The sequence below is a fragment of the Cyrtonyx montezumae genome, unplaced genomic scaffold, assembly GCF_038088225.1.
Source record: "Cyrtonyx montezumae isolate F1298 unplaced genomic scaffold, pur_monq_1.0 scaffold_4, whole genome shotgun sequence".
Classification (NCBI taxonomy): Eukaryota; Metazoa; Chordata; class Aves; order Galliformes; family Odontophoridae; genus Cyrtonyx; species Cyrtonyx montezumae.
In genome coordinates this window covers 33,400,960-33,507,357 of record NW_027072045.1, presented here as the reverse complement: position 1 = coordinate 33,507,357, position 106,398 = coordinate 33,400,960, and the positions used below count along the sequence as shown (strand labels likewise).

General features: G+C 42.5%; 3 protein-coding genes across 6 annotated transcripts; 2 read left to right on the top strand and 1 right to left on the bottom strand.

Annotated features, from left to right (window-relative positions):
- Positions 1 to 5,711: 5,711 nt before the first annotated feature.
- On the bottom strand, positions 5,712 to 11,144 carry LOC136055215 (lipase member M-like). The gene is made up of 9 exons (XM_065746928.1): positions 11,061 to 11,144; positions 10,352 to 10,517; positions 9,239 to 9,437; positions 8,624 to 8,733; positions 8,137 to 8,273; positions 7,791 to 7,934; positions 7,102 to 7,173; positions 6,305 to 6,370; positions 5,712 to 5,956 (listed from the first exon to the last, which is right to left on the bottom strand). Exons 1-9 carry the CDS (start codon positions 11,142 to 11,144, stop codon positions 5,723 to 5,725), a joined length of 1,212 nt encoding a protein of 403 aa, XP_065603000.1. The 3' UTR covers positions 5,712 to 5,722.
- Positions 11,145 to 24,514: 13,370 nt separating this feature from the next.
- Positions 24,515 to 30,006, top strand: LOC136055225 (lipase member M-like). Its single transcript, XM_065746941.1, has 9 exons — positions 24,515 to 24,664; positions 24,968 to 25,085; positions 25,325 to 25,523; positions 25,655 to 25,764; positions 26,067 to 26,203; positions 26,718 to 26,864; positions 27,556 to 27,627; positions 29,172 to 29,237; positions 29,472 to 30,006. The coding sequence occupies exons 1-9, from the start codon at positions 24,563 to 24,565 to the stop codon at positions 29,703 to 29,705; spliced, it is 1,185 nt and encodes a 394-aa protein (XP_065603013.1). The 5' UTR covers positions 24,515 to 24,562; the 3' UTR covers positions 29,706 to 30,006.
- A 4,860-nt stretch (positions 30,007 to 34,866) lies between these two features.
- RNLS (renalase, FAD dependent amine oxidase) lies at positions 34,867 to 103,756 on the top strand. Of its 4 annotated transcripts, XR_010622819.1 has the most exons (8): positions 34,867 to 34,984; positions 35,069 to 35,165; positions 35,283 to 35,425; positions 36,145 to 36,303; positions 85,159 to 85,332; positions 97,194 to 97,369; positions 101,578 to 102,211; positions 103,395 to 103,756. XR_010622819.1 is itself a non-coding variant. In XM_065746933.1 (7 exons), exons 1-7 carry the CDS (start codon positions 34,873 to 34,875, stop codon positions 101,728 to 101,730), a joined length of 1,014 nt encoding a protein of 337 aa, XP_065603005.1. In that variant the 5' UTR covers positions 34,867 to 34,872; the 3' UTR covers positions 101,731 to 102,249. The 4 variants fall into 4 exon arrangements, 2 of the variants coding, with proteins under 2 accessions (XP_065603005.1, XP_065603006.1); XR_010622820.1 differs by lacking the exon at positions 85,159 to 85,332; XM_065746933.1 differs by lacking the exon at positions 103,395 to 103,756 and having other exon boundaries at positions 101,578 to 102,249.
- The last annotated feature ends 2,642 nt before the right edge of the window (positions 103,757 to 106,398 follow it).

The window sequence follows — 106,398 nt, the reverse complement described above, 5'->3', positions numbered from 1 at the left end:
CGAGGAGTATTGTATTTGCAATGGGCAACTCGCAAAACTTCTGCAATGTTTTCTGGAAAAGCACCAACCTTAGCATCTTGTAGGTGGACTGCAGAGCAGAGAGCTTGTGCAGTGCCTGTTGGACTGAAGTTCTGTGTGTTGCACAGAACAGTGGTGCTCTTTCTCCACCTTTAGCCTGTCATATTGTAATCAGTGCCTTTCTGTATCTGCCTAAAAAAATCTGCTGGCTAGCAGGTGTTTTGCTTTAGCACTCATTTCTGGATGAGGATTAGGTTGACTTCTAATGTTCATAGCAGCTTAGGAACAGCCTGTGAGCTATAAAGCACACTCATCTGATACATTTCTACAGAACACACAGGTCACTCCATCCACCAGGCTGCAATTTTCTCTTGGTGCTCAGCTGCTGGCATAAAGGAGCTGTGTGTGTGGGTGCAATCTTCCCGACAACGGCTGTGCCCAGAGCCTTTGCTGTTTCATTACCTGGGTCTCATTCAGGCTTTTAAAATGTCTTCCCCACCGTATGTACACCACATAAGATGGGCTTTTTGTAGAAGATAATTCCAGTGTGAAATCCAGGAGGACTTCAGAAAATGCCTTGTGGATGGAGAAAGCACCACATGGCTTGTGTTTTCCTGCTTTGCCTTCTGGTTTCCTTCAATGGCACCAAGATAGGCATTTTACTTGCATGGTCAGCTACTTCATCTGCAATTAGTTGCCTTCTACCTCCATTAGATACTAGCTATGTAGTGAAGGCACCAGATTCTAAGAGTAGGTATTGCTAGAGTTGTGATATGAGATTTTGCACTGGTACTTACTGTATCTGTGGTAGGAGGGAGAGAAGTTGCCAACCAGAAGCAGCTATCCTTTTACTGAGAACAGGTGCCTTAGTAGTTTCTGAGGTTGCTAGATCAGAGCTGGGCATTTTGGCACGTAGGTGCAAATGTAGGAAAGAACAAAACTGTCGTGATACTGTTGTGCATGTTTACTTGGCAGAACTGCGGATCATCAGTGGTATTAACCTACAATGTCAGGGCCTCCTGATACATGGTAGGGCGTGTAACTGAATATCAAGTAAACTACCATGGGCATCTTAAAATTAAACTGTATAATCATGCTCATGGGACATTTGTACAGTACTGTTGTAGGAACTAATGAAAGAAAAGGCAAGACTGTTTGGAAACAGAAAGACTTTTCATTTGACTTCCTAAGCAAGTAAAGAACCAATCAATGCACTCACATACTCACTTCCACCAGGGCCAAGATTTGTGTGTCCAGGTGGTCTGGCCAAGGTCACCTGAGTGTGACACAGAGGACAAGGGTTGCCAGCTGTTGTGTCCTTAGTTTGCCTCCAGGGTTCCTCTTCGGTCCCAAGGTCAGCTTGTTCTTGTACAGACATTTGAGATCTTTCACAAGTTGAAAGATATTGTGGCGTGATATTTTGTCTCTGCATTTTATTTACTTCAAGTTTTGTAAATATTAGACAACACTGCTGATGAGCATCTTTTTTTTTTCTTGCTTGGGCATGTAACTTGTCCTCCTCATGGGGTAACAGGAACAGCCCATGAGATGTGCTGTGTCCCCCCTGCTGCTGTTCTGTTGTCAGGTGTATCTTCTGCCAACAAGTCACCTTCTCTTTGGCACATGAGAACACAAGGAGCACATTGCTCATCACTCACTGGCTTGATTGTTGTTAATCACATCCTTGGAAATCAATGCATGCCATTACCCCAACTCTTGTTCTTATGCTTCTCCAGATGCTTTCACACATGTGCAAGCTGCCAGGTGGTACGCCCAACTTGTTTGTTGTACCTTGGTGTTGACACTTGCCAAGCACAATGTAAGCAAACACAAACAGGGAGATGCTTTACTAGCTGACATCTGGTCCTGGCATCCTGAGCTCAGAAAGACAGCATAATTCCAATTTTAGCAATAACCTCAACTGTTGTGTAATCCTGGCCAGATAAATGTAATTCTCTGGTAGTAACCTTGAAGAACCTTGCTCAAGCAAAAAAAAACTAAGGAAAATCGCATTTATCTGGTGCTACTTCTCATTGTTTAAAGTCCCTCCATGCAACTGGGATATCTCCATTATCTCTGATTACACAGTTTATAGGGTATTACCCATGCTAGAGTTGCATAGTGAGGCTTGATGAAATAAGGAATTATTTTCACAACACCTTGCCAGAATTGTTCAGGCGATCATTTTATACACTGTAGTGAAACGGAATCAACAAATGTGTACATGCTTCATATGGCTTATTGCAAAATACCTGTGATATGGTTACCAAGGATTTCTCTCCATTATTTTTTCCCCTCATTCTGTGTTTGGGTGGCCCCACAAGAACCCTGAATATCTTATACTTCTCTGGTCACTCCTAATTGTACAATTGGTTTTAAAGCATATTTAAAGCTAAAATATATTGGTCTGTTAACGAACAAACCCGAACATTTCAGAAAAGTTATTAAAATACTATTTTTTTTCAAATTTGCTCTTGGTCCTTTTTTAGTGATGTATCAGAGAAAGACTAACTTAGGATCAAGGCAATTCAGGAAGCAGTAACATGTCCCACAAATACAGTCTGGGACGAGTTGCAGCAGTCAGGATCAAAAGTCATCAGTCTGCTGATGCTGGTGGGGAGTGTTGAATGTGGTTATATCTGACCATGATTCTGGCTAACCATAATTTGTCATGGGCTTATACAATTCCCATCTGCCTAAAGTACCAACACACAAAACCACAGTTCTTGGGGACCAATTACCCAGTCTCTCTTCCAGCACTTATCTAACAGTCTCGTAAATAACATAGGAAATAACACAGCAGTTGCTAACAGTTCCTAAATTAAGAAAGCCATGTATCCTTAAGAGAATAAATTGAATCTTCTCAGTAGATTCAGATTAAGTCCGAATCTTCTCAGAAATGCCAGTGACTACAGACGATGTTTTTCAGGATTGCTGTTAAGGATCAAAACAACATGAAAAGGCAGTGCACCATCTGACATGACTCAATGAAACTGTCCTAGATTAATCCCAGTAAAATTTAGTTTCTAAATAACACCACAGTACAGTCAGTTGCTTAAATTAGATACCAAAACAATCCTAGGATTACTTACAAAAGCACATCTCCATTTCAAGCCTGTGCCTCTGTAATCCTCAAGCCGGAAAGGCTGCATGAAAGACGTGCTCTGCGTGGGCACAGCAAAGTGCATGAGCCTGCTGCTTCTTTCACACTGATTGTGATGATGACAGAAAATTATAGGCCAGAAAATATGGAGCAATTACTGTATTTTGAAAGGGATGTAACACGGTTTTAAGCCTGTCCTGCTTCTCATGCCATACATAAACAGATCACAAATGGTTCTGCCTGAGAACATTTGGAAGGAGTTTAAGTCAGTGGCTACATGACCAAGATCCTTCGCGTGTGTGGGCATGTGGTTGAGGTTTGGTCACACATGGAGGATGAACAGTCTCAGGACATTCACACAGGGAGCAAGGTGCCTGGACATCTTTGTTTATCAGAGAAAACTCCAGCCCCCAAATAATAGACTTGAGATGAGCAAGTACTCCAGTCCCTGCAAGACCAGCACAGTTCTCCAGAAAACCCTTTTATCGACTGATAATTTGAGATGACAGAACATCACAATATTTATGTTGCAAGCACCTTGATTATTTGCTGTTTTTTGTTGTTGTTGTTTGTTTGTTTGTTTGTTTTGCACTGGTTTAGTAGTTGTTGATCCTTTAACTTACAAACACAAGTTCCATCTGGAACAAGGCACTTCCAGACCCTGGATTGGAAAGAATTTCACCAAAACGCTCCACCCTATGAATGGATTAAAACAGTGCAATATGAACTTTGCCTTGAAGAAACACTGCAGTCTGAACAGAAAGAAAAAGAACCAGAACACTGCAATTCTTAGGAACTTTCAGACTTAAAAAATTAGTAATTTTAATTAAAAATATGTTTTTACAAGCTCTTCAGAAGTCTGGATGTTTATTTGCAAGGATAGGAGACTCTTCATGTGTTTGCATGGCCATTCATTGCTTGAACACAATGCGCTGCTGGAGGAATTGCTCTAGGGCAGGGCCCTGCACTAAATAACTGATTACACAGAAAAAGAAGTCGTTACAAAAATAATAAGTGAGGTAGCTAATCATTTTAGCTCCTTCTGCTACCTACAGGAATCCTTGAGAGGGAGTCTATCAGGGACTGTAGTGATGGGATAAGGGATAGCAGCTTTAAACTAAGAGTGTGGAGATGTAGATTAGACATTGGAAAGAAAAACTTTATTCAGAGGATGGTGAGGCCCTGGAACAGGCTGCCCAGAAAAGCTGTGGATGCTCCATCCCAGGAGATGTTCAGGGCCAGACTGGATGTGGTCCTGGGCAACCTGGTCAGGTGGGAGATGGCCCAGTCCACAGCAGGAGTTGAAACTAGGTGTAATGTCTCCTTTAAGCCAAACCATTCAATGATTCTATCAATGTATAGATCATATGTAACCTATACCCAAGGTATAGGTTATAGGTTGATTCCTATACCCAAAAATATCTGTTTGTTCTGAAGTCAGTTCTAGCTCTAAGGATGGAAAGTAAACATCTTTATACTTTTGATGATTTCCTTAGACTCTTAACAGACTGCTGCAGTTGGCCAAAAGTAACGTGCACCAACAGCTTCATCCCACCCCGTACCTGGGTAAAAGCATGCTGCTTGGACGTACAGTTTGCCTTTGGAAAGCGGACGGTTTGTTCTCCTTACCCTTTCTAAGCCTCTAGACTGCCATCTGCAACCTACCTCGTCCCTCACCCACATACAGCAAGAGATCTATGCTGAAAATCTCCACATTCCTCCAGAGGTTTAAGGCAGTACAATCACACAGAGCCCAGTGGACCCTATCTTACTTTATTATTAAATTTTATATGTGTATTTGGAAAAATGGCCTTATCCTTTGCCCTGCTTGCTCCTAGATATATTTTAAGAGTATAATTACACAAACAGGCAAATTCACAATTCCTCCCCTAATCAATATCTTACTACAAAGTGTAATCCAGAAGCTGAAAATAGAGTTACACTTGTTATAGGCTTCCATCAGACTCTTCTTCTCTCTCACACATAAGGAAGACAAAAGCATTTCCTGAAACTCAGCAAAAGTGAATTTTCCACCTGGGTTTATACCTTGACAATAATACTTAAAAGGATGCAAAATGGTCTTTCTTGGTAGATCTTTTCGAAAACCTGGATGCACGTGATCAAGTTTGGGCTTATCTGCATCAGCACCTGCCAGCTCTTATAATTGTCACCAGGGCAGATAGCTTCTAGCTACTTGGGACAGTGGTCCCAACTGGTGAAACTTCAGCATCCAGCACAGAGCAGAACAACTGTGCTGCTGTTTGCAGCTGGGAACACCCAAAGCTCACAGCACTGTCCAGGAGCTCCACATAAATTGCTTATGTCTGGAAATCCAGTGAGCATGAAAGGCTCAGAGTCCAAGGTCCATGCCCAACTCCTTCAAGGATCTCCACCTACTTAATTAACTTAAATCCTACACAGTTTTATGATCATCGGATTGGCCAGTTTTCCTCACTTGCCAGAGTGATATAAACCCACAACAAGTGCAGCACCTTAATGAACCTTTCCCCGATTTTTTTCTCCCCCTCCCCCCTTTTCTTTCACATAAAGAAGCCCCCAGATGTAAAGGAGAAATCAGAAATTACTGCCATTGTCCCACCTCTAGGCATTCTTCTTCATCAGTTCAAGAATTTCTTTGTATATTTGTTCATATACTTGCATACCCCAAAGGAAATCAAAGTGGACGAATTCAGGAATATACTTTTTGTACGCTACGTTGGTTATACGAGGCAGTGTTATATTTACATCTTCAGGGGCAGAAATCCAGTCCTTGCCACCAAACCATGCAGCAAGTGGTGCTTTCATATTTTCCAGCTCATAGAAGGGCGGGGTGCTCTGGAAAATGAATAACACTGCCTAAGAATGGAAGGTCTGGGAAGCCATGGGCAGATTTAAAATGCAAAGTACTCTTGATTGCTGCTTGGGATTTCCTTTCTCTCTGGCATATCAATGGAAGTCCTAACTGTGCCCTGAACTCCCATGCATTTTACGAGAGATTTGAAAAGTCATCAGTGAATGGCATCATTCAACTCTTCTGTGTAAGAAAGGTGCAATCCCATATGATCATATGAAGTGAATTCCATAAATCCCATAACATTCGGTCTCAGTCACAGCAATATTTTCACTTCAATTTTTGTTTTCTTTTGTTTTTTGAACTTATAAATGAGAATGGATTTCTCTTACCTGGTTATAATGAAGCATGTTGTCGCTGCCATAATCATAATATTTGAATTCCCCTGTTTGATAGAGCTAGAAGAGGAAGAGACCTATGTTTATTTTCCATTCATTACAAAGGACCACAAGAAAAACAAAAGCAGATGAGGAAGAATAACTGGTAGCTTCAAACATCAGTGAAGGGCTATTGCTGATTGCTTATTCTGTTAAGAGCATGAAAGAACAGAAGCAGAACAGCACTTGTGATATTGACATGAATCAAATTCCCGTCTTGTCTCAGAGTGGACAGCGTGACCTGGGAAGGTGGTTTTCTTTTTTTCTTTTGTCCCAAAAGACATCTGGAAGCTGAAGCCACTGAAACATACAGTAGTTCACCTAGCTTACATCCAAGAGCTAGCCTCAAAGAAGACACAAGTCAAACCTTTGGGCAAGTTTCCTTTGTCTGTTGTGGTCAAGGTCTACAAACAGAAAGATATAAATCCATGTTTTCAATGATTTATTGTGGATATTGATTCTACTATCCCTCATCCTTTACTCTTAACATATATTGTACTAGTACTAGTTTATTACTAGTTTTTTCTTCCATCTCCAAGCAGATCTGAAGTTTCCTGATTTTTGTTGAAGCCTGTGGCCAAAAGAATTGTGTTAGCACAAGTGTCTCATGTCAAATGAGACCCTTTATACTAACACAGCTCTTCAGGGAAAGCAGTGAAGCATTGTATCTGAGTATTTAGAAGAGATTCTTGGCAGCTTGGAGAGGAGAATGTGAGCCCTGGTTGCTTATATTCAACTGAAGGAAATATTACCTGGCGCCAATGTAACATGTTTTTTAGGGATGTCGAATCAGGGTAGTGAGACAGATAGACATCTATGCGGCTCTGCAAGAAACCATTGGAGACATTTATTCTCTGTGTAGCTGGAAATCTCATGAGAAATACATCTGACCCAGTTCTATTGCCATACAACAGGTGTTCTACTCACACAGGCTAGCTGGGGCTCTTCTTTGCACAAAGTGCTTTGTCTTATCTCTGTAAGGGCACAACTCAACCATGTGCCATGCAAACCCACACTGCAGGCAGCAGCATGAAGTGTGCTACAGAGCTCCTTTCAGTGAGCCTAGCAATGTTCAATGAATGCCAGGTTGCGTTATGAGTCTATGTGGTTTCAAATTGAAGTAAAAATCTGTCTCTTGTAATCCAGATGCTGTTGCAAAGACAATGTGCAACACATCACAGTATTCTACTTGTTATTTCTCAAGCACTCCCTGCTTGGGAAATTGGGGAATAGCATCAACACTTTCCTTGAGAAACAATAGATCAGCTCCCGCCCCATCTCTGTTCTGGGGATCTGTGGTGCGAGTGGCCAGCCCCACAGCCTGCCCCATATCCAAAAGCTGATGAGAAAAGGACACCGTTCTTTTTCTGACTGCACATCCACACTGGGCTCTAACAACAGAAAACTGGATCACTTACGAAGTAATCTGGAGGATACGTACCACATTCAAGCTGTTGGTGAATCCACCAGGCAAGTACAGGACTAAGGAGCAAAAGCTTTTTAAGAGTGTGTAGCTGCACAGACGGGATGTCACTTGCTTCAAGATCTCATCCTTATCGAAGACCACTGTGCGTCCCAGGATGAGCTGTGAAATTCAAAGACATTGGTTGTTGTGGCTCACAATGCTTCAGCAGCACTTGAAGGGAAGCTTGCAGAGCCAGGACAGCTTTCATGGCATCAGAGATGATGGAAACTGGGGCCCTTACATTGCACGGCTGACCCTGGTCAGGAAACCTAAGAATGAGGTTATGTCTACCAAACCTTAGGAGTGCCGGGGGAAGACCCACCTTAATCAGACTCTCAGGAAGGTCAAACACTCTGACCAAGGGTGACTTCATATTTGAGCTTGTGGTGATAGGAGCCAGGGCAAAAAACATTTTGATTTTGCGATCCAGCTCAGGAATGGAAGAAAATGCAATGAAACCTGTAGGAGTGAGAAATAATTAGACCCTGTCCTGCTATTTATGCATGATTTTTGACTTCAGAATGCCTGTGTCCATTGCGAGAACCCCTACAGCATGCTGTTAACATTCATGTAACATATGAGGGAATGTTGGTGTCCCGACTGGAACCATTTGCTGCTGATGCATTCCAGCTTCCAGCTTGACTACTGACATCACTTGCAACTCCCACAACCCCTTCTTGAGGTGGGATACATCAAAAGTCATTGTCCTGACCAGTTTTGGACCACTAATGTTCAAAATTTTTCCATTAATGCAAATTGGGATTTTTACCCACTTACAGCCAACTTAAGTCCAGTGCCCTGGTAAGTACCTGTGGTAGTGCCTTGAGAGTAAGCCACATAGTATAACTGCTCCTGTCCTGTTTTCTGCAGAATGTAGTTGATGGTTGCTGGAAGATCATACATGGCCATCTCGTGAAAGCTGCAATGGAGACATAACTAAATTACTATTGCTGATCTTGAACACCGAGAGTGACAAGAACATGACAGCTTTTGCAAAATGGCATTCCCACCAGCATGTTCGCAGGATCTGTGCTACCACTGTTGGGTGGCAATGTTTATTTGCTATTTGCCCTAATAAAATAGAAGTACATTTACTCTGGAAAGTACCATCTGCTCCTATCACTTGGAGGAGCCCCAGAAGCTCCTTGGAGACTTTGGAGCAATAGTTTGTTTGCAGGAAAAGGCTAAAAGAACTGTGGGTGCAATTGACAGGCTGTGTTAGGGAAAGGCTATTTGGGGAGCTGGCTAGGGCTGGGGCAGACACAGGCACCCTGATCAGAACTTAGTGATGGAGCTACTTCTCCATCCTAGGGAAACTGCAGGACCAGGATCAGACTCTAATAGAAAGTACCAGATCCCTTCCACCCTTCCAAAAGCACTCCCAGGAAGATCTAGTGGCATTTCTGTAACTTCACTTAAAATACCTGTAAGATGAATATTTTTCACTCTGAAATTCAAATTCTTTGTGCTTTCGTGACCAGCTGTTCCCCCTGCTGTTTCCTATCCAGACATCATAGCCAGCATCTGCAAGGATGAAGCCCAGGCTTCTGTTGGGCAAGTTTGTAACCCAGTTACTGCCCTCCAACACCAGGCCATGCTGCAGGAGCACTGCAGGTTTGGGAGCTGCAAGAGGAAGCAGAAGATTGTTTTCTCCAGCTGCTAACATAAATAACCATTTACACTTCAGATAACTTTTTAGAACCACCCTAATGGAGAACTGACTACGGTGCACAGCACAGTCCCATCACAAGAGACACAGGTACTAGAGGGGACCCAATAGAACCTCCACCCATTTTTGCCTGCCCCATGGCAGGTCCCAGCATCCCAGAACAAACCCAAGAACTTTCTGATCAAGGGTAAAGAAGCCTGAACTGCTATGGAGTACAGAAAAATTTATTTTGGAAAGGACCTCTTTGCTCTAACCTCTGGTGAAAAAGGGTACTTTTTAGACCCTCAGTATAAGACTTACATTTCCACCTTGGGCAGCTGAGAACAAAATTACTTGAATGGAAATCTGTCTTTTTGCACTTGTCATGTTCATATTCCAGTTCTCCCATTTTCCCGGGAGAGAGGCAGCCTGCCAAGACTGGGGAATCGCCCTCTCCACTTTGAAATGGTGGTGCAAGTCAGGAAGGAACAGAAAGCCATCAAAATGGTGAGATGACATCAGATTGGATATGAGGATCATTATGGCTAATAAGTAACTCTTAACTGCTCTACCAGGAGTACCTTTACCTAGTACATGGGTCCAAATTCCAGCTTCCCTTGTGCCTTACTTACATCGTTGATCTGGTTGGCTTTGAAAGTCTGGGGTGAGATTTCTTTGCCCTGTTCATTTTCCCTATAATGCAGTGGATCCCACAGGACCAACAAAGTTGGCATGGTTGGCATCTTCATTTCTTACTCTCTTGAGGCTAATCCTGCAGAAATTCTTCAAGGAACTCAGCCAATGGTGAGGAAGCCCTGCCCATGGCCTCCTCCAACCCATGAAAGTTTTTGGGGCCCCAGGACCCAGAAGACCTTCTTGTGGCACTTACGGTGGCAGAACATGCTGGATCCTGGTGTTTCTGCTTCATGGGAGGCACTTGTTCTTCCTGAGTTGTCACTGCCATGAGGAATTCTCTGTATGGTAAGGTAATAGCCATCTTCTGTTACCACTTCATGTTCCTCGTAGGGGTACCCATGGTAGCGAACAATTTCACCCTACAGGAAGGGAATGATTAGATTGGACAGATCTCCAAGGAGGTCTCCATCCCAGAGAAATGCCACACCAAACCACAGATGCCCTGACCCAAAGATAGTGTCAGCAGGAGAGTGGAACACTGACCTCCCAGTGTCCCTTCCACCCACAGTGTAGATGCTACGACTTCAGCGAAAAGCTTTGGCAGCTGCAAGTTTCTCAAACTCCCTGAACAGGTCTGGTAAAGTAGGGCCTACAACTGATTTTTGTTTTGCAATCAGTGCTTGTAAAGAGCCAGGCAGCAATGAGAGCACAGCTCCAAGCCTGGACCAAACCTATTCACCTAGACAGAGCTTCCTAAAAATGTCTGCTGTAAATCTCAGTGTATATATGTAATGTAGACCAGAGCTTAATAAACCCCTGGCTCAAACTCTGATAAAGACACACATGCAGACACCATGGGTCTTACTTAGTCCATGACAGAAAATAACTTGCATGCCCAAAATTTGGGCTTTTTAGGGGAAAGGATGGCAACAGGAAAAGAGCAGGAAGCAGTCAAGACTTACAACGTCCATGGACACCTCGGGGTTTGCACTGGAACTTTCAGTAGCACAAATTAAGTAAGCAATGGTGATGAACAGCCACATCATGGTTCTCTGCAAAATATCATCCACTTTGCAAACCGACAAGACATTGATGTTACTGACAGAGAAGATAGGGATGGCATTTGACAAGTGCTACACTTTTATTAGGATATTAATATAATCCCCAAACAGATTATTTTAAATTTGAAATTCTCCAATTTGTTCTAACAAATTCAGCTTATCTTGAGCAATTTGTACAATGCCAGAGTCCAAACTACATCACATTTTAACCATACGTTTTCAGTCAGATCCTTTAGTTTAGAAAAATATTTTACATAAACATGTTTATGCAGCTTTACCCACTTGAGAAAATCTGGTCTTTGTGGGGAGGATTAGACACTCTTCATTTTAAATGGTGTTTTGGACAGTTGGAAGAATGGATTATTTGGTACTTGAACCAGTCAGATGTAAATCACCCAGTTTTAAGTTATAGGATAACAGAGGCTTTGTTTATAAGCTTTTTTGTTAGGTGCTTGTTAGAAATAAGGTAGGATTTTAGAGATCCAGGACACACTGGATTTGCTCTGGTTTCAAAATAGAATTTTGCAGGTTTTTCAAGGCTGGGAAGCCCACAAGAAAGAGCCCTGTCAAGCACCAGCCAAATGCATGAGTGGATTGGCATTGGCAAGCACGAATCTTGCATCCTACCCTTTTCTTTTCCTTGCAAAATATGGCCAAGGACAGGAAGAGTGTGAGAAGGCTTTCCTTGTCCCCTTTGTCCTGTTTCAAGACCTACGTCCCTCCAACCAGAGGAACCGCTTTCCTTGCTGCAAGAGGTAATTTCATAGTGCAGAAGAAAGTCATCTACTCCCTCTGCTATTCCTACAGCGGACCCTGCCAGGATCTCATCTGCAATACTGTGCTGATGGAGGGGACCTGGTAGGTCCCTTGGCCACCTTCCAGCTTAACTGTCATCATTATTAGGTCTCAGTGGCCATGGCTTGGCTCAGCTAAGTCCCAAACTCCCAGAAGGAGACCAGCTGCCATCTCAACTCCAGCAGCTGCCTGCACTGCTCTCATTGCTTGTATCAAAAAGCACAGCAAGGATGGACAGAAAGAGTCAGAAAGAATTTCTGGGCTGCAACATCACAGGAAAACTATGCAAATTCAAGAGAAGATCCTGGCATGGGATGGCCATCTCAAGAAAACATTACTTTTGTAAAGTTAAACCCAAAGGACCCTCCATTCAGCAGCCCCAGGTGAATCCCAAGAGGATTAGTGAAGAGAAACCCCACTCACCAGCACGTTCTTGACCCCCAGGCACCAAGGCAGGGAGCATTACCTGTTAGATCAGCTGCAGTAAGATGGGTTCCTTTTTTCCTCAGGTCCAGTCTTGCCAAGCTGTTATCCCTTCTGCTCTGTGCAGCTGGGAGTGCCACAGGTCACCTCTCCCCTAATCCTTTCTCCTACTAGGGTGTAATTTACCTGAGGGCTGGAACCACTCTGGAATGAGAAACCCTTCTGACATGGGCTTGCATGGGAATATTTTTTGTGGTGCTGAAGAATAAGCAAGAGCTGTAGCAAAATGGTTATTCTCGTTTGATGCAGCACAGCATAATCCAGTGTTGCTTGTGACCTCAGTGGAGCCAGTGTGATGTTCCCAGATCACTCTTCATGTGGATCTGCTGTATGGAGAGGGAAGGGACTGGGATGAAGCTGCTGCGTGCTCCCACCTGTGTGTTCACACTGGCTGAAGACGCTCTTTGTGGAGACAGCGTGGGCTGTGGGTGGATTTTTGGCAGCACTGCCTTCCAACCTGCCTCTCTGCTCCTCGCCAAGCTGCCCACACACCTGCACGTTGCAGCAAACTGGATTTCAGGGAGCAGAACACTCCAGGGCTTCATCTGCTTCTATTGTCTCTCCCGCTGTTGATACTTGACAGGTCTGGCTAAGCAGAACTTGCAAAATGGCAGATGTGAGCTCTTTGGGAAGCCTAAATAACAAGCCCACCTTGAACCTGAGCTGTAAGTACCGCTTGTCACCACAAAGGAGCTGAGGCAGAGCCAGGAGCTCTCCAGCTTCACTTCTACGAACAGTGAGTCAGATCCAGGCCTGGTTTGTCCCTTCAGGGAAAGGAGGAAAGGCAGAAAAACAGGATCAAGTATGTCAAGGCGAGGAACCACTCCTCCTGCCTCCCATCACCTATTAAAGATGAGACATAGCTCACCTTTCTTTTGGGGAGAGGTCATCAGAGAGACTCCTGGTCCAGCTACAGCCTCTCCTGGCCTAACTATGGACACTTCTGACCTAGCTATGGCCTCTTCTGGTCCCTCTCGCCATGTATGGAGCTGTATATCTTCCCATACTACTTGAGCCTGATGGAAGGAGAGCAGAGGAGCTGAACCCTGTACTCCCAGTGCCCTCTAGCCCACAGCTCACAGTCTGGACATACTCTTGCCATGGGATGGGGACTTTTCAAAGATGACCTGGTACATCTGACAAGGCTGCTGCACCACCAGGGCAGAGCCTTTTCCCCATCCCCTCTGTCCCATTCCCAGCCCATATCTCACTGCTGCGAGCACTGCACAATAACCCCTGACCTCCCTAAAGAACTGATAGTATCAGGCTGGAAAGCTTCCAGAATGACCTCAACGAGCCAAGAATTATTGCATGGGATCTTAAGGTATGAACAAGCCCATGAAATCAGCTACAGAGATCTCCTGAAGCATCAGCATCAGCTTGCTCAGATGCTTATCTGACATCTGCTTAAATAAGACCTGTGCATGCTGCAGCCTGTAATGGATGGGAGAGCTGGGCTGTGTGTGTGTCCCCAGTCATCCATAGCATTGCAGAAGGAGTTTCAATCAGGCAACTGCATCCTTGAGCTGACACGCTTGTTGATGTTTTTATTCTTGTCTTCCCCTTTCTCCTAAAAAAAACAAAAAACAAACATTTTTCTTTTTTTTTTTTTTGTTTTGTTGTTGTTGGTTGCATTTGTTACTGGTTAAATGTTATAGTTCTTTTACCTGTCCAAAACAAAAATTGAAAAAAAAACCCTCTACAAAATTGAGATAAAATAAATAATTCTAAACTTACAAGCAAAGCTCATCTCATAGGTTGTAAAACATATTTTGTTTTTCTCTTGCAACAACCAAAACCCACTGAAAGGAAGAGAAAAAAGGGGACAGTTTGAAAGCATCCACAAATCAAACAGCTGGACTGCTTCATACTTCACAATTGCTGGAGGATATCAGATCCCTGCAGAACTGGTGTGAATTGGAGAAAACGTCCTGCACATACGGGTTTTATCTGCCTGTAGTGCAGGGGGACATGGCTGCTGTCTGGCCATTAGCTGATGATCCCAAGCAAGAGCCACTGAACAATAGGAAAAACTCCTTTACCTCAGGGGCAGTCAGGACTTCATGAAAGGTGTTTCTGACTGCCAGCTGGCTTGGTAGCCACCAGAGAATAAGGAAAGTTTGAACTGGCTTGAGCTCTGAAATTGAGTTCTCACAGATTTTAAGATGCGTACATTCTTTGAACTTTCTTCAGTTTTCCAATGTTCTGTTTTCAAAGCTTTGAAAATGTTTGTTGCCATTTAAAACCACATTTTGAATGCAATTTTTTAAAAGGATATACAACCTTTCGGAAAACAAGCTAAAGCCAGCTTCTCTCTTTTGACAAAAGCCAAGTCACATCAATTTGACAGCAACTTTTGCAAAACCTTCTGCTCCTGGAGGGGCCTTCTTCAGGGCCACCAACACCAGGAGCCAGCGAAGGGGCAGGAGACTTTGAGGAGGGAAGGCCACCATGCACCTTCTCTCTCACAGACTTGCAAGGTCCAAGAGAGCCTAAAGTTACTCTTTTCTAAATTGCTCAGAACTATTCTTTGGTTCTTTGGCCAGCTGCTGTCCAGTCATATAAATGCAGAAGTCAACTGAGCGTCGTGGGATGGCGATCCCCTAAGGAAAAGGGACGTTCTGGACAGCAGGAGGAGCTGTGAAAGCACTTGAGAGAGGATCACACCTTAGGCGTATCCTATTGGCACATCTCAAAACTGGTCACCCACGTCTAGAACCCAAACCAGGGCTCCGGGACCCCAGCAGGTGGAGGTGGTGATGAAGGTCCAGGGCACAGGATATTTTTCCCCCAGCACCACTTGTGGTTTGGCTGTGAGTCTCTCAGAAAGTGGAGGAAACACATTATTGTGGAAGCCAGAAGTAAGCCCCTTCGTAGTTCCCTCCATGTATTCTAGTTGGTAATGAAGCTTATTGCTGCTCCTTTTGACAAAGATCAGGTGAGAGTTTTATGTGCTGTGTGTGAAAAAAATCAAACTTGTGTTTGTTTGCTTTGGCAACAGCAGAGTGTGAAGTCTGCTTCTGGAAAATATCCAGAGCACCGCTGTCTATGGATTGCTTTCCTACTTTATTGCCAGGGAAAGAAGCAAGACTTTGTGCAATTCCATTGCTACATTACCATTTTATTACCTTGAGTGCTCTGAGCAGTTATGGGTGCTACAGCGTAAAGACATTAAACTGAAAGAGGACTATGGTGACAGTGAAGGGTCTAGAGGGCAAGATCATTGAGTCACAGAATCATAGGACAGTGTGGGTTGGAAAGGATCTCAGATCTTCCAGTTCTAACGCCCCTGCCACAGACAAGGTTGCCACCTGCTAGATCAAGTACTGGATCAGGGTGCTCAGGGCCCTGTACAACCTGGCCTTGAATACCTCCATGGATGGGGCACCCATAGCCTCTCTGGGCAGCCTGTGCCATGGTGTCACCACCCTCTGAGTGAAAAACTTTCCTGGCATCTAATCTAAATATTCCCTACATTAATTTAAAATGATTGTCCCTTGTCCTATCACTATCTATCCATGTAAAACAGTTATTCTCCTTCCTGTTTATAATCTCACTTTAAATATTGTAAGGTTGTAATGACGTCTCACTGAAGTCTCTCTTCTCCAGGCTGAACAAGCTCAGGTCTGTCACCTTCATAGGAGAGGTGCTCCAGCCCTCTGATCATCTTCGTAGCCCTCCCCTGTATTCTCTCCAACAGCTCTGCATCTTTCCTGTATTGGGGGCCCAGACCTGGATTCAGTGCTCCAGGTGGGGCCCCACGAGGGTAGAAAGGGACTATCCCCTCCCTTGCTCTGCTGGTGACGCTTCTTCTGATGGCACCCAGTGTGCGGTTGGCCTTCTGGGTTGCAAGTGCATACTGCTGGCTCATGTTAAGTTTTTCATCAGCCAGGACTCCTAAATCCTTCTCAGCAGGGCTGTTCTTAATGAGTTCTTCTCACAGTCTGTATGCATACCCAGGATTGTCCTGACCCAAGTATAACACTGCACCAGGCTTTGTTGAACCTCATTAAGATCATATGAGCCCACCTTTCAAGTTTGTCAGAGTCCCTTTGGATGACAACCCTTCCTTTTGTCCTATCAGCTGTTCCATTCAGCTCGATATTTGAGATCTGTGAGGACTGGCTGAGGTCCCTGGGTCTGTCAGGCCCAATGCAGAGCAGAGGAGCTGAGAGGAATCCTCGTGGGGGCTGCAGCTCCTCACAGGGAGCAGAGGAACAGCACTGAGCTCTGCTCACTGTGACAGCAACAGGGCCCGAGGGAACGGCATGGAGCTGTGTCAGGGAAGGGGCAGCTGGGGGTGAGGGAAAGGCTCTGCACCAGAGGGTGGTGGGCATGGAACGGGCTGCGCAGGGCAGTGGGCACAGCCCTGACTGCTGAAGCTCAAGGAGTGTTGGGACATCACTCTCTGACACAGGGTTTGAAGAGATGGGGTTTCTGGTCACTAGTCTGCTGGAGAAAGAAAGGGTCAATTCCATTCCTGAGATCTGCAGTGATCACAGTCCCATAGCCAACAGGTTGGGAGGCTACAGAGGGAATTCCCTCTTAAAGGTACAGGTACAGCCACCGTGTGGTTGCTAAGTGTTGTGAGGGAACAAGGAGGAGGGGTGCAGATGAGTCTTATGTCTTTCTGATGGCTGCCCGTGGTGGGGAGTGACCCTCCAACATCTGGAAAGAGTTGGCTCTGCTAAAACTGGGGGATTTCCAGGAGATAAGGAGATCTTCGCAGGTCTTCAGAACTCAATGCGTCTCAGTACTTCTTCACAAATATTTTGGGAGTCTGAGCCATGTCTGGTGACAGCAGATCACACTGAGGATATGAATGCTGTAGATTTCCAACAGTTGGAAGGACAGAAGCTGACCTAGGGAGAAGACAGCTTAGGAGAGAGTCATTGCAGGCTCACTGTTGTAAAAAGGAGGGGGTAAGACTTTGAGGTGTGGCTGGATTAGTGTTAGACCATCAAACCATGCTGGTGAAGTAGCGGGAACAATGTGAAGGGCTCTGGAGGCTGAAGCAGAGAGCCACAGGCATCACAAGAGAGCTGGTGTCAACACGATCTTGGCTGTGTCATGGAGAGGCCAGGGAGAGTGGTGGAACAGAAGCAGATTTCCTGTGCCTGAAAGGTGCCTAGCATCACCAGCTACTTAATGCCAACTTTGGTATCAGCTCCAGGGTTCCAAGAGGTCCTTCCCAATGGGCAACATGCCAAGGACACTCGTCCTTGTAGGTGAGAGTTAACAGTTGTGCTTGCCAGTATCTCACCCAAATTATGATGTGTCATAGCTGTCCAGCCTTAATGCTTGGCTCTTTCTCGGGTGCTTCTTGGTTATTCATAGAACAAAAGAAGGCAATAGTCTTTGGACCTGGTGCTAGAGCATCTTACTGGGACAGGAAGGTTGTAACAGGCCCCTGCTGGACCAGTCTTTAGTGAAAGGGGCCTCCCTGCTCTACACAAGCTTCTGGAGACATTTGAAACTTTGGAAAGAAAAGTGTCAAGGTGAGCTCTTGCAAAGCAATGCTTAATGATGAGCCAGTATGAGAGTGATGCCAAGGGCAGAAGACATGGAATTCAAGAGTGATGCCATCCATGATAACAAATGCAGGTCTAAGCAGACATGGGCACCTTAGTGTAGTGTACTGGGCAGACATTGCTGCCCTGAAGGTTTGGGGGAGCTGTGAAGAATAATCACCACTTTTGAACGGCCTGAAACACTACCAGATATCAATGGGTGTGGAGAGCCCCACCAGACACACACTATATTACTCACATTGTATGCTTGAAGGAAGAAATTCCCGCAATTTATGGAGAGAAGAGATGAAATGGGATGTTTTCTCTGCACAAACGGGTCCTGACAGGTACAGAAGATCTCAGGAGAAAAGGCAAATGGGAAACCCAAACAGTTCACAGGTAATGCACCTGATCCCTCTACTCTGACCTCATATCCCTTCTCTCCTTAGTTTCATTTCTACAGATCATTAAAAAGAAAAGCAGTATCTCTGGTCCTGTCCCCCTGGATGGTTCCCTCCATTAGTTTAAAATGATTGTCAGAATCAGAAGACAGAAGCCTCTGTGCACAGAGATGTCCCCACCTTGCCAAGATTCTGACCCACTCATCTGTGGTGTCAGTCCCACTAACGCTTCTGCACAGTGAATTCCTCATCTGCTGTCTTTTAGTCCAATAATGTGTGGGTCAATCATGACTTGGGAGTCTCTCCTGCTGTGCTACAGCTGTTCAACTGTCCTGAGGCAGACCTCTATAGGTCTCCAGCTAGTCTCAAAGCAGGGCAATTTTCTAGCCAGATCAGGCTACTCCACGCTTTGCCCTGTCTGGTTTTAAGCATCTTCACAAATAGACATTCCACCAACAATCCACAATCCAGAACCTGTTCCATTGCTTAATTACATTTACTAAGACTTTTCACCACTAAAATCTGGATGTATTTCTGAGCCTTTCACCAACTGTAGATCTTACCCTGCAGATTGCTGGGCAAAAGATGATTTGTTATGATGACCTTTCTTGGGACCACATTTGAGAGGTGTTGAGACAGGAAATACCATTCCTATTACATTGTAGGATCATTAGAAGTCATCAGACTCTGCTCTGTACAAAAGCAGCTTGCCCCAGATTGGAAGCTGTTGCAAATGTTTCCCCTTCTTGATATCCAGTAATATCTCAAATGTCTTCTGCTCTAGCGACTGCATGCCAGTGGTCTTCCCTGCCACTTCTTAACCTTCTACTTGTATCTATATTCTTTTTGGGTAACTCTGGTAAAGACTTCAGTGCAAGGCAGCAATGTCTTGAATAAAGGAGCCTTGGATCATTAAGCTGACAATCAAATACTATTGAACTCTACAGCACTTCTCAGCACTTTTTTAACTCTCTTCTCCTGCCTTGTCATGTAGAAGCCTGACACTGCCTAAAAGTTTATTTAAGGGCAGGGCTCTTTTCATTGGTACTCCTAGCTTAGTATTTTGCCATCAGCATGTAGTCATTTTCTAGGCAGCAGAGGTTGCAAATATGGCTATATGGACTCAGAAGGAATGCAGAGGGCATTGAATTCATGGGCAGAGATGTTTGTAGGTGTCTGAGTTTCTGCAAATAATCTGTACATCTTGTACTAAACATACTCTGGTGAATTTGCTTTATCCATCAGAAGCACTGGAGACACATGCTCTGGTTTGACACAAGACACTTTAACAAGAGTTTGGAAAAAGACTACAAGACATGCTTGCAGGTGAATAAACTGCTCTTCAGATTACTTGGACTGCTGCCAGCCATCAGCTCTGATCTGAGTCCTGACATTCGTGCTCCAAGAAACATCATGTGTTACTAAACCAGCCTGCTTCCTCCAGGACCTTGGCTGACTATGGGGAAAAGGACCTGTAATTATACAAATCTCTTGCTAGTGCCACATCCTGCTCTTTCATGTGAGTATTTCAATTTAGGAAAACAAACAATAATTTTGTAGATGAGAACCACAATAAGCATGGGTTCATCCAAACCAGAGTCATTTCACTTCAACAAAGAAACGTGCTACAGAAAGGTGGTGATACCACCCTGCTGGGAAATGGCTGCAGGAGCAGGGAAGTCACGGTGATATGTACGAGCACAGTTTGCACTGCAGCACAGACTATATGCTCATGGAAAGGTATTAGATGTTGATAGGAGGTCATGATGCTCCTAGGCCAAGTGACAAATAACTCAAAGCGGACATGAACTGCTTCAGCTGAGCAACCCAAGCTGCCAAGACATCTATGGGAAACTTCTGTGATTATGTTATTCACCCTGCTTTCAGTGAAGAAGGCTTCACAGGGTTGCTGATAATTGTAACTATAGGTATTTTTAGAATAAGCTGTCCTTGGTAGTCTAGTCTGTTTAGCTTTCCTTTGGGCTCTGTGTTATGCGCTGGCCACGCTGATACGGCGCTCAGGGGAAAGTACACTGTGTGAACCTAGAGAAAAGCAGAAGCAGGAGATGGTCTTTGGCGAGTGGGAGAGGAAAAGTGCACTTTGAACAGGGGACGCCCTGCCAGCACTGCCTTTCACACCCGCCGCCGACGCATTCCTGTTTGGGTTTCTTAGGATTAGGATGGTAACAAGAGTTACCTCCCTCAGGATGGTTTCTCACTGCTGTTAGTTGTTGGGAACTGCTTAAAGTTGTTTTTTCTCTGAGGCTCTCAGCCAATGATTGTGTGCCATTCTCTGTACGCCCCTGTCTTAAACACTATAAGAATAAGGCTGTCCGGGTAATAAAAAAAAGCCTGATCATTCATGTATTGAGTCCTGTCGTGCTCCCCGCCCGAGAGCAATCCACTTGGACCCTGATATCCGCAGCACCACCCCAAAAAAGTGATGAGCTCCTCTGCCCTGTTATGTTTGCTGTTGTGCTGGATGGTCGCTACTTGATCTCCCCCAACCAGTGTGACACCATCCTTCCAGGGCTGTGATATGCTTGGTCTATGGAAGACTAAACCCACCATGGGCAGCCATCAGAAAGGCATTACACTTAACTGCACCCCTCCCTATGGCCTGCAGAGCATTCTGGATCAAGAGCAACACCAACTGTTTTGAGAACACTGACAAACTCAGTTGTTAAAGTGGAGATCCTGCTATATGGGAATAGACTGCTTGGGTTCTCAGGAAGGATGATGGATTTTGTCCTGGCATCCTAATTCAACAAAAAATAAGCTTCTGTGTGTCTTGTCCAAGCCTCTCTAGAATTCTCATGGTGTTCTTACCATTTCTAAGACATGGTCAACACCTTGAGATGAGGGAGAAGATGCTATTTTTTTCCTGGTGAGCTATGTTCCCAGAGGAAGCTTAGTCTTGAAGACTGAGAGGACAGTCTTCTGCTACATCCCTTGCCAGAAATATCCACTCCAACCTTCTCCTTGACTCTTGTGTGGCATGAGACTGTGCTTGCATAACCTCCTGGAACAAATATTTAATGCTCATGAGTTGGAACTTGGAGAAGAACTGACACAGGACACGGAAAAGTTAAATGGAAAAAGATTTGTCACAGGGTGACGAGGATAAAGCAAAACCCCCAAGAGCCCAGAAATGCATATTGAAGCTCCCTGCAAAGGCATGAACTTCTGTGGAGATCTACTGTTGTCAAAACATGGTTGTTACAGATTGAGTCACTAACTGGGAATCCTCTGTCAGACTGGTGGCTCCTGGGACCTGCACAATCTGCAGTCAGGAGGAACCATCCTTAATGCCTGAAATGAAAATCAAAACTGACAGTTGATTGGCAGGTGTCTACCAGCTTTGGCCAAAACTGTTCCCAGGGGAAGACACTGTATACACCAGAAAAAAAAAAAAAAAAAAGATACTGCAGAAGCTGGTGAAGAAAACAAAGTGCAGCTCTGGCCTCAGGTCCTCATTACCTGTGGGCAGCTGCTTTTGCAGTAAGCTCTTGAGGGTCTATGGGATGAGGATCTGGATTTCTGCAGTTCCCACACTGACTTTCTCCACTTGCCAGCTAGTGGAAGAGGCCTCAGCTCAGCTCTGAAAATGCACCCAGATAGGATATCAGTACTCCAATTTTAGCAAGTACCACAAAGGAGAAACATAGCACAGACTAGAAACTCTTAATGTACTGCTTGCTCAAGGATGTTTGCACCAAGTGCCAGGCTGATTCTGTTTGTTCTCATTCCCCTGGCTTTTGCTGCTTCGCAGTTGTGCAGATCCACCCTAGCCAGAGCAATGGCAGCATGAAGGAGGCTGGGGTGGAGATCCCAGAGTTTCCTTCCTGCCACCACTGGTCTCCTGGTAGGAGAAATGGTAGGACTGGAAGATGTGCAATTGTAGGGACCTGCAGATGCAGAGCCATCTTCTGTTTATGCCAGCCTGCATGAGATTTACTTTGCCCTCTGAATTTTCATGCCAATGAAAGTCAGGCTGTCAACACTGTTATCATCTTTTTCTGGGTAAGCCTCTTTCCTTTTAACATAGGCAAAGTTGTATTACCTTCTCTAGGCACCCGTTGCCTGCTGCTGGCATGCAGTGCTGGCAAACATTGCCAAGGGGTGTCTAAGGCAGGGAAGATACACATGAGCAGACAGACAATGACCTGTTTGGCAACACTAGAGTACACTGACATTCAGATTACAGATGAGATGGCTGTGATCCATCTTCAGAGGTATGCAAAAAAAATGCAGTTGCCAGTTACTGGATACCACAATATGTGGATGTTCTAGGTGACATGCTCTTTACCCAACAACTCTTATCTCCTTTAAAGATGAGGTGCTTTGCTCTTGCCCTCTTTGAGGTTCAGAACACCCTTCCTGAATTATATTGGAGAGGAAGAGCAGGCAGTGTGATTGCAGAGAGGTCAGGTTTCGTGTCCTTGATGGACAAACCTCAGTCTCTCTGTGTGCCTTTATAAGCCAAGGTGACCAGCTCACTTGGTGATGGTGTCCTTCCCAGCTGCACAGACGGGCCTGGAGCAGAAGGTCAGGTTGAGCTGTAACATGTACTTTCCTTCTATCTCATGCTGTTGCTGAAAGAAATGTTCCCAATGGAGTCACAAGGTTATCTTCATTGCTCCAGCTATTCATTTCTGCTTCTAGAGACACACATCAAAAACTTGAGCGTTTTGATCTCTGTAATATTTTTCTCTGGAGACTCTGCTTTGCAGTTCTGCATCTGAGCAATGTGGGTTTTGTGAGCATCAGCTCTATTGCAGCGAGCTTAGGGAGTAACACAAACCTTGTGGCTCTGGTTGGACATTAATCTGATTCTCTGTCCCTTCTGTCTCCACATCGACAGCTTTGGCTTGGTTGGATCCTGCTTGCGTTATGGTTTTTCCTCTGAAGAAGGCACTGGTGGGCTTTTGTTAAATGTGTGGGCTCTTGATGTTTTCTAGTAGACTCTCTGGTTTAGTAGAAGGGGGTAAATGCAGGCAGGATCCACAGCTGGCTTAAAGGACCCACAGTACCTTGGGTCTGAGCCCAGAGGTGCTATAAGGTGCTTCAGAAGCTCCAGAGAATATGAAATCTCTCCTGCTGATGGGAGCAGGGGATGCCCTACTACAGACTGACTCTGGAATGCACCAAGTACCTGGGGAATTTTCCAGGAGTATTGATGAAATTTAGATGACTTGCATGCAGGAGATGTGGACCATCATTTCATTTGGGCCATATGTGACCATACTGTGTACGTGTTACTGCCTGTTAGTACTTGCTAAATGCTACAGGCATGCACAGTGACTCATCTCTTTCTTTTCTCTTTTGCCACAGAGGCTTTGATCTCTTGGGATAGCACGACAAGTTGCTTGGGTAAATGGCTGAGTGTCAGTGCTCTTACTAACACCTGTGGACTTTGTGTCAGAGCCTGTTCTAGATCTGGGCTATTGAGGTGTGCCACTGCCATACTTAGATGATGTCGACTTGGAAGCAAGGCCTTCAGTCGTGTCCTCCAGGATGTATGCAACATCTTACTGCTTCTTCCTACTGACAGAGCCCACTGCTCAGCTGGGCAAAGGGATGGGTCACTGCATTTTGGAGGGGACTTCCGCAAGTCCCTGGTCCAAGTACTACAAGTAGCACCATCCTTGGTGCTGTATCAGACCAACCGATGTAGAGCCAAACCTTAGAAACCAAAATGTAGATCCCTTCTTGAGGGAACATGTGAGTTTTGCAACAGGACAATAGTGCTGAGAAGACTATTGTTATAACCTGGGAAGGGAGGACTTGTCTGATGTCTGCTAATTTCTGTGTAGGCCAGGCTTCTCGCTCTGTGTGACTTGTGCTACTTGCTGAGGTAATATGGTCGGCCTCTGATACCCTAAGGCAGGGCCTGGATTGGGAAGCACTGAGACCGAGGTTTTGATGAGAAGCAACACTGACACACTAATTATACCTGCACAAACACAAAGCTGGGTTTGCATTAAAGGATGCAGCCTCCAGAATTATGCTAACTGCATTCTGCATCAGCATGGCTGCAGTTAGGTGCAGACATCCCACTCAGCCACGATGGCTGAAAGACTCCCTATGGCCTCCTGCCCTCATGTGTTCTCTTCATCCCTTGGGGACACTCAAGCAGTGTTTGTCAGTGCCCCTAGCACTCCAGTTTGTTCACATCAGCCCCATTGTCCCCTAGGTGTGACAGAGAGGAGAGATGTGGATACTGCTGATGGCTCTGGGCCTGGCCCAGGAACTGGCTAATGCCACCTCACGTGGAGGACTGGGCCATGAAAATCCTGAGCAGTTCATGAACATCGTAAGTGCCACAGGACAGAGTCCTCCCTGAGGGATCCTGTCCTCTGCCTGCTATCAGCCTTGTTGGGGAGGGCGTGGGATACTGGCCAGGAGCAAGTTTTTCTGATTTTTCTGCTGGAATCTCTCACTTCATGCGCTCAGCCTGAAGTCGGCCACTTTCTGATGTTCCTCCAGCATAGATAGGTCTGCAGGTACATGTGAATATCACACCAGGCCATTATGGCACACTATGGGTGGCACTGAGTCAGTCTCAGCATGCTGGACACCAGCAGGTTGCCTCTTCCATTGACTTCTGTCTCTGCAGAGTGAGAAGATTCAGTTCCAAGGGTACCCCAGCAAGGAGTATGATGTGCTGACTGACGATGGCTATTTCCTCAGTGTGAACCGGATTCCCCATGGCAGAGGCAACACTGGGGACTCAGGTGAGGTTGATTTCACCAGTCAAGCAGCACAGTTATGAACCTGATCAGAGACAAGACTATATATAGGAGGAAAGTGGCACAAAGCATACTTCCCAGAGGTAATCCCCCAGCCCTGGATCAGGATTTCCTGTCAGAATCAGGATCACAAATATTCACTGAGATGCATGAGGATATATATATCTTTTTTCAATCTGGGAAGGAGTTTTCTTGTGATTTCTATCTGATTTCTTCTCATTCAGGATCCAGGTCACCTGTGCTGATAGTGCACGGGTTCAGTTTAGATGGTGGTGACTGGGTGGACAATCTCCCTGAAAGCAGCTTGGGCTTCATCCTGGCGGACGCGGGGTATGATGTATGGATTGGAAACTGCCGGGGTAACAGCTGGTCCCGGAGGCACCTGAACCTCTCTGTTGAGCAGGAGGAGTTTTGGGACTTCAGGTAAGGAAGAGGATGAAGATGGGACGAGGAAACAGGGCTGCTGGTGTAACGCACCCTAAATCCTTGGAAAGCTGAAGACAGTTGGAGAGTGGGAAATGGGCACCCCCTCCAGTTCCTCTTTTGCTTTCCAGTTTTCATGAGATGGCAATGTATGATGTCCCAGCCATGGTGTCCTTCATCCTGCAGCAGACTGGGCAGAAGAAACTATTCTACATTGGCCATGCTCAGGGCAACTCTCTGGGTGAGTGGGAACAAGGAGCTGGCTGTGCCAAGAGTTTATTACATGTTATGCTTCAGATATGCTTCTCTTCCTCTTCCCTTCCAGTAGAAGTTTATTTATTCAGAGGAAAAGATCACCTTTTCCCACTTACCTCTGAGCTGCTAATCAAATGAATGAGCCATCACCAACTTCTGAAGGCTCATTTTCTAGAAAAAAAAACCCCAAGGTCCCAGATCAGAGATATTCTCAGTCAGACTAAACATTGTGACATAGCATCACTGTTGCTGCTGGGGTTATTGTTGTGATCTCTTGCTGTTTTTCAGGTTTCATAGCATTTTCAAGCATGCCATACCTGGCTGAGAAAATCAGCCTGTTCATTGCTTTGGCTCCTCTTTACACCTTTCATCACGTTAAAGGCCCTGTGTTAAAGATTGCATTTTTACCAGACACACTGCTGAAGGTATGCAAATATTTGTTGTGCTATTCCCATGCATACTCCCAATGAATTAATGAAATCCAAGTGCTTTTGGCAAGTCACATCCAGCTCTCCAGCTGTCATTCACTGAGACTACACCTGCACCTGACTTTGAAGATCCTAAACAAGAGGGATGTCCCTCTCTTTCCAGTTGAACACAAACAGATTTCACTCTAAATCACCCATACTTGCCCATCATTACCATTTTTAAACAAAGGGGAAAATGAATTGTATGAGTCTGGCTATCTCAGGCAGAACTTTTGGAACACCAAGAGAATGGGGACAGCAACATGTAGTGGAAAGGTCAATGACAGCTTCATGATGTTCTGTGGCTCAGATATGACCATGGGGCAGCCTGCTCATGAGGCTGGCTGGCTCAAATTTTAACTCAGCCTTACTGAGTAGCTACCTGTCAGTGCTGTCTGAGGTCAGGAGGTTCCTGTGAAGAGAAGATGTGTGTTGCAGGAGATGCGGTAACCTGTTTCGTACACTCTTGCAGACAATATTTGGAACAAAACAACTGACCCTGGTGGGAAGGAAGGAGAGAGCCATTCTTGCTAAGACATGCAGCAACATGCTAACAGCTGAAGTTTGTGAGAATGAAATCTTCCTTATTGGTGGATACAACAAGAACAACCTGAATGCAGTAGGTGTATCAGCTTCTCTAGGTCACAGTGACACACACACCATTTCCTATTTCCCTGAGCTCTTCCTAGACAAATGGAAACAGAGAGGTTCAAAAACCAGGGTTTCCTAATTCCTGGAAAGCACTGCCAGTGCAGAGTTAAAGACAGCATGAGAAAGTAGTTATCAATTACCATTTTGTTTGTTACCAAACAAAACATCTTTCTTATTTTAAGATGAACTTATGCTTGAGTGCACGATCTGCATAATTAGCAATACATGAAAAAGTATAAAAACAAAACAAAAAAAAAGGAGTAAATATTACTGTTGAAGGCAGTGGCTGTTTGGAGATTTCCTTCAGCACTGTTCACTGTGTCAGGGTGTTAAGCCCAAAAAATGCTGCTGTAGTAAGAATCACTTGTGGTTTTGTCTGCAAAGGCAAGGTAACTCCTGCCCTATTTCCTGCTGGCCTGTGACAAGTTTGAAGAAAAAAAAATTGACTGGACTGGTTGTATCTCCATTTTAAAATGATAGTTTACAACACATCTTTAAAAGCAGCTACTCATCTCCGAATAGAGCAAAGCTGCTTTCACATATAAAAATTACATAGCAGTAATGAGACTTATTATTTTTATTTTTATTTTTATTTTTGCCTAGACAGATTTTTATCATTCTCAAATCACTTAGGAAATACTTCTTTTTTTTTTCTGCAGAGTCGACTGGATGTGTACCTAGCTCATTTTCCAGACTATACATCAGTAAAGACTCTTCTCCACTGGGGACAGGTAAATACTTCGATTTTATAATAACAGTAACAAATGTCTTTTAATCTGTGAATACAGTAGTTTAAAATGCTGCTTCATTCACCCTAGAAATGGATAAGGAAATAGAGAGTGACAAAGCCAATAAAAGTAATTTGAAATTACTACATCTAAGTGGAGTAGATAAGTAGTGAAGATGTCTGGTCCTGTCCTGGGTAAGCACCCTGTGGAGGTATTTTTGGGATGCTCTCTTTGCTCCAGTGCACCTGATCCAGGACACCTGTTACCTGCTTGGAGTTCTTAAAGCACAGACAAGGTGAAGACATGATGTGAGACAGCTAGCATGGCTTCACCAAGGGCAGACAGTACCTGACCAATGTTGTGGCCTTTTATGATGGAGTGACAGCAACAATAGACAAAGGAAGAGCAAATGATGTCATCTACTTGAACTACTGCAAGGCCTTTGATATGGTCCCACATCACATTCTTATCTCTATACTGCGAAGATTTCAAGGCTGGACTATTCTGTGGATAAAAATTGTTTGGGTGGTCACAGCCAGAGTGTTGTGGTCAATTAATGGCTCTATGTCCAGGTAGAGGTTTGTGAAGAGTGGTGCCCCCCAGGGGTCCATCTTCAGACTGCTGCTCTTCAACATCTTCATAAATGACGTAGTGGGACTGAGTGTCAACAAGATTGCTGATGACACTAAGCTGAGTGGTGCAGGAAAAAGGGATCCAAAGGGACCTGAACAAGTTTGAGAAGTGGGTCCATGTGCATCTAATGAGGTTCAACAAGGCCAAGTGCAAAGTGTTGCACTTGGGTCAGGGTGGTCCCAGATGGGGAGAAGGACTCACTGAGAGCAGCAGAGCAGCCCTGTGGAGAAAGACTTGGGGAACCTGATGGAGCTTGCAGCCTGGAAGGCCAACTGTATTCTAGGCTCCATCAATAGAGGTGGGGCGTGGCCAGTAGGGCAAGGCAGGTGATTGTCCCTCTCTGCTCTGCCCTAGTGAGGCTCCATGTGGAGTATAGCACCCAGGCCTGGGGACCCCTGCACAAGAAAGACACACAGCTGTTGGAGGGGTCCAGAGAAGGGCCATGAAGGTGATGAGAGGACTGGAACACCTGTCCTACATGGAGAGGCTGAGGGAGATGGGCTGGAGAAGAGAAAGGCTCTAAGGAGAAAGCAGCCATCCAGTACTTAAAATGAGCTTACAAACAGGAGGAAGACTGATTTTTTACACGGTCTGATAGTGATGGGACAAGAGGGAACGATTTTAAACTAGAAGAGGGTAGGTTTAAAATATGTGTTAAGAAGAAATTCTTTACTCAGAAGGTGGAAAGGCACTGGCACAGGTTGTCCACAGAAGTTCTGGATACCCCATCTCTGCAGGTCCTCAAGGTCAGGTTGGATGGAGCCCTGGGCAACAAGATTTAGTGGGTGGCAACCCTGCCCACAGCAAGGGAGTTGGAACTGGACGGGCTTTAAGGTTTCTTCTAACCCAAACCATTCAATGATTCTACGATTCAATGATTCCATGATTCTGATTCTTTACATTTTCTGCTTCAGACTGCCAAAACTGGGGAGTTCAAGCAGTTTGACTACAGGGAGAAGAATCAGGAGGTATACAATCAGGTAAGTAGGAGCTGGTAGATGAAGAGGATGAGGCTGTCTGACTGGGATGAGAGTTACATCCTCCAGTGGCTGACGTGGCCAGAGTCCACTAGGATGTCAGAGACAGTACACCACATCTATTAGTATATATTAGCATTATTAATGTCCATTATTATTTATTATTAATAATTTATTATTATTAATGTCTATTATTAATTATAAAGAGCTGATGAATAACGGCAGTATTTCTCCCAGACCACCCCACCCTTCTACAGGATAGAAGACATGACAGTGCCGACTGCACTGTGGAGTGGCGGGGAGGACTGGGTGAACCCACCTCTCGAGACCCATCGCTTGCTCTTCCGTATAACCAATATCATCCATCATGAGCACTTCCCTGACTGGAACCACTTTGACCACCACTGGGGCAGGGATGCCCCGCAGCGCATGTACAAACAGATTGTCAATCTGATGGATAAAAATCCGTGAAAGAATCCCATGTTGGCCTAGGATGAATGAACCACTTGTTTCCACAATCTCAGTGGAATCTGGGTGTCATCTGCTGCTCTCCTCTTCCCTTTTTAAAAATGTCTCCTATCACCCTATTATGCAGCAATTTAATGAGTTAAAAAATCACTGTTTAACTTCTGTCTGCCCTCTGTGACTAGAAGTTGCAATAAACTCTTGTGTAACAACCTAACTGCAACATCCTGCTTGGTGGGCACACCAGGTTTGTGCTTGCACCGCACTGCTCAGGTGAAGTGTGCAGAAGACCCTGGCAACATTTTTTTTTTTTTTTCTTGGCTCAAAGTATTGATTATCTGGGGATCTGGGGCATACTGTGGTCTGGCTGGCCCCAGACTTCCTACCAATACCAGGACGGGTTCCCCCTGAGCTATAGCTGAGTTCCCACAGTGACCTGAAGAACCTGGGGGACGCGTAATACAGAAGAACATCTTGCCAATGTACAGTAGCCTCAGCCACAAAATCAACAGTCCCTTGCCAGTTCTGATGCATTGCATCAGATGCATTGCATCAGAACACATAACTTGATGAAAAGACATTTTGGTCTGATATTTTACTCCAGAAATTGAGTATGTAATCTGGTGTGTGAGTTTTGGTGAAGGAGGGGTGGCAAGAGACCTTGTCCATGGACCTGGAAAGGTGAGTGCACTGATTTCAAGAGAGAAATATACAACCTGGAAGAGAGTGGGAGGAAATGAAAGAGGTAGCTGCACACCACAAAGCCAAAAATACTCTGAAAGGGCAACACTTCAGTAGAAGGGAGATTAAGGCTAGATATTAGGAAGAAATTGTTACTCGGTGGGTGCTGAGGCCCTGGAACAGGTTGCCAGAGAAGCTGTAGCTGCCCCATCCCTGGAAGTGCTCGACTCCAGGCTGGATGGGACCCTGTGCAGCCTGATCTAGTGAGTGACAACCCAGCCCACAGCTGGGGGGTTGAAATTACATTACATTATCTTTAATATCCCTTCCAACCCAAACTGTTCTATGGTTCTACAGTTCTATGATTTGATGATCTGGGCTGTGGCATTTGGCTAGGTCTTCACTGGGAGATAACTCACCTAGAACAGTGTCCGACATGATCTCCTGGCAAAAACGGCAAGAACTCAGCTATGCTATGTAACAAGTTGAATTTAACATGCTTACGGTGTTGTCTAAAAAACCTTTGTCTTCTTAATATCTTGGAAATCTGACTGTCTCCCTCCCTTTCTCTCTCCCTATCCTCTTCCTCCATCCAACTATCTATCTCATTTTGGACTTCTGCTCCTATTGCAATTTGTCCTCCTCAGTTATTTAGAATGGAAAAAATAGGGCAAAGCTTACTTCTTTCCACCCTGGCAGTAATTAACCTGAATTTATGGTGAGCAGTCAAAAGCAAAGGGCAGTATTTTGCTCCTGATGCAGATGAGGAGGCCAAAATACCAGGAAATATTCCGGTCTCACAGTGAATTCATGCTGTGTTACTGCTTTGGGAACATGGGAAAATTAGGCAATTGAGAAGTTAAACTACGCATCAACAGAGCTGTGCATCTGTGCTTTTGTTGGTGGTGGGTTTTTTGCTTTTTTTGCTGTTTCTGAATAAGAAAGCTATAAATTTCTGTACTGTTCATAGCTGTTAAAACAAACAAACAAAAAACCAAACAGAAATGAAACCCTTGGAACTGGAATAATCCATGTTGAATGAGCAGAAATCTGGGAAATGGTGAGAAGACAGGAAAAGATATGAGTGAAGGAGGAGAGGAAATACTACCTGTGAAATCCATTTCTGCACAGCATGATTCCCTAGTCTGAACAGTAATGTCCTCATCATCCTCTGACACTGCAAAGAAACACGAAGGGCTAAGCCTCTCACAATACTCACTTTTTTCTGTCCTCCCCTGGCAATTCTCTGACTTGTACTCTGTATTGCCAGGAACCTACACGGACCAACCAGTCCAACTCCTGGCTCCACATGGGATCACCCGAAATCCAAATCATACATCTGAGAGTGTCATCCAAATTGGTCTCTTTCAAACCAGATGGTTCTGTGATTATTAGAGGACAACCCAGGCAGGGTTTGGGAACGTGACATGAAATCAGAGCACTGCATTTCCATAGGCACTGCAGGGTGAAAGAGGTGACAGTCCCTGTAGATTGGTACCAAGCTGTGTGCCTTTCTGTGGCTGGGTTAATGTCACCTTCCTCCAGGATAGCTGACAGGACACAAGTGACAAACACTAGCACAGGCACCCAAACTCACCACCTCAAACATCAGCAGGCTCATCCAGGCCACAAAACACAAATCTCTGTTCCCAAAAACAGGTCCAAGGAGCTCCTGGCAGTGCCCCAATCTCTGTTTCAGACCCATGCCCAGAAGCCAAAATACTACTTTGCATGGTATGTTTCACCAGGAGGAGCTCAGTGCAGGACAGAAGGATTACAACTGCCATAATTCATGGTTTCTCTTGAAGCAGTGAGCTGAGTTAGCCCCTGAAGCAGCTTCAAACTATGTTGTTCTAAAATACTGTGCCCCACCTCTTCTGCTTTTGTGCAAACATGCGTAAACTCTATAGTGGTGCTGCACATCAACATGTGATCCCTTAGTAAATATTAGTTATGTTTCTCTGCACAAAATGCTCCCAAATGCACACCTTGAAGAAATATCAGCATATTACAGAGGTCCTTGTTCCAAAATTTGGACAAGCTTTGTGTAATTTTCAAGCATTTCTATGCTTTTCTTTTTTGCTTCTGTTCCAAGGTATATTCTAGCAGGCAAGACTCACTGGGCTCAGGCTGGAGGTACTGCCTACAGAACTGCTGCCCCATGGGCTGGGGAGGAATTTAGCTTTTACTGTTGTTGATCTTTGGGAGGTTCCTGCTTGCCATCAGGGGTCCTATTCATCTGCTCATCTGAATGGTGGCCGTGTGTATGGCAACTGCTGAGTCGCAGCCTGAACCTCTGATTGAGCACCAGAAGGGAAGACCAGGTCAGCCCTGAGAACACAGGTGAAGGCACGCTTCAACCACCAGAAGGGATAGAGCCAGGCTCAACCCCTCTTAGACCCCATTCAAGGACTGACCACCAGAGGAGGGATCTCCAACAAGAGATTCTTCCTCTGTGGAGATTTCCCTTGTGAGTCTCAAACCTTGGATATGGGTGAGCACTCTTTTTCCTTTTTTTTCTGTTCTTTTATAACATCTACTTTATTGTGATGGCCCATTATGCCATTCCATTGTGTTTTTTGGGATATTAATTGCTCCTACCCTGTATGCCCAAAAAACTGCCAAGGGCAAGTTGTTTCTGGAGAGCAGGAAAGAGAATTACAAAAAACAACAAGTGTTTATACAGGATTAATTTGAGCTAGAATTTGTGCTACTGAAAGATGCTTAAGGAATCTTTTAAAGATAGAAAAGTAAACAACTTCATAATCAGATAATCTGATCAGCAGATAAAACACAGTTTTTTTTTTTTAGAAGAGGCAGAAGTGTTTACTGAAATAATCTGGAAACAGACTGTCTTGAAGAGATTGAAAGATATGATTTGGTAAAGAGTATTACATCAAATGGCAACTCTATAGAAAATTTCTTAAGCAGAGGCAACATATTTACAGGAAAAAAAAACACCATTAAATTATAAATTATTTACTAATAATTTATTAGCTTTGCAATAAAAAAGGAAACCACAATGAATGCAAACTTCTCTTCATAAACAACTTTCATTAAATTTTCATTTCTGCTTGCTCACTTTGTTCTTCACAGAAGAAAGGCATAGGACAGGACCTATAAAGAATGCAGCAGAGGACAAAATACAGAGCTTCACTGTGTCAAGGCACAAATACAAGGCACATTCTTGTGGATTTTCTTTGAAGAACTACTCTATGAAATTTCTCTCCAAAGGATGCTCTGGCTGCTGAATTCACAGAGCAAGTGTGCAAAGACTTGTGAAATCCACCATGGAATGTTAATTAGTATCACAACTGGATTGGGAGGATGGGAGATTGTTATTCCTAACAATTCAGGCTGTGTTTCTCCAGGTAAGTAGGGAACTTGGAACAAATGCTTGCAAAGAAATGCAGGAAATGCTCCAAACCTAACAAGTTGGCTGAGGCATATTTAAACAAAACTTGTTCCTGATCTGTCAATATATGAATATATATATGATGCCTTTCTTCAACTGACTTGATCTTATTTCTTTGTGAATTACTGGTATTGACAATAATATTCACTCAAATGTTGGTACAAGAAGGACATTGAGGCCCTGGAGCGTGTTCAGAGAAGGGCAACAAAACTGGTGAGAGGTCTGGAGCACAAGTCTTATGAGGAGCGGCTGAGGGAGCTGGGATTGTTTAGTCTGGAGAAGAGGAGGCTCAGAGGAGACCTTATTGCACTCTGCCACTTCCTGAAGGGGGGTTGTGGTGAGGAGGGGGTGGGCCTCTTCTCCCTGATAAATAATGACAGGACGAGAGGGAATGGCCACAAGTTGCGCCGGGGAAGATTTAGATTAGACCTGAGGAAACATTTTTTTCTCTGAAAGAGTGGTCAGGTACTGGAATGGCCTGCCTAGGGAGGTGGTTGAGGCACCATCCCTAGCGCTGTTCAAGAAGCATTTAGATGAGGTGCTAAGGGATTTGATTTAGTAGTTCAGTGGGTAGGGATGGTGATAGGAGGATGGTTGGACTAGATGATCTTGTAGGTCCTTTCTAACCTTATAAACCTATGAACCTATGTACTGAAGTCCCTGCTGGGGCATAGGTACACATCCACTTGTCTATAAAAAATTGAATCACAAGAACAGCTTCTCTTGAGTAAAGACAACTGCAAATCACCTAGATGGTTGTCGCGGTGCCTCAGTGTCTCTGTTTATGGCACTTGTTCTTCCTGTGACTTCCCTGTCAGCCTCAGCTCGGCGTGAGAACAAGCACGTAGGCCGAAGGAACTGCCTTCGGACTGCCTAAGATGGCCGAGACAAAGCCAGCCTGCTCGGGTGCAGAGGCTGTGACCGCACGTTGTTCTCTGTTTGTTAAAAGTATGGATTACGCACCTAACACAACGCACCGACCCGATCCACAGCGCCGACAAACGGAGCACCGCGCAGCGCTCCGCTGCCGCCTCAGCGCGCAGGGGGCGTGGCTCCTCGGTGCCCCGCCCCCAGGCGATGGCGCGCGTGCTGGTGGTGGGTGCGGGACTGACGGGCAGCGTCTGCGCGGCGTTGCTGCGGGGGGCGACGCAGGAGCGCGTATCCGTGTGGGACAAGGCGCGCGGCGCAGGTGGGTTTGCGCGGGACTGCTGGGCAGGAGAGCGGGCGGGCGCTGCCTGCCGACTGCCTGCCGACTGCCTGCATGTCGCCGCAGGGGGCCGCATGAGCACGATCCGCAGCGCGCGGGACGCCGCCTGCACCGCTGACCTGGGCGCGCAGTACGTCAGCCGGCGCGCGACGTCGCGCGACAGGTGAGCGGAGCGGAGGCGCGCGTCGCTCCCCTGAGGCGATCCATAGCCCGACTGAGCGTCGCTTACGGTTTGAACTGGGTTTTGCGGTCTGCATCCCTGTGCTTTTCTCCCGTCCAGCTTCTACGAGGAGCTCCTGTCTCATGGGATCCTGAAGCCGTTGTCCGCGCGCGTTGAGGGACTGGTAGAGAAAGAGGGCGGCTGTGACTACGTGGCGCCTCGGGGCATCTCCTCCGTTGTCAAGTACTATTTACAGCAGTCCGGTAACGTTCAGATGCCTTTGTGTGAAATTAAGTCTTTTAATTACTGCGTTCCCGAATGGTCTAACTGGTCGTTTAGATTTGAAAAATAGTTCCTTGTTTGTTTACGTGCATTTCGGAATGACTGAAATACAGTGAGCATTAGATGCTTCATAGTCCTGCAGGTGCTTTGCTGACTTCAGCTCCCTACAGATGTGTGAAGAATGCCTACAAATAGAAGGTCTGCAAAACTCCTTGCCCTGTGCCCACTTGATTCCACCCCGAGTAGGTTTGGCTCCTTGAAGCAACAGGAAATCAGTCTGGCAATTTCCCATCTACTTATGGAGGTGAATTGTGTCAATAAGGAGTCAGAGGAGTGCCAGCCCTCAAGGGACGTGATGAGAAGTTTCCAGGTGATGAGGATCAATGAACCGTAAGGGGTGGAAGAGACTTCTGGAGATCATCTAGACCATCCCTCTGCTAAATCAGGTTCCCAGAGCAAGTCATACAAGAAGGTGTCTAGCTAGGTTTTGAATTCCTTCAGAGAAGGAGACTTCACAGCCTTGCTGTATCTGCTTTTTTTTAATGCTCTGACTGTTAAGCCAATTCAACCTGATTTGTGAGATTTTGCCCAAAGGTGCATTGTGTGCTTGGCAGTTAGCAAGCTATCCAGTTACTTAGAGAAACTACTGTGCATTTTCTACATGGCATTCAGTTATTTGTATTTAACTTTTTTGAACCAGGTGCAGATGTCTTCTATGAACACCACGTAACTCACATCTCTCTCCGAGATGGGAAGTGGGAAGTCTCCAGGAAAATGGGATCACCGGAACTGTTTGATGTAGTCATTCTCACAATGCCTGTTCCACAGATCCTTCAGCTGCAGGGTGACATAGTAAACAGTAAGTGTATATCTTGGATCTGCAGACACTTAGCCTAAAATAGTGGTTTGAATATCTTGTGTAGCAAAAATGCACTTAATAGGCTGAGCTGTCAGTTAAAACACAATAGGATAAATCTGAAACTGATAGAAGACAGGTGTGTTCAAGGCTGTATGGGCATGCAGTGTGACTATAATCCTATGTCTTATAAGTAGGGAAAACTCTGGGAACAGATCTCCTCTGGCATGAGTCTAGAAGTTGAAAACTTTCCTTCCAGCTTGTTTACTGTTTTTGGCTGCCCCCTGGGGGTTGTATTCCTGAAACGTTATCAAGTCTCAATTATCCTTCAGTGATTACCCAGAGTAAATGTGTTTAAAGTGGACTTGATGTGTTTGCTGCGAGACTGTTCCAAGTTAAGGCACAGTTGCAGAATGAACCCAGTGAGAATTTGCGTCACAGAGCTCTGGATCCAGCTCTGAGTGCTGATGCTGTGGGGAAGCCAGGAAGCATAACTAAGGTCTGGGAGAGCTGCCTGTGAATTTATCACCTTAGCTGCTGCTGTGTACCAAGAACACATTGCATCTGGCTAACAAATGTGCTTTGAGCGTGCTTGCAGTGTGTGGGGCCAGCTGTGTGGCTTTGTTTTGGGCTGGCTCTGGTCACACAGAATCTGTTGTCTCTTTGCTGCCAGCTCCAGGAGGAGGCACTGTAAAATATGTGGGTTTTCATCTATTTGGTGTGTAGTGGAGCTCCCCCAGTGCCATGAAGATGCAGAGCTGGCCTTGGCTCCTTGTGTCCTGCTGTATCTTGGATTTTAATTTATTTAAGTGTGTGACTGTCCATAATGTGTCTCGTTCTCACTAACTGTGAAAGGAGGTTAGGTTGGCCAAGCTGAAAGCATGCACTTGAGCAGTATGCATAGTTTGCATTCGCTGGAAAGCATTACACATATATTTTGAAAAACTTTTTTTTCACAAAATCAGAATTGTAGGGGTTGGAAGGACCTCTGAAAATGATCTAGTCCTACCCCCCTGTTAAAGCAGGTTCCCTATAGTAGGTTGCACAGGAAAGCATCCAGGTGGGTTTTGAATATCTCCTGAGAAGGACACTCCACAGCCTTTTTGGGCAGCTAGTTCCAGTGCTATGTCTTTCTCATGTTCAGATGGAACTTCCTGCTTACCAGTTTGTGCCTGTTGCCCCTTGTCCTATCACTGGGCACCACTGAAAACAACCTGGCCCCATCCATTTGACTCCTGCCTTTTAGATTTTAATAGGCATTGATGAGATTCCCACTCAGTCTTCTCCAGGCTGAATGGTCCCGAGCCTTTCTTCATAAGGGAGATTCTCCCTAATCATCTTGGTGACATTCTCCTGGACTGTATCCAGCAGTTCCTTGTCTTTCTTGAACTGAAGAGCCCAGAACTGGACAGAGTACTCCAGATATACTCCTCACCAGGGCATAGTAGAGGGGATGGATAACATCCTTTGTCCTGCTGGCCACATTCTATAATGTACCCGAGGATACCATTGCTCTTCTGGCCACAAGGGCACACTGCTAAACTCATGGTCAAACTCATTGTTCACCAGGACATGCAAATCCTTCTCTGCAGAGCTTCTTTCCAGCCCCTAACCTGTATAGATCAGAGTGGTTATCCCTCCCCAGGTGACTCTGCATTTGCCCTCATTGATCCTCATAAGCTTCTCTCTGCTCAACTCTCCAGTCCATCCAGGTCTTGCTAAATGGCAGCGCAGCCTTCTGTTGTGTTGGCCATTCCTCCTGGCTTTATACCATCAGCAAACCTGCAACTCTGTCCATTTGAGTCGTTGGTGGAGTTCTTAAACAAGGTGGAACCTAGTACTGACCCTTGGGTACGCTGCTAGTTGCATGCCTCCGACTGGACTGTGCTACTGATCATGACACTCTATGCTATGCCAGTCAGCTGGTTCTCAATCCACCTCACTGTCTACTCATCTGTCCCACATTCCTTAAGCTTACTTTTGAGAAAGTTACGGGAGACAGTGTCAAAAGCCCCGCTGAATTCAAGGTATACAACATCCACTGCTCTCCCCTCTACCCAGCTGGTTATGACGTCATAGAAGGCTATCAGGTTGGCTGAGCATGATTTCCCCTTGCTGAATCCATGTTGATTACTCTTGGCAACCTTCTTTTCCACTTGCTTGGAGATAACATCCAGAATAAGTTGCTCCATCACCTTTCCTGGGACAGAGGTGAGACTGATAGGCCTGGAATTTCCCAGCTCCTCCTCCTTGTCCTTTTAGAACACTGGAGTGACTCTGTCTTTCCTCCAGTTCTTGGGAACCTCTCCTGTTCTCCATGACTTTTCAGAGGTGATAGAGAGTGCTTTGGCAGTCACCTTTGCCAGTTTCCTCAGTAACTGTGGGTGCATCCCATTGTGGCCCATGGATTTGTGTGTGTTGAGGTTTGCATAGATGACCAGATCTTCCTTGACCAAGGGAAAGTCTTCCTTTCTCCAGGCTTGCTCTCTTACCTTCAGAGTCTGGGACCCCTGAGAGGTGGTCTTAGCAGTGAAGACTGAAGCAAGGAAGGTGTACAGTAACTTTAGTTTCTCAGTGTCTTCCAGGGCACCCACTTCATTCAGTAACATATACCTACAGAGTTATGCAGTGTCTCAGTTTGGAAGAGCACATGCTTGTCTTCAGTTCACTTGCTGAAGTTCAGGTTTCTTGGCAAAGAAAACTATTTCTGCTTCTTTCTCATTTTGTATATGATAGTAGTACCTTTACCTTCTTAATGTTCATCATTACATTTAAGTTGAACTGAACAAATGTTAAATGATAATAAGGTAAAAGTGTATCCATTAAAATTACATACTTGGTACCCTACTTGCACTTTGAGAGTGGTGTCTGGAGGAAAGTACTGTGGTAAAGGCTTCATTCTTCACTTATAAAAGCAGCAAGTGAAAGCAAATAGGCTGTTCTAGTTCATCAGCATCTTGAAAAGAATTTCCAATTTACACGACTCTGAAAGATTAAAATTCTGAAATAAACTGAATTTAATACTTGTTTAATTCCTGTGCAGTTTTGGTGGATGGGGACTGAATGAGGTACCTGTGGTATATGCATATTATATGACTGTGGGTATGTCGAGGCTCTTTCATTGGTTGAAACTGCATTAAAGTATTTTGAAATAATGGTAGTATAAAGGAAAAAAAAAATCTCGAAACTTACTAGAAACCATTGGAAGCAGAAGAGTTCCAGGTGTTTGCCAACTGTATATTTCTGTCCCCTTATAAAACATTGGCATGATAATTTTATTTTTTTTGGGGGGGATAATTGAATCATTTTCTGTCCAAAAAAGCAGGCAGGTCCCCTCAAGATGTAATTAAGGTGAACAGTTCATTTTATTTGCTCTTGGGTTGCTGGAACTGTCAGACGTTTTTCACAGCATCCTTTTCTTTCTTCTTGTTGTAACTGCAGGACTGACTCATCCAAGGGAGCTCAACAAGTATTCTTCCTCCCCATTCCTCACTGCCTTTACTCCATGTGAATCTGTTTTCTTTGCCAAATACAGATTCTCAAACAGTTGTTCATTTTTCATTTGAAGCAACAGGGCTGACTCCCTGTATGCTAGAATTCCGTACTATTGGATCTGTCGGCTTTCTTGCAACTGTTTCTTTAGGCTAGGAAGTAACATGTAGGTTTTTTGATATTTTTTTTTTACTTAGATACAGTATTGTATCTCTAAATGTCGGCCTTAGGTTGGCTGTATATTGAATATTTGGTGACAGAACAAGGATTTCCTGTATTCTGCAACCAATCTTCGCTATAAGTCCTTCTTTGCCTCAGTGTTGCCATCCATTTTTTGACAGTTTCTTAATTAGAGGTAGCTAGTATAAAGGTCTTCCATATTCTCCACTATTTTTCCTGTCTGAGTTTAGTCTGCTGAGAGCAGAATAAATCCCCTGCAATTCAGGTGGGAACAGTTAGAGAAGTACTACTCCAAGTGGGCTGCAACAAGTCCTTAGGGCTGGATGGGGTCCACCTGCGGATGCTGAGGTTGCTGACAGATGTGATTGCTAAGCCACTTTCCACTACCTATCAGTATTTCCTGGTCAAAGGGATAGGTCCTAGAGGATTGGAGGCTTGACAGTGTGACTCCCACCTACAAGAAGAGTTGTAAGGAGGACCTGGGGAACTACAGGTCTGTCAGCTTGACTTCAGTGCTAGGGAAGGTTATGGAGCAGGTTATCTTGTGTATGATCACACTGCAGGTGCAGGACAGGCAGAGGATCAGGCCCAGCAAGCATGGGTTTGTGAAAGGCGGGTCCTCATATTCTGTGATCAAGTGACTTGCCTAGTGGGATGAAGGAAAGACTGTTGACGTGGTCTATCTAGTCTTTAGTAAAGCCGTTAACTCTGTCTCCCATGGTATTCTGTAGAAGCTGGCATCCTGTTGCTTGGATGGGTACGCTCTTTGCTGGGTAAAGAACTGGCTGGTTGGCTTGGCCTGGAGAGTTGTGGTGTGTGTTCAGTCTGCAGAAGAGCCTCAGGGGAGGCCAGTACTGGTGACTAGTCATGAGTGTTCTCCAGGGGGCCTATCCTGGTTAGTAATTTATTGATGGTCTGGATGAGGGAATTGAGTGCACCCTCAGTAAGTTTGCAGATGACGCCAAGTTGGGAGGAAGTGTTGATCTGCCTGGGGGTAGGAAGGCCCTACAGAGGGATCTGGACAGGCTGGATTGCAGGGCTGAGGCCAGCGGGATGAAGTGCAACAAGACCAAGTGCTGCATACTGCACTTTGGCCACAACAGCGACATGCAACATTAGAGGCTTAGGGCTGTGCGGCTGGAAGGCTGTGTGGAGAAAAAGGATCTGAGAGTATTCGTTGATGCTCAGCTGAACTTAAGCCAGCAGTGTGGCCGTGAAGGCTAGTGGCATCCGAATGGCACTGTGACTTCTATGAAAAGTAGTGTAGCCAGCAGGACAGAGAAGATGATTATCCCCCTTACTACATTGAGGCCCTGGAGGGGTGTCTGGAGAAGGGCAGCAAAGCTGTGATAGCTGTGATTAGTGGAGAAGAGTGTGTCTGTACAAGCCCTTTATTTATGTATACTTTCATACGTGTGTGTGTGTATGTATTTTGTTCTGTTTACTTTTATTGTTCTGTCTGCATTCTTGTAATTGCTCCAGCACTTATCAGTTCTTAAATGGAAAGGGGCAAAGAAAGTGTCTTGCTATTTTCAATCTTTTTAGATTTATTCATCTTTATCTTCATTTTCAATCTTTATTTGTTCTCTCTACAGCTAGTGTTCTTAAATGGATGCATCAGTTGTGTATTTAGAAATAGCAAAGACAGAAGTGATAATATTGCTACTGGAAGTCTTAAGCTTTGAAATGTCTTGAAGTGGTACTGCCTGAATGAAATGAAATGATTTCTGTTATGATCCTCTGGTGAATGTGATTGTGTGTCTCTAATTTGCTTTAGTTGGTCTCTGTCTAAAAACTGTGTGTTTCTGTCCTGTGCTTACTTGAAATTACAGTAGAATTGTTAAACAAAACTAATAGCAAGAAAAAACCCTGATATCTTCATTTTCCCCTGCTTAATCTTCTTTACAGAGCATGTAGTATGTGTAGAGTTGGTGACTTCCTGAGCTTTCTGTAGTTGAGTCCTAGTGCTAGTCTGAGACAGCAGAAAATGGTTATCTCCTTGCAACGTGTTTGGAACAACATTAGGTGGCAGCAATCAAATGATTTTTAGGACTTCCAGTTTGCGCGACTATATTTAGTGCACTTAACTTGTATTTAGATTTTACATATTATGGTAATAATTACTGTGGTTATGTAGAAGTTAAAAGGAAGATGAATAAATATGTTTCTGAGTTTTGTAATGTAAATTCAGTGTCAGGAAGGAATACATTTGCTTAAAAGCAGAATCTTTGAAAGTGAAAGGACTAGACTTTACAAATACTCATCGCCCAGTAGTAGTTCAGACATGCTGGAATGTTATAAGGTCTTCCAATGGTCGTCTTCTTTTAGAATCCTAGATTTACATACAAATTCTCACATGATTACTAGTCAGTGTAGCCTTTTTTTGTACGTTTTCAAATGAGTCCAGCAGACTTACTTATAAGCTCTGTTTTCTTTAAGGTGTTTGGCAATGCAGCAATTAAAGATCACAACAATCCCATGTAGCTTCTACTTCTGCATTAGGGATGTTTCATTAAGTTGCCTTTACTTGGAATTTGAAATTACAGTTCTGCATGTTTAATCTGCTAATAAAAAAGAATGTTGTGGCTTTTGTTTTAAACCTGACCTATTTTTTTATCTGTCTGGATGTCCCACATGTTTTAAATAATACAAGCTGATGAGAAGATAGGAATAAAATAGGGCTACGTTTACTTAGAGAGGCTTTAAAATGTGAGTTAGGAAAGTAAAACTTTGTTAGACTTTCATGCATCCCAAGATCTTGCTTGAATACTTTATGTATATGTTTAGTTTTGGTTAGGCTGATGATGAATTCTCAATTTTGTAGTTCTGTTTCCAAGCAATCTTAGCAGGGCTTGTCCAGACTTTGAATTTACTTTTATTACCTAACAAATCTAAAATGTCCATTGTAAACATGTACACTGAAGGGTTAGTTACTTATCAGACTTAGGAGCTGAGGTCACACCATGCAAATATTTGTACTTTCTGGAAATACAAGTAGTTATTAATTTTGTGTGAGAGTGGTTGTTGGCATTAATATGGTCTTAACAGGTCACTCCTTTGAAATGGCTGCATCCTAGTGCTGACTCAGGTTGTTGTATTGGAAGGGTCAGCATTGGTAAAATCAGGTAAAACACTGATGAAGGTGTGAGGCAGCGGTTGTTTGGCTTATCAGTGCTCTTACAGAGATGTGGGACATCTTCCTTTGGTATGAAACCCTCCATCCTTGCCACAGGAGAGTGGTTTGAGGACGCAGCAGGACACACGGTGGCTCTCCTCTGCTGTAGAGTCCCAGTTATGGTGGGACCAGTGAGAAGCAGTGCACCACTGTCTGTTCAGCTGCTGCTGTGACCACAATATCTTAATTTAAAGTGACCTAAGCTGTTACCTGCCTTCTGCAGTTCAGGTATTGCCTTCCATCTCAGGGAACACTTTATTTTTTTTTAATGGGAAAATTGCAATGTCAGAAAAAAGTCACAAGTGGGCCATGCATGTTCTTCAGTGGCTGTTTGACTTACCTAGCCTATTTTTAGATGTTTCTTTATCTAGGTTGCTTATGATGGACTTTTTTTTTCCTACAGTTATTAATTGAACATATTGAAGGCCTGTTGAAAGTGAGATAGGCCACCTGATTCCCATCAGCTTCTTTGACAGGTGTGAAGTTAAAACCTGATGTGTATGAGCGTGAGAGGTTTGCAAAGAAAAAAGAAATAGCATATGTGTTAGATAAAGTGCTGCTTTACATTTTGTTGTTGTCAGTCAACATGGCTTCTTTTCTGTCTGTTAAAAAGCTGAAATTTTGATGTGACAGATTTCAGATTTGGAAAAAAACAACAAAACAACAGGATACAATGCTGAAAGACAAAACCTGCTGCCTTGTAATGTTACAGGAACATTTCCTTCAGCAGTCGTGTGACTTGTTCCACTCTACCTCCAGCATGTCTGTTGTATCAGCACAGCTGTCTGTGAGACCACAGCAATGCAACTTCCCCCTGCCTGAAAAGGCAGGGGGGTTATTTTTAGCAGGATCAGTTGCAGATCTGCAGTTCACCATGTGGTTCACAGACTTACTTGTGTAATGTGCACTTTCAGCAGCAGGAGGGGAACAGTATAGGATTTGTGTAACTGAGTGAGCAAAGAAATGCTTGTGATTCTGTGGTTTGAATTCTAAGCTTAGGTTTCCTGTGTAGTCCCAGGAGAGATTCAGAGCACCTGCACCTTCAACTGACAGCAGAATGTGTTGATTTAACTAAATCAATTTTTAAAAGTTATGTTGGTTATGTCAGGTAATGCTGCTTTTATGTGTTGATGGGTAATTCAGCTGGATCTGCCCACCTGTAATTACTATAACCTGGCCATACTTCTCTTCTTGCCCATACTGTGTGCTGGTTGGCAGAACGCTGCGATACCAGTGGGTTTGATCTTGAGAATGTTATTTAATGCCACGTTGGCATCTTTCATAAGACTGTAGAATGGCTTGGGCTGAAAGGGACCTTGAAGCCCATCCAGTCCTAGCCCATGCTGTCTGCTGGTTGCCACTCACCTCTTCAGGCTGCACAGGGCCCCATCCAGCCTGACACTGAAAGCCTCCAGGAATGAGTTATGTACAGTTTCTCTGGGCAGCCTGTGCCAGAGTCTCATCACACAAATTTTATGTCATAATGTTTGTGGGTCGCTCCAAAAGTAATGCCTCCTATTTATTTCCATGGAAACTGATAGATAAAAGGAGTGCAGTAACAGTTGTAGATTAAATTCTCAGCTACAGAACACTGTTTTTCAAGGTAGTAATGAATATTAGATGTTCATTGCTGGTGAAAATGCACAAGAGTCTGTATGCTATGCTCGTGATAAAACAAATTGAAAGAAAAATGTGTCATCAGAGGTGACCTGTCATTTCAGCGCTGCTATGATGGTGTCATTGCTGAACACACCACCCACCACCTCATTGTATACACATCCCATGTATGATCTCCACAGATATTCAGCAAGCGTCAGTGAATGTGAATGGATGCCATTTTTTCTGCATTGAAGATGTAATTATGCAGCTTTTCTTCATGATGCCATTTTGTCAGACCGTAACACGCACACATTTTGCCTTTTTGCAAAATAGTAAAGATGGTGCTACTTGAACACAGACTGTATTTGGAACAGAGTAAATAAATTATCTAGAATTTGTTTATCTAAACAATAAACACAGATACCTCTCAGTTTTTCCCAACAGCAGTCTTTGGTAGTGTCCAGGGATTGTGTTTAAACAGAAATGTTTCCAGAGCTGCTCTTTGCCTTGAGCCTACAGGAAAAAAAAATATTATCCAACAAAAAAATACGAACAAACTGAACAACTCCAACATTTCTTTATGTTTCATGGTACACGTGTTTAGTGAGCTGGTGGTTGCTGTGTTGTAAGAATCCTGAATGTGCTACTGAGAACTTATTCTTCTGTAAGTCTTGATATGGAATTTATATTAGATTTTTATTTTTAAATCCTGAATATTAAGAAGGAAGAAAGACGGGGGCTGTTGCAGCAGAAAAGATCAGACTGTTGTTTACATTGTCACTTAGGGGGGCTTAGAGCAATGGTGTTTTTCTTCTGTAATTCTAACCCAGAATATAACTGTTAGTATTTCAGCTGTACTTGTGAGATTTACCTGTGTTGTCTTGAAGCCTATGTTTACTCCTGTCTGCTTTGCACTTCCATAGGATTTCCAAATCCACCTTTCCAGAACTTATCCTTTGACAAGACCACGTACTCAGTCCTGTGCTTTGGTTGCAACAACCCCCATGCAGTGCTATGGGCTTGGGGCTGGAAAGCTGTGTGGAAGAAAACAATCTAGGGGCATTAGTCAACAGCTGGCTGGAGATTCAGCGTGCCCAGATAGCAAAGAAGGGCAAAGGCATCTTGGAATATGTCAGAAACAGTGTAGTCATCAGAACCAGGGAGGTGATTGTTCCTCTGTACTCAGCACTTTAAGGTTGCAGCTCAGGTACTGTGTTCAGTTTTAAGCCCCTCACTACAAGAATAACACTGAGGCCCAGGAGTGCATCCAGAGAAGGGCAGTAGAGCTACGAGGGTTCTGGAGCACTAGTCTTAGGAAAATGGCTGAGGGAAGTAGGATTGTTTAGTCCTTATTGCTCTCTACAACTCCCTGCAAGGAGGAGGTCTAGGGAGCGTGCCTTGGCAGGGAGATTGGACTAGGTGATCTCTAGAGGTCCCTTCCAACCCCTACAATTCTGTGATTATGTGGCATGGTGGAGGTTAGCATCTTCTAGTTACATGGGTAACTAGAAATAGGATGAGAGGGAATGGACTTAAGTTGCACCAAGGAAGGTCCAGGTTGGATACTTGGAAAAATGTCTTCTCCAAAAGAGTGGTGAGGTGTTAGGACAGGCTACCTAGGGAAGTGGTGAAGTCACCATCCCTGGAGGTGTTCAGAAAATGTGAATATGTGGTACTGAGGGACATGTTTTAGTGGGCAGTACTGATGGTGATAGGTTGGTCGTTGGACTAGATGAACTTAGATGTCTTTTCTAACCTTTATGATTCTGTGACTTCATTATTTAAAGTACACTAATAAATAGAATAAAAACTGAAACTTAGTTCAGATTTGTGTGATTTTCACCTAATTTCAAGACAACATCTATCTTCATAACCCATTATTTCAGAAGTGGCTATTGTTTTCTTCGGGTTTATTGTTATTTTCTGTACACTGTGCTGTCATTTGTCTCAGAAAGTTTTTAATGTCCAGGGCATGTTTATGAAAGTGAACTCTGTTCTGAGGGTTCTAATTATAAGACTAAGTCCACTTCTTTGACCCACATGGGTTTCCAGAGAGCTAGTATTTGGCTGTCAGTGCTCACCTGATTGTTCATAGATCAGGGACAGGGAATGGAGATTGAAGTTTGTGCAAGTGGGCATACTTTATAAAATAGTATGCCTAGAGGTATGATCTTGTGTTTGTCATGTACCTTAGTAGGTTGTCTAAAAAAACCTAGATATTGTTTGAACTTCATTAAAAAAATCAGTTGTGAGGCTTCCCAAAGCCCTTTGGGACTTGTTAATTTATCATAATTTTTGTTTTCTTTGGGAACTGTTTTAGCATCTGCCATCAGTTCTTTGTTTAGGGATGTTTTGAGGGGTTGAAAACACATGTGCTTGGCAGAACAACTTCAAGTATTGCTTCAGTTTTTAATTGATGTCATTTAAAGTGGCTGATCTGGCTAATAGAAATATAGCAGTTGAATGCAAAAGATTTGGACATTTCCTGTTTTCCCCCCAGAGCTGTTTTGGGCTTTGCTTTTGTCCCTCAGTTTGTTGATTGAATACTGAAATTTCTGTCTTTGTAATTATGAATTATCTCACTGCCAATGAGAAGCCATCATGCATGTAAAATCTGGTGTCAGGAAGATTTAAAACACTAGTTCATAGCTTATTGGCAGTTTTAACATGTATGATGGTGAGTCTTTGGGTCTTGCTGATTAGGATTTACCATTAGAGTGATCCGAGTGGCTTGAACGTGGTTTACCTTTGAAATTTTGATTAGAAAGCACCAACTGCATCGTTGTTTTCCCAATCCACTGTTGTCCAACAGAGCAAGCAGGCAGCCTCACAGCCCCACTGCTTATTTAATATATGAAATAGGTAGGCTAGGTGAGAAAAGATGATTTTATTGTTTGACTTTACTGCACCATGTGTTACAAATTGTTAAAAATATGAAGCATGCATTATTTATAGGGACTCAGTCCTTTCACTTGTTCTATTCCGAAGAGCAAGAAGTATGCGGATAAGTCTTGTTGCACCAGTGGCCTCTGAGGCTATTCATTGCAGTAATGCTTTAAAAGCACAACTGAACTGAAATGTGGCTGATTGGTGCTCCTGTGTGACAGACATAATAGCATAATTGTGTACCTGTATGTATAGAAGGATTTATTGACCTCTTTTCTTGGTTTCGTTCTGTAGGAGATACTTCTGCTTTGTTTTAAGTGAAGCTTAAATACTTGTAAAAAGTCATTTTGTATTTCTACCTTTTGAGCAGTGACCCAAACTAAGATGTATATGTGGACTTCGGTGTTTATGACTACTTGAACTGAACTGCCTATAACTTAGATATCCAAAAACTGCAGTCACAGAATGAATGTGTTTCAGACTTGTTGTCTGGCCTGTATAGAATAAGTAAGCCCTGAAGTGTAGCTGAACAAAGTATTTCTGTAATTGCGTATGGTGGCGAAGTCTCAGTTGCTGTGTTGTGAAAGTGTCTGCCAAAGAAGTGGTTGGGAGGGAATGTCAGTGAGCATGTCAGCTAAAGCCTGAGCAGGATAGCTGCCTATGGAAATAAAGGAATGCAAACTTTATTGAAAGTACCATGTGCAGACAACGAGTGCACTGTTTGAGTGTCTTGCAGACTGTTAAGTGACTGCAGAACAAGAAAGTGCTGTGTGTTTTTATAAGGCATAAAAGAAATGGACTTTCTGGCTGTTTGCATATCCTTTTCTCACCAGCACAGCTGGAAGTGCATTTATAAAAAGCAGTCTCATCTATTTTGAATTAAGAATGCTTGCTGCAAAAATAAGCTTTAGTGGAAATGCTAAGTCATGGCCTGAAGCAGTGATTGAGCACTTGATAGGAAGGCAGGGCCAACCCAGGGGAGCTTAGGTGCATGCAGTGTACCTGGGCGACCTGAAGGGTTGGAGCCAGGATCCACCCTTTCCCAAACCTCATTTAAGGGTCAGCAGCAGTGGAGGGAAGGAGATCTCTCTGGAGATCTCTGCCTGTCCAAGGCAGCTTCTTTATTTTAGTGCCAATGGCTGTTGTGTTTACTCATTTGCTGCAGCCTGAGACCTTGCTGCTCTGTCACTGTTATACTTTCCATCGTGTTACACTATCACATTGCACCAGCATTCCCATTTTATAATGTATGTTATGCTCTGAGACAATTTGGAAGCAGGCAAAATAATAAGATTAGAAATGATTGCTTGTTTTCAAATAGCTGAATTACTTCTTGTGTTTATAACTGACTGGATATAAAGGTTGGTTGCTTCTCTAAGATACAATTGCCTAGTAAGAGCTTGATTTTTTTTTTCCTTCTCTGAAGAAAATGCAGTTCTTATCAAAACAAGGAACGTTTCCTCAAATTTGAGTTTTGCATGTTTATTTGCAAATAATTATTGGAATAATTAATTACAGATGGAATCAAAATGTCTGGGGCCTCAGTGTCCTTTCCCATAGTTTCATTTGAGCTAATAAAGCTTACAAAGTAAATAAGTGCTTAAATTTCATGGAAAGAATAAGCCAAATTTCTTTTAATATTTTGTCAGTATTCCCGTGTGTTTAGAAGAGGTTAGTGTGTTTTCACTGTACAATGTGGGATCTTGAACGGTATCAAAATTAAGAGCAAATGGAAATTACCTCCTGTGTGTAGAAATGATGTAGTTTGACATTTCTTCATCTCCATGTTGTTAGTACTTCGTAGATTGCTAGTGTTTCCCAACTTTTTTTTAAGGCATTGTGTAGTAGGTACCTATAAGTAAGTGTGAGAAGTCTGTTTGCCTCACGCCTGTGCTACAGGACCTGGCACCCAACTGTTAGGTTGGAAAAACTAGGCTAATAATTCTCTAATGCTGTCAGAATACTTACAGGGGGAAGATATTCTAGTCTTGCGTATTGCTTAAAATCCTGTAAGTGGTCATAATCTTAGCAAGAAAACATGGTAGCGTTTTTGAAAGACTCCGAATCCTCAAGTTCAATCCTGTTGATTTTATAGATGCGTGGATTTTTTTTTTATTTTTTTATTTGGTCTCTCTCCTTTTTGATGACAGCAGTTAGAATGCTATAGTTTACAGTGAAAGAAGCAGAAACATCGTTAGGTCTTCAGAAAAGAAATGCATGGCATCTGTTTCCTTTTTAAATGTTTAGGAGGTGGTAAAATGCCACGGTAATCCCATGGGAAAAATGTCTGACTTTTCCTTGTGGATAGCTTCAGCTCAAGGTTCATAAAGGAAAATGGTTAACTTTCACATCTTGCACATGCTCTGAAATGGTATGACAACACAGGGCTTCGACAGTGACCTTAGCAGGATTTTCAGGTGGCTTGCTGACCTGGATTACATATTAATACCATTTTGACTTCGTGGTTTTTAAGCCCTCATAAATCTCCTGGCAGTGAAATTGCTGCTGATATGCTTGTGTTTGGAGGCAGTGAGATACATACATATTTAGTTTCTTTTAAAAGCGTGTTTATTCTTTTCCTGTCATGTTTCCTTTATCCATAAGTGTTATTTCCCTGCTTTTTTTTTTTTTTTTTTGATGTTACTCTGGTAGTATTTACGTTTTGCTGTAAAGTCAAATATCAAGATGCTGAGTATTATATATGCATATTTTTTAATGATGCTTGCAAGTCTCTAAGCAGCATTTATGAGATCAAGATTTCTACTACTTTTGCCTTTGCCAGATTTGGCTATTACTGTCAGTAGTCACCCTCCCCCCCCAATAGTTGGGGGGCAAGAAAAAACAAATTTTCTCAGGAGGGGCATGTTGTGGCACAGGAAGGGGAGAGTTATGCTTTTAAGTAAAGCATTTGGTATGATGTACTAACAACAGGGAATTTTTTTTCCTCTTCCATCTGCTGTTTTTTCATCCCCTGGTGGTAGATTGTAGCTCATCTGTCAATAACTCTCAAGGAATTATTATTATTTTTTTTTCTACTGTTGCATTATAAACGCTGATGCTCTGCTGTAGAGGCATACCTTGTAATAAGTAAAAAGGAAAAGGCTGGTGAACCAGTTTTTTTAATTTTATACTTGAGTCTGTGTCTAAAGTTGTGTGTGTGATGTGCATGCTCTTATTTAAGAAAACTGGATAAATTATAGCGGAGAGAGGCCATTTGCAATCAGATGCATCTTGCTTTTGTAACACATGGCTATGCATATTTTGTTGCATGTGTAAATCATTCAGAAAGTCTGAGATGAGAGAGGATGCAAAGTGAATGAATGTGTGATAAATGAAATGAAACAGATAAGACATGCAGTACGTATGGTACAACTGAAACCACATGAAGCAACTTAGCAATTATGGGTGAGATATTGCAAAGGTACATTGCAGTAATTTTTAGCTATTACAGATTCTATCTGTTATTTATATTTTAGTTCTATCCAAGTATCAGGCAGGGAAATTACTTTTCAAAATGTGTTATTAATGGAAAACTAATCTAACAAAAACCACTGTTAGAGCGTGAATCTGTGAGCTCTGTAGCTTGGGTATGGTTTGTATGCCCATACTGTTTCAGCTTTGGGGAAGGATTTACTCTTAGCAGTATAGCAGCCTGTGCAAATGAAGGTGAATGTGTAGTAGACAAGCACTGAGGGTAGTTTGATTAGGATTAGATTTTGAAACATGCTAGCCTGTCAGGTGTTTTTTCCAATCTGTTGCTCTGCAGACCAGCACAGTTCTAGATAGTAAAGAGCATGGAAGCATAACATAGTCTTTAATAAAATACATAATGTTTACAAAATGTATTTGACTTCATCTACAAAATTGCCTTCCCTTGTATAATGCTGCGACTGTTTATGTTTTCAGGGTCTCTGAGGCTTTTTCTAAACATCTGAATAACCTTTTTGGTTTTCCTTATTTGAAAAGCAAGTCTTCATCATAGAAGAACTGCAATGTTTTCATTTTGCTCTTTCATTAAGGGCAACCTTAACAGGAGGTGGGTTATAATGAGCAGTGACATGATGGCTACTCTTAATCAGCTTCATATTGCTATACATTGCCTAGCACCAGGGAAGGTGATCGTGGAAGTGATCACTGTGTAACTCAGAACTGGAAATGCTAAGAGGAATAATGGCACTTCCCCTTTGGTGTGTTCCAGATCACTAAAGAAGTCATGATACAAGAAAGGAATGAAGTAGTTTATCTTTCTTTGCCATGTATTGTGTTAGTCTTCCTTTGTCACCAAAGCATGTACTTTAAAAGAATATGAGGAAGGAAGAAGAAGAACACAGCTTCAGTTAAAAAAAAAGAAACTATTAGTGCTTCATGTCAGAGCTATACTTTATGAAGCTCACATATTAACAAAATCTTATTGTAGAAAAATACTAACAATTCCTAGCGGAGATTATGCTTCTTTGCATGAGAGCAGGTAATTCCTGAGAGATTTTTGTATGTAGAATAGTATTGCATTTCCACCAGAAATCTCACTGATGAGCACATTACTTGTTTGGCTTTTTTCTACTACAGGATGTTTGACTTAAAATGCCAATGAACTATGACCACTTGGTCTGATCACATCCAAGTGATTAATATCTTTTAGTACTATTGAAACAGATTTCTAAAAATTGGTTATTTAGAAATTGATTGATGTGTATGTTCCTTTTCAGCATTCTTTATTGTTATCTGTGGCAGATACTATATAAAAAGGGAAGCACAAATATTTCAGATGTGGATGTTAGTTTTAAATCTGCTGGTACTTTTTATGGTGACTGTAATGCAATATTGGACCAATATTGGTAGCACAGACTTAGTCGCATTTTCCTGTTTTCCTAATTTCAGATTATTCTTTATATTTTAATTTATAATTACAGGTATTTGCAGATTCATTAAATGCAAGTAAATAGTCAAGTGCTGTCAGCTGTGACAGTTTCAGTCATTTTTTTCATGCAATTTTTTTTTGTTTGTTTGTTTCAATACCTTTCCATGCTTAGGAGAAGCAGGATCTTACCCTGGTTTTATTAGCTTTGTGGAATAGGGTTGTGATTTGCCACCTATTTAAAGCTTGGAACTTTCTGTGTTACGTTCCCATGAAAACAAATGGAACTGCACTCAGTTCCAGAGAGCAGATTTTGCCACTTCCTGTACAATATGGACTCTATTTCTAAATGAAGCCAAAAGACTTTGTTCTGCTCAGTCACACTCTGGAACAAGACAGCTACAGAAAAGTTAATGCACTTAATTTCTGGTTCCAGTTTTGACTTTGAAGTTCCCTTCTGTACTTGCTTTTCTTTTTTTTCTTCTTTTTTTCTTTTTTTTTTTTCTTTTTTTCTTCTTTTTTTCTTTTTTTCTTCTTTGTTCTTATTCCTTTTCTTTAAAGGAAAAAAGTTTGCTTTTTTTAAACTATAGTTGCAGTATGACTTGACATGCATGCTTCTACATGTATTTTCTGAGCTCTGTTATTACAGTTCTCCCTTTCTGTTGGAGCAGTGTTACCAACTATCAGCAGTCTGCAGGTTTTGTGCAGTTCACATAAAGCTGCTTTATGAAAGAGAGAAGTGGAAGACAATGATCAGCTTTCATCAGTCTGAAGCGTATTGTGTCCCAAGGTGATAACAATAAATCATTATTTTTGATGCCCATAATTCTGTTTCATGGCTTTGAAATGCAGCTGACAACTCATTCAAACATATTTGAGGGATGCAGATTTGCAGCCAGTAGAGTGTTATGTTAATAATATATTCCATGAAAAAGGCAGTATGAGATAGGTGTTACAACATGCCTGAAACCATTGTGAGCACTGAATCTTTTTTCAGTAATGCTTAAAATTATTATATTGTTTAGCATTAAAGCCAGTGAAAGTTACTGTCCACTAGAAGAGTGTTGTTTTGGTTCTTGCACCAAAGAGCAGTGGGGGGACTTGGGACTTGCCATCTGTTCCATATCTTAAGAACTGTAGTGTCCAAAATTTAGTATTAATAAGCATAGTGTTGACTGATACTAACAACAAGATTGCAGGCTTATGTGAAATTTCTGTGGTCAGTTAAATCTGACCCCAGCAGTAACTGGGCTGCTTGTGGGGTCTCCATCTGCTGAATGGCTTTGGAATGGAAGGAAAGAAAGCCCGTAGTGAAGTAAAACCTTGAATTTAGTCTTACACTCAAAACAATTGTTAATACATTGTCTGCATGAAGAAAATCAGATTAAAAAGCTTCACACTAGTTATTTTCAATGGGACCTTGAAGGCCTTATTGATTTATTTTTGAAACTTCTGACACCTTGCTTTTATTACAGTCACTGCTTGCAGCTTTGTAAAATCATAGAAACATTTGAGTTGGAGGGGATACATAATGGCCATCTGGTCCAACTCCGCTGCAGTGAACAGGGACACCACAGCTACATCAGATTGCTCAGAGCCCTGTCCAGCCTGATCTTGAATATAGTGCCAGCTGGGCTCTAATTGTGCCTCTGATGCTGTTTATGAATGGACAGTGCTTGCACTGGGCCAGCAATGTGAGTTAGGAGAACTCTGGCACAACAGAGTAGTGCCTGGAGGTTTTGTTTCCTTGGGTTTGCTGATGGAGCACAGTAGTGTGATTGTGTTTAAATTTGTTCATTGTCAGGTGGTGCTGGTGGGTGAACCTGCAGCAGACAGCAGCAGAATGGTTAGAGTCTTTAGGCCCTGCTGTTCTCTCCAGGCCCTCTTAACTACAGCCAACCAAGGAGCAGTGCCAGTGTAATAGGAGTACATGCTTAGCTCTTAGGGAAGACTGCTACCCTGTTTTGAGGGCATTTTCCCCCATTTACATAATTAGCTGTTCAAATGAAAATTAGTGCTTTGAATCAGAAGACTGAGCTGCAGTGGAGAGTTGAAAAGTTGGGCCATCAAGGAAGAGATGCAATATAGAAGTGGGCTAGAGAGCAAGGGGGGTGGTCTTAACTATGGATGCGATTGCACAGGTTATTCATGACTGTGAAACATGCACTGCACCAAGCCAAGACACTTCCCACTGGGGGAAGGATGATGGCAAAAATATAAATGCCTTCAGCATTAGAGTAAGGCCTTTGGTTTTGGACATGTCTCTCTCATTTGATTTATTAGCTTTAATTCCTAACATATTTTATTATGCTGTGTTATCTCGCATTCTGCTGTCATATTTAGTTAACTAGTTTTCTCTGTTAGCTCATTGCTGCTGTTTTGTTTTTAGGCCCATCTTCCTATCTTTTTCCCTTTTCCCTGTTCCCCTTCTCCTGGGGTGTGGGTCTGTGAGTCCCCCCACCCCATTAGTCACGGAACTAGGTTGAACCAGCCCAAAACCACTGACAGTGTTTAACTGCAGTTTTGGTATCTATATTTGTTTTACCCCAGGTTAATTTTAAATCAGTTTGCCTTAACTGTGCAGAAAACATTTGAGTTAAAGTTGATAGGTGACAATATAGTTAGTGTTACTATGGATTTCTGAGTTTAGGTAGTTAACTTGGGGAAAAGTTAATTTGTTAAATTGTTAAATGAAGAACCTTTTTCATGGAATATATTATTAACGTTGTTAAATGAAGAGGAAAAACAAAAAGAGAAAACTGCCCATGCAGATGAATAAAGTCCCAGCAGAAAGGAAAAGAGAAAATAAAATATCCAATCCCTGAACTCAGGAATAGAAGGAAGAAGTGGGGAGTAGTCAGCAAAAGAAATTCTTGTTATAAAATTGATAGAAAACATTGAACATCTTTTTAAAAAACAATGATTACATGAATATGCAATGATGTGTCTTCTCAGAAACATAATAAAACAGGAGTAAGAGAATCCTGGGATAGTATATAGGAAACAAAAAACAAATCTGTTGTTAAAATAGTTCTGTCACAAATTAATCATCACCAGATAAAGAGGATGCTGGATCCTGTAGTGTGTTCAAGTCTTAGCAGATGATGCATTCCTTGTTGACTCTTATCAGAATTAGGTTTTACTGAGTGTATTCTTAAGTATATTGAGTGTGGAAGGATGAGATTGCTTCTTCTTTTTCAAGAATACTAAAACATGAGTTCCTTCTGAAGAAGGAAACGAAGAAGGAAACTCTAGAGCTACTGAGAATGAAAAAGGGAAAAATAAATCTGTCTGAAGGTGAGAAGGAGAGGTATTGATTTTCTTGTGAAAGGAGTAGCTAAACTGTAGTTGAAAGTCTGTGTTCTGACATTCAGATATGATTGAGGCTCTTAGTGCAATGTATGGGATTCATATATCTCTTCCTATAAAAAGTGTCTGAAATCCCTAGGCTATCCTAAAGAACTTGGTTGGGTTTGTTACGAACAGAACACTAGCAAAATTAAAACCAAATCTGAATGTTGCATAACATCCTGCCTGCAGAAGGCATAGCTGTATTTCAGTCAAGCAGTGTGAAAGAAAAGGTAGTGGATCCTCCCGTAGTAAAAGGGTGGTAGCAAAGAAGGTGATTATAACTGTGTTAGTCTTGCAGAAGAGAAAGATAATGACTACCAACCACCATTGTTTGTTGTTTTTTTTTACCAAACTGTTACTTGATTAACATAATCAAATTAAATTGAGAGCAGTTGCTCTCAATTAGTACTTAGCTTGCCCATTATGGCTTCTGTTTCAGACTTGAAAAGGATAAGGCAGGGTTAGTGAGCCTGATAGCATATCTATTCCTTTTCTGCCCTATCTGCTTAACTGACAGAGGACTTAGCTTCTCTCAGCAGCATGTGCCTCACTTAGATCCTTAAACAATCAAAGGCACGGTGCATCTTAGAAGATTTTGCGCTTTTATATCCTGATAGTTTTGAATCTTCTCAAAACACACTTCAGAGTAAATAAAAAGCTGATTCAGGAGACCTGACAAAGTGACACAGGAGACAACACAGCTGCAAACTGAATTTGAAAAATACTGTAAGAAAGAGAACTTAAACACAGTAATTCTGAATATTCATCAGAAAGAGCCAGTCCCTTCTATGTCTTTTCATATGAAATTTCCTATTTTATTAAATCATAGAATCATAGGGGTTGAAAGGGACCTCTAGAGATCATCAAGTCCAACCCCCCTGCCAAAGCAGTTCCCTACACCAGGTCGCACAGGCAGGCGTCCAGGTGGGTCTTGAATATCTCCAGAGAAGAAGACCCCACATCCCCCCTGTGCTGCTGTGCCAGTGCTCCTCACCCTCACCGTAAAGAAGTTCTTGTGCACATTCGTGTGGAACCTCCTGTGCTGCAGTTTCTGTCCGTTCCCCCTTGTCCTGTCTCCACACACTGCTGAAAAGAGTCTGGCCTCGCCACTTTGTCCCCCGCACCTCAGGTATTTATAAACCTGGATCAGGTCCCCTCTCATTCTTCTTTTCTCAAGGCTGAGCAGACCCAGTTCACTTAGCCTCTTTTCATAGGGGGGACCCTCCAGGCCCTTCACCTTCAGATGCTGGTGACTGACTTCGTTTTCACATCAGCGAGGGAGGAACTTCCCATCCACTTGGTAGTTTCTGTCCTCAGTCCCTCCTGGACTTCCAGTGCAGACTTTCCCTGCTAGAAGACTAAAACGTGCTCAGCATGATGTCTGTTTTGTTTTTGCTGTTGTGAGCGCTACAGTTGACAGACTTAACAAGTTCATGAGGCTGCCTTGGAGACCTATATCTGTTTAAGGCTGGCTTTCCTGGATACTGCTCTGTGTGGCTGGGTCTAAAGTGGAGTTATGTGAAGACATTTTATCCCAATTTTCTGGTGTCAGAACTATCTCAGTCTTCTAGATCTTCATTTCTCCTTTACAGTTCTGATGTCAGGAGTTTTCCTTTTTCATTCTCAAGTTTTGGTACTGGATGTCTGCTGTTAATTATTCTGCAGTGGTAGCAGAGAGGGGCTTTTCTCAAAAGACGCCCATTCTCCAGTCTGTCTTTCTAAGTCTTGTCTCTGCCCTTGGCCCCTTGCATTGGGTTTCTGGCCAGTTAGACACATTGTAGTACGAGAGAATGTCTCAGTTTGATCGGAACCTTGTGAGGTCCCATAGTCCTGTTTGAAGCGTGTTCAAATGGTGGAGTCAGACCAGACTGCTCAGGACTTTTCTGGCCATATCCTAAAAACTCCAATTTCAGAGACTGTGCAACTCAAGGGTAAAAACTTTTTTTTTGGTCTGGTGTGAAGGCTGCCAAAGCCTTTTCATCTTGAGGCAAGTTCTCTCTGCCTGTTCTCCTTGGACAGGTGTTTCACTAGCCCCCTGACCATCTCACTGTCATCTTTTGGGGTCTGATATCTTTTACACTATCACCAGGGAAAGACCAATAATAATTCCATTACTGGAAAGTTGAATAAACTTCTGCTTCATGCAAACTACCATTGCTGTTCAGTGTCAAATAAAGTTTGTGTTTCTGGCTCTGCACTGGATGAGCTCCTCCTAAATGGTAGTGTGTATCAAAAGTACTTTCTATTTCCTGTTATTAAACAGTCCCCAGCACCAGTGTTTTGACTTTCCCATGGTTCTTTGACTTTGTGCTAGGAACCCTTGTGTGTCTTGCTTAACCAGCAGTGCTTCTGATTTTAACACTCTGCAAGCTCCAGAGGTTCTATTCTTTGTCTCTGTTAATGTTTGCCCTCATCATACATCGTCAACAGAAGCTTATGGGATTTAATGAGAATTTTAAAATACTTTGACTGCGTTGGCACTTTCAACAGAGAAAACTTTCGTTGTTTTTCCAACAGATGTCTGGAGCTGAGAACTTTCAGTCTAATAGGCCTGGAGTAGATTTCCACGAGACTGAGGGTCTAAGGTATTGCTGGTGCAGTACCCAGAGCTTAGTGAAAGGGCTGTGCCAAGATACTGCTGGTGGTACTTATCTGTCCTTGACAGCAAACAAAGGGCATGCGGAAGTGTGAAGTAAAATAAAATATATACTGTTCAGTCAAAATAGATTAATAGTATGACATACAAGCCACACTTCCTTGTTGGTTATATCAGTTCTTTGTGTTTTTATATGATCTAAAAATGTCTTTCCTTGCTTTTTTTTTTTTTGTGTGTGTTTGGGGAAATTGAAGCGAGTGTTCCCTTGTGGGAACAATTGGTACAAAAACTAGCTTCATTTTTATATGACTGACTTTTTGCAGTTTACATAGAGTTTTTCAATGGTAGTATTTTATTCTGTAGAACAAAGTGATCTACAAAGAAGTGTAATCAAGTAGCTACAGTGCCTTAAAAACTACTGAATTTTGTAGTGACTGCAATAATAAGTGCCTTTAGAAAATGAAAGATTCTGCTTTTCCCGCATTATGCCTACTGTCTGCGTATAAAACAAAGCTGTGCATACAGGTGTTTGCAGGCTGAGCTCTGGGTGATTTACTACATGTTTCTGTTTAAATAGGAGCTTCTACTTAAGTAAGCACTTCTGAAGGGGGCAGTACTCTCAGCTTCATGATTTTTATAGTGTGCCTGGGAAATGACATACAGAGCCTTCAGCCCAGTTCCTTAGACCCTCAGTCACTGTTGTAGAAAAAAATTCTGTTTCCATCAACACGTGAAACCCGATCTAATTGTCTTGTGATTCGTGTGTACCAGCATCACCAGATTTTAGGAAAACACAGGTAGGCTGATGAGCAGGGCATGCTGCTCCTTGTACTTTGTATGTTTGTTACATCACTTTCATCAACACTGCAGTAGCATGAAGAGTTATGCTGTTGCTGTCCAGGAGAGTCTGAGATCCTTTCTCTTCTCAAAACATTGTCCAGAGTGATTGTACTCCTGTCCATCACATTTTGCACTTCAGTGTTTGGCAGAGGTTGATGGAGGGAGAAACTTTGATACGAGTAAGCCTGTAGTAATCGAGCCTGACAATTTCATCAGCCAGTGCTGCACAGCTCCAGAAAACTGTTGGATCCTGTTGTACAAAGACTTCTGTGATGTATGTTTCTGGGTTGCTAATCCAGTGTGGTTTGTCTTCTGCAGTGTCTGCAGAAGTCATGCCTGTGCATAAGAGGGAGTCTTTGATCTTGTAGGAAGGCAGACTTTGCTCTTCATTCCAGCCACTTTTCAGGCTTTTCTGCTTCTCTGTGATCCCCAGTGCCATGCTTTGCTTCTGGAGGTGATGTGACAGTCCTTTCTATATACACTAGCTCTGTTTCATAGTAAGTTCATAAGAAGGTGGGGAGAATTTGGAGAAATAAGCCTGATGGAAGTATGGGGTTTGGAGCATGGCAGCATGATCTGTGTGGGAACGTGGAAGTAGAAGAAGAGTATGGGAGCAGATTACAGGGAGAAAACGAAGGCTTGTGTGGGAAATGTCAGAAGGCCTTTGTACCACTCAGATGGCAATAGCTCACCTAAAAAAATGGATGGAAACTTTTAGCTAGGAGTGCTGGGATAACAACTTTTTATGAAGATTAAATTCAACATCTTACGTGCAGAAGGTTCCATAGCAGAGAAGCTTTTTAAAATGAGACAATGCAGGTTTGCATTAAGGGGACCCACCAGTCCTTCCCATTCAGCTGTGACAGAAAGGGACAGAAGGATGGGTGCTTGCTGAGGGAATTGGTTTGGACTTGTGTTGACTTCCTAGATTCAGGCTCTGATTTCAGGTACAATTCTGTACTTTCTTAGGATGCTTTCTAACAAAGAAGGAAGTAAACCAGTACTGCACGGATATAGTGAGCGTGTTTTCATAATAAATGGTTACGTGTAATCTCTCCTGCCATAAATTTCAAGTGTTTTTAGAAATGCGAGTTAATTAATTGTTGAGGTGTAAACTGGATTGTACTTCAAAAACTCTTGGTGCAGTTTGTAAAAATTCATCTTCAGTTTGTAAAATTTATCTTCTCTTTACAAATTTCTGATGGCTGTGATCCTTTGTGAGATGTGCACACTTAAAACATTGTCTCATAGAACTGAAAGAATTAGCTGTAAATCAAAGAACAAGACTTGCAGGTACTACGTTTTTCTGAATACTACACAGAGAGTATTTTACTAGAATTCCTATTTTGGAGCAGAAACCTGCTGAGTTCTCATCAGTTTTTCTCCTGTAGGAACCCTGGTAATTTGGGCACTTCTAATTAGACCTTGTGTCACTGGTTCTATTTCTGTGAGGCAGTTGGCTAGCTAACAATAAATGGGCATAATTATCATGCCAGCTCACCATTGTCAATGATTTGATGTCAGCAGTTTCACTTACTGAAGCTACAAATCATGAATCTTCGATTTTATTGGAATTACAAATCTTATGATAGATTTGAAGATGTTTGCTAGATAATTTTTACTGAGAATTTTAAAAATTTTCAGGATGATGAATGGGTCTAATGCCCATCTCAGGTAGCTAATGTGGCAGTTTGCTTACAGCACAGGAATGGGGCAGTGCTGCAGCAATTGTTATGTGTGAACATGAAGGCAGACACCTCTGCTTTCTCCCTACCTCTTTAAATATTCCTTGGTCCTTAATACGATCTTTGTGTGATCTCAGTAGAAAGCTGACCACTGAGGTTTGGAGTTTGGGCTGCTGGACACAGTGGAACAGAGCATTAGAGATGACTCCAGCAGAATGATGTGTGTTGGCCATTTCAGAGAAAACCTCCATTTTAACCTACTTATCAACATGATTCTGTGTGCAGTGATCCAATCCAACTTAGTGGACTAATTCTGTAAACTGCTTCAATGACATCACCACAAGTGGAAAGACTTGGAGAAAGCCTGGCTGATGTGCACGAGCTTCTGGGACACTTTACATTTGCACAGTTTTTAAAAGAGAGTATTTGATGTGTGCTTCTGTATATGCATGTGTGGATACACATTGTGAAGAGTGTACCTCAACACATACACTGGTGCGCATATAAGTAGTATCCTTTAAAACTGTGGGACTCACTGCTTCATTGGTGAATTTCCTGAAGTTGACTAGTAGTTGAAAATTGCCTCTTACCACAGTGTTAAACTGTCAGATGGAAACATCTGGAATGTCGGTAGTTTCTCATCAGAAGATTGTCCCTGAAAGGTTCTTTGCAAATCGTGTTACATAGCTTCCTTTCACATTTCCTCTTATCCGCTATGTCTCATCTGTTTGTTTCTTCTCTGCACTGATTCCAAGGAGAAGAGGAGTAAATCAACCCCATTCAGGGGGGATTCAAGATTGCCAGAGGAGCATACTAGCAGTATATAAGCTAGAAGGTGATGGGGGAGCTTCAAGAAGCATTTAGATGTTGTACTGAGGGACAAGGTTTTGTGGGGAAATACTGGTGATAGGTGAATGGTTAGGCTGGATGATCTTAGAGGTCTTTTCCAACTTTGATGATTCTGTGATTCTGGGTTTCCGTAATTCTGTCTGTGACTGCAAGTCTAAAGCTCAGTTCTCAGTTGGTGATCGTTCTCTTTGTTGGGTCCTAAGGGATGCCTGGGGAAGAAGCCTGTAGTATTTCAGGTAGCCTGAATCCCTTCCCTAGCTGCTGTTAGGTCTTGTGCTGTTGTAGCCTTGTTTGCAGTCAGGCTGAAAAGTGTATATTCAATTCATACCCTTTAAAGTAAGAAGGATTCCTTAAGTATTCACGTTTGAGTTTCTGGTTGACTTGAATGTGTGAAGTATTTGGGACTTTTTCCTCCCCCTGATACCTTCCATACAGTTTACCAGCCAAGGTGCAGATTCACTCTTGTCTCAAATTGAAGCCTAGTGCAGGCATTATAAGTAAAGTCGGATTTTAGTGTAATTTGCAGTTCTTGCAATTCTTTTAGTTACTTTCGTATTTCACAGCAACTAGAAAAAAGTAATCTGCTTTAGTTTGGAGCTGTGTATTCTACATAATATGGAACTAAGGGGGTATGTGAGAAAGTAATTGATGAGTAGTTCCATTAAAATCAATTAAAGTGCGTACATGTGCAATGTTTTGAGCAAGCAGTGAAGTTGTTGCCTTGAGATGACTGTGAAGCTGGCAGTTTTGACTTGATAGTGCTCTTTTCTGGCAGACATCATGGAGCTTTCTGAAGGCTGAGGCTTGTTCTGACAGACCTTTGCAGGCCTTTTGGCATGAAATGGCTGCAGGAGAGGACTGAGACATCTCTGAGCACCTGTCAGGAGTGGCTGCTACTGGCAGGGGTTTGCCAAAGTAAAGTGAAAAGGAGCCAGTGTTACAGCTTGCTCTGTACTACCCTGAGACTCACCAGCTGCACGTTAAGCAGATAAGTAGCGAAGGCACATGAGAGCTTAGTGTCAGAGCAAGGGCAGTGGGAGCCATCCCTTGGAAATGAAATCCCCACAATTTCATCTGTTCGAAATGAAGAATGACACAGAATTTGAAGAGGTTCCTCTGCTGCCACATGTAATTGTGTATCTTAGAGAAGTAGCACTGAGTGATCTTATGCAATTTAGCAAGTGCTTTGTTTTCTTTGGGAAACTAGTAACTTTAATTTAGCTCTGGCAACTGTATCAGTTTAAAATTTGTCTTTGTAGCCTTATTCATTAGGTACTTTTGGTTCAATAAGGACAGTACTCCCCTGTTCTGAACTTGGTACTGAGGGCTTCGAGGACTTCTATGTCAGTGGCCCTGCACATCCAGAGAACATGGTGCTGCAGCTGGTGGTAGAGCTGGGAGTGACGGTGCAAGGAAGGACATTGGAGGAAACCAGCATTAACTCCTCCTTGGCCCTGTATCCTTCTGTCTCACAGGTCCAGATCACAGATGAGGTGATGTCCTTTGGTATTGCATTTTGATTACACTTTTCCTTTGTAATTACAGAGGAAAGAGCGGAAAGAGTGCTGTTAAGCCTCGCTCCACTGAAAAATTCAGCCACCTATCTACGTAGAAGATTTTGGTGGGTCACTTCTCAGTGGGTACCCAAAGGATGTGGCCCTGCAAAGGGGAATGAGGCCAACAGAAAAACTGTGCTGTGGAGGTTTCTCTTAAATATCCCAGAAATGTAATATCTGTGAGAAAGAGGGGCAGAACAAGCTCTGACCTAAGGACAGCGAGTTTCCCTTGGGAAACGCAGTTTGATCCTTACCATGGAATCCCCCTCCGGGCTCTTTCCCAAATAGTAGTCTGGTGACAAAAATTCCTTTCTGGATTGGGCATCCAGGAGGCTGGGTGCAGCAGCAGGGCCTGCACTGTGCATAGGGCTGGGCTGTTGACACAGCATAGTTTCCATGTTGACATGCCCCCCAGATACAGCACTCTTGAGGAAATGTGGTAGTACAAATGTGGCATTTATACTTCCTTTCCTTATCTTATGAACAGGATTTATTTAAAAAAAATTTTTTTTTTTAGGGTGGTTAAACTGCTACATTTGCACTTCTCTGTTTTGTGGAATTACTAATTTCTTCAGAACTGTGGGATTTCTAATTGAACTTGAACAGAACTCAGGTGCCTAAGTCTACTGCAGGAGCTATGTAAATTTGCTAAATGCATTGCAACTTAGCCACAAAGCAGACAGACTTATGTTCTTGTGCTAACTGAAGTGAGAGAAAATAATTATGTACAATTTAAACTGCAGTAGATTGATTATTTTTATTTTGCTTTTCTGCGACAGACAGCTGTATGTTTTGGGCAGTGAATTGCATAATTTTGAGGTCTAGTTTCTCAGAGTATAGTGGAGGAACTCTGTAGTTTATGGGAATCTCAGATTGAATGAGTAAAGAGTGGGAATTTTTGTCTGGTAACAGAGCTGCACAGAGCTTAAATCTATAATGCAGAAAAAGACATGGGACTATATGAACTTGTTTTGGTTTTGATTCCCATCTGCTAAGCTACTGCTATAAAAACTGAATAGTAATAAAGACATAGTGTGTGCTTTTGGTTTGTCAAAAATGTATGTGACTTTTTGAACTTTTAAGTCATATGCACGCATGCTAGTCAAGTCTTCACTGTAATATTGCAATCTGACCTCATTGAGCTATTTGTTGTTTGTCTGGCTGTGAGTATGCTCTTTATGTGTGCATAGTTCATTCATTTTAGTTTTAAAGGAGCTCCCTCTTGTAAGCTCATGAAGTACAGACACCAGTAGATTAAAAGAATGACCATCTGTCTACGCTGAATACGCTGAACACTGCAGTGCTGCCTTCCAGAAAAACTTATGGTAATTACTCACACTGCTCTGTGGAATGAAATTTGACTGCTTGATATTTAATAAACAGAGATCTGCTTATCACGTAAAAAGCAGGAAATTGTTGATTTCACAGCAGTACTAAGTGTTTTCATTTGTACTCAGAACTAAAAAAAATTTATGGATAAATTGTCCAAGACTTGGAATTATGTAGATAAAAATTGTATTAAAAAATCTAGCCCATGATAACACCATTAAAAGGTTCTTTACTGTTTACTGTTGTCTTTTTCTGGAGCCATTCTGGAAAAACGTGAGCAATACATTCAGGGTTTTTTTGGTCTCTTTTTACAAATTAATCATTTCACAGTTTCTCTAGATTTTGACTGAGCTAACTTTTCATCAGTGAAATTTATTTCTGATCATAGACATTCTTTTTGAAGTAATGTACAAAATAAAATTGTGTTTTGTTACTCGTGTAAAGAGAGACTTGGGCACTCCTCAAAGAGTGCATTCTTCAATCAGGTAGATATATTATTTATTATAAAAATCTACCCAAGCTTTCAGAAGAGCTAGCCATCCTGTCAGCTGTGAAGTTTGCTGAAATCATGAACAGGCAGGTAGAAGAGCCACTTGGCTACCTCCACTCTGGCAAATTCATGAGGAATTGAAAGAGATCAGAAGCAAGCTGGAGCTGGTTCAGCACTGAATGTAGAGGCTGTGCTTAAATATGTCCATTTTTCAGTTTTGTCTCCATTTTAAACACCAGAACTTGCCAGTCAGAGACAGAGATCTGCATTAAATTATGTATGTTCTTAAATATGATGTCACTAAACCTAACACAGCAAATCTGTATTTCATTCCTAGGCTTTATGGGGAAATCCATGGGTGGAAAAGAAACATCTAGTAGTGGTTTCGGGGAGCGGGCCATCTTTACTCCTTCCAAACAAGTAGACAGCTCGCTGTCAAATGCTTGATTCTCATACTTATGCAGTCACAGCATGATTAACTTACTCCTTGGCCTTTTATTTGTGAGCACTTTTCATTAGAAGACATTTTTCAATGAAAAAAAGTCATGTTCCTGAACATGATGTTGGATGAGCCAGCTCTATGATTATTTCACTGAATAAACTTGAATATTAAGATATCTTTTCTATGGCTGGTTTTCTTGTCACAAAATATCTGTTGTCCAGTGTTCCCTTAAAATGTTTTTGAGAAGACCAGCTATGAAAGGAAGTTAGCAGTGGGTACATTTGATGAAGCATAGCTGACAATAGCAGGAACGGAGAGGAGAATGTTCCTGGAAAAACAAAAGAAAATCACCTGTGTCCAGAGATGCTATCTGCTCAGACAGCCTTCAGCATCCTGCCTCTTTCCTCCTCTGAGCAGCTTGTTTGCGCTACTGAAACCCAGAGGCAAGTTTCTTCTGCAGCTTTGCAGTGGCGCCAAGGATGTGGCTGGAGTCGCTGCTGCAATGATGCAGTCCTCTTCCCCCAGTTTCCCTGGAGACAGATAAGTTCTTTTGAAATTAACATAAACGACTGGGAAAGAATCCTGTTTGCCTCTGGATAAGGAGCTGTGGGATTAGGCCTAGACACATGGTGTGCATGCTGAAATGAGGGCTGGAAGAAAATGGGAGGCACTGTGTGCTGGGAACATTCCTGCTTGGGATGAGCAGACTGAAAGAGTCAGCCTGCAGTACTGTTGGAAATAGGTATACACATGCTTTGAACCATTTTGATATTAATGTTATATTTGTATTTATCACTCTTTGTCTGTTTTGATCTGTTTTATCAGCGTATGATAAATTACTGTTGTAAAGCATTGGTCCAGCAACTGCTGCCTTTCTGCAGAGTAGGTGATTCCCTAATTCATTTTGGGTAAAACATGGGTTCTGAAGCCATTGGTGAAATTTCCTGTGACTTCAACGAGGCCAGCATTTAACCCTTTATTAAAATTTTATAAGGCAGAAATATTGTTGACACTAGAGCATAATTCTTTGTGACCGAGGCAGCAGATCTGAGCCAAAGTAATATCAAATCTCAGACTTGAAAGTCTGCTTTGAATATCATTTTTCATTTCACAGACAACAATGATTCCTTCTACTTGTGGGAAATGTGTGGATGTCCATGGTTTCAAACCACTGCTGGTGACATGAATCATAGAATCATAGGGGTTGGAAGGGACCTCTAGAGATCATCAAGTCCAACCCCACTGCCAAAGCAGTTCCCTACACCAGGTCACACAGGTAGGTGTCCAGGTGGGTCTTGAATATCTCCAGAGAAGGAGACCCCACATCCCCCCTGTGCAGCTGTGCCAGTGCTCTGTCACCCTCACCGTAAAGAAGTTCTTGCGCACATTCGTGCGGAACCTCCTGTGCTGCAGTTTCTGTCTGTTCCCCCTTGTCCTGTCTCCACACACTGCTGAAAAGAGTCTGGCCTCGCCACTTTGTCCCCCGCATCTCAGGTATTTATAAACCTGGATCAGGTCCCCTCTCAGTCTTCTTTTCTCAAGGCTGAGCAGACCCAGTTCACTTAGCCTTTTTTCATAGGGGAGACTCTCCAGGCCCTTCACCATCTTTGTGGCCCTGTGCTGGACTCTTTCCAGGAGATCCCTGTCTTTTTTGTACTGGGGAGCCCAGAACTGGACACAGTACTCCAGATGAGGCCTCACCAGGGCAGAGTAGAGGGTGAGGATCACCTCCCTTGACCTGCTGGCCATGCTCTTTTTAATGCATCCCAGAATGCTATTGGTCCTCTTGGCCACAAGAGCACACTGCTGGCTCATGGTCAACCTGTCATCCACCAGGACACCCAGGTCCCTCTCCTCAGAGCTCCTCTCCAGCAGCTCATCCCCCAGCCTGTACTGGTGCATGCAATTATTCCTCCCTAGGTGCAAGATTCTGCTCTAGCTTTTGTTAAATTTCATCCGGTTTCTGACTGCCCAGCTCTGCATCCTGTCCAGGTCTTGCTGAATGGCAGCACAGCCTTCAGACGTGTCAGCCAATCTTCCCAACTTCATATCATCAGCAAATTGCTGAGGGTGGCCACTATCCCCTCATCAAGGTCATTGATGAAGATGTTGAACAAGACTGGACCCAGCACGGACCCCTGGGGGGTACCGCTGGTTACAGGCCTCCAACCGGACTCTGCACCGCCAACGACAACCCTCTGTGCTCTGCCAGTCAGCCAGTTCTCAACCCACTTCACTGTCCACTCATCTATCCCATACTTCCTTAGCTTTGTTATAAGGATGTCATGGGGGACAGTATCAAATGCCTTGCTGAAATCAAGGTAGACTACGTCCACCGCCCTCCCCCCATCCACCCCGCCAGTGACAACATCATAGAAGGCCACCAGGTTGGTCGAGCATGACCTCCCCTTGGTGAACCCATGCTGGCTTCTCCTGATAACTTCCTTTTCTTCCAATTGAATTGAACTGCTGTTCAATCTCTTTCGTTTCAGTCCAGGGATGTAGAAGTGATCTCACTCAGATAAGTTTATTGACCATGCCATTTGAAATCAAAGCTCTTAATGCAGAGGTCAGTGAGTGTCTGATGTTCTGTTCAGAAACAGCATCATGATGAATTCATTATAGCCATTATGTAATTCGAACACTGAAGTGGCTTTACTTCTTGGTTGATAGTAAATAGTCTTGTGTAAGACTGGAACCTGGTGTGCTAGATGGATTTCAGACACAAGGAAAGAAAGTTTTGCTCTTTACTGCCCTTCCCATAAATCACAGCACAGCAAGTGTAGGAAGGGGCGTGTACATGACCAAGCCAATAGATGTGATGCAAGTTAACTCCTACATGTGGAGTGTTGTGTACTTGCTCAACTTTGTTTGTAGGCATCGGAAACTTAATTAAAATAATATGTTTTAATGAGACGGGTGTACTAAGTGTGAACTAACAGAGTACACTATCTGTTAAGGTCTGGGACGTGATTTTGGGAAGGAATTACTTCCAGCAAATAGGACAGTTTTTCTCCATATTGGGATGATTGCCTTTGTTTTCTTGACTTCTGGTAGGTAAGGTGGAAAAATTTCCTGTTAGCTCAGGGGCGAGGGGTTCAAAGGAGTGCTTTCTGGCAACCAGCAGTGGTCTCACTGAAAATCAGACTGGTGTTTTCTTCAGGCCCATGTCTGACCTGCTGAGTGCTCATGTGCATTTCTTGATTGTATGATTGTACATGTGACATAAAAGTTGGAAGTTATCTGCAACTTACCCTGACTCAGGCATTTCTCCCAAACTGAAGATAGCCGGGCTGGTTGTTAGGTAGATGGATTGATTTCTTGTGGACAAACTGAGCTGTAATTGATTTTCCCTTCGGTAAATGGGTGTTCAGAGATCCTTCTAGGACAAGGAGCTGCACCAATAGTTTTCCAATAGGATGGTCTGCAATGTAGAAAGATTTTCCTAGGGTTTTTATTCTTCCACGTGAAGTTTGCTACTTCAGGTTTTCTATTTCTAAGTTGAAAAGGACTGTTGTTATTTACTGTTAATGTGACAATATTTAGTTATTTATTCTGAACGATATTTAAACATACACAAGTTGATCCAAGAAAGCAAAATAATATTCTGGGAAGCCTGGACTTAACATGTTTCTGCTGCCTTTGTGACAAGCTCAAATTCTGCAGAATGAAGAGATTTGTCTAAAATAAGTCATTTCCCATCCCAGTAATGGAGAGTGAACCTTCTCAACAGTAACTTTAAGATGTAGTGACCATTTTATTCAGCTTTCAGAGTGCTGATTTTGGACCTTTTCAAGCTTTTTGCCTTATGAGATGAGAATTAGCAGTGATACAACACATAGTAAAAGGGCAGGGTTAAATGTTATCCAGGAAATGTTTTATCCAGGTAATATTTTCCAACAAAGCAGTGCTTATTGCTGCAGTTCTTTGCAACCTAAATTATTTTTCTCTAAACACTTCAGCAGGGGCAGACTTCCCATGGCAATGAGGGGCTTTCTGCTGTGAATTAAAGATTTTTGGTCCCAGTCTTGTAGTGCTTAATCAAGATCTTTGTATTTTTTTAATGTAATTATACTCCACAGAAGATTTTTTAATCTGCTGCTGTAATTGCTATTATGATTCTTTACTTTTTCTTTTCCTGATTTGAGTTTGTCTGTTACGATGGAGCTAGCAAGAGTTTTCTCTGGCACTGTTTTGGTAGAAAGCTTTGACTGTGCCAGGCAGCTATTCAGATAGAAGTAGTGTTTTTTGCAGCAGAGTTGTATTTTTTATGTGGTTACAGTGGTATATTAGGTTTTAATTCTGCAACATATAGTGGGTTTGGTTTTGGTTTGTGTTTTTTAAATCTGGAGTTGAAGAGTTGCCTTGTATTCTAAACTCCTTTGATTATGTTTGAAAAATTTATAAATTGATCTTAAGCTTTGTATGGTCAGTGAGCACAATTTTCAAGTGTAAAAAAAAAAAAACAAGTGAGAAAGCAAACAGACTCAGCTCTACCCTTATTATCAGAGCCCAACCCAGGAGCTGCAGATGCTGAAGTTTAGTGATGCCACTAACAGTATAATGCTTTCATAGCAACATCAGTTCCCTAAAACCTTTCTGTGTGACCACCCTTGCCTGAAAGCTGAAAGTGATGTTGCTTTGCATGCTTTGGCACTCCTTTGGCTGACACTCAGCCCACTTGCAACAAATGCTACCAGTACTTTGTGTATGCCTGCGTGCTGATGGCTGATGCGGGAGCAGAGCTGGGCATCCTGCTTTTGGGACTAAATGCACGTGGGCTCTGTCTTCCTCTTAGCAAAGTTGCAGGCAGTAAAGTGAATGGGCTGTTTGGGTCAGTGCTGGGGTATTTTCTCCTTTCTTTTTTCTCTCTGTCTTCTATGATGTTTATATAAACTTAAGAGTTCGTTTTCACTAGGGCTCCACTGCTAAAATAGGAACTTCCTTGGCCTTCCCATTCCTTAAGAATTATTCACTAACACCAGACAGTCACTCCTTTTTGAAAGAGTTCAGTAGCTGCTCTTGACATCTGTTTGGTAAATAATAGTGTCTATTTCATATCTATGGCCTTGTGTCTAACCTGTAATGGAGTACTGTGTTTCCTCTGTCATACTGTGACGTATGAAGAACAAGAACAAGTGAGAGATACAATAGAGCATCCCTTATCTAACTGAGATCTTAGGTCACTTGTTTTAAATGGAAAAGTCAGTTTTTTCTTACCTTATGTCAGCTGTATAGACTGATATCTAGTACGGCAAAGGAGAGAGGGAGCAGCACGTGCTCCTTCAGATTTCCTGTCTGAAGGTGCAGCTACAGAGCAGTGCAGCAAATTCCTTCATGTTTTTCCTCCAGATTCCCTCTCATTCATTGAAAGAACACAGTCTGCATGCTCCCTGTGCATAAATCAGCCCAACCTTTGGAAGGAAAGCAACATTCAAATGCTTGCTGTCCTGTAATTCCTTCCCGGCTTCGAGGAGGAGCAGGGTATGCTTAAGTGACTTAAGCATGAAATGGCTTTTAACATGCAGATTGGTATCAGAAGGCAGAGTTTGCACAGCTCCTATTTAACTATCCCACCTCTCAGACGTCTTATTCTCTTGGATCCTTTTTAAGACCAGAGTTGGACCCAGCATTTTGGTATCCATCTGGTAAGTGTTGTACATGATTTTAAGCTTTCCTCCTACTTGCTACTCTAGCTTCCTGTGTAGTGATACAAATCATATGCAGCTACCCACTCAGACTTTGTGGCCATTAGCAAATTTCATTGCCATTACTTTTTCAGCAGTCATTTGTATACTTTTAAGTTTCTTACTGGCCTCTGTAGAGATGCTAGAAATACCCACTGAGAGCTGCTCTTCAAGATCTACCAGTTCCTGAAACATTTGGCAAGGTGCTTAAGAGGTTAGACTTATTTTGGAGTTATGTTCTTATCCTCAATTCTGTTGTTTTTACTAAGTGAACTCCACATCAGATTTCATTCACTACACCTGGGAACTGATCTTTCTTTTTTCCCCCAACAAGGGTCAATATTATTTTTCCTTCTGACACAGTACTCAAATACTCCCCCCTCTCTATTATTCCCCTAAAATTCCAAAATATGTTGAAAATCTACATCAAAGAGGTCACAGGGAGATTGGCCGCTGCTTTAGTATTTCTGAGTGAAAGCTATCATTTGTTGCTAGTCATGTCTGTGTAAATAATAAGAGCTCTCTCAGTACTGCATTTATACTTTCTTATTCATCCTTCCTTATGTGATACAAGATTTCTTACTTTATTTTTTTTAACCTGTATTTGGTCATTAATATAAATGAACATTCATGCATTCATGACATTTTTAGTGTATTGTACCATTGTATCTGCTGACTGTGCGGGCTTATTCATTTATTGTCTTAGCATTTCAGGTTATTTTGTGCAAATGTAGAATGAAGTCAAAACCTGTTTGCGATTGGTAGTGGTGCAACTCATTCAAATACAGAATATAATAACTTTTTAAGGTACCTTATGAGAGAGAGATCTGTTCTGGTGTGGTCTTGTGCTTTAGAAGAGTAATCAGAACTCGTATTTATTGGGAGAAAAAAACAGCTCCCTAGATAACTCTTTTAATTAGTTACAATGGAAATCTTGAAACAGATTTTTAAGTTTGCACCTTGTGTCCTGTGTTTTCAGAGATGGGAGGAACATCATTTTTCTCTTTAATTTATGTCTTATTATCGAATATTAAGTAATAGAGATAGTTAAATGTCTCTGCTTACTAATGTAAACTTTCTAGGCAGCCTGCAAGCTGTGAATACCAGCACTGCTGAAGTTCAGGCATTGCCAGCTGTAACCCTCAGCTGGTCTGCTAACCTCTAGTCAGTGTGATGGCTGTTCAGGGTAAAACCCTGTGAGCTCTAAAAAGAGCACTTTGAGCTCTAAATACAGGGCTAGCATGTAGCAATGTGTGTAGTCAAAATCTGTCTGCAGAACACACCTGGGGAAGCAGATCAGTGCTTTCTGGGTACACCTGTGTGAGCAGTAGCAGCATGGGATGCAGTGGTCCACTGAGAGCACGATGTCTAGTGTTCTGCAATTACGAAGCAAGAGTATTGGTTTAAGTTAAATAAACAAATAGATCTTTTTTCTTAAGGAGTTCACAGTGACATCTGTAAAACCTCGTGCAAACATCTACATTTGGATGGACTCCAGTCTCAACAGTGTCCAACAAACTAGATTTATTCCACCAGTGCATTTTTGCTTCTCTTCCATCAATGTCGAATATTTGTTTAAATTTTAGTATCAAAACTTGAAGAACAGAAGAAGCCTACCTCTCTGTGTAGCTGTGATCTGGACGTGATGAAAGTACGCAGACCCTAAAACTGGCTTCTGCTGCAAAATATTGCACAAATGAGTGAGAAAGTAGAAAAAATGGTTTTATCTTAAGCAGTATCCAATAACCACAGCACCCAGAATGAAGGTAGCAGACTGTCATAGTGGCTTTCAGACATACAGCACCAACTAAGGCAACTTTATTATTAAACCACATAATCGAAAACAAAGTACCCTGCCAATTCAGTAGGAGAACTCATCCCATTCTCTTGTCTAAATTTAGGGAGACAGGACATCTGCTATGGAAATGCACAGAAGTATCTGTTAATCTTAGTTGTGAGCCTTCACTCTCTTCTACCTCTGTCTTATTTCAGTTGCTTCCCAGTTCACATTTTTCTCAATTCATCTTTACTTTTTTGAAAAGTGACTATTCTTAAACTTTTCTACTTTGTAAATCTGTTACCTCTGCCGTGTTTTACATTTTCTTTTCCTCCTTCCCTTTTGCCTTGTAAATCCTTGTTGTCCTTTCTGTACATACTGCCTGGTACTCTGATTCTCATTTCTTCTACTTCTTGCTTTTGCATTTCTTTATTTTGTTACAGTTCATTCCCTTATCTCTCCTTCCTCTCCCTTTCCGCTCCCTGTATCAGATTCTTATATTGACTGTGCTGGAATATATCAGGAAGTATGTTTTCCTCCACTCCCTCATCCTTGTAGTTAAAAAAATATGTACATAAGTATTCAAATATGCTTCTAAAAATAGTAAAGTGTAAAAATTTTTCAGCTTTTCAGTCTTTGCTAATCTTTGTATTAGAACTTCTGTGAGGAAAGCTGCATGAAATCTGTTAACTAATTCAGTTGCAGGAAAAAAAGTAGTAACAAACAAACAAACAAAACACACACACATACAAAACAAACAAACAAACAAAAAAAACAACTGTAAGTATACAGCCACAGTGTATTTGATTAAAAAAATAAAGTAAATGTAAAGCTTACATGTAGCACATGTAGCTTGAAGTAGCATTTCATATCCTGAGTCTTTTTGCTTATGTGGTGGGAATTAGTGTGTATTTCACAGTTCTGGTGGGTAATACTAAAGGCACTGGAACTTGATGTGAGATTAAAAGAAAGTGGTTTATCTAGGGGAGGTTTTAAAGAAGATATAAGTAATTGGTTCTGAAAGATGAGGAATGGTAGTGCAGGAGATGTCTGTTCAGGCACGTGGTTGGGAAGTCTTGACATTTCCCATAATCCTGTGGACTCTTCCCTCTCCTACAATTGGATGTGTATGATTTTCCTAAGTTGCTTGAATGTTTCTAAAATGAAAACAAATGCACTGTATTTTTGCTTGTTTGTTTTCTATGCAGTATTGTAAATATTAAGCTTTAAATTATATACTAGTTTTCATGACATGATTAGAAAGTGTGTAGAAGCACCACTCAAGTGATGTTCTAGTATTATGTAGCTTTATCTCAGGACTTTGTGTCTTAAATTCTGTTGAGCTGATTATTACAGTGTAGACAGCTTGTAATAATTAACTTTCCTTTTTTGTATGTTTTATAATAATAAAACTTGGTGGGTTTTTTTTTCAGAAAAAAATATACTTTATTCCTGAAAGGATAAATACTGTGGTTTTGTTTCCTCACCCACTACCCCTATAATAACATTAAGGCAGGTAGATACATTTATTTTTGCTTTTAATAAGTATTTGGGATGAATTAGAGTCTTCGTAGTAGCAATTAGGTGTGATTAGGCAAAGTGCTTGTAATTGGAAAGTTGCTAGTGCTGGGTAGCATATGCCCCTGCTATGGACATTGCCTTTTTGCACACACTTTTGTGATGGGTTACATTTAGCAACCATTTGTTTTCTCTCATCACAAGGTGAGAAATGAGCATCTTTGCCTTGTAGCATCTTTCTGAATCTTTCACACTTTCTGCCTTGTGCTTTCCTGTCTTCCTTCTGAAACTTTTTGTTTTCCCAGTACTTGTTTTATAGTAAAGCATGTTGACAAGATGAGCACAATCCTCTCATTCCTCTCTTAGTGGAATATGAGCCCCTCCTCTGAACTAATTTGTATGCCTTTGAAAACATCAACTTGAAAGCCTCATTGGGAGTTTAAATTACGTTTAAATGTATTCAGTATTTAAGCTCATGATGAGAAGATTTCTTCCAGCGGTAGAAAATCACAGACTTTATCTAAATACAATTTAGTTTGTATTTTCTACAAAATATTTATATGACTTGTCATGAATTTTCTAGCACCGTGATACTGGAATGTCTCTGTACTTGTGCCTTTCCTTTGCTTCTTACCAGTAGCTTTCTGATCACAATCCCTTTTATTTTATAAAATACATTTTATCTTATTAACAGCTCTACCTATGCCCTTTACTTCTTCCTGATAATAAAATAGGCATGCTTGTCTACTTGAAAAGGAAAGCAAAAGAAGTTAGTTTTTTCTTGTAGGCAAAGATTTGTAGTGGCTAGCTGAATCCTTCCTCAGTAATTAATGCCTGAAAGCATTTTCCCCTTTACTTATTTAAACTGAAATATCTTTGTTGTCCATTATTGTGAAGCTGCATTTTCATTCTCTGAGTGTGCATTACCACTGTCTGATATCATATTACAGGTATTGACTTGAGCTTAGCAGTAGGAAAATATGGCAAGGACTGGATCTGAGCTACAGATCTTGAGATCAGACCTACAATTGCTGTGCAAAGCTTTGTGTACTGTTAGGATCTTTCAGTGCTGTCAATGGAGAGAGAGCTGCAGTGCAGCAGCCACAAAAGCCAGGCAGATCTAATTCAATTTATTTCGTTTTTTATTCTGTCCAAGTTGATACACAGAGGATTAAAACAGCGTATTTCTTTGAAAAGCTTTTAGTGCTATTTTGGCAACTGGAGTCATATTCCAAGAAAAAAAAATATTCTCACTTTATTGAGCAGCTCAATGCAGCGTACAACAGGTGTGTAAGTAATTTGCTAAATGTTTTATGATTAAAATTATGTAAGTAATGAGCTTTTACGTTTTGGTGCCAGAGAATAAAAGAACTCTGTGTAGTACTTGGTAACTTGATGTAGGAAGAAAGTTATTTTAAGTCCTCTGTAATAACAAGAAACAGCAGGAAGATGAAACTGAGTTAATTTGTAAATTAGTTTGTAAATTAATCCAGAGGAGATGTGGGAATGAGCTTAATTCATTTTTAAGCAAGCATTGCTCTGCTTATAGTATGAAAAGTGTATTTGCAGTCATGTTAATGAGGGTAATATGATGGTGTAGTTTATATGTTCTACATTATTACCTGCAAATGCCTACGAAGTAGAAGCTGCAGTATGTATTTGTGAAATATATGTAGGTAATATGTGTTATATACAGATGTACAATATGTGTATGTGCTAGATGTATTTTGTTTGTCCTTTATTGCATAATTTCTTGGAACTGCTTGCAAATGATCCAAATTTCTAAGTAAGTCCCAAATCTCTTGGCCAATCCTTAGTACTCAGGTTTCTCTTTGGAAAGTGTCAGACTGTCTTCCTGGATCCATACATGTATTTCTTTCTTTTCCTTCCCCAGAAAATCAGGTAGAATCATAGAATCATTAAGGTTGAAAAAGGCATCTAAGATTATCTAGTCGAGCTGTCCACCTACCACCAATATTGCCCAGTAAACCATATCCCCAGTTACTACGTGTAGCCTAACTTTAAACACCTCCAGGGATGGTGGCTCCATCACTTCCCTGGGTAGCCTGTTCCAATGCCTAACCACTCTTTCAGAGAAGAAATTCTTTCTGATATCCAACCGGAACCTCCTCTAGCACAGCTTGAGGCCAGTCCCTCATGTCCTGCCACCACAGCCTCATTTCAGGTAGTTGTAGAGAGCTATGAGGTCTCCTCTGAGCTTCCTTTTCTCCAGACTGAACAATCTCAGTTCCCTCAGCCACTCCTCATAAGGCCTGTGCTTCGAACCCTTCAACTGCTTTTTTGCCCATCTCTGGGCACACTCCAGGACTTCAGTGTCCTTCTTGTAGTGAGGGGCCCAATGTATTGTGACCCAGCACAATATTCGAGGTACCTCATTAGACTTGAATATAGGAGAACGATCACCTCCCTGGTCCTGCTGGCAACACTATTTCTGATAGAAGCCAGGATTCCTTTGGCCTTCTTGGCTACCTGGGCACACTACTGGCTCATATTCAGCTGTGTGTCAACTAATACCACCAGATCCTTTTCCTCTGCATAACTTGCTAGCCACTCTGCCCCAGGCCTATAGTGTTGGGGGTTGTTGTTATCAAAGTGCAGGACTCAGCGCTTGGTCTTGTTGAACTTTATCCCATTGGCCTCAGCCCTGCTATCTGGTCTGTCTTTGTAGGGCCTTTCTACCCCCAGGCAGGGAAATGACACTTTCTGCCATCTGCAAACTTACTGAGAGTGCACTCAATCCCTTCTTCCAGATCATCAGGAGAGATATTAATCAAGGCAGGGCCTGATACTGAACCCTGCAGAACATCAGTTATGACCAGATGCCAGCTGGGTTTAACTCTATTCACCGCCACTCTGTGCCCAGCCCTCCAACCAGTTCTTTACCCAGCAAAGAGTGTACCTTTCCAAGCCACATGATGCCAGCTTCTTAAGGAAGATACTGTGGGAAAAAGTGTCAAAAGCTTTGCCGGAGTCCAGGTACACTATGTCAGTAGCATTTCCCTCATCTACCTGGCAGGTCACTTGATTATAGGGGATGAGGTTGGTTAAGCAGGACCTGTTTTTCATGAACCCATGCTGACTGGGTCTGATCCCCTAGTTGCCCTGCCCCTGCCATGTGAACACGTTCAAGATAATCTGTTCCATAACCTTCCCTGGCACCAAGGTTGGGCTGACAGGCCTGTCATTCCCCAGATCATCACATTAGCAAGTCTCTAGTCTCATCTGGGACCTCTCCTGAAGACAAGGACCGCTGATAGATAGTGGAAAGCAGCTCCCTCAGCGCCCTTGGATGAATCCCATTTTACTGTTAATTTATTTGTAAAAACATTTTTTGTCATCCATAATCACAACATCCAAGTTGAGCTAATGCTGGGCTTTAGCCTTTCTAATTTTCTCCCTGCATAGCCCAGCAACTTCCTTGTGCTCTCCCTGAGTTGCCTGTCCCTTCTTCTACTGGAGATAAACTCTCTTTTTCTCCCAGAGTCACAGCAAAAGGTCCTTGTTCAGCCACACCAGTCTTTTCCATTTCTGGATCATCTTGGGACACAGAAGATTCCCAGCTAAAAGATGTGCATCTCAAACCATGACAAGAATGGCTTCCATTCCCTGAGTGGGTGGTGATGTGATCTTAAGGAGACCTTGTCAACTCCTTCAGTTTTACATGCTTATAGATTTCATATCCTGTTCTTTGTAACATGGGGATCAGGTCGAAGGCTGTACACATGGCCTTCTACCCTGCTGTCAGCCTCTGAAAATGGGGCAGTTCTGTTTCACTCCTTATAACAACAGTTGACTCAAATGCAATGTGCAGTGCTGTAGGAAATAAGTGTGAATGTTTATTGTGCAAACTGATGGAGGTTTTAGTTTAATAATGACTGGATTGGTAGTCATCTTCGTTAGCGCAGTCAGGGGGCTTATATTCAGGCACAGTTCTTCACAAAATCATTAGAAACCTCATAAAAACCTGCATCTTTTTTCATCATTTTTACTTTTTGCTTAATTGTCATTCTGAATGTGCATTTCTGTTTCTTTCATGTGCCATAAACTTTAGATAAAGTGGCTTTCTGTTAAGTCAGTCAGAACTACAAAGATTAGAAATAATTATTTAAGTTATCCTGAGACGGGATATGGCTTGCATGCAAGACTAAACACTGCACTGTATTTAAACAGCATTATTCAAGCGGTGCCTAACCAGAAAAGGCAAACTAGTTATAAGAGTTCAGTGAGTATTTCAATGCAAATGCAGGCACAGTTATGTTTAACCGTTTGTCTGTGTGTTTTAAAATCTCAAGAAGTTTGATAAGGAAGCTGAGCTTAAAAGCCCACTTATTCTCATAACCTCTGCTCCCTCCTACACAAATGCAGCAGCAGGAACAGCCTGCATCTTGAAATGGTCACGGCAGTGGCAGAGAGCCAGCGTCACGGCATGGTGTCAGCTCTAATAGCCATGCAGCAGGGGACTCCCTGGGACATCTGTCCTTTTTCACCATGTGACTAGACACCTCGGAGCATCAGCTTCGTGCTCAGGAAATCCATATACAAGCTCAACAACCCTTCTTAGGAAAAGCATCCATCCTGGAAGGCTTCAGGTAATATGACATTCTGAATAATTTACATCCCAAACAGAGCAATGTCTCCACATACTTAGCTCTGCTGCCTATGCTGCTATTAAAATGTATTAATGTAGTACCCAGGCTAAAAATACGTTTGTTACCGTTTAACCACAGAGTTCCCTTTTAAACTTTTTTTGACTAGAGATGATCACTAGCCACTTAAAGGTATTTGTGTCACTGATGGCATCTGGTTGACGTATTTGTGTCAGCATATAAGTCAGATACTGCAAATAAAGTCTGGAGCGATGCAATCTGAGGAAATAACAAGACCTTATGAGGGTAGGATCAATTGCAGGGTTATTGAAGTTAGAAGAGCATATGACTACGGAAATAATACGTGGAAAAATGGAAAGTGAAAGAAGCTTTTCTATTCAAGGAGCAAGTTGAGCATTAGGATATCCCAGGGTGTTGTAAAAGGTTTGTTTTTCAGTTAATTCACCGGCTGCAAAACATGCAGCACCTACCAAAATCACAAAAGATGGCCAGGTTCCTTCTGGGTGTAGAGGTATCTTGCTATCCATCCTTGATGCTGACCTTTCAGGAGAGAAGGGAACATTTTCTTTGCAAATACTTTGAAGTGGGAATGGATGCTGAGGCACATTTGCTGGCAAAGCTTCATCCAGAATTTTTGCTTGCTGAAACTCAAGCAGAGGGGGAGAAAGGGTAACCACGGAAATGCATTCTCCCTCCTGTAATCCCTGAGGATGGATACTGGCAGATGTTTCAAGGCTTGAAAACCAAAGTTTGTCTGCAGTTCCCTGTGCACTTATCCACTAAGAGCCCAGTACAGGTATCCCAGCTGAGCTCTGGAACCACGCTGGGACTTATGTGAGATAAGAACACAGTAGCTTTTTAGAGGCACCAAATTAGGAATAGCAAACCTTTCCAAAACTTTTTTTTTTCTTTTTCCCTAACTGCATCTCACATTTCACCATCTTCTTTTCCCTGTGGTTTTCCCTTGCAGCTGTGACCTACAGCAGCAGGTACACGAAACTTGGTGCCAACTGACCTGAATCCTTTCCCCTCCCATTCCTTTTTTCTATCTCTGCTTGCTCAAAAGTGCAGTTGTGAGTCCAGTCCTCACCAGAGTCCCCGATGGTGAACGGTTCAGGTGTTTCTTTATTCTTCAGATAGAAGTGCACTTTTCAACCCCTCCTCTGCTTGCTGGCCAGGCTGGGTGCTGAACTCCCGTGTGGTGCAGTGCCTGCACTCCCTGCCTGCCAGCTGAAGCCTCAGCTCTCCTCTTGTTGGCCAGAGGAGATCTCTAGGTCCCCTCTTTCCCACAGTGCGGGTGAGGCAGTGAGGTGACAATAAAATTCTGGAACAGCAGATAAAAGATCGTGGCTGTATTTATGGGGTGTTAGAGATAAGTAACCCACTCTGCTGTCAATGTATGGAGAAACAGCAAATAAAGTATACATACCCCTTGCTTTGATGTGATGGAATCTCCAGGGGACACTTACTTTCAGTGGCATTCCCAGTGCAGCTTTAGCTGAGTTTTTCAATGGAAACTGTACAATTTTTGTGCCTTTATGCATTGCTTTAAAAATATCACTATGGCTTACTTCTGTATGCTGGATAATTCTGTGATCTGAAAGCTGTTTATTTTTCCCAAAATGTTATTAAAATCATCTTAACCATTCTTGTTGGAGTGGGAAAAGTTAATATTTTATGGTTTCATGCACAACATTTAAACAACAGTATGGTTTTCATTTAAATCAATAGAAGCATGGAAATGCAAAATGAAGGCCCTGTTCATGTCCTTAGATCAACTTGTCCTTTCTGAAACATAAATAAATGAAACATCAGCCTTACAGCCTGTTGCATTGGTCTTGCATGCAGTTCAGGTTTTTGTTTGTTACTTTTGTTATTAGATTTTGAACATGATATCACTTTGTCCTTTACTCAAACAATATAAACATCCTCTGCCTTTTAAAATTGTGGCAGTTTCATGAACTACAGACATAACTTTTTAAAAATCTGGGCACCTCTTCATCTTTTTCCAGGCTCCATATGTAGATGTGGGATTAAGAATTGTCAGTAGAACTGTAAATTTACCTTGGTGACTACACTGCTGTTCAGCATCTATTCCCAGCAACCCCAAACACCTTCTGCAACTTTACAGCCTGTGAAGACAGGTCTGTAAAGCAATGTCAAGTCTTAAATGACGTGCTTAGAGCCAGCTGGCTGGCAATACTGAGGTTGTGAAGGTTGTACCTGCTGAGGTGCTCTGTACATTATAACGTGCCCAAGCAAATGTTACTTGGAAGGCATGATCCTACACAGACCAGAGGTGGGTTATGGAGCAAGCTGTGCAGTCCAAACACCAGTGCAATTCTTGTCTATCTCAGATACTCCCGGAGCCACTCTATGTGCTAAGCTCTTCTGGGGGAATTTGCTTGTTGGGTTGAAAGGGGTTTTGTTCATTTTCTTCCCTTCAGGAGAAATAATTGCCAGAGTAACCTGGATAAAAAGTGATGGTTTAGATGGGATATTACAGCTTTATACATACTTGCTCATTTACAGGATTTTAATTTTCTTTTGAAGCACACCAAGAGTATGTAATACATTGTGACTACTTATAAAGAAAGGGACCTGGTGGTGACAGACTCCTCAAAATCCCACTGTTCAGAGTCCTTACCTGACACCTAAGAGCAGACAGGAAGGCTGTGTTCTCCTGACTTGCAGTGTGGGCTGGGGATAGGGAAGTGTGAGAACAGGGGGATTTCTGGACACATCTGTCTCTGCTGTCATGTGGTTTATGTTTAGGAATTGGCACAAAGTGTTAGTGAATTTGATGGCATCACTGTTAGGAGTTAGCAATGAAGAGCCCCCCAGACAGCTCCCAGATGGTGCCACTGAGGGCCTGTGCTGTTAAATTTGCAGCTTGTGAGGGGAGCAGGGAACACGTACGTTAAGGTGGGATGCTCAAAATCCCATCATGTTGGCATTCTTATCTCCAGCAAGCCCCATGTGTGTGCTTAATCCCCTTCTTGTCGTAGATGGGAGTCGCCTAGTTCCTCAACCAGAATTTGCTTAGGGTAAAATGAGAAGAAACAGCTTTGAAGGGCAGCTCTTGTGGTACTGTTACTGTGTCTTGGTCACAAACCAACAGCCGTACCATACTACATCATAATTTAGGTGAAGGCCACTTTGCCAAGGGAAGCTGACCACAGGCACCTGGGGGTCCTTGACGCAGTGCTTACAGCACTTTCTGAGATCCATGCAGATGAACAGATCCTCCTCAGAAAAAGTCCAGGAGCGGGTGTCCCCACACCTTCTCAGATGGGGAATTGGACAGGAGAAAGAAAGGCAGAGTGCATTCTTCAGAGTGCATTTTGCTCAGCCAGTCCCATCTTGTCCTCTGGCTTCCTCTTGCCACATAACTACCATCTCCAGTACCAGATCTCTTATTTCCCCTCTTTTCCCCTCTCCAGCTGTAAAGGACCAACATAAGTCTGGTCACCTCTTCCCTCCCCTTAAGGGCAGGATGTGACACCAGCTTCCACAGATTGACCGTTGCTTTTATCTGCCCCTCATGTTTCTCTGTCCCCAGAAGTATTTATACTAAAAAGTCTCCGGGGTTTTTAGGGAGTGCATTTCAATGTTGTTGGTTTATTACTGAAGGGATTTGGGATAGCATCTGACTTCCAGTCCTCTGGTGTGCTGGTGATTAGCTAAAGCTGATGTAGGTGCAGAAGTTGTATGGAGGGGGAAACCATCCAGGGGCCTGAGTTAGGACAGCCCTCTGAGGTCCCATCTAGAAGCTGACAGCAGTTTCGGATGGGCTCATGAATGGCACCATTACCTACTCGTCTTCTGCATGTAAAGGTTTTTTGTGTGCTAATGGTCTATTCTGGGCTTCTCCGTACATGGAACAGTTTATGGAAAGCAAAGACTCTTGCTTGCTTGACTCCTCATGCTGTAATGCATAACACAGATTAGACATCCCCCATCTTGGATCTGTAAAGCCTCTCACACAGTATTTCTACTAGGATAAGCTTCTTTTGAGCAGATGATGTAGGCTGGGCAGGTCCAGGGGATATGCAGACTTCAGTCTGGGAAGCCATCCCACTGTGAGGTGGATGTTCCCCTGAGTGTGCCACCAGGTCCAGTGCTGGAGAACCCTCTCTGGCACTTTTCATTCACTAGTATACATACAGTTGCTGCATACTGGAATGGCAGCCAGGGCCCTGTCACACCTCTTACAGTATTAAATAGAGTTCAGACTTGGGCAGCCTTAATCTTCTTGAGAGGTGAGCACACCAGCAGCAGTGGGAATGGACCTTCATGCCAATCAGTAGGCTCTGAGTTCAGAGGCAGTCTTTGCAAGGACTTCTCAGTGTTGTTAAATATGCTCTTAGCTGTGTGTCCTGCAGCAAAACACTCTGCCAGCGTTGCTGAACTGGGACTCAGGAGTCCCTCGATACTGCACCAGACCTGGAGGTTTGATTTATAGCTTGGGTATTGGAGTCTGACACTGGCACAGCAGAAAAAGTCTGTTCCCAAAGAGAGAACGTGCTGGTGCATCATGTGATGAAGCCTTCCTGGTTTGCATGTTTTGAGGAGCAGCTTAAGCCATGACAACAGGGCCAGTCATGCCAGTATTATAATTCGATGCATGCTAATTGTTGTCATATGGTTGTGGCTGTGGTGCAAGGCATGCAGGCACACCAGGCTTCATGCATGAAGCTTATCCCAACCTAAACTACTGGGCAGCATCTTGTGAAGACTGGAAAACTGAGGCAAAAAGCAGATGTTACGGTAATTGGACAGAATTAGTCACAGGGAGAAATGGATTCACTGTTGCTCTGAAGTGTTATATCTTTCCTTAAATATCTAAGGAGCGGGAGGCAAAGGGACAAGGCTGCAATCTTCTCTGCAGTGTGTGGCGATAGGATGAGGGGAAATGGCCACAAACTGAAGCACAGGAAGTTCTGCACAAATGTGAGTGGGAACTTCTTCACAGTGCAGTGACGGAGCACTGGCACAGCTGCACACAGAGGTGGTGGAGTCTCCTTCTCTGGAGGCATTCAAGACCCACCTGGGCACCGAGCTGTGCAACCTGAGCTGGGGAGCTGCTTTGGCAAGGGGGCTGGACTCGATGATCTCTAGAGGTCTCTTCCAACCCGTATAATTCTGCAATTCTGTGAAAGTGCTTTCATCTAAAGCTAATGAACTTCACTACAAGCTCTGTGGAATCTTCTATTTTCCAAGAGTTTCTCAGTTTGCCCCCACTGATGATGTGTTAAAAAAATATTTAGGATAAGTTCTTTTGTTTTTGATTACAAGTGTGCTAGTAGTCTGGATATTTCAGTACAACCCAAGAATATAGTGTTGAAGTGCTATGCTATGATGTATTTTTCATCTATTTGAATCACAACTGGACCCTGGAGGGTCTATGTTGCTATTTCTCATGGAGATTCAAGTGTTCCTGTGTTCTTTTTTCTTTAATAAATATATGTATATATGTATATGAAGTCATTTGTTGGGTTCTTTTTACAGAGTTGTATTTACTTCATGTGTTAGGGGCAAACTGTCACACTTTATTCCTACCAAGAAATACTTACTTTCAGAGAAAGCGTTTGGGAAGAAGTCAGCTGGCATTGAAGTTTCTTATCAGATGCAGCTTCATCTAGAAGATGAACAACCTGCTGAGGGAGGGTTGTATGTGAAGGACATACTCTACATAATGTACCATTAAAACTTCATGAAGAGGTGTCCCAGAAACAGTATTACAAAGCTCTAGGGTTACTATTAGATTCTTAGTTTTAGCAGTCTGGTTGTTTTCAGGAAGGAATCATCAGCTTTACCACAGAATTCGCACATTTAATGTTCTAAGAGAAAGAGAGAAAATGATAGTCTGAATTGTCTTTTTTTTTTCTTTTTTGTTTGTTTGTTTGTTTTTTCCCTACAGTAATTAAAGAAAGGCAAAAGCAGAAACTGGAATCAGCAAGCTACTCCTCCCGTTATGCTCTGGGACTTTTTTATGAAGTCGGTGCACGGATTGATGTCCCCTGGGCTGCAAAATACATCACTGATAATCCCTGCATACGCTTCATCTCCATTGATAATAAGAAACGCAATATAGGTCAGTGCTCCCATTATTTCCCTTAAACATAGTGACAATGGAGGGTGTAGATCATGAAAAATGCTGTTTAATTGAGTGTTGCTATTCTGAACAGAGCAAGTGTTTAACTCTAAGCCACAGTGGATAGCATTTAATGTCACATTTAGCCTGTAATAAAATACACAATGAAAGCAGGAAGGTCCTCAGAAAATCACCACCCAGCACATGGTTTACATTACTGCATTTATGAAACCAGTCTCAGGGGATTTGAAACATCAAAATGTTGCTATTCCAAGAAAGTGTTGGAGTTCCTTTGTTTAAACATTGATTCATAGCCATGCCAATTTATCTCTCGTCATCCGTTACTTTACAACTCCTTTCCAGTAACTACGCTTGGAAGTAGTAACAAGTTGTATAATCTGTCCTGCTTAGTCTAATTCAGTTAGCTAGTTTGCTTTCATAATCATGGAAAAACCCTTGAAATGGCTGCATGTTGTGCAGCTGCTCAGTAAGGCTTGGAGAACATCCCACAGGGCAGACACTTCTCATCTGTTTCTGGAAGATGGCAATGAAATAGCTATATGTTTTATTTATTAAACTTATTTCATATACCAAGAAGTCTGGGAAGTATATTGGCATAGAGTATCTCAAGAATACTGCTAGCAGTTGAGCTTAATCAAGCAAGTTAGCAGCTGCCCCAATTCTATTGCTTGCTCATATTGCAATGATGGCCAAGTTTAGCCGCATCAGTGAAGTGGTAATGAAAATCTGCATGCCTTTAGGGCAATATAAGAAGCATGGTGACACACTGCTACAGAATAAGGAAAGATTTTCATAATATAAAAATTCAAGAGATAGCTATTACGTAGCATGACATTGACTGTGCTAAAACATGTTCAGATTTAGATGTAAGAGACTCCTGTATCTTATCTCTCTTGTTCAAGCAGGATTCATTGTTTCTTGCTGGTGGTCCATAAATACCAGTGAAATTATTCACACCAGGCACAGCAATCTTTGCCCTTGCATCAAAGCAGCCTCACCAGTTTATGCTGAGAGCAAAGTTAATGCAGAAATGAACAAACTCACAACTGTGCAAGCCCAATTTTATTATTTGTGCAAATAATTAAGGCTATTTGTATGAATATTCTTAAAACGAAAAAATGGCTGAGCTGGTCAAAACGATGATATGGGTTCTACCTGCCAATAGTGAATACATAAGAAATAGTATAAGAAAAGCCTGATACAGTGTCATTTTTATCCTCTGGCATTATCTCCTTGTTGTTGACAAAGTGCAGCTGTGCAGTTTTCCTGCACGCAAGATAACATCTCTTCTGCTCCACTTAAGGATAAGTTAACAGCACCTAGTGGTGTTCTCCCAGCCTCTTGATTCTGGTTGTGCAGAAGACACAGCCCATGTGAGGAACTTACCCATCCTCCCCTTGCCTGATCACTCATATGGGTTCAAAGCACCAACGCTGAGAGTGTTGTGTAACAATAACCAAATAATGAAATAGATAGTTGCTGTGCCTTGGTAGCTCCAAAGGAAATTCTTCCAAATAGAAAGCAAAGTATTTGTAGGGGCATTTTGTTAACTGCTACCTAGAAACTACTAGAACATCTACATTGACACATACCTCTTTCACTGAGATTTCCTTCCTATCACGAGAGAGATCTGTTTATATGAGTAATTTTTTCCAGGAAGAACAAATTGGAATAAACTGGGGGCAAGCAACTGAAGATGATTTCTGTCCCATAAGGCCCTCCTTGTGATTTATAAACAGTCAGCCATATGCCATAGCTGTACTGTCCTTCTTGGTGAACTTGCATTTTGTGGTTTCAGCTTTGGTCCAGGAAACTTAGTACTAGGGTGAGAGAACAGTGTGCATTATCTGAAGCAGTATTTCTGACTGTGAGCGTTCCAGCTGAGTACAGCATGTGAAGGCATGCCTGCATCCTGCTCACGAGTGTAACCCGGGATAGAGTAACATAACAGACAAAAGAAGAAACAAGAATGGTCACCAAGTGGTTCACTTTTCTTTCAACACAGAAATAGCTCTGCTAATGATGGAAATTCATGTTATTAGACAATTCGGGCAAGGGGCACTGAAGACAGAACTTACTCATGCATTTATTCTGCAGCCAGAATACCTGCATACAAATTTCCTTTATGTTTATTTTATTGCATACACCAGTATTTTGTATCACTTTTTATTCTCCATACTTCTGACCAACCTCCAGAACATTTCAATAAGGAAAATAGGAACAGGTTTGTTCACCCACTGTTTGGTTTTTTTTTTTTCCATGTGCCATTGTTGATCCTTTAGTGCTATGTTCTACTCATTCATCTTTACTCCATTCTTCAACCTTGATTGATCTTAATTCATGTGAGGGAAGTGAATCAAGATCTGTGGTCCCTCTGTCCTGTCTGTTAAAGAACCAGGCCAAACAGGCTCATAAACTGCTATCTCTCTCAACCCCTCTTTTTTTTTTTTTTATAACTCAGGTCAGTGGGCCTGTAGGCATGCTGTCCCGCTGTCACAGACACGGATAGATCTAGAGGTAACTCTATAACAGCTGTTAGTGGAGAATGCGGGCAGGGGGACCTACAGACCCATGCCCTGGGAAAAGGGAAAAAGGAAAAAAAGAGGGAGATGGGTCTAAAAACAGAACAACAGTGATGTGAGGAGGAAAGTTAACTTACTAAACATGATATTGAAATGCAAAATAACACAATATAATACAATATCATTTGAGTTAAGGTTAATAAATTAAAATAAAATGAGGGGGAGAGAGAGTGTCCAAAACCAAAGGCCTTACTCTAATGCTGAAGGTGAGGCGGCTAGGGAATATGCACTGTGAGCAGCAAAAAGAGGCAGCCTTGGGACTTGTGAGCAGTTTTATCCTTCCCTCTGAGTGGAAAATGGGAATGTACAGTCCTCTGGGGTATGTAGGTTGGTTTTTTTTTGTTTTTTTTTTTCCTGAGAACCAGGTACCTGGAAAATCAGCAGTCCACAGAACTGGAAAATTAACTCCTTAACTCCCAATGCTTTGCATGATGTTATGATGTGGAATACTAGTAACAAAAATCAGAAAACCGTGACACTTCCCAAAGAGCCAGCATGTTAATGCCTGAATGCTTCTGCTTCCACCTCTCCTCCTCTAGGCCATATGCACTCTCCCATATATACTACGTGTAGTGGCATGTATTTCTTAAGTGCCAGCCTGCATCCCTCCTTCATTACTTCAGTCTTAAAAGGGAAATTTGCTTTTCTGACCATCAGATGCAGCTGCAGTGCTTATCAGGTGTATGCTCTCAGCACTGTTGTAATTACACAACAGAATCAGTTTGTTACCATGGCTTAGAAATGGCAGGACGGAGAGGCAGGTCTGTCTGTCATTCTCCAGAAATATCAGCCTTTGCTCCTAGGGCGGCATGTTTCCATAAGAACAACTCTCCCATTTGCAGTGTTGCAATGAGGTACATCTCCATCTGTAGAGGTAATATGCTCAAAAGTTACATAAAGAAGAACCTACAAAACGTGTATGTTGAATTCCCTGCACACTGTGTATGAATATTAAATATTTGGCTGATTGGCTGCCTTAAACACTCCATCAATATTTATATCTGGTCGGGGGGGAAGTGGGAATTCTTCAGTATAAATTATTTCAAGCCTCATTTCTGTAATACTGCAGTCTTTGCAGTTCTTTGTATTCTAGAGGACTAAAGATAGATAACACGCAAAAATCAAAGCAGTACTCTCTAGTTTTGTGTGAGGATTGTAAGGTTATACAATCTAGAGGGAAGATTTATTTTTCAGTTTTTCAAGATCAATGTAATTTTTGAGCTTTTTTTTTTTTTTTTTTTTTACATTTTAAAATAAACATTCTCTTATCTTCTCAGTAGCAAAATATGATTTTTTTTTTTAGGAAAATGAAAGAATCAAAGAGTTATTTAGGATTTTGCCCTCATTACATGGCCAATTGCTTTGTAATCCCCTGCTTGTCTAATAAAAAAAATTGAAAAATCAGAAACTGTCTGTAAGGCTAATGAAATTCTGCATATAGAAAGATCAATGCTATTCTTTAAGTGGACTTTTCCAAATTCTGCCTTGTGAATTACTGTAGATTTTGTTCCATGGAAAGTAAGGGGCCATACATGCCATGAGAACTTCTAAGGATAACTCAGGAATCTCTCCCTTTTGCAAAATAGTAGTATGGCATTTTGAAAGTGAATCCTCTCTTGCTTATTTTCTAGGAGTGCTGAAAACATTCACTATCCTTTTTATTACTATTATTATTTTTAATTTATTTATTCTTCCTAGCTTTATGAGGCGCCCTGCACTGGCCAGCAGTATTTCCATGCACTTTTCACTCAGCCCAGCTTTTAGGGTTTGTTTGACGTGGCAGTTATAAAACCCTTGCCCTTCCTCTCATGTTATCCAGAATCAGAATGGATTTTGGATAGCAAAACACAACTCCCAGCTCAGATGTAAAATTCCTTAGGGGCTGGAAGCAAATAAGTTTGTTTGGTTGTTTTTTTTTAATTGGTGTCTGTTCTGACTCCAGATTTTGCATCACTGGATAGTAACTTGAGAGAAATTCTTGACATGATTCCTATAGGAATCTATCAACCCATCACACTCCTAGAATACTACGGGTACCTTACTGACCATTTGCCAAGTGAATACTGCATGTCTCAGGCACTGATAGTGTTCTCTTTGCTAAAGAAACATTCAGCTTCAGGCCTCTGTGGATCCCAGAGATCAAGCTAATTGCACCATTTAAGTCTCTACAATTTCTTTTTAGTTCAGAGACTCTGAACCCTGACTTTGGCATAGATTCATCAACTATGCAGTACAAAAGCAGCTTTTGTATTTTGCAAGAGAGAAGTTTTCAGTGGGCAGATAATTCACGCTGGGCTTTCTCTGAGGAGAGGTGTGCTTTACTTGTATTGGGATGTTTATGGTTTTTTGGCTCTGCAAACACTTCAACTGCCTATTCCCTTCCTTCCATAAGATGAGTGGTAAGGAAGATGTGGCCGCCATGGGAGCTGAGTTTATACCTGGGCTTACCAGGGCAGAACAAGGTTTCTGTGGGAGGATTTGGCAACACGGGCTGTTCCTACTGCCACTATCCTGCTGTAAAGAATGAGTGCAAGGGATGGTCATAAGTCTTTATTATTGTAATAGCACAGCCATGCTTATAGCCCTAGCAGCTTTGCTTCACAGAGGATACTGCACTGTTTCATCTTATATTCTGCGTTAAATGTGTTATTCAAATCTAGATGCCACCTTCCTGATCCCAGATATTCCTGAGCCACAAGCCAAAGTACTGGCTCTGTTTTTTCTGCTCTTTTTCAGGGCATCTTTTATTAGCCCCATCATTTTTTCTGGACAATTATAGACCTAGCAGACTTAATACTGCATACATTCTCTCAATTCCTTTCACTTTGAACTTCTAAAATAGTTAGTCTTCTCTGTAACCCTTCAAGATGTGGAAGATGCTTACTCTTAAATTCCTAACTTAGATTTTTCACCTCCTTTCTTTGCATTTCATCCCTTTCCTTGAATTTGGTGTCAGACATACTAAGAAGGGCTAGCAGGCTGATAGTACAGCTGCGGTTTGATCATAGAGTTCGTTTAAGTTAGAAAAGACCTCTAAGGTCATCAGTCCCAACTGTTAATCCAGCATTTTGCCAAGCCTACCACTAAACAGTGTCCCTAATCTCCACATCAATGTGACTTGTAAATACCTGAAGGGTTGGTGACTCAACTACTTCTCTGGGCAGCATGTTACAATGCTTCACAACCCTTTTAGAGAAGAAATGTTTCCTGATATCCAACTTAAACCTCCTCTGGCACAACTTGAGGCCATTTCCTCTTGTCCTATCACTTGATACTTGGGAGAAGAGACCCTAATGTCATTAACTTGTCTGTGGGGGAGTGGTGGAGCTTCATACTTAGAAAAAAAAACAATAAAATTGTTCATGTCATTCCTACTGCTCCATTCAACCCTGCAAGCTGCTCAGAATGACACTGGAAGATAGCAATTGCGGCCAAGACATGGTGGAGGCAAAGATGTCTCTGGGAAGAAGGTTTTGTTAAATCTAGATCTCATATCAAAGCCTGGTTCTGTCCCTCTACTCATCCTCATGAGATGGCAACTCCCACATCTGAAAGGTCCCCAGGGAGACATATAGCCACTGCTGCAACAGCATCGCTGTCACAGGCAGGATGTGGGGCTGGATGGGGCAATGTGCCAAGTATTACACAGTTCCTTTCTGTTTATGTGGCTGCAAACTGAGTCTTGAAAGTATGCATGTTTTTCACTTTTCATGTGCTAGCATTGATTCTGTCTGATGCAAAAGAAGTTCACACTAAAATGAAGAAAATGTAACAAAGAAAACCTGCATTTTTAGGCCTGTATCTTCCATATGCCAGCAAGGAGAGGTTGAACTTAGGGCACAAGTCAAGATGTCAGCTCTCCGGATGGGGACAGGCATGATGTCACTGCAGCTTTGGCATAGCATGGGCTGGAAGGATGAAAGTACCAGGCAGAAGTATGCTGCTCCCAAATTTTCATGGGATCCCTCAGTGACAGCAGATGAGGGGGGACTGTGCCAACACCAAGAGTGGCTGCTGGCTAATGATGTATGTATAAAGGCTGCAGCCAACTCTGCCGCCTCATCTTAGCTCTGATCTACCCCTTTCCACCACATCAACTGATTGGATTAATTGCTCTGCAGCTGGGATGAGAGGAGGGGGAACTGGGAGCAGATGAAAGCTTTTTGCTGCCTCCATTTGCCTTCACATCATTACCCACACTTTGCTGAACATTCTCTGGCTTGCTGCGTCTCCTGTGATGCTTTGTCATCTACCATCACAGCCGTAGAGTGCTCACATCTTGCCACAAATAAAGGAAATCTAAATCTCATGAGAAGTCTTGCCAAACTCTGTTTTTTAAACTAACCATTACAGCCTGATCTAAACGTGCTGGGAAAAAAATACCAGGTTTGCTCCTGCAACAGCTGAACAGTCATACCAGGTGCAAAAGGTCTAAGGTATTGAGGCTGAGATACCCCCATTGCTTTCAGGGAAAAATCTATTTTAAACTCCTCTGTTAGCCAATATTTCATAGGAAAAAAAAAAGACAAGGCTAAATTTGATCCCTGCAGTCTGCGTATTTCCATACTGGAAGGCTGTGACTCAGTGGTCTCTGGAAACCCTCCAAGCTTTGAGTATCTCTAAGGAGGAATTAAAAACTCAAACTGCCTATTCTCCTGAAACTTGCTTTGTACATGCTATGGAAGAGATGGAGAGATCTGGAAGAAGTAGGCCCCATCCAAGAATCATTGTCCACAAGTCGCAGCAAGAAATGAGTATTTATGTTAATAAAATGCTTGGTTGTCTGTTAATGAGCCTTTTTACCAAATTTATGTGGAAGAATTTGCCAAATGACCTGTACAACATAAAACAAGAAATCCCCAAGTACCTAACAGGCTTCCCTACTTGTTTATCTATCCCTGGCAATATGTACAGACAACAGACTTGGAATACTTGTTTTCCACCTCAGAATGGGAAGAACAGACTGAGCAGCATTCCCATGGGCTTTGCAGACATTTGGAAAACCTGTTGTGAACAGAGATAATGGCCTGTGCTAGTTTGTGAAACCAGCTTAGAGATGGGAAATCTCAGGAAGATGAGACTGAAGGTTAGCCTCATACAGCCAGCTCATCAGAGCTCAGGGAAGAAGATGGCCTGTTTGGTTGTCTCTACTTCTGGGTCTTGTTTCACTCAACAGTCTTAATCACCAGATCTGCCTTACCTCCATCCCAGATCCATGCTGCATAGAGATTGTAGACTTTTTTTTTCCCCCCCCCGCATTTTCCTGGTTCTCAAGAGTAAAAATTGACTGAGTAACTTAAGAAAGAGACTGAGTGAAAGAATCCTTCAAATTGAAGTAAAAGCCATCGTTTCATGTTTGCTGTGAGCGCTGGGACTTGGTCCTGATGCATCTCAGTGGTGTAATTTGTAGAGATCAGAAAATGAGCAGAAAGTTTATTAGAGAATGAAGTTTAGGTTGCTTCTGAAAGTTGGAATGTGTTGACTTCTCTCAAAGGAGGAGCATTGTGCATTCTGTGACAATGCAGATGTGAAGATTTCTATCATGCCATATATGGCTGGAAGGCATTCAACTCCCTCTTTCTGCATGGCTTATCTGGTCAGAAAATGCTCATTTACTGCAACTGAAATATTTTTCTAGGAATTTGCTTGTTCACAAAACAGAAACAAACAAACAAACAAAAAAACACCCCCCAAAAAGAACAAAAATAACAGGATTTGGTCTGAAAAGACTTTCTGCTTCTAAAGGATGGAATTTCTAGTTAATGAAGCAAGAGGGAAATCATTGAATTTAAGTACCAACCTGGAAAATTCAGGCTCTCAGCTGAAATATTGCAGAATCCAGGTCACATCCTTTCTCTAGCAAATACCTCCAGTTCATTTAAGGTACAACAGCCCCAACAGGAAGAATCTCATACAAGAATCTGCTGGGACTTTATAGTGCTTGGGCACGGAGAAGTCACTGACCCTTAAAATTCTAGGAAAATTCTCTTATTAACTGCCCTGTTCCTGTGCACTTGTGTTGTATTTATTGGTGGAAAGATAAAGGATCTTAGTTTTGCTGCAGAGCAGAGCCATGCAAATGTGTAATCACTTGGAGACACCTGGCAACACCAGGGCTGTGGGGCCAGCACCACTGCACTCCAGGCTACTTGAGACCATGTCCAGGGGAAACAGAGCTGTCCCCAGGAACGGGGATACCCCACCACTAGAGGCTCACTCACACAGGGACAGTATTTCCCAAGTGGCAGCTTGTGCTCATTTCCTTGTCTGGCCCCATCTCAGCAGGTTTTTAAATGTCACGGTTTGCTTTTAAAGGAGAAGTTCTTTAGTTTGATTTTTGCTCACCTGCACGCATTTGAGCAAGGTTGCAACGCAATAGAAGGCACAACAGTGACAGCAGAGCAGCAATATCCCAGGCTGCAGAGAGCATCTGCTCAAACACAACAGCCATCAGCACAAAAATAAAGGAAAGAAGCCACTTATCTTAAAAAGGCCTCTGGTAGACAGCTCCAGAGAGGTACTCTTGCCTCCACTCCCAACCCTTGAATGAGGTCTGGGAAGGGCTGGGTCCTGGCTCCACCCCTTCTGTCACTCAGGTGCATACACCTGAGCTCCCCTCTGTTGGCCCTGTCTTCCCAGCAGGTACTCAACCACTTGTTCAAGCCTTGACTTAGCATTTCCACTACACACAGGTTACTGAAGCTTAACACTTTCCAAAACCTGTATGTAGGTTGATGGGAAGTCGCTAGAGCAGCAAAACATGAGTTCACTTGTATAGGTCAAGATAAAGATTTATCAAGGCAATCTGCCCTGGCTTCTGTTTCCCTGCTCCTCTGAAAGAGTAAAGTCACAGAATCACAGAATTGTAGGGGTTGGAAGGGACCTCTAGAAGTCATCCAGTCCAGCCCCCCTGCCAGAGCAGCTCCCTAGACCAGGTTGCACAGCTCGGTGTCCAGGCGGCTCTTGACCACCTCCAGAGAAGGAGACCCCACCACCTCTCTGTGCAGCTCCAGTGCTCCGTCACTGCTCTGTGAAGAAGTTCCCACGCACATTTGTGCGGAACTTCCTGTGCTTCAGTTTGTGGCCATTTCCCCTCATCCTAGCAGAAAAGTCCAGCCTCATCCCTTTGCCTTTCGCTCCTTAGATTTTTAAAGATGTGGATCAGATCCAGTCAGTCTTCTTTTTTTAAGGCTGAACAGCCCCAGGTCTCTCAGCCTCTCCTCATAAGGGAGCTGTTCCATGCCCTTTATCATCTTTGTGGCCCTCCACTGGACTCTTTCCAGCAGATCCCTGTCTTTTTTATGCTGGGAAGCCCAGAACTGGACACAGTACTCCAAGTGAGGCCTCACCAGGGCAGAGTAGAGGGGGAAGATCACCTCCCTCCAGCTGCTGACCATGCTCTTTTTAATGCACCCCAGGATCCCATTGGCCTTCTTGGCCACCAGGGCACACTGCTGGCTCATGGCCAACCTGTCATCCACCATGACACCCAGGTCCCTCTCCTCAGAGCTCCTCTCCAGCAGCTCATCCCCCAACCTGTACCGGTGCATGTGGTTATTTCTCCCTAGGTGCAAGACTCTACACTTGCTCTTGTTAAACCTCATCTGGTTTCTTTCTGCCCAGCTCTCCAGCCTGTCCAGGTCTCATTGAGTGGCAGCACAGCCTTCCGGTGTGTCTGCCATTCCTCCCAGCTTTGTATCATCAGCAAACTTGCCGAAAGTGGACTCTATCCCCTCATCAAGGTCATTGATGAAGATGTTGAACAGGACCAGACCCAGCACTGATCCCTGAGGAACACCACTAAGTGCAGGCCTCCGACTCGACTCTGCACCACCGATCACAACCTTCTGAGCTCTGCCCGTCAGCCACTTCTCAACCCACCTCACCATCCACTCATCTGTTCCACACTTCTTCAACTTTGTTGTATGGATGTTGTGGGAGACAGTTCAAATGCCTTGCTGAAATCAAGGTAGACTGCATCCACTGCTCTCCCTCCATCCACCCAGCCAGCAGTGACATCACAGAAGGCCACCAGGTTGGCGGAGCAAAACCCCCCCCTGGTGAACCCATGCTGACTACTACTGATAATTCTCTTTTCTTCCAACTGCCTGGAGACGGCATCCAGAACAAACTGTTCCATCACCTTTCCAGGGACAGAGGTGAGGCTGACTGGCCTTTAGTTACACAGATCTTCCTTCTTGCTCTTTTGAAGACCGGAGTGACACTGGCTTTCCTCCATTCTACAGGCACCTCTCCCATTCTCCAGGACCTCTCAAAGGTGATGGAGAGCAGTTCAGCAATCACCTCTGCCAACTCCCTCAGCACACATGGATGCTTTCCATTGTGGCCTATGGATTTACGTACATTGATGTTGCTTAGATGCTCTCAGACCATCTCCTCCCTCTCCAAAGGGGAGCCTTCCTTTCCCCAGACCCTCTCTCTTACCCCCATGGTCCACGAGTCCTAAGGGGGAGTTCCCACAGTGAAGACAGAAGCAAAGGTGTTCAGCACCTCTGCCTTCTCTGCATCTTCCATTCCAGAACATCCTCCTCATTTTGTAGTGGACACACATTTTCCCTAGTCTTTTTTTTACTGCTGACATACTTAAAAAAAAGCCTTTCTTATTATCCTTTATCTCCTTTGCCAGATCCAATTCCAGGTTGGCTTTGGCCTTCTTCATTGCATCCCTGCAGGTCCTGACAACCTTCCTATGTTCTTCCCAAGTGGTCAGACCCTTTTTCCACATTTCATGGACCTTTCTCTTCCCTTTGAATTTATGTGTGAGCTCCTTGCTCATCCACACAGGTCTCCTGCCACCCTTGCCCGATTTCTTATTCACAGGGATGCACTGAACCTGAGCTTGGAAGAAGTATTAGTTTTACTCTAGAGTCAGCTATGTAGATAGTGTTGCATGGCCAATATGCAACCCTTTATAGAGTAAGGAGATGTTTTTCACAGCAAAGCTGCAAACACTCTTCTTTCTCTTGTCCTTTGCCTTGGAGCTCCTCTAGGAGAAAAGTAGAGGTATTGCCATTGGAAAACCTTTACAATTTTTGCAAAAAGTCTTGATTTCTTTATTGTGTTTCTTGTAAATAACTTGTATTACTGTAGTTTATTGTGTTTCTCCAGCTGGAGGAACAGGGTGGTGCTGCACATAATTGTTTAATTCTAGACTAGAAAGAAGCATAATGGGCAGCATTAAGGCAATGCAAATATTAATGAGTAATCTTTCAGAAGCATCTCTCATCTTCATTTCAGAGTCTCCTGAAACGGGACCCTCGGTTGTAGTTCATACAACAGTGACATTTGGAAGGGAGCATCTGGATTCAGACCCTGCAGAGGTACAGCAGCTAATTCTCAGCCACTTGGAGAGCCTTGTTCCCTCCCTGCCCAAAGCAGCCAGTGTCAAGTGTCAGAAGTGGAGATACTCACAGGTAACCCATGGTTGATCAAGCAGCTGGGAGGGTATTGTCATGAAACAGACACAGAGAGTGTCCTGAGAAAAAGAACATCATGCAGCCCATTGGTGTTCATCTTTGGAGCCAGGAGAGGGGAGATGATGTCCATTTAATGTCCATAATGCATTCATCCACATAGCCTTGAGTAGTGTTCATGGATGGCTAGCTACAGACAGATCATTTTAAGTCATTATTTTCATGTAGTGGACCTGGTTGAGTATTAAGCTGTGCGGCGATCCTCATAAGTGGGAATGAGCAGTGCATGGGAAGGAAGTAAATCCCACATGCTTCATTGAGATTTTTGTTGGTATTTAAAAATATGACTAAATCTGTCTCTTCTGCTTCTGAAAGTATGTGTCATTTTTAGCAAATTCCCACCCTACCACAGAATAGTGGGAGTTCTTGTGTTTGGATATACTGATTGTTCCTATTTGATTTGGCCTGTTTCAATTTAACAGTATGTTATGCAAACAGCATTTTAATGTAAACTACCTAAGGGTAGCAAAATGTGTGTATTTTACAGACGTCTCTTAAAAATCCAAGGAAATTGTTGGCAATTTCCTCAAGGATTGGCGTATATCTACATGTTTACCCAAAGCCTCTTAAGTTAAATTACATTGGTGAAATTGAATGTGGAAGTCAATGCAAAATATTTACTTAAGGCAGTCCCCTAAAAATTTCTCCCTTTATGAGGTCTGGAAAAATAACTATATGGCTGCACAGTAAAGTCTGCTCATAACCCTCGACCAGCGTTCAGTGACCAGAACATGGTCTCATTAGGACAAAGTTTATTTTTCTGTGAATTAGTTATTGGTAGTCTGTAAATTACTTTCCAGTACATAGTGTTTGTTGTCATATAAAAGTGACCTTAACGTATGCATTTATAATTTAGATGCCTCGTATTGTGTGTTTTGTATGTTCCTGTTTATCAATTCAGGGGCTTTTTTTTTGTTAGTTATGGTATCTCTGTTCAGTTGTCACTGTTAATTCACCCTTCTCTGATTCTGTCTTCTTTTCTGCATTGCCTTTCTCCTTCAAATGTCATGCAAGCACAAGCACTGTAGGTGTTAGGGAGAAGAATGTGTTCAGATGCTTGGTAGATCAAATCTGAGAAGGGCTCCCAGAACAAAGAAAGAAGAATTTCTAAATAAAATTAAAGCACCCTCAGTGCTGCTGCTGCTGCAGCAGAGCTCTTCATACTTTTTTTTCTTTTAATACATCATAGAGTTTAATATGCCTTTTCTTTACACTACTCAGACTTCTATCATAGTGCCAAAGGTGATGTATAATCATATGCACCCTATATGGCCTTTTCTGATTTATTTTGCCATGAAAACTTGCATAAAAAAATTCAAAGAGAAGAAGTTTTAATTTCTTATTACTGAATAATAAAAATTCAGTTGTATTACACCAGATTCTTTTTTAATCCAGGCAAAATTAATTTTCTTCCTTCTGATTTGACAAGATTTAGTATAAACTAATACCCATTGCTTCCTCTTTTAGAAGTAGTTGGAACAGTGGCTGTAGAAATAAACTCTTATTTTCCACAATTGCTTTGGATTTGTTATCTTCCTAAATCACTAGTTTTACACCCTGATTACGCTGTTTAAAAATTACATTCAGATATCATACTTCTGGATGGCAATCTGTTATTTTCTCAAACAAGCCATTGTATAACTTACATCTCTTCCCACCATCTTCTGCCTCTCTTGCCTGCTACCTACTGCACTGCTACGAACTAAAATCACTAGTTTCACTGGCTGCTTGAATTTTATGTCTGTGTCAAAGGAAGAACTATCACCAATCTTTAATTCAGTGGGTGAATGTAAATATATCACTACAGATAAGTTAGCTTAAGTCAGATCAGTTACCTCAGTAAGAGATCTGTATTGCCAGGTGGGCACCCTGTAAAATAATCGCTACCTAAATTAAAAATCTGGGACAGAAGCCCCCCCCCCCTTCCCCCCTTTCTCTTAAAGCTATCTTTACTTTCAGTTATAGTAAGCTGTTGTCACAGAAGCAAGGGGAACTGATAAGACGGGTGCATCTTTCCCCTGACTCTTTTAGACAGGATTTATCCTGCTTGTTAATTAAATCCGTCTGTACCATCCTTTACATGGCCAAACACAATCCTGGGATTAAAATGCAGACATTACAATTATCCATGGCGGATGAGGGATTATGACTTCCAAACTTCTACTTACACTACTGATCAGCACAGATGCAATTCTGGATCTCCTGCTTTGATTACGATAAGACACTATTATCATTCAGTGCCAGCAGCTTCCAAACCCATCCCTTGTACATAGTCATTTCACTTGTGCAAGGGATTTTGGCAATACACAGAATCATAGAAATTGGACCTCAGAAAGGACCTCTTCAGGCCTCTAGTCCAGCCTTTTACTTAAAGCAAAACCGTTGACAACACTAGATCAGCTCCACCATGGATTTTCCCTGCTGAATCTTGAAGTCTGCCAAGGTTGGAGATCTGTCTGGCAGGCTGGGCTGTGTAGCTGAAGGTAATTTTGAACAACATTTTGGACAACACCTGTTCTGCACATGTATGACTGGGATTTTTTTCTGTTAGATTTCACTACGTACTCCTGAGCATTACATTTCACTTTTTGTCATCCGAGTCACTGGGAAAATCTCCTGGACTCATCAGGGTGCCTTGGGTTTGGATCTTGTTCACTGGAGCTGACACCAGCACAGTAGCGCTCAGTACCAGCTTACTGCACAGGAACCCAAAACATACATTTGGACCGAAAGCAAGGCAGAAAATCAAGGGAAGATGGAATGAAAATTATGTTTTCCATATCGTGCCTTATGATCTCTTTGGTTTGATCTCTGTTTATGCACCATTGTTGTGCTTCATTTTTCCTCTGTGTCACTCTTGATATTTTTTCTTCTTTTTCAGTATTTCATCCTTGTGTTTTGTCATTCCTTTTACCAGAATATTTCTTCCAACTTTTCTTCTCTCATAACTACATCGTCAATCTGTGCTGCGTTGTCTCATTCTTTTCTTCTCCCTTTTACCTGGTCCTGTTTTGCCATTGTGCTTACTAGTGCTGATCCTGCTACATTATGTCCTACATATGTTCTGATATACACCAGTGCTACTCTGGAATGTTCTGCCTTGGTACAATGTGGACAGTCAGTGTTTTCTTCTCCTGCCCTGCCATCCCACTCTCTGTCTCTCAGAGGAGCCAACAGAGTGGACATATACAAGGAAAAGAGGCCCAGAGCCCATTCGTATGAGTCTTTTAGTTCCTCTGGGGCTGTGTTGCTCACCTGCTGTCCATTAAGTCACTGTGTGACATCACACTGATCCTAATTTAAGAGAATACACAGGATAACATAAAAAGCCAGTGGCTTTTCAAATCCTGTGGTTAGATCTTGTTAAGACCACAGGTGTGTGCTTGGCCAGATTTCCAGCATAGTGGTAGTAGTGCACAGTCCTCATTCATGCTCTCTTTGTGAGTCAGAGGGCAGAGGACTTAGTTTATTTGGATTAAATGTCTTTGCTCTATTAGTATTTAAACTCTTTGTCACATCCGTGTTCTCAGATGATGAAGGAAGCAAGTAAAGCCAGCAACTATGGAGCACAATGGTTGAATCCTTCAAAGTTTCTGTATTGATTTTTTGCGTGTTTGGGCCATGAGATCATTGGGTCAAGATATTGGCCATGAGTGTAATAGCTTGGCACATCAGAGATAGAAAGAGGTACAATTACTGCTTCACTGAAAAAAACTCTTTTACTGCTTGATATTTTCTCATGTCCCATGTCAGAGTGTTTATCTCCCGAACTCCTAATTTTTTTACACATTTTATGATGGGAAGATTTTGGAACCAAAGAAATCATTTTCAATCAAACTCTTTGGGGTTGAACTGCCCATCATGAACTATCCAGGATCAGGCTTTATTTCTGCTGAAACAGATGGAGAATAAGACAGGATAGGGCAATGAAATTTCTGTTTTCCATATGCAGGAGAGCTTTATTCTGGTTATTTAACTCCATAAGATAAATATTTTACTATTTGATTGTTAGTATTAGAACCTAAAATTTGTGGTGGAAAATGTTTTATATGAAGACACTTTTCTTGGTAATACTGATCTTTCTGTCATTGAATTCAGGTAAATAAAATACTTTCTTTTCCATCTCCCTGTATGCTTTTCTTTTTCAGGTTACAAAAGCAGTGCCCAATTGTCCAGGACAAATGATTCTTCATACTCAACCTCTACTGATTTGTGGGGGTGATGGATTTACTTGTTCCAACTTTGATGGCTGCATAGAATCTGCCATGAGTCTTGCAGAGGCTGTGAAGTTTCATTTATAACTGTTACTGTTCACTGCTAAACATAGTCTAGAATTATGATTAATTTTTTTATGATGAAGTGAATTATAGTTTAGTATTAAAACCACTGGCTTCTATCTTGCAAAAAATAATGAAGTAATAAAGGAAGACCTTGTGGTGTATTGCAATAATTACTGAAATTGAATTTAACTGAATTTTCCAGGATCTGTGCCGAGTGGTTACTTTGCTTGAAATCTCTAATCAGAGCCACTGAGTTCCAGCAGCTGTGCTTTCCAGGTTGGATGGCTTACTGTAGGTCTAACCATGTCTCCTAGTGTGGACAGAATATAAAAGACACCACCTTTCTACCACCCTGCTTCTCAGCCTGCAGCTTTCTGGAGCCCTGTTTGCAGACTGGTGGAAATGCTCATTTCAAAAGATTGATGCTGCCGCAGAAAATGATGTGCCATCAAAATAGATATTGTGCCTTGTGGCTCTGTGCTGGACCAGGCTTCAACACTAGGTACAGCTTTTTCCTCCTCCCAGGTTATGGAGCAGTCAGGGTAATAGCATCCAGTGTGGAAGGTCTGCTTTCTGCTTTATCTGCTTTCTCTGGCAAATGCAAAGAGGAAGGAGGGGACATAATTGAACTATATTCCATGATAGCATGTTAATAAGAAAACTATGCTGACATTTCTAGCTTGCAGTTTAAATCACCACCACTATAAAAACTGATAAAAAGTAAACATTTTGTTTGAAAGCAGGATGAGTTCTAGACAGCTCTGTACTTTTCTTTGGCAGAACAGGTGTAAAACTGCAGCAGCAGGTCTAGGGAAATATATAAATACACATGTGAGTGAATGAACAAGGAATGTGATTTGAATTAAAAAAAAAATAATTAAAAGCAAGTGTACTTATGTCAAAAATGCTACCTGTCACACTTCCAAGTGTTTCTAAGCTACTAAACAATGTTTCTGGGAAGTCAGTTTTAAAATTGCTTAGTAATTAACCAAGAAACCTTTTATTCTATGTTAGAATTTAGCTTGCCCATTCTCCTAAACCACATGTCAAAGGTTTAGAACTTCTATGTACTGCAGCAATAAAAACAAACAAACAAAAAACCTATTTTCCACAGGCAGGATTTTATCCATACATCCATTAAAGAATTACAATTCTGCCTCTTCCTTAAATCCCCTAATTTCTCAAAAAATTGACATCCTGCGTTCACAGGCAACTGAACACAGTAGTTTAATGCTGCTTTTGACCATTTCTAATGGAGCATTTTAAGTGAAACTAAGAATTTTAAAACTTAAGTTAATTTTTAAAACATCTTCAAAAGATATTTTATGGCATCAGCTGGATTCATTTTTTCTTTCTTTCCTGAAGTAATTGATTGTAAAACTAAATGTTATTGTCTGCTCCAGGCAGCTCTGTACCCATAGGTTTCCTTTACTGAATAGTAAGCAGGTATGTGTACAGGTCTTCCACAGGGACACCTGAATTCCCGTTTCCCAAGGAGAGTGGTAGCAGTTCCACATGGCCCTGGAATAAGTTAACCTGCTGAGGAATTTAGTGCTGGTTTGGTCTAGCTCAAAAGCAACCAAAGTCCAAACTGAAGCAAAATTTGATATTTCAACGTTGTAAAACCTAGATAAAACCAAACAAAACAAAAGCATCTAGCCTCATTTTTCATATTTGCTTTTCAGCTTCCATACAAGTGTCCTCTGGGAAATCAGTCCCCAAAGGAGAAGTGTTTATTCTGTGATGCTGAACCATACACAGCGGCATCCTACTGGGTGGTCAGTTCACTTAGAAGTTGCCACCATGACAGTGGGGAGCACCATTGCTGGACCAATTTGATGGTTTATGCAGCTCTATCCAACCAACCGTTCTCTGTCCAAACTCTGCCTTAGTGCACAGAGAAGGATGTGGGAATGAAGTCAGTTGTTTCCCTGCAGGGGTGAAGGAGCAGCTTGCAGTTTTACCAGACTGCTTGGATATGCTGTTCCTTTTCCTTCTCTTTGCTCTTTATGTCCCTTTCTTCAAAGCTGGATTTTACATTAAAGCACACTAAAATTTGCATTTCCTTTCCCTTCTTCAATTTTGAATGGTACCAAACCACCGAAAAGCCAAATGCATAACTGTCCTGAAAAGCATGTGGCATGCAGAAAACAGAAAATGAGACATCTTTGACATAACACTATGTTGTCTCTCTAGCTGCCTCAGAGACAGACATGGTCCGGAGAGTAATGATGCCTGACATCAGAAGCAGACTTAAGTACTAAAAATGGCAAAAGAGCAGAGCTACCTTTGATCTCAACCATTCAGCAATCCTACAGCTTTGGTCTTTGTTAGACCTCAGAATACTTGGTAAACACAGATTCAGAGATTTTAAGGCCAGAATTCTGATCAAACTTGAATCACAATAAGTCTCAAATGCTGAGTTCTCCCATCATTCCCAATATCATGACGGTTTATCAAAACGCCTCTTTCCTATCGTTTCCTCACAGATTCAGTCGATTTAAACAGCGTGACCTGGTTTTTTTTTAAGATGGAGTATTAAGTGCTCATGGACACATTCCTCTGAAGGAAATCTCCAGCACGGAACAGCTTGGGCTCCCTGTAGCAATTTCTAGTTTCCTATACACAAGCAGGGGGATGACGTGGCTGGCTTTCCCATGTGAGGTGAGTAGTGAGTGGTGATGCTTCAAAGAGGCCACTGTTTGCATCCGAAGGGGTACATGCAGCAGACTTGTCTGGTGGATTTCCTCATACTTGTTCAGGTGGAGGTAATTTCTGGTTAACTGGCAGATCCATCAATTATGAGCCATATGTCCCTGTTCCCAGACACGATGGACGATGGTTGTGCATGATCTCCTGGATATCATGAGCCACAGCTAATGCCCAAAGACTTCAGCTGAATTAAAGCAATTCAGCTCTCAAATGACTACATTATTGTCCTCATCATGAGGAAAGATGGGGCCATAAATGCTCAAAGCATTTTAACTCACAGTTGTGTTAACTTGCACCCAGTGACCATCTCTTGGCTGAGCCCATCATCCTTTGACTGAGCCCATCACAGTCACAAAGCTCATCTCCAAAAGTGTGATTAATGGCATGTTTGTAGAGCTCCCTTTACTCTCAGCTTTACAACCATCCTGATATTTATTGGATAAGCAACATGGCCAGACACACAATTGTCCTGGTGGTTCCTGCAATGCATTGATGATAACTTTCTGACACAGGTGGTAGAGGACCCAATGAGGAGAGGTGTGCTACTTCACCTTGTTTTTACCGGTGAGGAAGGACTGGTCAGGGATGCAGAGGCTGGGGAAGCTTGGGATGCAGTGATCATGAGATGGTGGAGTTCAAAATCTTGTGTAGAAGAAGCAAAGCAATAAGTAGAATTGCTACCCTGCACATCAAGAGAGCCAACTTTGACTTCTTCAAAGACCTACTTGAAGGTACTGTATGGACTAGTGTGTTAGAAGGTAAGGGGGTTCATAAGAGCTGGCTGGCACTTAAACACCATTTCTTCTGAGCTCAAGATTGGTGTTATCCCTAAGAGTAAGAAGTCAGGGAAAGATGGCAAGAAGCCCATGTGGATGAGAAAGGAAGTAACGGATAAACTGCAAGGAAAGAAAAAGGTCCATAAAATGTGGAAAATGGGCCTGACTACCTGGAAAGAATATAGGAATGTTGTCAGGGCCTGTAGGGATGCAACAAGGAAGGCTAAGGCCCTCTTGGAATTAAACCTTGTAAAGGAGCTAAAGGATGTAAAGAAAGGGTTTTTTTAAGATTTTCAGCAGTAAAAGGAAGACTAGGGAAAACATGGGTTCCCTACTAAATGAGATGGGTGCCCTGGTAGCAGGGGACTCTGAGAAGGCAGAGATTCTGAATGCCTTCTTTGCTTCAGTCTTTAATGCTATGATTAGTCCTCAGGAATCCCAGACTCTGGAGGTAAGAGAGAGAGTCCTAGTAAAGGAAAACTTTCCATTGGTTGAGATGGATCTGGTCAGAGATCATCTAGCCAAAATCAGTGCGCACAATGTCTCAATGGGATGCACCCACGTATGGTGAGAGAACTGGCAGAGGTGATTGCTGAACTGTTCTCTATCTTTGAAAGGTCCTGGCGAATAGGATTGGTGCCTGAAGGCTGGAGGATAGCCAGAGTCACTCCAGCCTTCAAAAAGGGCAAGGAAGGAGGATCCAGGAAACTACAGGCCAGCCAGTACTTCTGTCCCTGGAAATGCGATGGAAAAACTTGTTCTGGATGCCGTCTCAAAGCAATTGGAAGAGAAGAAGGTTAGTAGGAGTAGTCAACATGAATTCTCCAAGGGGGAGATTATGTTTGACCAACCTAGTAGCTGCCTATAACATTATCACTGTCTGGGTAGAGCAGATGATGAGCAGAGGATGTTGTGTACTTTGACTTCTGCAAGGCTTTTGACATTATCTCCCAGAACCTCCATGTTATGAAACTTAGAAAATGTGGGGTAGATGAGTGGATGGTGAGGTTGTTTGAGAACTGGCTGACTGGCAGAGCTCAGAGGGTTGTGATCAGTGGTACAGTCTGGTTGAAGGCCTGTAACTAGTGGTATTCTCCAGGGTGCTGGGTCCAGTCTTGTTCAACATCTTCATCAGTGACCTGGATGAAAGGATAGAGTCCACCCTTAGCAAGTTTGCTGATTATACAAATCTGGGAGGAAT

What these genes read in the sequence shown, in the direction of transcription:
- RNLS (XM_065746933.1), top strand. Translation starts at nt 34,873, where the DNA reads ATGGCGCGCGTGCTGGTGGTGGGTGCGGGACTGACGGGCAGCGTCTGC. An exon ending in CGCGCGACGTCGCGCGACAG is followed by an intron (nt 35,166 to 35,282) that starts GTGAGCGGAGCG and finishes TCTCCCGTCCAG; the next exon opens with CTTCTACGAGGAGCTCCTGT. An exon ending in GTACTATTTACAGCAGTCCG is followed by an intron (nt 35,426 to 36,144) that starts GTAACGTTCAGA and finishes TTTTTGAACCAG; the next exon opens with GTGCAGATGTCTTCTATGAA.
- LOC136055225 (XM_065746941.1), top strand. Translation starts at nt 24,563, where the DNA reads ATGTGGATACTGCTGATGGCTCTGGGCCTGGCCCAGGAACTGGCTAAT. An exon ending in TACCAGACACACTGCTGAAG is followed by an intron (nt 26,204 to 26,717) that starts GTATGCAAATAT and finishes ACACTCTTGCAG; the next exon opens with ACAATATTTGGAACAAAACA. An exon ending in ATCAGGAGGTATACAATCAG is followed by an intron (nt 29,238 to 29,471) that starts GTAAGTAGGAGC and finishes TATTTCTCCCAG; the next exon opens with ACCACCCCACCCTTCTACAG.
- LOC136055215 (XM_065746928.1), bottom strand. Translation starts at nt 11,144, where the DNA reads ATGATGTGGCTGTTCATCACCATTGCTTACTTAATTTGTGCTACTGAA. An exon ending in TTCCTGAGAGTCTGATTAAG is followed by an intron (nt 7,935 to 8,136) that starts GTGGGTCTTCCC and finishes TGAATTTCACAG; the next exon opens with CTCATCCTGGGACGCACAGT. An exon ending in TCACCAACAGCTTGAATGTG is followed by an intron (nt 7,174 to 7,790) that starts GTACGTATCCTC and finishes GGTTTCTTGCAG; the next exon opens with AGCCGCATAGATGTCTATCT.